Source organism: Salvelinus sp. IW2-2015, linkage group LG32, assembly GCF_002910315.2.
Source record: "Salvelinus sp. IW2-2015 linkage group LG32, ASM291031v2, whole genome shotgun sequence".
Lineage (NCBI taxonomy): Eukaryota > Metazoa > Chordata > Actinopteri > Salmoniformes > Salmonidae > Salvelinus > Salvelinus sp. IW2-2015.
In genome coordinates, this window is record NC_036871.1 from 28,446,253 (window position 1) to 28,562,124 (window position 115,872).

The following is a 115,872-nucleotide window of genomic DNA, read 5'->3' on the forward strand; positions in this document are numbered from 1 at the left end:
TGATGGAGTGAAAGGGCACCCATGTGCAGGTTCCCGTTGAAAGCTGATCACAGTGACTTTCCTACAGTTGTTCCTCCTCCTCACCCCCTTTTCCTATCCTCCTTTTGTGCTTTTTTGGTATAAAGGGCCAAATCGTGGGGTCGCTTTAATCAATCCCTATGTATCATATTTCTCTCTGTGTTTCTCCTAAGACATAGAAGTATACATCTGGGTGTCACGTTCGTCGTAAGGATCGGACCAAGGCGCAGCGTGAGTAGAGTTCCACATAATTTTAATAAACAGAAACTCACCTAACCAACCAACCAACCAACCAACCAACCAACCAACCAACCAACCAACCAACCAACCAACCAAAAGTTGAAGCTATACGAATAGTGCAGACATGCAACTAAACATAGAACAAGATCCCACAACACAAATGAGGGAAATGGCTACCTAAGTATGATCCCCAATCAGAGACAACGATAAACAGCTGTCTCTGATTGGGAACCATATCAGGCCAACATAGACATACAAAAACCCCTAGACATACAAAAACCCCTAGACATACAAAACCGCTAGACATACAAAAACTAACGTACCCACCCTAGTCACCTGACCTAACCAAAATATATAGAAAAACAGAGATATCTAAGGTCAGGGCGTGACACTGGGACATAAAGACAGGTGTACAGTCAGGTCCAGAATTATTGGCACTGTACAGACTGTATAAAATAATAATCTAAATACTGAGCTATATTGTACACTAATAGATTTGCTCAGAGAAATACATTTTGTTTTTGATAGGATAACGACACTGAGCCTTCTTCTAAAATGTTTTGAGATTGGAGAACACATGGGGAGAGAGCTTAGACCATTCCTTCACATCTTTCCAGATCCTTGATATCAGTCATCTGCTCTTATGGACTGCCCTCAAATTCAAACCACAGGTTTTTAATGGGGTTCAAGTCCGGACACTGAGATGGCCATTTTAAAATGTTGATTTTGTGGTCAATTAACATTTTTTTTGTGGATTTTAATGTGCTTTTAGTTATTGTCTTGCTGGAAGATTCACTTGCAGCCAAGTTCCAGCCCACTGGCTGAAGCAACCAGGTTGGTGTGCGTTGCCAAAGAGCTCTATTTTCATGTCATCTGACCATAGCACCGTCTGGCGTTTGCTAAACAACATTGGTACTTGGATTGGAACTGGTGCTATGGTTATGCACACCAATGGTTTGGTGGGTGGTTTGGGCCTTTCTTTGTATTATTTATTTTATACAGTCATTGCTCATCTTTATCAACAATGTCAATTATTTCGGCCCCCACTGTAAATGGGGAAATATCCATAGAACATTCCACAGAGGTCAATCTCCTGTTGATTCATGTGAATGAATAGGGGTGGCAATTATTACCATTGGAAAGATATAATGAACACCACACGGTTTACTGTCCCAGGTGGATATGATCTGGACTTGTGGGTTAATGTAGACCAGCTGTACCTGTACGTAGCCTCCTCTGAGCCACTAACAAGCTGGTGGATGTTATGTCTCCTGTCTACGGCACTGAAGCACAGGAATACCTGCTGTTAGCTATTGCTGTTGGAGCTATGCCCTTACAGTGAGGGGTAAGGGGATGCTCCAGTGTCATTTGGCACATACGGAATGGATCAAAGGCAGGGTCAACATGAAGTACATTGCATAAAGTGTGAATGACTACTGTACATTATGCCCCCTGTTGTGACACAGTAGGCCTGCTTGGATTTCACACTGGCCGTTCAGCAATCTGACTTTCTGTATTTCTGATCCCAAAGAAAGCGTTCACATTGTGCAACTACTGCTATTGACAATTCGGGGATGTCATGAAGTCTCGGGGTTCCATGGTTGTGAAGTTAACTGACTGAAAAATAATGTGTTGTTTTTCATCCTTCATTTACTGTCTCTAGCTGGCGGAACATTGCAATGTGAGGAATGGGAGATAGAACTCACAGACCTAATAGAACAGGACAAAAGGCTTCCGAGCGATTCCGAGAAATGGTAGAACATTGAATGAAAACCCAACTCTATTATGGAACTTCAAATTCAGATTCATGGTGCAATACACAATGTTTTCTCTCCTTATTTGTATGTGTAATGTATTCCTCCTAGGTATTGTCTAGACCTGTATACCCGTATTGGGATCCATCATCACACCTGAGAACGCTTTGAATCATTCTCCTCTTCAGCAAATATATTATCCTTCAGAAAATACACTGAGTGTACAAAACATTAAGAACACCTTTATAATATTGAGTTTTGCCCTCAGAACAGCCTAAATTTGTCGAGGCATGTACTCTACAAGGTATCGAAGGCATTCCACAGGGATGCTGGCCCATGTTGACTCCAATGCTTCCCACAGTTATGTCAAGTTGGCTGGATGTCCTTTGGGTGATGGATCGTTCTTGATAGACGCGGGAAACTGTTGAGGGTGAAAAACCCAGCAGCGTTGCAGTTCTTGAAACAAACCGGTGCCTGGCACCTACTACCGTACCCCGTTCAAAGATACTTACATTTTTTGTCTTGCCCATTCACTCTCTGAATGGCACACATACACAATCCATGTCTCAATTGTCTCTAGGCAACAAAAACATTTTTTTGACCTAGTCTCCTCACCGTCAACTATACTGATTGAAATGGGATTTAACAAGTGACATCAATAAGGGATAATAGCTTTCTCCTGGATTCACCTGGTCAGTCTATGTCATGGATAAACAGTGGTGTAAAGTACTTAAGTAAACATACTTTAAAGTGCCACTTAAGTAATTTTTTGGGGTATCTGTACTTTACTATTTATATTTTTGACAACTTTTGCTTTTACTTCACTACATACCTAAAGAAATTGATGTACTTTTTACTCCATACATTTTCCCTGACACCCAAAAGTACTCGTTATATTTTGAATGCTTTGCAGGACAGGAAAAGTCAAATTCACACACTTATCAACTGAACATCCCTGGTCAACCATACTGCCTCCGATCTGGCGGACTCACTAAACACACATGCTTCATTTATAAATTATGTCTGAATGTTGGAGTGTGCCCCTGGCTTTCCGTTTGCTTAATATAAAGGACTTTGAAATGATTTATACTTTTACTTTTGATACTTAAGTATATTTGAGCAATTACATTTACTTTTGATACTTAAGTATATTTTAAACCAAATACTTTCAGACTTTTACTCAAGTAGAATTTTACTGGGTGACTTTTACTTTTACTTGAGTCATTTTCTATTAAGGTATCTTTACTTTTACTAAAGTATGACAATTGGGTGTTTTCGCCACCACTGAGCACTGGGTGTTCATAATGTTTTGTACACTCGGTGTATATTATATTTTCCTAGCTGATTCTAACTCGTAAACAGACTCAAATGTCTTACAATTTTAGAGATACAGATAGCTATGTTAGCATATGACAAATCAAATGGCCAATCTATAAACACAGTTACCAACAGCTAGGTCTATGTGATAAATGAATGCACTTTCATGTGACTATATGTTAATCTGAGCTGTTTGTAGAATTGTTCTCTTTTAATACAGTCGTAGGCCTATCAGCCTTCTGCCTGTAGCAGCCTGGTCCTGAAAGCAGTGTATGAACGCTTGTCATGGTCAATCTGGAATCTTTTGAACTCTTTATTTTTCCCCTCATGAGAAATGTGCACACCATCCATTCTTATTGACTTGTGGTTGTACATTAAATCACTTTGCGGAGAGCTTTGCATTTAATTAAGAGAGAGTGAAGGCGGTGGGAAAAAAATCCATATGTTTATCTCTGCAGCAAGCTTGAAGGCAAAGGAATTTCCTGGTTTAAGATTTCTGCTCCATTGAAGCACACCTTTTTTCCCTTTTCTCGCCTATATACACAACTTAAATACATGTTAGTATCCGACACAGCTACAAATGAAATATGTTCCTTACTTTGACTGCGACTGTAAAATGTTTCATTCAAACATTTAATTACTATAAAGCGATTAAGCCAGTGCTCTCCCTCAATGTCAGGGAGTAAATGGGGGCGCCATATTAGGTTGTATCAGAAAATGAGCTTCTTTTCATTCCCCCACCTTCAATCATGAATGTTGGGTGAACCGTCGTGACGAGACCTGTGTGTATAATTAGGAGCACCTCAAGAAACCATAACGGTGACATCATTATTCTAAAAAATACCTAAATAACAATGTCACACTTATTATTTTTGATGAATATGGCCTGCTACAATTTTTAAAATATATATTCTAATCTGGGTGTATACTTTTAATAGCTGCAGTGTGTAGAGGCCCAAGTTATTACAATTCTGTGTAGATCATGCCTTTGGTCACAGTGCTTGCTTTGGCTCTCAGCTTTTATCAAATTATTTCTTAGATGGTTTTGTTGATGATAGAGACGTCCTAGATATTTAATTCACCCAAAGAGTCCTAGGGCATACATTTCATTAAATATATTGATTGTTGCCTTTGATTGTAGAAAGAAAGCTTTGAATGTTTTTTCTTCCTAGATTCTTTTTTTTCCTATTCAGTTCTATTATTAGACTATCGACAAAATTAAAAGTAAAGTAGCTCAGCTCTGATAATTGTGTATAAGCTTAATATTATACAGATGCAGCACAGTAATCATGATTGCATTAGACTAGAGAGATTAACGATTACTGCTAGATTACATAGAGAAAATGTTTCAGCTTCTTGTGACTGTGTGTGTGTGTGTGTGTGTGTGTGTGTGTGTGTGTGTGTGTGTGTGTGTGTGTGTGTGTGTGTNTGTGTGTGTGTGTGTGTGTGTGTGTGTGTGTGTGTGTGTGTGTGTGTGTGTGTGTGTGTGCGCGCGTGTGTTTTTAACAAATTGACTATTGCTAGATGAGATAAAATGACTTTATTATCCCGGTGGGGAAAGTTTGGTTGCGGCTCTGTGCATATAAAAACATAGACAAGGACATGTACAGACAATACAGGTAGAAAAAGCAGTTCATGAGTGATCAATGATCGTCTGGACACTATATACACTATACCCAACATAACATTCTGTCATCTACGATGTCAACTGTAGGCCAGCCTGCTTGTCCTACTAGTGGTTGTCAATATTCAGGAGCCTTACTGCCACTGGGACAAATTATTGTTTGGTTCTATTCCATTCATGCCCTGTTGCCCTGGTAACAACCAAGGGGAATATCTCAAACTCCTAGTAAAGAACATTTCTGGTGTCCATCAGTACTTTGTGGGCTTTAGTGAGGGCTCTTTAATCATAACTCCAGACTCATCTGCTTGAGCCCCAGCACCTTACTTGCAGAGCTAGCAATTTTTCTTAAGACATTTGACATTTTAGTCATTTAGCAGACATTCTTATCCAGAGCAATTGGGGTTAAGTGCCTTGCTCAAGGCCACATCAACAGATTTTTCACCTAGTCAGTCTGGAGATTCAAACCAGTGACCTTTCGGTTACTGGGCCAACACTCTTAACCACCAGGCTACCAGCAGATGATATGTTAAAACACTCTCAATGAATGACTTGTAGAACAGTGAAAATAAAACACAATCAACATTAAAAGAGCATAGCTTCCTTAAAAAGTAGAGCCTTTGCTGTCCTTTGTTATAAATCTGCTCTAATTTAACCATTGTAGCTTGTGGTCAAGTATGACACCCAAGTACACTATATCTACAAAAATATGTGGACTTCACATAAAATTAGTGGATTGGACTATTTCAGCCTCACTTGTTGCTGACCAGTAGATAAAATCGAGCACACAGCCAATAAAGTCTCCTTAGACAAACATTGGCAGCAGAATGGCCTTGCTGAAGAGTTCAGTGACTTTCAACGTGGCACCGTCATAGGATGTCACCTTTCCAACAAGTCAGTTCGTCAAATTTCTGCTCTGCTAGAGCTGCCCTGGTCAACTGTAAGTGCTGTTATTGTGAAGTGGAAATGTCTACGAGTAACAACGCCTCAGCCGTGAAGTGGTAGGCCACACAACCTCACAGAACGGCACCACCGTTCTTGGTTGAAGCACTCACTACCAACTTCCAAACCGCCTCTGAAAGCAACGTCAGCACAATAACTATTAGAGGAGGATCTTTTTGATCTTCTTTGTGTTGATCACTAAGTGAGAGTCTTCGCACCACTTCAGAAAGTCCTCCAAGACTGGCCCATGCTCCTCCTCCTCATCCTAGAGTAGACTGGCTAGCGTTGTGTCTTCTGCAAACTTTACCAGATGTCTACCAGGGTAGAAGCTTTTACAGTCATTGGTGTACACAGAGACGGTTCCAGGCATAAGCGACATAAGCGGTCGCTTAGGGCCCCTGGCCGTTAGGGGGAACTCAGTCCGGGTCTCAACTTACTATTGAGAGCAAGAATAGTAGATACACCAGGCGTAATTTAGAAATGTGGTTGTGCATCAGCAGTTTTTCTCTTGTTATATCAGTCACTGACAGTCACTCAATTAGCCATGTCAGCTAACAATTTTTAGATTGGTAGTTAATCTAGCCAGCTATCTAAATTTGTAGTAATCATTTAAGTGATAATGCCAGAGAAGCCGGTGTTTGGAGGATATATTGGCACTTGTGTTGTTCGTCGACGGCCGGCAAACCATGCCAATATATCCTACAAACCCCGACTTTGCGGTCATTATCACTTTTATACAATGGGTTGCCAACATATTCAAATAATGATTGACATATTTTCGTAAAAAACATTATTTTGATTAATTTATTCATACTATTTCATCCTTCCACAAGATACAGTATTGTCACAAAACAAATCTAGGGTTGCTACCCAAGCCAGTTGGTCGTTCGTTCTATTCTTTCGGTTGCCAGAGACGCGACCCAGTCTTTCCGTCTTTTTGTTTTGTATCTACGGACGCAACCCAGTCTTTCGTTCTAAATGTTCCATTGCCAATCACTGCAGACAGAATAATAACAGTAGCTGCATTTGTTTAAGCTGTTTTCTAGTGACATTTATTTGGATACATCCATAACAATGAGCTAATGAGGCACGATTTCGCCTGGCATAGAACATGTGCTCTCTCGTAAGGACACTGTTCAGAGGAGCTAGCCAACAACACAGCTAACGCAATCACTTCAAACTGAAGCTGGAAAGACTGCAAACTAGCTGCACTTCGCTTTGTTTTACCTTTTTTCAATTTACATTTCTTTGTATATATCCATAAAAATTATGCCAGCTGATTCATGATTTCGACTGGCTGATAAACGCTGCCTGCCTCTCTCTCTCGTCCTGACTCTCGACCTCTACACGTTCATAACTATGGGACAGTTGGAGATTGAATTTGAATAATGAAACAATGTTGCAAATGTTGGCGAGACAGACAGCAAGGTTCATACAAATAATCACAGTGGTTGTAGAGGGTGCAACAGGTCAGCACCTCAGGAGTAAATGTCAGTTGGCTTTTCATAGCCGAGCATGATATATATTAACATGGCAAAAGTAATTACAAAATGTGTAGAACTGCAACTGCAAAATGTGTAGAACTAGAACATTTTCTCTATTGCCCATGGCAAAATGTGGAGAATTGCAGGAAATTAACCTCCTCTGTCAAGACAGGGGCCACTAAAATGTTTTGCTGTGAGGCTGCCCACCGACTAGAGCCGACTCCAGGTGTAAAAGATGTACAACAGAAGAGAAAGCACATAGTCTTGAGGAGAGATCATGCTAGTGGTGCGCTTGTCCGAAATCCACTGTGCCACCTTGACCTCCTGTGTTCTGATGCTCAAGAACTTAACGATCCTCAACACCAGGCTATGTCCATAAGTCTCTGAGCCAAGGTGGAGGGCTGGATTGTATTAAACGTTGAAGAGAAATCAACAAATAAGTCATGAGCATGGTATTTGTCTCCCTCTAGGTCAGTGGTTCCCAAACTTTTTATAGTGCTGTACCCCTTCAAACATTCAGCCTCCAGCTGGTTACCCCTTCTAGCACCAGGGTCAGCGCACTGTCAAATGTAGTTTTTTGCCATCATTGCCATCATTTGGCTCCTTATTTAACTATCTTACATATAAAACCTTATTTGTTCATTGGAAATTGTGAATAACTCACCACAGGTTAATAGGCGTACCGCTAGCGCCCGACCTCGACAACATCTGGTGAAATTGCAGAGCGCGAAATTCAAAATATAAAATTCATAATATTAAACATTCATGATGTTAACTTCCTGTTAATCAAGCCCCTGTGTCAGATTTCAAAAAGGCTTTACGGCAAAAGCACACCATGCGATTATCTGAGGACAGCGCCCCGCACACAAAATCATTACAAACATTTTCCAACCAAGCAGAGGCGTCACGAAAGTCAGAAATAGCGATAAAATAAATCACTTACCTTTGAAGATCTTCATCTGGTTGCAATCACAAGGGTCCCAGCTACATAACAAATGGTCCTTTTCTTCGATAAAGTCCTTCTTTATATTCCAAATTAGTCAGTTATTTGGCGCGCTTGACTCAGTAATCCACCGGTTTCCCTCGTTCAAAATGCATACAAATGAATCCCGAAAGTTACCAATAATCAAACAACGTTTATAATCAATCCTAAGGTACCCTAATATGTAAATAAACGATACAATTTAAGACGGAGAATAGTATGTTCATTACCGAAGATAAATAACGAAGTGCACGCCCTCACCGGAGCGGGCTACAAACACTACAGCCAACATGGGAGTCACTTACAAAAATGACAAATTCTAGCAAAAAATTGAAAATAAACAAGCCTGAAACTCTTTCTAAAGACTGTTGACATCTACTGGAAGCCCTAGGAACTGCAATCTGGGAGGTATTCCTTTTATATTCCCATAGACAGCCATTATAATTAGTGTTGAGCCCCCCCAAAAAACTCTGGATGGATTCTCCTCGGGTTTTTGCCTGCTATATTAGTTCTGTTATAGTCACAGACATTATTTTTAACAGTTTTGGAACCTTTAGAGTGTTTTCTATCCAATACCACCAATTATATGCATATGCGAGCTTCTGGGCCTGAGTAACAGGCAGTTAACATTGGGCACCTCATTCATCCAAACTTCCGCAATGTTGGGTTGTAATGTAGAGAGTTTCAGTCTCAAATCATTTTCCACACACAGTCTGTGCCTGTATTTAATTTTCATGCTAGTGAGGGTCGAGAATCCACTATCACATAGGTACGTGGTTGCAAAGGGCATCAGTGTCTTAACAGCACGATTTGCCAAGGCAGGATGAGCGCAGTCAAATCCAAAAATCTGTCAGTGGCTTCTGATTAAATTCAATTTTCATAGAACCGCTTGTTGCAATTTCGACGAGGCTCTCTTGTTCAGATATCGATAAGTGGACTGGAGGCAGGGCATGAAAGGGATAACAAATCTAGTTGTTTGTGTCATCCGTTTTGGGAAAGTACCTGCGTAATTGCGCACCCAACTCCACTCACTCAACTCACTCAGGTGCTATCCCTTTTGAGATTGTCCGTAAGCTTGAGTTAATTTGCACACAAAAAATCATACAATTATGGAAAGACCTGAGTGTTGTCCTTGTTAATGCAGAGAAGATGCAGAGAAGAGCTCCAATTTCTTAATCATAGTCTCAATTTTGTCCCGCACATTGAATATAGTTGCGGAGAGTCACTGTAATCCTTGATTCAGATCATTCAGGAGAGAAAAAATATCACCCAGATAGGTCAGTCGTGTGAGAAACTCATCATCATGCAGCGGTCAGACAAGTGAAAATTATGGCCAGTAAAGAAAACTTTAAGTCTCTCAATTTAAAAAAACGTGTCAATACTTTGCCCCTTGATAAACTGCACACTTCTGTATGTTGTAAAAGCGTTACATGGTCGCTGCCCATATCATTGCATAGTGCAGAAAGTACACGAGAGTTCAGGGGCCTTGCTTTAACAAAGTTAACCATTTTAACTGTAGTGTCCAAAACGTCTTTCAAGCTGTCACGCATTCCTTTGGCAGCAAGGGCCTCTAGGTGGATTCTGCGGTGTACGCAAGTGGTGTCGGGAGCAACTGCCTGCACGCGCGTTACCACTCCACTATGTCTCCCTGTCATGGCGTTTGAGCCATCAGTACAGCTACCAACACATCTTGACCACCAAAGTCCATTTGATATCACAAAGCTGTCCACTACTAAATATATTCTCCTGTTGTCCTGGTTTCCAGTGATTTGCAGAAGAGGACGTCTTCCTTAATTGACCCCCCATAAACGTAACAGAGATATACCAGGAGCTGTGCCAGGCCCGCCACGTTTGTTGACTCATCCAGCTGTAACGCATAGAATTCACTGGCTTGTATGGGAAGCAGTAATTGTTTCAAAACATCTCCTGCCATGTCACTGATGCGTCGTGAAACAGTGTTGTTTGATGAAGGGTTTGGCTGTATAGTTTTTTGGGCCTTTTCCCCCAGCATTGTCCCAGCCATATCCGCGGAAGCAGGAATAATTAAGTCATCCACAACAGTATGGGGCTTGCCTGTCCTAGCCGCCCAGTAGCTCACCATATAAGACACTTCTACCCCCTTCTTCTTAATGGTATCTGTTGCTTTTATACATGTCTTACTACTCGAAAGTCGTCTTTATTCTCGCTCAAAAATCTCCCGTGGCTTATTTTTCAAATTGGCATGTTTTGTTTCTAAATGTCTGCACAAGAGTGAAGGTTTAATCTAGTTGTGAGACAGTACTTTTGCACATATAACACACTGTGGCTGGGGAAAGGCACTACTCCCAATATAAGTGAACCCCAAATCAATGTACAGTAGTTCTCATCATATTTGTGCCTCTACGATGGTCAAAATGTCTCTGTCTGTTGTTCGGTGCTTTCCCGGGTAAGGGGGCAGTAGCTCTTCGGCTGCATCAGATTCACAACTGTTAGTGCCCATGCTAGCTGGGCTAACAACAAATGTAGAATTACTGATGCTAGCATTGGATGTGCTCATGGAAGCAGAACAACTTGTGACGTCGACAGGTGCAGGTGTAGTACTGCTGGTAGTAGCAGTACTACACCTGTCTCTATGGATGCAGGCCTTGCTTTTTTTAAACCATTTTTCTGTTTTCAAGCAAACGGAATGAGCAGCAGCTACATTTGGCTACATTCGGACCGTTAGTCGAATTCCACTAACGGTTAATGTGATTGGATGTTTATTCTTCTTCTTCTTCTTCTTCTTCTTCTTCTTKTTATTATTATATACCACCCTGCATACCACTGCTGGCTTTCTTCTGAAGCTAAGCAGGGTTGGTCCTGGTCAGTCCCTGGATGGGAGACCAGATGCTGCTGGAAGTGGTGTTGGAGGGCCAGTAGGAGGCACTCTTTCCTCTGGTCTAAAAAATATCTCAATGCCGCAGGGCAGTGATTGGGGACATTGCCCTGTGTAGGGTGCTGTCTTTCGGAATGGACCTTAAACGGGTGTCCTGACTCTCTGAGGTCATTAAAGATCCCATGGCACTTATCGTAAGAGTAGGGGTGTTAACCCTGGTGTCCTGGCTAAATTCCCAATCTGGCCCTCAAACCATCATGGCTACCTAATCATCCCCAGCTTACAATTGGCTCATTCATCCCCCCTCCTCTCCCCTGTAACTATTCCCCAGGTTGTTGCTGTAAATGAGAATGTGTTCTCAGTCAACTTACCTGGTAAAATAACGGATAAATAAAATTTGACTAGGCTACGTGTATTTGACATTGTGTTGTTATTTCGATGAACACTAGATGGTTAAAAAAAAATTGCCAGTGAAACGAGGCTACTCAGGCCAGACAAAAACCTCCCCCAAATGTGTAGCCCCGTTGGAAAATATAAATGGACTGAGTAGCCTCGTACCCCCGACAGCATTGTGCATACCCCTGGAGGTAAGCAAAGCTATCCTTTTGGATCAAGTAGACTGGTTGTTGTTTGTTTGTTGGACTCTGCTGAGTTAACATATGGAATTGTTTTAACATAGTCATACCATGGGTCATTTAGCTATTTTATTTTGAATTGTAGGACCCCTTTAGGTATAAAAAAAGCCCATTGGAATGTATTGAATAACACATCCATTAATGGCAAAAAATATTAATAAATCATAAGGAATATGATTTTGAAGTCTGTCTTATATCTAGGAGATGTAGGAGAGCTCAGGGGGAAAAATTGGACACATATTTAAGCCTTTGTTTTATTTGGCACAAAACTACCACACTTCTATTAATTTGTATGGGTTACCTTCAGATGGGTCCTGTGACAATTGCAGTGGTGGAAAAAGTACCCAATTGTCATACTTGAGTAAAAGTAAAGATAACCTTAATAGAAAATGACTGAAGTAAAAGTGAAAGTAACCCAGTAAAATACTACTTGAGTAAAAGTCTAAAAGTATTTGGTTTTAAATATACTTAAGTATCTGTAAATGTAATTGCAAAAATATACTTAAGTACTGAATCAAGAGTAAAAGTATAATTAATTAGAAATTGCTTATATTAAGCACACCAGACGGCACAATTTTCTTATTTTTGCATGTTATTTATAGATAGCCAGGGGCCCACTCCAACATTCAGACATAATTTACAAACAAAGCATTTCTGTTTAGTGAGTCCACCAGATCACAGGCAATAGGAATGACCAGGGATGTTCTTTTGATAAGTGCGTGAATTGGACCATTTTCCTGTCCTGCTAAGCCTTCAAAATGTAATGACTACTTTTGGGTGTCAGGGAAAATGTATGGAGTAAAAAGTACATCATTTTCTTTCGGTATGTAGTGAAGTAAAAGCAAAAGTTGTCAAAAATATAAATAGTAAAGTACAGATACTCCCAAAAACGACTTAAGTTGTACTATAAAGTAGTTTTACTTAAGCACTTTACACCACTGGACCATTGTTGGGGTCATAGAGCAAAACGGAGAACACCATCGTGTTTGAGAGATTCTCCCCTTTCTCCCCAAACTGGAAAGTTTGTAGCCCAAATGTTCAAACGCTACAGACAGAAGTTGGCACATCAGCGTTACCGACGTCAGACGAGTCCCGTGGGGCTTGTGAGGGTCGTAGAGCAAAATGGAGAACACCATCGTGTTCGTGAGATGACCAATTTTTGGAATGTCTCATGGTCTGACAAACACCACAGTAGCTCAGCCACCTTCCACCGCAGATGTAGAACGCCGATATAGGCGGATGTGGCAGATTGAGACGCAGCCCATGCAGATATCTCTAGCTTAATAGGCTAAATTACACATTCTGTAAAAAATTCTTAAGAGTCTATTGACGCACCTGTGCATCAATCTAAGTAACATAATAAAAAAATCCCCATCAAAATCCATCAGTTTAAACACACAAACTATGTTTCAAATGAGAATTAGGCAGGTCTGATGTCAAGAAAGAAAGCACATTCTTGTCTACTTTACCTCATACTTTATTTCTTTTTGAAAAACAATTGTGAGTACTTTCAGTAGTTAGCTACACCACTACATGGGGAAAAAACTAGTGAAAACACCACCTAGATTTGAACTACCACCAAGCTACAGCAAAATGTAGTTAAATTACTAATTGAACCACGTGCAGTTCACGTAACATCCTATCCCAAAACACTTGAGGAAAACATTCTCAGAGCTCCAGGAACTGAAAACAATGTCATGTTTTGCTGTGACCTTGTCGGAATGTCTCTGGAACATTATGTTTGACTACACCCATTCAAATAGCGTTTCGAGAGCCCCCATTTATTTATTACCTCAATGTAATGAGCTTCATTGTTGCTCAGATCTTTTTCAGATACTACAGTGTCAATGTTGTACTACGTACACACGAACAGACACCAAAATATACTGTAACATGGGAATTAAGATTGGCTGCTTTGAGATTGCCATCAGATGCATATTAAACAGGCGCTAACCCGGGTAGTTTCACCTTGATAAGTTATCACAGATAGGAGAAAGTGGAAATTAAAAGATGTTGTTTATGAAAACAATGTTAGCAAAGATGAATGCACGTTGTTTAATTGAGATGAGTGTCAATTTAATGAATCATAAATTCTGCATAACGGCAAAGTTTTGGAAGGATTAGCAGCAGGGAAGTGTTGGGGAATATGGTGTCCTCTGTGTAAAACTAATTGAGCTTTTATTGTGAGGATTAGTAGGCTATAGACTGAATAATTACCGAATATGTTCGAAAAGTGAAATAGGAAATTAAGAAAAGGAACTGAAGTTAGGGATGAGCTATTTACTGTTTATTGTCTTGTTATTCTCTGTTCCCATGTTGGCGATTAGAGTCTTCTTATCACATGTAGTAACCTGTAGCTTAACAAACGATTAGACATTTGAATTATGGTAATAATAACGTAAATGACGACTAAGCAAAATACCTGACTGATTTGCAGCTCCATTCATTGCGGCATCCAACATCAGTTACCACTCTCTCACACATACCTTCTCCTCAATACCTACATTATTCACCACCATACTTTCCATTTACATCTAATATGACTGACGCAGCAGAACTGCTCTCCCCATCTCCCTCTCCGCAGCAGAGAAATTCCATTGGAACCATGGCATAAATATTAGCTTCAACAAAAAAAGAAACTAACCTTATGTACCAGACTCATCCATTACTGCTTTGTCAGCATTTTTTCATTCTAACCAGTTGCGTTTGGAGAAGAGTATTTGAGTATTTCCGAAGATTGCCCACTCAAAGTCAATCGTCGATAACGGTCTTCTAGCTACTTGCCAATAGAAGATGCTAGATTCATCTTCCATATCACATTTTAATGTAGCAAAGGACAATGTAGGGTAACAAACCAAATGCAACACCTTCGTAATTAATTCTCATGTAGCCCACCTAGTTAGTTAAAAAAGCCTGGCTATGATAACATTTGATCTCCAAGAGCAATCACATTTGAGACGTGTTCAATACTTGGTAGTGTTATATTGATTTGGGGGAAATCAAGAGTTAGGGGGAGGGGAAACACCCACTGACTCATGGGGTATTCACTTCTAGCAGACAAAGCTAACAGAAACTGTTCATTTAACCATTTCCTTAAAGCTGTAACGTAATTATTATAATTTGTTTACCTATATTTAACTAGGCAAGTCAGTTAAGAACAAATTCTTATTTTCAATGACGGCCTAGGAACAGTAGGTTAACTGCCTTGCTCAGGGGCAGAACGACAGATTTTTACCTTGTCAGCCTGGGGATTCGATCTTGCAACCTCCAACGTTCTAACCACTAGGCTACCTGCCGCACGTAATTGTACACGCGATACCTTGAATGCGCGGTGCTCCCTACCTCTGGTTGTCAACAAAACAAAAACAAAAATAACATCTGTGAGGCGAACAGTGGTGCTGTTTCCCACTACTGCGGATTCCATCTTTAACCAGCGAAGAGCATTGTGCTAGAGTCAGCTTCTCATAGGAATATGGAATGTCTGTCCCCATTTAGAGGAAATCCAACACCTATTTTATCACTGAAACACTGACAAGCAGTCAAGATCATCAAGCTCACCAGTATAGGTGTTTCCTTTATATCATTAAAACTGTCAAAAGGACTTCAGATTGGAAGCTATCATTCATTTGAATACATTGTCAATGTATCAATAACCACCCTGTCTCCACTGGCAGGCAGTTCTATTGAATCCTAATCCGCAGGCTATGGCTTACATCTATGTGAGTAGGTGGTGTGTTTTAGTTAGAGCGCTTCAGCACACAATACCCATAGGTGTTATTATGATGATTTGGGTGGGTGCTACACATTGATAGTGGATGAGGTGAGATACCCTCATACAATGTAGCCTACACTAGAGCACTTCAAACTCATGAAAAAAATGCTGCTGTGTGAATCAAATCCATTATGCCAATGATTGCCCTACTGGGGACGAAAGTGTGACTCAGAAAAGCCCATGATAAGTTATGCAGAGTAAAGTAAACTCAATTTAGTCATGCTAACACATTTCCTTAGGTGTTGAGCAACCCTGAATGACGCACCATTTAAAGAGTGCAACAGGAAGGAAAGAGACTGGAGGTTACAGCACCACACGTCTATTTTTACCCCACCAGGCAAATCCAGCTCAGATGTGTACCACTGTTTAAGTATATGCATCTACTTGACATAGTGACTGCAGCACTAAATAAGACCCCGGTTCAACACTTAAAGCCCACACACCTTGCTGCAAGCGTAGGAGTGGGATCCAATGACAAATACAGGATAAATCAGCTTGGACTTCTTAGAAAATCTAGTTGGTTGGTTGGTATTCTTCCTCTGCAATGTTTACAGTCACATTTGTACAGCATTAATAAACTGTGTATGTGCATAGAATATATTAAATGAATGTATAGAATGTTGTTATATTGTGTGTTGGAATTGTTTAGCGGTCTGAAACCAAGGAATGAATAGCTGCTAGGTAGATCAGGGGCTTTACTTCTGTTGCGTCACTTTAATGGCTCTCTCTTCTCCAGAGCCACAAGCAAGAGAGCGTTCTCCGTTAAAGATCTCGCACAAATTAAAAAGCTTCAGCCCTGAAACCAAATCCATCCAATCTCCCATCCATCAGCGCTTGGCCCATCAGTGTCCATCTTTATTAAAGGTAAACTCCTTGTTTGGAAAAACGACAGCCCCACCATGCTATTGTTATTTTATTGCTGCTCTTTAATAACTTGTTACTTTTATTTCCTATTCCAATTTTTTTTATACTCCATTGTTGGTTAGGGGCTCGTAAGTAAGCATTTCACTGTTGTATTCAGCTCATGTGACTAATACAATTTGATTTGATTTGCTATAAAGCTGAGGAATAGGGCTGGAGAAATGGAGACAATCTCAAATTCATAGATGGAACTATGTATCTAATGATGGGTACATATCATTCATTTGAATGATCCAAAATGGTTGTGAATATCACAGATTGGGCCTTTAAAACAGGGCTAGTAATCCTGTGTATTCTCTATCTGACAACCAACAGCTGCAGCCTCACACATGATTGGTGTAAAGACAAAGAGATCAAAAGGCCAATTGATCATGAACTTGAACAGGCATGGTTGAAAATGTATGTCATCTTTGACATTTACAGTGTGTATATGATGAAAGGCTCTATTTATATATGCACATACACTAGGGAGCGACCAATATATTGATATTAAATTCTATTCTCTCTCCTTGACAGTGACATGGACATAAGAGAAGATGATGATAGCCGCTCAAATTGCCTGCAGTGTTTATGTGGAGGCAGTAAATGGCTTTTCTGTCAGACAGACAGGCACATTCACAGTTTTTCCCTGATAGCATTTATCAATGCTGGACAGGCTTGTTTTCCAGCCTTTCTGGTATTGGTCATGGAGGCTTGAGAGCAGGCGGGGTATATATGGCGAAGGTGAACTTCTAATGCAATGCATCTTTTATGCATCTGCACATCAAAATTGGACCCTTTGTCTTAATACTATCATACAGGGAAAAGGCATTACGAGTAAGACTGGGGGAAAATAGAGCATCTACACACTTGTTTGTTCTGACATGGGCATATCCTGTGTTGGGAGGATAGATAGCTTGTTTGTGAATGCTAACAGAATGATTTGTGGCTCAATAGTTGCACTATGATGGAATACTTTGGTATTTGTCCTAGAGCCACGGTTTATTAGTGAATAAAGTCGGGGCTGGCATCATGTCCATCCAGCCCATGCATTTGTCATCTATTGCCTGTGTAATGTTTTAGATGTGTGCATTTCCATTCTGAATGAAAAAACACCATCTTTTTATAAACGTCATCTACTTCACCTAAATCAAGGATAAGACCACCTGTGAGATGTTTAAAGCTTATTATAAACTGGGTGGTTCGAGCACTGAATGCTGATTGGCTAACAACCATGGTACATCAGACTGTATACCACGGGTATGACAAAACATTTCTTTATACTGCTCTAATTACATTGGTAACTAGTTTATAATAGCAATAAGGCACCTCAGGGGTTTGTGGTATATGGCCAATATACCACGGCTAAGAGCTTTATCCAGGAACTCTGCATTGCGTCGTGCTTAAGAACAGCCCTTAGCCGTGGTATATTGGCCATATACCACACCCGTATTGCTTAAATAAGGCAACTCTTGAGATTCAGACCAGCCTAGATGGAAGATGAAAAGGCCGGCCGCCGTCGAATCAATCAGCATACAATTTAAAATGGACTACTTATAGGACACCTTGTGGGTGTGGGAAATGTCACTGTCATCTTCACTTGAATAGCCTTCTACAGCTGCAGTGTTTCCAATGTTGATTACGTTGATCTGACAAAATATGCCCAATGTTCTGTTTTAATATACATTTTTATATCAATTAGTCATAGCACGACTCCTGTAGGAGTGTCTCAATGTCTGTCTATTCGTCAAGCCAGAAACAAAGCAAGGACAGTTCCACTGTCTGCGTCCCCTCACTAAATAAACATTGCCACCTGCTGCCAGATTCTATTAATTCAGGTTTGGCCACAAAATAATTGCTTTTTGATTCTGCTACAGAGATGTAGTGAACGACAGCCATCCTCTCTCTTCCCATATTCCATGGATTAACTCGACAGGCTTATTCAGTGGATACAAATGTCAAGCTAGTAACCCTGCTAATGCTCATGTAAATCCTATTAATGTATGTGTATAAAGAATGGTAAAGATTTAGTAACTTAGCCCCAGGACATATGAGTTGTACATATCATGCTAAAATACACTACACTGTAATGTGTTTGAATGCTAATAGTATCAGTCCCTGTAGGAGATTTAGGGTTGGAGTGGGTGGCTGTTGAGAATGTTAGGCTATTTACTGGGGAGTAGAGAAGGAGCGTGTGTGTGTGTTTGTGTGCGTCTGTGTGTGTCAGTGTGTTTGCGTGCGTGTCTTAGGTCTTGTGTGGAAGACAGAATTGGATTGAGATACTGTCAGTATGTACTTGGTGGATGTTCAGTGAAGAAGCAGGATATCTGTTAGGCACTAGAGAGCTTGTTAAGGAGGCAGCTCTTGGAAGGAGAACAAGTTGATGCCTTTCTCTGCACTGTCTGTCTTCTGGGGGTCCAGCACAACACAGTTGATCAGCCCAAATGCACCCAATACAACGAAGACCGGTGTGAACTAAGGCCAACCAAGCAACGCCAAAAATGTTTTCCTGAACAGTGTGACTACGTCCGAAGTAATGAGTTGCCTTTGTGTTCGCAACTGTCCTCAGTGACGTTACAGCACCTGGACTGTGACGAGAGAAAAGTTGTGGGGCAACAAGAAGGGAAACGTCTGATAGCACCTCCTCATAAATAATATTACTGTAGATTTCCTTCACTGTAGGACACTTTGTGGGTGTGGGAGAAGTCATTGAAAAGGAAAAAAAATTGCGAGAATGGACTCTACCTACATGTCTATTTATCCTACTGTTATTACCAAAATAATGTCCATTTTTTGGGGGGGTGAAATCTTACAATCCACAACAGAGAACATTTTCAGATTATGGTTTTACTGTTTTACTAATATAAACGCAACATGTAAAGCGTAGGTCCCATGTTTCATGAGCTCAAATAAAAGATCCCAAAAAAGCTTATTTCTCTCAAATTTTGTGCACAAATTTGTTTACATCCCTGTTAGCGAGCATTTATCTTTTGCCAAGATAATCCATCCTCCTGACAGGTGTGACATATCAAGAAACTGATTAAACAGCATGACCATTACATAGGTGCACCTTGTGGTGGGGACAATAAAAGTTCACTCCAAAATGTGCAGTTTGTCACACAACACAATGCCACAGACCATGTGTAACCAGTCCAGCCCAGGATCTCCAAATTTTTTCACATCATTGTCTGAGACCAGCCACCCAGATAGCTGATGAAACTGTTGGTTTGCACAACCTAATAATTTCTGCACAAACTGTCAGAAACCGTCTCAGGGAAGCTCATCTGCATGCTCGTTGGCCTCACCAGGGTCTTCACCTGACTGCAGTTTGTTGTCATAACCAACTTCAATGGGCAAATGCTCACCTTTGATGGCCACTAGCAAGCTGGAGAAGTGTGCTCTTCACGGATGAATCCTGGTTTCAACAGTAAGGGCAGATGGCAGACAGGGTATATGGTGTCATGGGTGAGCAGTTTGCTGATGTCAATGTTGTGAACAGAGTGCCCCATGGTGGCGGTGGGGTTATGGTATAGGTAGGCAAAAGCTATGAACAACGAACACAATTGTATTTTATCGAGGGCAATTTGAATGCACAGAGATACCATGACGAGATCCTGAGGCCTATTGTCGTGCCATTCATCAGCCGCCATCACCTCATGTTTCAGCCTGATAATACGCAGCCTCATGTCGCAAGGATCTGTACACAATTCCTGGAAGCTGAAAATGCCCCAGATCTTCCATGGTCTGCATACTGACCAGACATGTCACCCATTGAATCTGTTTGGGATGCTTTGGATCGACTTGTACGACAGCGTGTTCCAGTTCCCAACCAATATCCAGAAACTTCCCACAGCCATTGAAGAGGAGTGGGACAACATTCCACAGGCCACAATCAACAGTCTGATAAACCTTATGTGAAGGAGTTGTGAAGTGCTGAATGAGGCAAATGGTGGTTACACTGACTGGTTTTATAATCCACGCCCCTACTTTTTAAAAAAGGTGTCTGTGACCAACAGATGCATATCTGTATTCCCAGTCATGTGAAATCCATAGATTAGGGCCCAATTCACTTATTTCAATTGACTGATTTCCTTATATGAACTGTAACTCAGTAAAATCTTTGAAATTGTGGCATGTTGCATTTATATTTTCGTTCTGTGTATATTTACATGGTTTCAATGTACTGTAGTTGTTATTGCAAGATATACTGTAGATAAGCCCACGATCCTGATGATACCAACACTCTAAACCACTGAGCAACCGGAATCACAGTAAGTAATGCAGTTAGCTAAAAGAGTGACTTTGTAATTGGAAGGGGGAATAAGAGAAGCAAGGTCTATCAGTGTTCACATGAGTGGATGTCACAGGTTGTAGGAGAGGATGTTTACTGGGGCTCTTTAATTTAATTGCTCATGCATTTGAACACGCCCATTACAGGATGAAGTGGGGCTAATAAGTTAACTGAAGTCTGTAGCAGTAGCCTGATGACAGTTACACCAAGCCAATTTACTATGTAATTGGAAAAGAGTCCCCCGGACAGTCAGTATAAAAACATTGCTTTCAATACCATTGATTGGGAGGGTGATGTAAAGTGAAAGGAAAGAGTCAAGGTTTATGAGCACTTCTTCCAATTCTAATTTTATCAGAATATAATACTGTATCATCCCCTTAAGTGGGGATGAAAAGTCACCTTTTATTTTCATATTACGCTTGCTGTCTGCGTACTAGCTAATTGGTTTCTCTGACTGGGAGGAATTTATTTTGGAGAGGGACCATTGAAGTAACCACATTGAAGCCTTTGCTTGCCTTTGTATTCTGTTTGAGTACTTTAGCAGCTTTATGAAGTCTCCTGTGGCCCTCTGATGAATGACTTCCAATGCAGATTTAAAGTATTACATCATTCTGGGCAAGGAATGCTCTTATTACTATAACGTACTAACACAGAGGGATGGTGGAATCAAGCAACTGTAGCTCCTAGTAAAGCAAATCTATATAAAGATACACACACACACACACACACTTAGCTCAGTCTCTTCTATGGACATACTGTACTAGGATAATGAGTCAATTTGTGTTCACCATTTATTTCCCCATCCAACCTCAAGATACTACTAGCTACAGTGCCTTCAGAAAGTATTCACACTCATTGAGTTTTTCCACGTTTTGCCTTGTTACAGCCTGAATTTAAAATACAATACACTGAGATTTTGTAACTGGCCTACACACAATACCACATCATGTCAAAATATAATTTTTACAAATTAGTTACAAATGAATAGCTGAAAGGTCTTGAGTCAATAAGTATTCAACCCCTTTGTTATGGCTAGCCTAAACAAGTTCAGGAGTGAAAATGTGCTTTACAAGTCACATAATAAGTTGCATGGACTCACTCTGTGTGCAATAATAGTGTTCAACATGATTTTTTAATGACTACCTCATCTCTGTACCCCACACATACAATTATCTGTAGGGTCCCTCAGTTGGGCAGTGAATTTCAAACACAGATTCAACCACAAAGACCAGGGAGATTTTCCAATGCACACATGAAATAAAAACATACATTAAATATCCCTTAGAGCATGGTGAAATTATTAATTACACTTTGGATGGTGTATCAATACACCCAGTCACTACAAAGATACAGACGTCCTTCCTAACTCAGTTGCCGGAGAGGAAGAAATCCTCTCAGGGATTTCACCATGAGGCCAATGGTGACTTCAAAACAGTTACAGAGTTGAATGGCTGTGATAGGCGAAAACTGAGGATGGATCAACAACATTGTAGTTACTTGACAATACTAACCTTTTGACAGAGTGAAAAGAAGGAAGCCTGTACATACAAAAAAAATCCTAAACAAGCATCGTGTTTGCAACAAGGGACTAAAGTAATACTGCAAACAATGTGGTAAAGCAATTCACTTTTTGTCCTCAATACAAAGTGTTATGTTGTGGCAAATCCAATAAAACACATTACTGAGTACTATTCTTCATGTTTTCAATCATAGTGGTGGCGGCATCATGTTATGGGTATGCTTGTAATAGTTAAGGACTGGAGAGTTTTCAGGATAAAAAAATCACCCGTATGGAGCTAAGCACAGGCAAAATCCTAGAGGAAAACCTGGTTCAGCTGCTTTCTACCAGACACTGGGAGATGAATTCACCTTTCAGTAGGACAATAACCTATAAAACAAGGCAAAATCTACACTGGAGTTGCTTACCAAGAAGACAGTGAATGTTCCTGAGTGGCCGAGTTACAGTTTAAATCTGCTTGAAAATCTATGGCATGACTTGAAAATGGTTGTCTAGCAATGATCAACAACCAATTTGACAGAGATTGAAGAATTTTGAAAACAAAAATGGGCAAATGTTGCACAATCCAGGTGTGGAAAGCTCTTAGAGGCTTACCCAGAAAGACTCTCCACTGTAATCGCTGCCAAAGGTGAATCTAACATGTATTGGCTCAGGGGGTTGAATACTTACTCTATGTAATACATTTTTCTTCCACTTTGACATTCCAAATATTTTGTGTAGATCGTTGACAAAAAATTACAATTAAATACATGTTAATCCCACTTTGTAACACAATAAAATGTGGAAACAGTAAAGGGGTGTGAATACTTTCTGAAGGCACTGTATCTTCCATCCTCCTACACTGAAATCCCAAAGGCCCTGCAATAGGGTGTGATCACAAATAATTGCCATTTAGAGTCCTGACAGGAAGTGGTTTGAACCTTTAAAAGATAAGGAAAATACCTCAACTTATTCAGTAGAGGTGTCATCTGAACATGAAAGAAGGAGATAACAGCAGATGCTTGCTGACGTATAGGTATCCAGTGGGAGGGTCGAACACTCGCTGAGCTCTGTCTTTATTTTCATCCTGCCTTATAGGCTCTTCTTCTAATTTGTTGTTTTGCATATTTGTTCATACATTTCTCAATAAGTTTCAAGAGAGTGAAAAGTGTATTATCATATTTTTCAGCACTTTTTAATTGAGCTAATTTACCCTGCTTCGACTTTAGCAGCGCATCTGAGAACAGGGTTCTTATACTGTAGGTGAGTTGTTCATGAAGTTAGGATTATACGTTTTTTTAAATGCATACTCAAGGTTTTTAGTCAGTAAACTCTTAGAAAAAAGGGCTCCAAAAGGGTCTTCGGGTGTCCCCATAGGATAACCTGTTTTGGTTCAAGGTAGAACCCTTTATGGTTCCAGGCAGAACCCTTTTGGGTTCCATGTAGAACCCCCTGTATAAATGGCTCTACATGGAACCCAAAAGGGTTCTACTTGGAACCGAAAATGGTTTTTCAAATGGTTCTCCTATGGGGACAGCTGGAGAAACCTTTTAGATCAAATCAAATCAAATGTTATTAGTCACATCCGCCGAATACAACAGGTGTAGACCTTTAGTGAAATGCTTACTTGCGAGCCCCTAACCGACAGTGCAGTTTCGAAAAATACGGATAAGAATAAGAGGTAAAAGTAACAAGTAACAGGAAGAGCAGTAAAAAATAACAATATACACAGGGGGGTGCCGGTACAGAGTCAATGTGTGGGGGTACCGGTTAGTTGAGGTAGTATGTACATGTAGGTAGAGTTAATTTAAAGTATATATGCATAGATGACAACAGAGAGTGGCAGTGGTGTGGAGAGGGAGGGGGGGGGGGGCAATGTGAAAAGTCTGGGTAGCCATTTGACTAGATGTTCAGGAGTCTTATGGCTTGGGGTTAGAAGCTGTTTAGAAGCCTCTTCGACCTAGACTTGGCGCTCCTGTACCGCTCGCCGTGTGGTAGCAGAGAGAACAGTCTATGACTAGGGTGGCTGGAATCTTTGACAATTTTCAGGGCTTCCTCTGACACCGCCTGATATAGAGGTCCTGGATGGCAAGAAGCTTGGCCCCAGTGATGTACTGGGCCGTTCGCACTACCCTCTGTAGTGCCTTGCGGTCGGAGCCGAGCAGTTGCCATACCAGGCAGTGATGCAACCAGTCAGGGTGCTCTTGATGGTGTAGCTGTAGAACCTTCTGAGGATCTGAGGACCCATGCCAAATCTTTTTGTCTCCTGAGGGGAATAGGTTTTGTCGTGCCCACTTCACGACTGTCATGGGTGTGCTTGGACATGTTAGTTTGTTGGTGATGTGGACACCAAGGAACTTGAAGCTCTCAACCTGCTCCACTGCAGCCCCATCGATGAGAATGGGGGCATGCTCGGTACTCTTTTTCCTGTAGTCCACAATCATCACCTTTGTCTTGATCACGTTGAGGGAGAGGTTGTTGTCCTGGCACCACACGGCCAGGTCTCTGACCTCCTCCCTATAGGCTGTCTCGTTGTTGTCGGTGATCAGGCCTACCACTGTTGTGTCATCTGCAAATGTAATGATGGTGTTGGAGTCATGCCTGGCTGTGCAGTCATGAGTGAACAGGGAGTACAGGAGGGGGCTGAGCATGCACCCCTGAGGGGCCCCTGTGTTGAGGATCAGTGTGGCGGATGTGTTGCTACCTACCCTTACCACCTGGGGGTGACCCGTCCGGAAGTCCAGGATTCAGTTGCAGAGGGAGGTGTTTAGTCCCAGGGTCCTTAGCTTATTGATGAGCTTTGAGGGCACTATGGTGTTGAACGCTGAGCTGAAGTCAATGAATAGCATTCTCACATAGGTTTTCCTTCTGTCCAGGTGGGAAAGAGCAGTGTGGAGTGCAATAGAGACTGCATCATCTGTCGATCTGTTGGGGTGTTATGTAAATTGGAGTGGGTCTAAGGTTTCTGGGATGATGGTGTTGATGTGAGCCATGACCAGCCTTTCAAAGCACTTCATGGCTACAGACGTGAGTGCTACGGGTCGGTAGTCATTTAGGCAGGTTACCTTAGTGTTCTTGGGCACATGCAGTATGGTGGTCTGCTTGAAACATGTTGGTATTACAGACTCAGACAGGGAGAGGTTGAAAATGTCAGTGAAGACACTAGTTGGTCAGCGCATGCTCGCAGTACACGTCCTGGTAATCCGTCTGGCCCTGCGGCCTTGTGAATGTCGACCTGTCTAAAGGTCTTACTCACATCAGCTGCGGAGAGCGTGATCACAGAGTCTTCCGGTACAGCTGGTGCTCTCATGCATGTTTCAGTGTTATTTGCCTCAAAGCGAGCGTAGAAGTAGTTTAGCTCGTCCGGTAGGCTTGTGTCACTGGGCAGCTCTCGGCTGTGCTTCCCTTTGTAGTCTTTAATGGTTCACAGACCCTGTCACATCCGACGAGTGTCAGAGCCAGTGTAGTACGATTCGATCTTAGTCCTGTATTGACGCTTTGCCTGTTTGATGAAGCCAATGACGGATGTGGTGTACTCCTCAATGCCATTGGAGGAATCCAGGAACATATTCCAGTCTGTGCTAGGAAAACAGTCCTGTAGCTTAGCATCTGCTTCATCTGACCACTTTTTTATTGATCTAGTCACTGGTGCTTTCTGCTTTAATTTTTGCTTGTAAGCAGGAATCAGGAAGATATAATTATGGTCAGATTTGCCAAATGGAGGGCGAGAGAGATCTTTGTATATATATATCTCTTTCTATATTTTGATAGAAATTAGATAAAACTGATTTAAGTTTCTATGCGTTAAAGTCCCCGGCTACTAGGAGCGCCAGCTCTGGGTGAGCGTTTTCTTGTTTGCTTATGGAGGAATACATCTCATTCAATGCTATCTTGGTGCCAGCCTCTGACTGTGGTGGTATGTAAACAGCTACAAAGAATATAGATGAGAACTCTCTCGGTAGGTAATGTGGTCTGCAGCTTATCATGAGAAATTCTACCTCAGGCGAGCAATGGCTCGAGACTTCCTTAGATATCGTGCACCAGTTGTTGTTTACAAAAATACATAGACTGCCGCCCCTTCTTCCCAGACGCCGCTGTTCTATCCTGCCGGTACATCGTATAACCAGCCAGCTGTATGTTGATATTGTCGTCGTTCAGCCACGACTCCGTGAAGCATAAAATGTTACAGTTGTTAATGTACCGTTGGTAGTTAAATCTTCCCAATAACTTGTCAATTTTATTGTTCAAAGATTGCATGTTTGGAGCAGAACTGAGGGGAGTGGGGGTTTATTCGATCGCCTCTTACTCCTCAGAAGGCAGCCCGCCCTCCGGCCTCTCTTTCTCCGCCTCCTCTTCATGCAGATCCCTGGGGTCGGGGCCTGTTCCCGGGGGAGCCGTATATCCTCCACCTCGGGCTCGTCAGAGTCATAAAAGAAGAAAAAGGATTCTTCTAGTCCGTGGTGAGTAATCACAGTCCTGATGTCTAGAAGTTATTTTCGGTCATAAGAGACGGTAGCGGCAACATTATGAACAACAATAGTACAGAAATAAGTTACAAACATCGCAGATAAACGAACAAAAAACACAATCAGTTGGGGGCACAGTTGGGGGCACGTAGTTTCTAAGGTGTTTCTCCAGATGATGATGATGGGGTCTTGTACAAAACAGGTGAGAAAGTAATTATCATATCAAGAATAGAGAGAAAGAACATCTCCCTCAATGCTGTTTATTCAAATGCCCTTTCAGCATTATGAAAATGGCAGCCTTGTAGTTTGCTTATAGCATGTGCTCAGCCAGCTATAGATACACTACACCAGGTCTGTCTGACAATCCCATCGCATGGCTGGGCCGGGATACAAAGTGGATGATGAGAAGTAGCACTTAGTCTCCGAAGAGATCAGTAATCTCCACACGTGTGAATGCAGCTCTGCTCCAGCTTCTCTCGCCCCACTGTAGAGAAGAAAAAAAAAGAGTTTGGCCAGCCAGCCCTGCTGCAAAAAAGTCCTAATCTACTGATGTGATGATGTTTGGAGGCAGGGTATTAACCATGCACCTATAGCTAACTTCCAGCGTGTGAAAAACTCTTGGTGCCCTATCGATCACAGAGTCCCAGGGACTTGTACTCCACTCAGGGTGCAGAGGTTAATTACTGAAATGTGCTTTCACATCACCACAAACTCAGGATTAGGCCTCCCATGGGTGACGTTTGCTCTCATAATTGCAAAGATAATATTCTGGAGACACACAGTAGTGTTGCCCCATTTGGAGTAAGCATGTGGTGTGTGTTTGCTGTTTAAACGGATCTACACTGAACAGAAAATATAAACGCATGCAACATGAAACAATTTCAACGATTTTACAGAGTTACAGTTCATATAAGGAAAACAGTTCATTGAAATAAATAAATTAGGCCCTAATCTATGGATTTCACATACAGTTGAAGTCCAAAATTTACATACACTTAGGTTGGAGTCATTAAAACTTGTTTTTCAACCACTCCACAAATTTCTTGTGAACAAACTATAGTTTTGGCAAGTCGGTTAGGACATCTACTTTGTGCATGACACAAGTAATTTTTCCAACAATTGTTTACAGACAGATTATTGTACTTAAAATTCACTGTATCACAATTCCAGTGGGTCAGAAGTTTAAATACACTAAGTTGATTGTGCCTTTAAACAGCTTGGAAAAGCTGAAAAGGATTCCAGAAAATGATGTCATGGCTTTAGAAGCTTCTGATAGGCTAATTGACATAATTTGAGACCTTGTGAAGATGCTGGAGGAAACAGGTACAAAAGTATCTATATCCACAGTAAAACGAGTCCTATATTGACATAACCTGAAAGGCCGCTCAGCAAGGAAGAAGCCACTGCTCCATAACCACCATAAAAAAGCCAGACTATGGTTTGCAACTGTAAATGGGGACAAAGATTGTAATTTTTGGAGAAATGTTCTCTGGTCTGATGAAACAAAAATAGAACTGTTTGGCCATAATGACCATCGTTATGTTTGGAGCAAAAAGGGGGAGGCCTGCAAGCCGAAGAACACCATCCCAACCGTGAAGCACGGGGTGGCAGCATCATGTTGTGGGGGTGCTTTGCTGCAGAAGGGCCTGGTGCACTTCACAAAATAGATGGCATCATGAGGAGGGACAATTATGTGGATATATTGAAGCAACATCTCAAGACATCAGTCAGGAGGTTAAAGCTTGGTTGCAAATGGGTCTTCCAAATGGACAATGACCCCAAGCATACTTCCAAAGTTGTGGCAAAATGGCTTAAGGACAACAAAGTCAAGGTACTGGAGTGGCCATCACAAAGCCCTGACCTCAGTCCCATAGAAAATTTGTTTGCAGAACTGAAAAAGCGTGTGCGAGCAAGGAGGCCTACAAATCTGACTCAGTTACACCAGCTCTGTCAGGAGGAATGGGACAGAATTCACCCAACTTATTGTGGGAAGCTTGTGGAAGGCTACCCGAAACGTTTGACCCAAGTTAAAGGCAATGCTACCAAATACTAATTGAGTGTATGTAAACTTCTGACCCACTGGGAATGTGATGAAAGAAATTAAAGCTGAAATAAATAATTCTCTCTACTATTATTCTGACATTTCACATTCTTAAAATAAAGTGGAGATCCTAACTGACTTAAAACAGGGAATTTTTACTGGGGTTAAATGTATTTGGCTAAGGTGTAAACTTCCGACTTCAACTGTAACTGGAAATACAGATATGCACTTGTCGGTCAAAGATAACTTTTAAAAAAAGGTAGGGGCGTGGATCAGAAAACCAGTCAGTATCTGGTGTGACCACCACTGGCCTCATGTAGCGTGACACATCTCCTTCGCATAGAATTGATCAGGCTGTTGATTGTGGCCTGTTCATTGTTGTCCCACCCCTCTTCAATGGCTGTGGGAAGTTGCTGGAAATTCATAGGAACTGGAACATGCTGTGGTACATGTCGATCCAGAGCATGCCAAAAAATTCTCAATGTGTGACATGTCTGGTGAGTATGCAGGCCATGGAAGAACTGGGACATTTTCAGCTTCCAGGAATTGTGTGCAGGTCCTTGCGACATGGAGCCGTGCATTATCATGCTGAAACATGAAGTGTTTATGGCTGATGAATGGCACGACAATGGGCCTCAGGATCTCGTCACGGTAACTCTGTACATGCAAATTACCATCGATAAAATGCAATTGTGTTCATTGCCTGCCCATACCATAACCCCACCGCCACCATGTGGCACTCTGTTCACAACGTTGACATCAGCAAACTGCTCGCCCACAGGACGCCATACACGCTGTCTTCCATCTGCCCGGTACAGTTGAAACCAGGATTCATCCGTGAAGGGCACACTTCTCCAGCATGCCAGTGGCCATCAAAAGTGAACATTTGCCCACTGAAGTTGGTTATGACGCCAAACTGCAGTAAGGTCAAGACCCTTGTGAGGACAACAAGCACTCAGATGAGCTTCCCTGAGACTGTTTCTGACAGTTTGTGCAGAAATTATTTGGTTGTGCAAACCCAGAGTTTCATCAGCTATACGGGTGGCTGGCCTCAGGTGATCCCAAAGGTGAAGAAGCTGGATGTGGAGGTCCTGGGCTGGCGTGGTTACACATGGTCTGCGGTTATGTGCCCGGTTGGACGTACTACCAAATTCTCTAAAACAATGTTTGTAGAGAAATGAATTTTGCATTCTCTGGCAAGAGCTCTGGTGGACATTCCTGCAGTCATTATGCCAATTGCACGATCCCTCATAACTTGTGACTTCTGTGGCATTGCTCTGTGACAAAACTGCACATTTTAAAGTGACCTTTTATTGTCCCCAGAACAAGGTACGCCTGTGTAATGATCATGCTGTTTAATCAGCTTCTTCATGTGCCACACCTGTCAGGTGGATAGAAATGCTCACTAAAAGGGATGTAAACAGATTTGTGCACAACATTTGAGAGAAATTAGCTTTTTGTGCATATGGAACATGTCTGGGATCTTTTATTTCAACCAATGAAACATGTGACCAACATGTTGCGTTTATATTTTTGTTCATTGTACTTACTGTTTTATAGGCCATCTTCACTGATATGTTTTTACTAGAGTATTTACAGCGTTATTACATAGGTATAAGAGCAACTCAATGTAAACATGTCACCCAAAATCATATACTATAATTTATGGGTTCACAACAGCGTTGTGATTGGAACCCTGATAACCCTCACCTAAACCTTAATTCAGTTACAACCACTTTTCATACAAACTCTATGGTCTGTGCTGCCAGCCCAAGGTGGAATGGGATTTATTTTCTGACTATTGTAAAGATAGTGTTCACAGCCACCCTCCTACACAGTCCTGTCTGTTCCCTGCGTTGGGACAAAGGGAACAGAGATTATTCTAAGCCCTTTCCCACTGTTGAAATTCTCCACAGGAAATTCACTTCACCACAGTGGCTGTAAAACCAACTCAAACATTAGCTCTTCAAATACAAGAGTATATTCGATAGAGTTCACCTAGCTCTTTGACCAAATTCTCTTGCCCACCTATGATCTACATCACACTGAATTACAATATAAACATTATAATAATAATAATAAAGATTGAACATGTCTATATATAGTTATGTTTGGTAAAACATAAAGCTCATAAACAATTTGATAGAGCTCCTCAGTAACCTAGACATTTCTTTAACCTGAAAATCTGCCCTAGCATGATTTTGAATGGGAACAGATGCCTATGATAATGGCCTTGGCCAGGCTTGCATCACATCGGCCTAGTCCCCATTATACCTTACCTTTGTCTGTAGCAGGGAGGGAGGTTAATTAATTATGTATGTTGTAGGGAGACTGCAGAATAAGACACACTGTAAACTGCTGAGCAAAGTTAAGAGTCCAGCTCCCTCTAGTTGACGTTTTGGTTTTGGAGAAGCATACAGGCGATGCAGACATGTTTTTTCATTAGATTGTGGAACAGCCTTAAAGTCATTGGATAGAACTGGTTTGCTAGATGACTCAGGCCAGACAGATGACTTGTTAAAATCATTGAAGACGCAAAAAATCTAAAAATATTTTAATGATACATTTATACAAATATTGATACCTAACTTCTCCTCTATTCTGTAGCATAGTACCGTTATGCTGCCAGTGAAAATATGAATTCCAGTGTCTGTCTATTCAATAACATTAAAAGTCCATGCTGATCATGACCTTGTAGCCACATCATGCAGAGAACATTGAGATCCAAAGATGTTTCTTTACGTTTCTTCTAGGCATATAGCACTTTCTTATATGTGCCGGCTGTGAATTTCTAGTCCCGTATCTCCTATAATTCAATTCAATGTGCGTCATTGCTGTGGTGTCTGTGTCTCTGATTGAACCCTCTGCCCCACCCAGCCCTATGTCTCATATCCTAATGAAACTCTATCTCCTGCTCTTCAATGTGCCCTCTAAGATCTCGCAAAGGATTGGCTGATTCAGCAATCCATTTCTCCTTTCCTGCTTCTGATGATAACCCACCCCTTGTTCTCCCTTGGGTGCTGGGGAAACTGGACCCTTCCTGGTTCTATTGCCTTCGCCCCTTTTACTTTTGGACAACCTCCCTGCCACCAACGGTCTCTCTGAGCTTCACAGGAGCACCAGGAGTTTGTGTACAGTAGCAGAAGTTGTGGTTGAATGGAACTGTCTTTTAGAGCTTTCACAGGCCAACAGAGCAGACATTGTGGTTGTGAAGGAACTCCTACATTCAAATCAAAAATCAAATCAAATTCGCTACTTGATTTAGGAGGATGGGTTCCCCTACAGAGGAAGAAGAGCAGCCCCGGGGGCCCTCTGACATCACGGTGTTCGGGGCCAACTGCACCCTCCACGGCCTCAGCCACATCTTCCTTCCCGGTGGGGTGACCATTCGGCGTCTTCTCTGGTCCGTCGCGTTCACCAGCTCCCTGTCTTCCTTCCTCTACCAGGTGGCAGGAATGGTGATGCTGTACTACCAGTACCCCCACGTCACCATCCTGGACGAGATGGACAGCCCTGTCATGCCCTTCCCAGCCATTACTCTCTGTAACTATAACAGCTTCCGTAAGTCCCAGATGACGAGGAACGACCTGTTCTGGATGGCCGGGATGCTCGGCGTGGAGCAGGGAGACTTTGATGACTTCCTGGCTGCACTGGGGAAGCCCACAGACAACAGTAAGTTCTTCCCCAGCAAGACATTCAACATGCTGGAGTTTGTGCAGCGGACGAGTCACAACATAGACGAGATGCTGCTCGACTGCAAATACAGAGGGAGGGAGTGCGGTCCGGAGAACTTTACAACGGTAAGAATGGATGGAGAATGGGGCAGTCTCAGAGGCAGTCTATGGGTATCAGCGGCTTCAACTGAAGGGGATCTGTCAGAGTAAAGTAGTAAGCACTGATCCACAGAGGTCTATTGATCTTTCCGAGTCTCCAGAATTCCAGATAGAAAGAGCTACATAACATTTCCAACAATGTTATAATATATCTAAATCAGGGATCTAATTGGGTACACTCAGTTATGAAATATATTAAAACCAGACAGATGCTGTCAATGAGTTGAAGAATTAAAGCCTTACCGAGCCTAAGCACCCAGGCGATGGATTGTAATTAATTTTTTGAAAGAGGATCCTGTCTCTTGTTTAAGTTATGAATAAATTTGAATATAAGGTAATATAATTGTGTTGGCACTTTTAAAGTCTGTAGGGGGTCTTTTTGTTTAATTGTAGTAATTCAAGTAGTTTGTTGCTTCAAGAGATGGTTTTGAAGATATACCAGATGGTGAGTTTAATTATAATTTCATTTATGTTTATGAATGATGTTTATGAATGTCAGGAGATTTAAATTAGGAGATTTATTGTGGCCAAGATTAATTTTGTTCTACGTCATTCCAGCTGTGTCCAAGGCGGTCATGAGAAGAGATGCCCACCACACCTTAAGTTCAAGTTCAAGTTTATTCTCGCACAGCAACGAAATGTTTACTTGTGGGTTCCCTCTCAATAATGCTTCAACAATAAGAAAATATAAGAATAAAGAAAGGAAAGGAGCTCAGTAGATGCAGACTACGTATTTTACAGTATAGTAATACCCTTTGGGGTAAATATGACTTAAACATTCAAAATATGTTAACAAATATGTTAAATATGTCTTCCTTTTCAAATTGTGGAGTAGATTATTAAAATTCACAAGCTGCTCATTAGGACTAAGCATTTGGCATTGTTGGAAAGCAATCCTGGCATGTTGATTAAAGCAATTTTGTACGCAGCTCTGGGGTGATTCAAATTCAGGTACAAGACAAAGTGTGAATTTTTCTGTCTCAGGCGTGAATATAAGGCAGGATTTGTATCTATCCCTAGTAGGCAATGCCAGTTCCTACAGTGTGATGCCAATCCCTATATGGTGCAATGCCAAACCACTTTCTTAAACAGTTGCCACAAGTTTTTGCCCCTCATTTTATTAACAAGGGTCATTTTTTCTTAGCAGTTGGGAATACTAGCTATTTCTAAAATTGTATCTGCTCTGAAATGTAAACTGTTAAGGTGTCAGATGGCCAGACCAAATCTCTTCTGAGCCAATTCATCATGCATTATGAAGCAAACATATGCTGATTTCCAGTACAGTAGAGGTTTCAATATATCACTGTTATTCTTTTGAAAAAGCCCATGGAAATCTTCTAATCATCTCGAAGGCTTTGTCAGCAGTAACTAAGACAAGCACTCAGATATTTAAACTACTGTATCTTCGGAACTTAAAACATTTCAGGTACAATTTATGTTCACAAGTCTTTTAAAACACAGCATTTTGATTTACAGTAAGCTGAGGAACATTTATTTTCTCCAACATTTCACCTGTTATTTCTGTCTGGTTCAGTTTTTTTCTTTGCCCACAACCCCCTGCAGAGGAGATAAAATCATGTCAGCAGAATTTGAATGGAACTTAATCGTCCTGCTGCGGAAACAGGGGAAGGATTGTATTTCGATGAAATGGGCCATTGATTTGAGTGATGAAAGCCTAGAACCAGGAGGAGTTTGTCATGCAGCGCAGTGTCTTTGTACAGCAGCAGAAGTGAAACTGAGAGGCAAATGACTTATCATAATTACATAGACGCCTCACCGTGGCCATTAAGGTTCTGTGTGGGGAGACAAAGGTCTAAATTGAAAAATTATGCCCCACTGTTAAACGCGTGCCGACACAGACTACTCTAGTGTTCCATGCATTGTCACCATTCACATAGAAATAATAGGCAAGTATTTGAATCCGTGTATAGTAAGTCCATTAGATAGACAATTAAAAATGTGGTTTTGTAGGTATTGTAAGGGAGCATTATTCTTTTCACTTCCAGAACTCTAAAAATAACTATAATGCTGTTTGCTGTTGAGCTAAATGAAGTGAGATAAATACTTCACTTACAGTACTAAGCTAACTGAGGCATATAGAGGGGCCAGAAGAAGCAGGTTTTTATGTGTCTGTGGTTAGTCAGTGTGCTGACCTTGGCTTATCACGTCCTCACAATATGAAGAGCAGATTTCATCTAAATGTCCGAAATTGGAGAAGCTGAGAAGGCCTAAGTATAGAGGAGCCTGATTAAAGATTTATGAAGATCTCCTCTCTCTGTCTCAGCCTAGTTTTCTGGCTGCATGAATCCTCCTCCTCCTCCTCCTCCTCCTCCTCCTCCTCCTCCCTCTCCTCCTCCTCCTCCTCCTCCTCCTCCTCCTCCTCCTCCTCCTCCTTCCTCCTTCTCTCCTTCTCTCCTTCCTCCTTCTCTTCCTCTCCTCCTCCCTCTTCCTTCTCCTCTCCACCTACTCCTCTTTCTCCTCCATCTCCTCTCCTACTCACTTTTCCTCCTCTCCTCTATCTCATCTCACCTTCTCCTCCTTCTCATCCTTCCCATCCTCTTCTACTCCTTTCTCATCTTCTCCTTCTCCTCCTCTCCTCCTCCTCTTCCTCCTCCTCCTCCTCTCCTCTACCTGATGATCTGACAGTAGTGAGGAGATACAGTAAGAGGTGATTGAATTCAGATGACTCCTCTAAAGTGCATCATGGAGCTAAGGTTAAAGGGACAATTCATCTTAGCTCTGCCACTGTATTCAGTCATTATTATATTAACAACATTATGTTTTGTCATAACATTAAAAATCTCCTCAACCCAACCTAGAACAAGCGCATTTCACTGGTAGAATCAGGAAGTTTCAACTCCCTGTTTATTTGTCTGCTCTAAGTGTAACACAAGGTTCCGGCATTCATTGTGAATGGACAATGCACGATGAGGCCAGAGCAGGAATCACCACCCCACATGTCACCTTTTAGGCCCATACGATTTTAAGACTGAAACCGAGCTCATTATCTATCTTATGTGCATATCTGTTGTATGGTTGTCACTTTTTTAATATTGTTTTTATTGTATAAACGTGACTGCACAGCAAATTTCCCAATTGGGACAATAAAGATATTGATTGATTGATTGATTGATATACAGTACCATTCAAAAGTTTGGACACCTACTCATTCAAGTTTTTTTTTTTTTTTTTTTTACTATTTTCTACATTGTAGAATAATAGTGAAGACATCAAAACTAATTAAAAAAGTGTTAAACAAATCAAAATATATTTTATATTTGAGATTCTTCAAGGTAGCCACCCTTTGCTTTGATGACAGCTTTGCACACTCTTGGCATTCTCTCTACCAGCTTCCCCTGGAATGCTTTTCCAGCAGTCTTGAAGGAGTTCCCACATATGCTGAGCACTTGTAGGCTGCTTCCCTTCACTCTGCGGTCCATCTCATCCCAAACCATCTCAATTGGGTTGAGGTCGGGTGATTGTGGAGGCCAGGTCATCTTATGCAGCACTCCATCACTCTCCTTCTTGGTCAAATAGCCCTTACACAGCCAGGAGGTGTGTTGGATAATTGTCCTGTTGAAAAACAAATGATAGTCCAACTAAGTGCAAACCAGATTGGATGGCGTATTGCCGCAGAATGCTGTGGTAGCCATGCTGGTTCTGTGTGCCTTGAATTCTAAATAAATCAGACATTGTCACCAGCAAAGCACCCCCACACCATCACACCTCCTCCTCCATGCTTCACGGTGGGAACCACACACGGGGAGATCATCAGTTCACCTACTCCGCGTCTCACAAAGACACTCAAAAATCTTAAATTTGGACTCATCAGACCAAAGGACATATTTCCACCGGTCTATTGTCCATTGTTCGTGTTTCTTGGTCTAAGCAAGTCTCTTCTTCTTATTGGTGCCATTTAGTAGTGGTTTCTCTGCAGTAATTTGACCATGAAGGCCTGATTCATACAGTCTCCTCTGAACAGTTGATGTTGAGATGTGTCTGTTACTTGAACTCTATGAAGCATTTATTTGGGCTGCAATTTCTGAGGCTGGTAACTCTAATGAACTTCTCCTCTGCAGCAAGGAAACTCTGGGTCTTCCTTTCCTGTGGTGGTCCTCATGAGAGCCAATTTCATCATAGCGCTTGATGGTTTTTGCGACTGCACTTGAAGAAACTTGAAAAGTTATTGAAATCTTCCACATTGACTGACCTTCATGTCTTAAGGTAATGATGGACTGTTGTTTCTCTTTGCTTATTTGAGCTGTTCTTGCCATGCTATGGATTTAGTCTTTTACCAAATAGGGCTATATTCTGTATACCACCCCTACCTCGTCACAACACATCTGATTGGCACAAAGGCATTAAGAAGGAAAGAAATTCTGCAAATTAATATTTAACAAGGCATACCTGTTAATTGAGATGCATTCCAGGTGACTACCTCATGAAGCTGGTTGAGAGAATGCCAAGAGTGTGCAAAGCTGTCATCAAGGCAAAGGCTACTTTGAAGAATCTCAAATATAAAATATATTTAAATTTGTTTAAAACTTTTTGGTTACTACATGATTCCACATGTGTTATTTCATAGTTGTGATGTCTTCACTATTACTCTATAATGTAGAAAATAGTAAAAATAAAGAAAAACCCTTGAATGAGTAAGTGTATCCAAACGTTTGACTGGTACTGTACATTGAACAAAAACATAAACGCAACATGTAGTGCTGGTCCCATGTTTCAAGAGCTGAAATAAAATATCCCAGAAATGTTACATATTTACGAAAATGTTATTTCTCTCAAATTATGTGTACAACTGTGTTTACATCTCAGTAAGTGAATATTTCTCTTTCGCCAAGATAATCCATCCACTTGACAGGTGTGGTATATCAAGTATCTGATTAAACAGCATAATCATTACACCTGTGCACCTCGTGCAGGGGACAATAAAAGGCCACTCTAAAATGTGCAGTTTTGTCACACAACACAATGCCACAGATCTTTCAGGTTTTGAGGGAGCATGCAATTGGCTGTAGGATTGTCCACCAGAGCTGTTGCCAGAGAATTGAATATTAATTTCTCTACCATAAGCAGCCTCTGACATCGTTTTAGAATTTGGCACTACGTCCAACCGGCCTGCTGATGTCAACGTTGTGAACAGTGCTCCTTGGTGGCGGTGGGGTTATGGTGTGGGCAGGCATGAGCTATGGAAAACAAACATAATTCCATTTTATCGATGGCAATTTGAATGCACAGACGGGATCCGTGACGGGATCCTGAGGCACATTGTTGTGCCATTCACCCTTCTCCATCACCTCATGTTTCAGCATGATAATGCATACAGACTCATATCGCAAGGATCTGTATACAATTCCTGGAAGCTGAAAATGTCCCAGTTCTTCCACAGCTTGTATACTCACCAGATATTTGACCCATTGAGCATGCTTCGGATGCTCTGGATTGACTTGTACGACAGCGCGTTTCAGTTCCCACCAATATCCAGCAACTTCACACAGCCACTGAAGCGGAGTGGGACAATATTCCACAGGCCACAATCAACAGCCTGATCAACTCTATGCAATGGAGATGTGTTGTGCTGCACAACACAAATGGTGATCATACCAGAATCTGCCTGGTTTTCTGATCCACACCTCTACCTTTTTTCAAAGGTATCTGTGACCAACAGAGGCATATCTGTATTCCCAGTCATGTGAAAGCCATAGATTAGCGCCTAATGAATTTATTTCAATTGACTGATTTCCTTATAAGCACTGTAATTCAGTAAAATCTTTGAAATTGTTGCATGTTGCGTCTATATTTTTGTTCAGTATATCTAGCAATGAATCCGCTGATAGGAACATCACTGAAAGACGTCCAATGGTTCTATTGATCAAGGACAACCATATCTACATGCACACAATCATGCAGTGCATAGGGAAAGTATTCAGACCCCTTCCCTTTTGCAAGATCTTGTTACGTTACAGCCTTACTCTAAAATGGATTAAATTAATGTCTTTCCTCATCAATCTACACACAATACCCCGGAATGACAAAGCAAAAACAGGTTTTTAGAAATTTTAGCTAATTTATTACAAATAAAAATGTAAAAACCTTATTTACCTAAATATTCAGACCCTTTGTTATGAGACTCGAAATTGAGTTCAGGTGCATCCTGTTTCCATTGATCGTCCTTGAGATGTTTCTACAACTTGATTGGAGGCGGAAATTCAATTGATTGGACATGATTTGGAAAGGCACACACCTGTCAATAAAAGGTCTCACAGTGGACAGTGCATGTCAGAGCAAAAACCAAGCCATGAGGTCGAAGGAATTGTCAGTAGAGTTCTGAGACAGGAATGTGTCGAGACACAAATCTGGGGAAGGGTTCCAAAACATTTCTGCAACATGGAAGATCCCCAAGAGCACAGTGGCCTCCATCATTCTTAAATGGAAGACATTTGGAACCACCAAGACTCTTCGTAGAGCTGGTCGCCCGGCCAAACTGAACAATCGGGGGAGAAGGGTATTGGTTAGGGAGGTGACCAAGAACCCAATGGTAAGTCTGACAGAGCACCAGAGTTCCTCTGTGGAGATGGGAGAACCTTCCAGAAGGACAACAATCTCTGCAGCACTCCACCAATCAGGCCTTTATGGTAGAGTGGCCAGATGGAAGCCACTCTTTAGTAAAAGGCATATGACAGCCCGCTTGGAGTTTTCCAAAAGGCACCTAAAGGACTCTCAGATCATGAGAAACAAGATTATCTGGTCTGATGAAACCAAGATTGAACTCTTTGGCCTGAATGCCAAGCGTCACGCCTGGAGGAAACCTGGCACCATCCCTACGGTGAAGCATGGTGGTGGCAGCATCATGCTGTGGGGATGTTTTTCAGCGGCAGGGCCTGGGAGACTAGTCAGGATCAAGGGAATGATGAACGGAACAATGTACAGGGAGATCCTTGATGAAAATCTGCTCCAGAGTGCTAAGGACCTCAGACTGGGGTGAAGGTTCACCTTCCAACAGGACAATGACCCTAAGCACACAGCCAAGACAACGCAGGTGTGGCCTCGTGACAAGTCTCTGAATGTCCTTGAGTGGCCCAGCCAGAGCCCGGACTTGAACCCAATCAAATATCTCTGGAAAGACCTGAAAATAGCTGTGCAGCATGATGCTGCTACCACCATGCTTCACCCATCCAACCTGACAGAGCTTGAGAGTAACTGCAGAGAAGAATGGGAGAAACTCCCCAAATACAGATGTGCCAAGCTTATAGTGCCATACCCAAGAAGACTCAAGGCTGTAATCGCTGCCAAAGGTGCTTCAACGAAGTACTGAGTAAAGGTTCTGAATACTTACGTAAATGTGATATTTCTGTTTTTTATTTTTAATAAATTATCAAATATTTCTACCAACCTGTTTTTGTTTTGTCATTATGGTATATTGTGTGAAGATTGTTTAAGGAAAAATAACAATTGAATCCATTTTAGAATAAGGCTGTAATGTAACAACATTGAGAAAAAGTCAAGGGGTCTGAATACTTTCTGAATGCACTGTATAGTGTGATCGGTTTAACATGGAGGCTTTGCGAAAAGACACAGAAAAGCAGGACTACATTCATTTTCAGATCTTGTCCACCCTGTCAGTATACCGGATGCGGTCATCGAGCCTACCATTGAGCACTGGAAGCCCAGACCCGCAATCATTAGGGCCAATTATGTGTGAAACACATCTCACTGACCTAGAGGACACGTTCAAAACATACCCAGAGTCACCCACGGTAAAAAGTCCTTGATCTATTTAAAAAAAAACTTTTCCTGTTGAAAAGCAATATCCCTAGTATAAATACAGGTCAAATGTGATGTCATCAGCTTCCCCTTGCTTGAGGAACAATATTGGGGCAATAGAGAACAAAAAAAGAAAGGCACACCACTAGTGATGAGTGGGTTGCCTCATAACCCGCAGTTATATCATCGGGGCGGGCGAGTTAACGGTAATGAATAAATAGATTGAATAAAGAATTGAATAAGAGAAAACAATCCATGAATGTATCATTCTTGTGCAATTTATATCTATAGGCTACTTTGAGGTTTTTATTTCATTCTTTTAGGCTATCTGGCATTAGTGCATAAGCCTAAACTTTAGGGCCTAACTGTACATGTGTCAAATATTCTACACGCCAATCACCAAATGTTTTGGGTACGGGCAGAAAAAGTTAACATGGATCCACTGAGGCAAAAAGGACATTGTCAGAGTTAATTCAATAAGAGAAAAGCTGCGAAATATAGAGTTGAAAATAAAGAGAAGGGAGGGCAAGAAAAGTCATGTTTGGGAACGATTTGGTGAAGTGGTAAAAGAGGATGATAGCAGTGCAGGCTATGTTGTGTGTGATGATTGTGAGGTGCCATACAAATTCAACAGTCACAAGACACTCTTCAAATTGACTTTTGGCATGTCAAGGGAACTGTTGCCTAGCCCTACTGTTCAGATGGGTTAAATGGAAAATGAAATCTGGACACCAATTGTAGTTCCTCTCACATAACCTTAATATGAACTTCTGCAGAATGAATAATTTCTTGCAGTAAAATTCTACACCAAATGTACATTTTGACTCAGGAACAGGAGTGGAGAAATATGATTTCTTTCTTTCAGCATCTTGAGAGAATGTGAATGCGCAGAACATCCGTAGAAGTGCTATCTTTATAGCATCATAAAAGCTGACAGTATTTCAATAAAATATGCACCAAGCCAAACTAAAATCTGATCAGAAACGTGTTTGGTCATTATCACAGGTTTCTATTTACTTAGAACCAGTCAAACTGATGTCCTTTAGAAATGTTTAAAAAACAATTTTGTTATTGACTTTTTCCTTGGTCCCTAAACGAAAGAGCAGAGATGACAGAGAACTTGACTGATGTCAACTAGATTGAAGCATTCTATCGATTTATGACATTATTCTGGATGAGCAAGGGTTTATTTAGTCTTATACTGCAACAAGTAATGACAGAAGAGACGCTGCATGTATCTAATTATAGACAAGTTGACTAACAAATAGCCTACTAAAATGTTGGAAAGTATAAGCAGAAGCATATCTAAATTGGGCCCCAAATAATATTTCTGCCGTCTCTGACTGTAGCATACAGCGTATTTTCTATATTTCCAGGTTAGGGTCGGGTGTGAGCTTCAGATTTTCACTTTATCACATATATTAGGGCGGTTGCCGATGGGTTATTAGCAATTGCGGGCGGGTGTGGGTGAACAAACAGCTGACCCGCTACCACTACACACCACCCCATCTGTCATGTCTGACCTAATGCACCTATTGAGATGTGCCTTTTGTTAAAGACGTTCTCCAGTGATTTTTGTATAAATAAATAGTAAAGTACACACACTAAAGTATATTTTTTTTTTTTAGACAACTGCAGACTTCAAGGAGTAGGGAATTCAAGGGGTTGCTTGAGGAACAATAGAGGAGCAATAGAGAACAAAAGAGGAAAGGACCCCCCTACTTGCACCATGTCATGACTTACCTGGACCACATATTGAGATGTGCCTTTTGTTAAGTAAATCAGCTGTTAAATTACTTGAAAAGGAGACTGGAGTGCCACTTTAAGTAAAATGAGGTGTAAAGGAGCCTGGCGGAGGACAAATCAAACTAGGAGGAACATGGAGGGAGACTTTCAGGGCCTAGTTTTAGGGACTGTGTGATATTGTATGAATGTGGGACTTTGATTAATGGGAGACTGTTTACGTTGTGGGACTGCTTACATTTCTGGTTTCTATAATATAGAATACATATTGATTATATTTATAGCCTCCCACTCCTCTTTCTATTCTGGTTAGAGCCCGTTTGCGCTGTTCTGTGAAGGTAGTAGTACACAGCGGTGTACGAGATCTTCAGTTTCTTGGCAATTTCTTGTATGGAATAGCCTTCATTTCTCAGAACAAGAATAGCCTGACCAGTTTCAGAAGAAATTTCTTTGTTTCTGGCCATTTTGAGCCTGTAATCGAACCCACAAATGCTGATGCTCCAGATACTCAACTAGTCTAAAGAAGGCCCGTTTTATTGCTTCTTTAATCAGGACAACAGTTTTCAGCTGAGCAAACATAATTGCAAAATGGTTTTCTAATGATCACTTAGCCTTTTAAAATGATAAACTTGGATTAGCTAACACAACGTGCCATTGGACCAAATCAAATCAAATCAAATCAAATTTTATTAGTCACATACACATGGTTAGCAGATGTTAATGCGAGTGTAGCGAAATGCTTGTGCTTCTAGTTCCGACAATGCAGTAATAACCAACAGTAATCTAACCTAACAATTCCACAACTACTACCTTACACACACACACAAGTGTAAAGGGATAAAGAATATGTACATAAAGATATATGAATGAGTGGTGGTACAGAACGGCATGGCAGTGCACGCTAGATGGTAAGAAGTACCGGTATATACATAGAGTATGAGTACATGTAGAGGTTGTAAACATAAGTGGCCATAGTTTTAAAGTGGCTAGTGGTACATGATTACATAAAGGATGGGCAAGAATGCAGTTAGATGATATAGAGTACAGTATATACATATGAGTGGGTAATGTTAGGAGGTATGTAAACATGTATTTAAGTGGCATTGTTTAAAGTGGCTAGTGGTACATTTACATAATTTCCATCAATTCCCATTTTTAAAGTGGCTGGAGTTGAGTCAGTATGTTGGCACGGCCGCTAAATGTTAGTGGTGGCTGTTTAACAGTCTGATGCCTTGAGATAGAAGCTGTTTTTCAGTCTCTCGGTCCCTGCTTTGATGCACCTGACTGACCTCCCTTCTGGATGTGCATAGGCGGGTGAACAGCAGTGCTTGGGTGGTTGTTGTCCTTGATGACTTTATGGCCTTCCTGTGACATCGGGTGGTGTAGTGGTCCTGGAGGCAGGAGTTTGCCCCCTGGTGAGCGTTCGCAACCTCATACCCTCTGAGAGCCTTACGGTTGGGGCGGAGCAGTTGCCGACCAGGCGGTGATACAGCCCGACAGGATGCTCTCGATTGTGCATCTGTGAAGTTTGTGAGTGTTGGTTGACAAGCCGAATTTCTTCAGCCTCCTGAGGTTGAAGAGGCGCTGCTGCGCGCTTCTCTCACAACGCTGTCTAGTGTGGGTGGACCAATTCAGTTTGTCCGTGATGTGTACACCGAGGAACTTAAAACTTCCACCTTCTCCACTCGACTGACCCGTCGATGTGATAGAGGTGGGTGCTCCCTCTGCTGTTTCCTGAGTCCACAATCATCTCCTTTGTTTTGTTGACGTTGAGTGTGAGGTTATTTTCCATGACACGCACCTCCGAAGGGCGCCTCTACCTCCTCACCTGTAGGCCGTCTCGTCGTTGTTGGTAATCAAGTCTACCATGTAGTGTCATCCGCAAACTTGATGATTGAGTTGGAGGCGTGCATGGCCACGCAGTCAGTGATTGTGAACAGGGAGTACAGGAGAGGGCTCAGAAACGCACCCTTGTGGGGCCCCAGTGTTGAGGATCAGCGGGTGGAGATGTTGTTACCTACCCTCACCACCTGGGGCGGCCCGTCAGGAAAAGTCCAGGACCCAGTTGCACAGGGCGGTGGTCGAGACCCAGGGTCTCTCGAGCTTATGACGAGTTTGGAGGGTACTATGGTGTTAAATGCTGAGCTGTAATCGATGAACACGCATTCTCACATGGGTTATTCCTCTCTGTCCAGATGGTTAGGCGATGTGCAGTGTGGTTGCGATGCGTCGTCTGTGGACCTATGGGTCGGTAAGCAAATTGGAGTGGGTCTAGAGGTGTTCCGTAGGTGGAGGTGTGATATCGCGTCCTGACGAGTCTCTCAAAGCACTTCAATGATGACGGAAGTGAGTGCTACGGGGCGGTAGTCGTTTACCTCAGTTACCTTAGCATTCTTGGGAACAGAGAACAATGGTGGGCCCTCCATTAACTGTGGGAACAGCAGACTGCGTGATGACGGAATTGGATTGAATATGTCCGTAAACACACCAGCCAGCCTGGTCTGCGCCATGACTCTGAGGACGCGGCGGGAATGCCGTCTGGCCTGCACCGCACTTGCGAGGGTTAACACGTTTAAATGTTTTACTCACCTCGGCTGCAGTGAAGGAGAGCCCGCAGGTTTTGGTAGTGAGGGGGCCGTGTCAGTGGCACACTGTATTGTCCTCAAGCGGGCAAAAAAGTTGTTTAGCCTGTCTGGGGCACAAGACATCCTGGTCAGCGACGGGGCTGGTTTTCCTTTTTGTAATCCGTGATTGACTGTAGACACAATACCTTTGTGTCTGAGCTGTTGAATGCACATCGATTTTGTCTCTGTATGAGATTTGCTGTTTGATAGAGAAAACACAAAGTTGTATTCCATCACCTGCAGCCCGGCAGCTTAAAAGCAGTTGTCGCGCTTTCAGTTTCACGCGAAGTGCGTAAGCACGTTATAACACTTGCGTGAAGTTAATGGACTGTTTTGATCGGCCTGTGGTACACACTCGCGGATAAGCAGCTGGTTCGGCTCATCCGACATCATCCGCATCCACGTTTCTGGTTGGCAAGTTTTATCGTTGCTGTGGGTACACATCGTCAATGCACTTCCTAATGAACTCGCTCACCGAATCAGCATATTCGTCAATATTGTTGTTGGACGCGATGCGGAACATATTCCAATCCGCGTGATCGAAGCAGTCTTGAAGCGTGGATTCAGATTGGTCGGACCAGCGTTGAACAGACCTGAGCGCGCGGAGCTTGTGTTTGAGTTTCTGTTTGTAGGCTGGAATCAACAAAATGGAGTCGTGGTCAGCTTTTCCGAAAGGGGGGCGGGGGAGGGCCTTATAAGCGTCGCGGAAATTAGTATAACAAGGTCTAGTGTGTTTTCCAGCCCTGGTAGCACACTCGATATGCTGATAGAATTTGGGGAGTTTTGTTTTTAGATAGCCTTGTTAAAATCCCCAGCTACGATGAATGCAGCCTCAGGGTGTGTGGTTTCCAGTTTACAAAGAGTCAGATAAAGTTCGTTCAGGGCCATCGATGTGTCTGCTTGGGGGGGAATATACGGCTGTGATTGATGATGAAGAGAATTCCCTTGGTAGATAATGCGGTCGACATTTGATTGTGAGGAGTTCTAGATCAGGTGAACAGAATGACTTGAGTTCCTGTGTGTTGTTATGATGATCACACCACTTCTCGTTAATCATAAGGCATACCCCCGCCGCCCTTTCTTACCGGAAAGATGTTTGTTTCTGTCGGCGCGATGCATGAAGAAACCAGCTGGCTGCACCGACTCCGTTAGCGTCCCTTGAGTTAGCCATGTTCCGTGAAGCAGACACGTTGCAATCCCTGATGTCTCTCTGGAATGCTACCCGTGCTCGGATTTCATCAACCTTATTGTCAGAACTGACATTGGCGAGTAGTATTGCTAGGAGTGGAGCGCGATGTGGCCTGTCTCCGAAGCCTGACCACGAGACCGCCTCGTTTTCCCCTTTTTCGGCGTCGCACAGGGTCGCCGGCTGGGATCAGATCCATTGTATTGGGTGGAAGGCAAAACACTGGATCCGTTTCGGGAAAGTCATATTCCTTGGTCAGGAAACGATGATGAGTTGACGTTAATCGTATATTCAGTAGTTCCTCCCGACTGTATGTAATGAAACCTAAGATTACCTGTGGTACCGATGTAAGAAATAACACGTAAAAAAACAAAATACTGCATATTTTCCAAGGAACGCGAAGCGAGGCGGCCATCTCTTTTCGGCGCCGGAAGTTTGCACAGGAGCAAAGGTTGCTCATAATGAGCCTCTGTACGCCTATGTAGATAATCCATAAAAAATCTTCTGTTTCCAGATACAGTAGTCATTTGCAACATTAACAATGTCTACACTGTTTTTCTGATCAACTTTATGTTATTTTAACTGACAAAAAACGTGCTTTTCTTTCAAAAACAAGTACATTTCTAAGTGACCCCAAACTTTTGAAATGTAGTGAATATACAGTATATAGTACCAGTCAAAAGTTTGGACACACCTACTCATTCAAGGGTTTTTCTTTATTTTTACTATTTTCTATATTGTGGAATAATAGTGAAGACATAGCTATGAAATAACACATTTGGAATCGTGTAGTAACCAAAAAAGTGTTAAACAAATCAAAATATATTAAATATTTGCGATACTTCAAAGTATCCACGCTTTGCCTTGATGACAGCTTTGCACACTCTTGGCATTCTCTCAATCAGCTTCATGAGGTAGTCACTTGGAATGCATTTCAATTAACAAGCTGTGCCTTGTTAAAAGTTAATTTGTGGAATAGGGGTGGAATACAGGGTAGTACACAAGACAGCTCAAATACTGTATGTAAAGAGAAATGACAGTCCATCATTACTTTAAGACATGAAGGTCAGTCAATACGGAACATTTCAAGAACTTTGAATGTTTCTTCAAGTGCAGTCGCAAAAACCATCAAGCGCTATGATGAAACTGGCTCTCATGAGGACCGCCACAGGAAAGGTAGACCCAGAATTACCTCTGCTGCAGAGGATGTTAATTAGAGTTACCAGCCTCAGAAATTGAGCCCAAATAAATATTTCACAGAGTTCAAGTAACAGACACACCTCAACATCAACTTTTCAGAGGAGACTGCGTGAATCAGGCCTTCATGGTCGAATTGCTTCAAAGAAACCACTACTAAAGGACACCAATAAGAAGAAGAAACTTGCTTGGGCCAAGAAACACGAGCAATGGATATTAGACCAGTGGAAATCTGTCCTTAGGTCTGATAAGTCTAAATTTGAGATTTTTGGTTCCAACTGCCGTATCTTTGTGAGACGCAATGTAGGTGAATGGATGATCTCTGCATGTGTGGTTCCCACCGTGAAGCACGGAGGAGGAGGTGTGATGGTGTGGGGGTGCTTTGTTGGTGACACTGTTAGTGATTTATTTAGAATTCAAGGCACACTTAATCAGCATAGCTACCACAGCATTCTGCAGCAATACGCTATCCCATCTGGTTTGCGCTTATTGGGAATATCATTTTTTTTTCACAGGACAAAAATAAATAAAAAAACACCTCCAGGCTGCGTAAAGGCTATTTGACCAGAAGGAGAGTGATGGAGTGCTGCATAAGATGACCTGGCCTCCACAATCACCCAACCTCAACCCAATTGAGATGATTTGGGATGTGTTGGACCGCAGCTTAAAGGAAAAGCAGCCAACAAGTGCTAAGCATATGTGGGAAGTCCTTCAAGACTGTTGGAAAAGCTTTCCAGGTGAAGCTGGTTCAGAGAATGCCAAGAGTGTGCAAAGCTGTCATCAAGGCAAAGGGTGGCTACTTTGAAGAACCTAAAATATAAAATATAGATTTATTTATTTTTTGGTTACTACATGATTCCATATGTGTTATTTCATAGTTTTGATGTTACAATGTAGAAAATAATAAAATTAAAGATAAAACCTTGAATGAGTAGGTGTGTCCAAACTTTTGACTGGTACTGTATGTGTGTATATATATATATACACACACACTCCGGAATACGACATTGCTTGTCCTAATATTGCTATATCTCTTTATTCCATTCTTTTACTTTTAGATTTGTGTGTATTTTTGTGTATTGTTAGATATTACTTCCCTGTTAGGCAGATATTACTGCACACAAGCATTTCTTCGACATCAATAATAACATATGCTAAATATGTGTATGCAACCAATAAAATGTGATAAAATGTGCATGCATACATTTTCACATTATTTAAAAAAAACACGTTTTATCTTTATCTCTGCGTTGTTTGAAAAGAACCCATAAGTAAAAATTTCACTGTTGTTTACGAAGCATGTGACAAATACATTTGATTTGTGTGTGGTCGCATGTGTGTGTGTGTGTGGTGCTGTGTGTTGTTGTGTGTGTTGTTGTGTGTGGTTGATGTTTTTGTTGTGTTGTGTGTGTGTGTGGTGTGTGTGGTGTGTGTGTGTGTGTGTGTGTGTGTGTGTGTTGTGTGGTGGTGTGTGTGTGTGTTGTGTGTTGTGTGTGTGTTGTGGTGGTGTGTGGTGTGTGTGATGTGAGAGAGAGAGAGAGAGACAGAGAGAGAGAGAGAGGAAGCATGAGCCATGTCACAGCATGACTACAGCAGTTGGGGAAACGGCAGATGTTTCCGTTAATGAGTTAGATATTGGTGCGATAATATTGAGGAGTCTGGGAGAGAAATATCAGGGCAGCAGGAATAATTATGTCCTCTGCAAGTAGTGAAGGAATGTTTCTGGGTGCAGGAATTCACTGGAGAAGAAACAGTATCAAGTAGAAAGATGCTGGCAGATGGCAGAGATGTATTTCAGCCAAAAGCTAAATATAAATGTGTTGCCGTATTAAGTACAAACGCTTCAATGATATTGTCTCTCCCTGGACGCTGTTGTAGTCATTATTAGAGAAACTAAAATTTATCCTACTGCCTGGTTTTACAAATGTGAATCTGTGACTTATTTTTGGTGTCATGTACATTTTACTGTAATGCCACAGTAAGCATTTTATATCTGCAGCAAAGGTGTGTGTGTGTTTTGTACAGTACGTGTGTGCGTGTGTGTGTGCGCGCACGTTCGGGTGTGTACATGCCCTTTCTAATAGGTCTTATGAAGTATTCAATCTTAAATTAAGCAAAACGATTGCATGAGTCTCCAAACATTTAAACAGAGACGTTTGTAGATCGTCCCAAAGTAAATTTCTTAACCCCTTATTTAATTATTAAAGTGAACCTATCTCACCCTGCCCACTCATTGTATCACATAGCGGCTGTCTTCCAGACCTGGGTTCAAATACAATTTGAAGCATTTTCAAGTACTTTATCAGGGCATGATTTAGCTTGGCTGGCGCAATGGATCCAATAGAATATTCACAACACAATAAATCCCTCCCATCTGGCCCTCTAGGCAGGCTAAAGCGAACATTAACAATATTTAAAAGACTTCAAATAGTATTTAAACCCAGATCTGCTGTCTTCTGAGGTGGAGTTTGATGGATAGGCTCATTAATACTCAGAGGCATCTGTGTTTGGCTCAACCTGACTCACAGGTCTGAAGCAGGGAGCGAGAATCCTGATCACATAAATCAGCCTGGCTGTCAGTGAATACATGTTGGCGTTGCGTAATGTCATCGCTATCAAACGTTGGGTTTGCGCATCAGTGTACCAACGATGTGCCAAGATGGTGGGTAAATACACTAACGCATTTATCTGTAATCTATTATTTTGTGTGGTCTGATTGATGTTTCCAATCCGTCGACGTCTCAAGTTGTCTCTTATGAGGATAAGGATAACTTTTAAAATGCCTTCGGGTGGATGTTTGCAGCGTTGCGGTGTCTGTGTCTCCCAGACAGTCCTTGTGCTCCAGCACCTCCAAATATGTTATTCATTCACTTCTTGCAATATAGCGAGCTACCTTAATTTACTGTTGGGCGGCCTCGGGTTGGGGTGAGAAAAGGGTTTGGAATGGGAATGCCACCTCTGGTCTGTCAGAGAGAGAGGGGGTGGGGGTGACACCAGGGTGGCAGACAGAGAGAAATCACAGTCTACTTGAACAGAGCAATACTAAATGATGAGGCATGAAAGCCAAAGGAACTGAATAATATTAAGAAATGCTATAGATGGAAGGAAAGTAGTGTGCAAACCTACCAAAAAACAATTAGGCAACAACAAATTCAATCCCTTTTAGACAACTTCGTGGACAAAACGTTTCACTGTAATAGTGAAGCTGTAAACTTGGCAGTAGAAAACCTAAACAGTATATTTGACCTCTCAGCTTCCCTATCAAATAAAACAAATTCAAGCAGAAAACTTAAGAAAAATTAACAACAATGACAAATGGTTTGATGAAGAAGGCAAAAACCTAAGAAAGAAATTGAGAAACCTATCCAACCAAAAACATAGAGACCCAGAAAACCTGAGCCTACGCCTTTACTATGGTGAATCACTAAAACAATACAGAAATACACTACAGAAAAAGAAGGAACAGCACGTCAGAAATCAGCTGAAGAAGAAGAATCCATAGACTCTAACCACTTCTGGGAAAGAATTAGCTATCCAAAATGGAGATGTATGGATAAACCACTTCTCCAATCTTTTTGGCCCTATAACAAAGAACAAACAGCAAAAACATAAACATGATCAAATACAAATCTTAGAATGAACTATTTAAGACTACCAGAACCCACTGGATTCTCCAATTACGTTGAATGAACTACAAGACAAAATGCAAAAACTACAACCCAAAAAGGCCTGTGGTGTTGATGGTATCCTAAATGAAATGATAAAATATACAGACCTCAAATTCCAATTTGCTATACTTAATCTCTTTTACATCATCCTCAGCCCTGGCATCTTCCCCAATATTTGGAACTAAGGACTGATCACCCCAACACACAAAAGTGGAGACAAATTTGACCCCAATAACTACCGTGGGATATGCGTCAACAGCAACCTTGGGAAAATCCTCTGCATTATCATTAGCACGCTCATACACTCAAACAATGTACTGAGCAAATGTCAAATTGGCATTTTACCAAATTACCGTACGACAGACCACGTATTCACCCTGCACACCCTAATTGACAAACAAACAAACCAAAACAAAGGCAGTCTTCTCATGCTTTGCTTATTTCAAAAAGATTTTGACTCAATTTGGCATGAGTGTCTATTATACAAATGGATGCAAAGTGGTGTTGGGGGAAAAACATTATAAAATCCATATACACAAATCAAATAAAATTGTATTGGTCACATACACGTGTTTAGCAGATGTTACTGTGGGTGTAACAAAATGCTTGTGATTTTAGCTCTGATACTGCAGTGATATCTAACAAGTAATATCTAACAATTTCACAACATATAACTTTTTAGGGATAGGGGGCAGCATTTTCACTTTTGATGAATAGTGTTCCCAGAGTGAACTGCCTCCTACTCTGTCCCAGATGCTAATATATGCATATTATCATTACTATTGGATAGAAAACACTCTGAAGTTTCTAAAACTGTTTGAATTATGTCTGTGAGTATAACAGAACTCATATGGCAGGCAAACTTCCAAACAGGAAGTGGAAATTCTGAGGCTGGTCAATTTTCAACTCATCGCCTATTGAAATCCCAGTGGAATATGGATCTGTTTGCACTTCCTATGCCTTCCACTAGATGTCAACAGTCTGTAGAACATTGAATGAAGCGTCTACTGTGATGTGGGGCCGGATGGGAGCTGTTTCAGTCAGTGGTCTGGCAGAGTGCCAGTTCCTGGTCATGCGCATTCCAAATGATATCGTCTTGCGTTCCATTACTTCTAGAGACACAAAGGAATTTTCCGGTTGGAATGTTATTGGATATTTATGATAACAACATCCTGAAGATTGATTCTCTACTTAGTTTGACCAGTTTATTCGACCTATAATATACATTTTTGAAGTTTTCGTCCGAGTTCGCCTGGATCTGCGCGAGCGTTTGGACATGTGTACTAAACGTGCTAGCAAAAGTAGCTACTTGGACATAAATAATTTACATTATCGAACAAAACAACAATTTATTGTGGAACTAGGATTCCTGGGAGTGCATTCTGATGAAGATCATCAAAGGTAAGYGAATATTTATGATGTAATTTCGTATTTCTGTTGACTCCAACATAGCGGAGAAATGTTGTTTATATCTGAGAGCCGTCTCAGATTATTGCATGGTGTGCTTTTTCCGTAAAGTTTTTTAAAAATCTGACACAGCGGTTGCATTAAGAACAAGTGTATCTTTAATTCTATGTAAAACATGTATCTTTCATCAAAGTGTATGATGAGTATTTCTGTTATTAGATGTGGCTCCCTGCAATTTCTCTGGATATTTTGGAGGCATTTCTGAACATGGCACCAATGTAAACTAAGATTTTTGGATATAAATATGCACATTATCGAACAAAACATACATGTAATGTGTAACATGATGTCCTATGAGTGTCATCTGATGAAGATCATCAAAGGTTAGTGATTCATTTTATCTCTATTTCTGCTTTTTGTGACTCCTAACTTTGGCTGGGAAAATGGCTGTGTGTTTTTTGGACTTGGCGGTGATCTAACATAATCATATGTTGTGTTTTCGCTGTGAAACATTTTTTAAACCGGACATGATGGGTAGATTAACAAGATGTTTATCTTTCATTTGCTCTATTGGACTTGTTAATGTGTGAAAGTTACATATTTCTAAAAAATATTTTTGAATTTCCCGCGCTGCCTTTTCAGCGGAATATTATCAGGGGTTCCGCTAGCGGAACAGATGTCCTAGAAAGGATAACCAGAGCATTGGGCCAGTAACCAAAAGGCTGCTGGATCGAATCCCCGAGCCAATAAGTTCAAAATCTGTTGTTCTGCCCCTGATCAAGGCACTGTTCCTCGGGACCCAAAGACGTGGATGTCGATTAAGGCAACCCCCCGCACCTCTCTGATTCAGATGGGTTAAATGTGGAAGACACATTTCAGTTGAAGGCATTCAGTTGTACAACTGACTAGGTATCCCCCTTTCCCTTTCCCTACCAATACACACAAATCTAAGTAAAGGAATGGAATTAAGAATATATAAATATATGGACGAACAATGTCAGAGCGGCATAGACTAAGATAGAGTAGAATTGTATAGATTAGAGAATATGAGGTGAGTAATGCAAAATATGTAAACATAATTAAAGTCACGAGTGTTCCATTTAAAGTGGCCAGTGATTTCAAGTCTATGTACAAAGGCTATTTAACAGTCTGATGGCCTTGAGATAGAAGCTGTTTTTCAGTCTCTCTGTCCTAGCTTTGATGCACCTGTAATGACCTCGCCTTCTGGATGATAGCGGGGTGAACAGGCAGTGGCTCGGGTGGTTGTTGCCCTTGATGATCTTTTTGGCCTTCCTGTGACATCGGGTGCTGTAGGTGTCCTGGAGGGTAGGTGTTTGCCCCCGGTGATGCGTTGGGCAGACCGCACCACCCTCTGGAGAGCCCTGCAGTTGCAGGCGGTGCAGTTGCCATACCAGGCGGTGATACAGACTGACAAGATGCTCTCAATTGTGCATCTGTAATGGTTTGTGAGGGTTTTAGGTGTCAAGACACATTTCTTCAGCCTCCTGAGGTTGAAGAAGCGCTGTTGCACCTTCTTCACCACACTGTCTGTGTGGGTGGACCATTTCCGTTTGTCAGTGATGTGTACGCCATGGAACATGAAGCTTTCCACTTTCTCCACAGCGATCGCATCGATGTGGATATGGGGGTGCTTCCTCTGCTCTTTCCTGAAGTCCACAATCATCTCCTTTGTTTTGTTGATGTTGAGTGATAGGTTATTTTCCTGGCACCACACAGTCATGGGTGAACAGGGAGTACAGGAAGGGGCTGAGCACGCACCCTTGTTGGGCTCCAGTGTTGAGGATCAGCGATGTGGAGGTGTTGTTTTTTACCTTCACCACCTGGGGGGCGGCCCATCAGGAAGTCCAGGACCCAGTTGCACAGGGAGGGGTTCAGACCCAGGGCCTCGAGCTTAATGATGAGCTTGGAAGGTACTATGGTGTTGAATGCTGAGCTATAGTCAATGAACAGCATTCTTACATAGGTATTCCTCTTGTCCAGATAGGATAGGGCAGTGTGCAGTGTGATGTCGAATGCATCGTCTGTGGATCTGTTGGAGTGGTAAGCAAATTGAAGAGGGTCTAGGGTGGCAGGTAAGGTAGAGGTGATATGATCCTTGACTCTCAAAGCACTTCATGATGACAGAAGTGAGTGCTAAGGGGGGATAGTAATTTGGTTCAGTTACCTTTGCTTTCTTGGGTACAGTAACAATGGTAGCCATCTTGAAGCATGTGGGGACAGCAGACTGGGATAGGGAGAGATTGAATGTCCGTAAACACACCGGCCAGCTGGTCTGTGCATGCTCAAAGGATGTGGCTAGGGTTGCCGTTTGGGCCGGCAGCCTTGCAAGGGTTAACACGCTTAAACATCTCACTCACATCGGCCACGGAGAATGAGAGCCCACAGTCCTTGGTAGCGGACCGTGTCGATGGCATTGTGTTATCCTTAAAGCAGGCGAAGAAGGTGTTTCGCTTGTCCGGACGCAAGTCGGCGGTGTCCGCGACGTGGCTGGTTTTCCTTTAGTAGTCCGTGATTGTTAGTAGACCCTGCCACATACGTCTCATTTCTAAGCTGTTGAATTGTGACTCCAGTTTGTCTCTATACTGACGTTTTGCTTGTTTGATTGCCTTGCGGAGGGAATAACTACACTGTTTGTGTTATGCCATATTTCCAGTCACCTTGCCATGGTTAAATGAGGTGGTTTGCACTTTCAGTTTTGTGTGATTGCTGCCAAGTTAGGGTAGGTTTTAATAGTCACAGTGGGTACAACTGTCACGCTCGTCGTTTCAATGAGGAGACCAAGGTGCAGCGTCGTAAGTGTACATCATTTATTTTGATGAACACGAAAAAACAATAAACTACAACCGAACGTGAAGCTACATGCAGTGCAGAAAGCAACTACACACAAACAAGATTCCACAAACTAAAGGTGGAAAAAAGGCTGCCTAAGTATTGTAGTATCTGGGATCTACATCTGTTTATATTAGTTACTATGCTGTTACTAAGCGGTGACGTATTACGACAGTGTTGCGTTACTACACCTAATAGGAAATGCACATGCGCACTAGTGTGCCCGGGAACTGTAGAGCACGAGAGGTTTTGACTAAACGAAAACTAACTGTACTCCTGTCTCCTGCCTGGTCATTTCTCCACAACACAAATATTACAGTGGCGACGAGGTGATTAAACTTCTTTAACGGACATTGCTTGAAGGGAGGAATGTTGCGTGAGTAATGAAACTCAAAATAATTATGTAATTAGTCAGTTATTTTTTATTTTCTTTCGCCAGTAAAAAAAGGCTAAGCACTGCTAGCAGGTACAGTGTTCAGGAGCTGCCAAGTAGCAAGACTATTGGAGTCCAGAATAGCGACACTGCCCTCTGGTGGTTAAATAAATAAAAAAACTGTAATTGAACCCATTGAAATTAGGCGATCTCAGTGGAGAAATATTGTCAAGAAGAAAAAAAAAAGGAAGAAGGAACGTAACACGGTGTGTACATTATTAAAAATGATTGCAGTGAATGAAGTAATTGCAGAAACTTCTAAAGCGAAGAATTAGATGAAAATTAAGAAAATTAAGGAATACAAGGAATAAGGAATCTGAACAATTAACTGTGAAAATGGCAACCATTGGTCAAGTACCAGAGTTTGAGGCTACAAAAGAGGATTTTGATTCCTATTTGGAGCGTTTTGAGCGTTGGCTGGCTGCAAATGAAATCAAAGATGAAAAGAAAGCAGACGTATTTCTCAGTGTTTTGGGTCCAACTGAGTATGGATTGCTGAAAGTTCTCATTGAACCAATAAAAGCAGTGGATTTGAACTATGCAGAACTGACTGAAACTCTTTCAAGGCATTTCAAGCCTAAGCCAATTCTCATTGCAGAACGTTTCAGATTTTACCAATGTCACCAGAGTCAAGGGGAAACCGTGGCTGACTACATCCTTGCTTTGAAAAGGCTGGCAAGTACATGWGAGTTTGCACAATTTCTTGATGATGCTCTTCGAGACAAGTTTGTATGTGGTCTCACAGGTGAAGCATATCACAGAAGGCTTCTGTCAGAGAAGGACCTGACCTTTCGGAAAGCCTGTGATATCGCACTTGGACGCGAGCTTGCCCACAGGGATACTATTGAGCTATCGGGATATGCAGAACGTCAGAAAGGTGTTCACAAGGTCAGTGATGCACGTGGTGAAAAAGGCTCACAAAAGTCACACTTTTCTCAGTCCCGTCCTCAAGGTTACACAAGAACAAAGCAGCCCACATCTCAAAGGTCTAAGCCAAGTTGCTACAGATGTGGGGGAGATAATCATCAGCACAGTGAATGTCGATTCCAAAATGTAAAGTGCCACAATTGTGGAAAGGTTGGACATTTACAGAGAGTGTGTAAAGCCTCAAAACGCACAGCAAGAGCGCACAAAGTGTCAMACGCAGCACAAGAAGAGGAAGGTACAACTGAAACAGTATTGGAACTGTTCACAGTGTACACAGCTCAACAACAAAAAGATGGAATCTATCTCAACATGGAGTTAGCGGGAAAACCAGTAAAAATGCAGCTGYACACCGGAGCGTCTGTATCTCTGGTTCCAGAGAGACTCTACAAAGAAAAACTGAAAGAGTGCCCTCTTCAGCCAGCGTCCATCCGCCTTTCTTCATWCARTSMTSARACTATTCCTGTGTTAGGGCAGATCCAGGTACCAGTCCGGTATGAGGGGAAGGAGTGGACGCTACCGCTTGTCATTGTTAAAGGAGAAAAATCAGCCTTGCTAGGCAGAAACTGGCTACAAAAGATAAAGTTGAACTGGGGAGAAATCTTCAGTCTGAGAAAGGACAAACCAGTGCGTCAGGCTACACTCACTAACATGCTGGAGAAGCACAAAGAACTTTTCAAAGATGGCTACGGCGAAATACAAGACTTCACAGCAAAAGTCAGAGTGCAAGAAGGAACCAAGCCTATCTTTCACAAACCACGTCCAGTTCCCTATGCTCTTAAGGAAGTAGTAGAGAAGGAACTGGACCGCCTACAGAAGAATAACATAATCACGAAAGTAGCGAGGAGCGACTGGGCCGCTCCGATTGTTGTTGTCCCAAAGAAAGACAAGACCGTCAGAAGTGCGGTGACTACAAGGTCACAGTAAATCGCTGCATACTACCAGAGGAATATCCACTACCAAACGCTGAAGATCTGTTTGCCACTCTAGCTGGTGGAAAGGTTTTCAGTAAGCTGGACCTGGKATTCGCTTATCAGCAACTGAAGCTGGATCCGGAGTCAGAYCAGTATCTGACCATCAYTACACACAAGGGYCTATTCAGATTCAATCGCTTGGCCTATGGAATCTCGACAGCTCCAGCGATATTCCAACACACAATGGATCAGATCTTGGACGGTATAGACAACGTTGTGTGCTTCATGGGCGACATCCTCGTGTCAGCACCGACCATTGGAGAGCACCTTATATCTCAGAGCTGAGGTCATTTTTGGGGCTCCTGAACTATTACGGAAAGTTTGTGGCAAACTTGTCCACATTGTTGCATCCGCTTCACCAACTGCTGCAGGCCGATACATAGTGGAATTGGTCCCCACAATGCGAAGAAGTATTCAAGACTTGCAAACAGCGTCTGCTAAAGAGCAAGTGGCTTGCCCACTACAACACAGAGATGAAGCTGAGACTCGCGTGTGATGCATCTCCATACGGAGTAGGAGCTGTCATCTCACATGTTCTATCGTCAGGTGAAGAACACCCTATTGCATTTGCATCACGGACTCTGTCACCAAGTGAGAAAAATTATGCTCAAATTGAGAAGGAAGCCCTGAGCATAATATTCGGAGTGAAGAAGTTTCACAAATACCTGTACGGAAGGAAGTTCCAACTGCTGACAGATCACAAGCCTCTGTTGGCCATCCTTGGACCAAAATCAGCTATACCAACCCTTGCTGCACTTCGAATGCAACGTTGGGCTCTGATATTGTTAGCCTACGACTCCGGAGATTGAGTACAAGCGGCTCCAGTGATTCACGCAAATGCAGATGCACTATCAAGACTAACCATGGCAATAGTGACTCCGACAGTGAAGATGATAGAGCAGTCTTCCAGATCTCTCTCATTGACGAACTGCCCATATCTGCTTCAGACATAGCAGAGGAAACAAGGAAAGATCCAGTGCTTTCCAAAGTCTTGGACTTAACATTAGGCGGTTGGCCAACCTTCGTAAATGACGATAACCTTCGTCCATTCATCGACAAGAAAGACCAGTTGTCCACTGATCAAGGATGTGTTCTGTGGGGATCAAGGGTGGTGGTACCTCACAAATTCCAGAGGAGACTGCTATCTGACCTGCATGAGGGACATCCTAGGGATCACTCGAATGAAAGCACTCGCTCGCAGTTATCTGTGGTGGCCTGGACTGGATCAGGACATTCAACAGCATGTAGGCCACTGCTCACCTTGTGAAGCTGTTCGCAACAAGCCTGCTGCTGCACCTCTTCATCCATGGTCCTGGGCTGCTACACCTTGGGAACGCATCCATGTGGATTACGCCGAGATTGACAAGCAACATTTCCTTGTTGTCGTCGATGTCCATTCCAAGTGGATAGAAGTGTTCCCTACTCAACTGACCACAGCTGAGATGACCATCAATCTTCTCAGACACCTGTTCGCATCCTTTGGACTAGTCAAGGAGCTCATATCGGACAATGGCCCTCCTTTCACGTCAAACGATTTTGAAATGTTTCTCAAGACCAATGGAGTAAGGCACATCCTGTCACCACCTTACCATCCGGCATCAAACGGAGCAGCGGAGAGAGCCGTGTAAACCTTTAAGAAGGCCTGGACTAGACTCGAGGTTCAGTCTGTGCCCATCCACCAAAGACTTCCCCGGTTCCTGTTTACTTACCGTAACACACCACACACAGTAACGGAATGTACACCAGCTGAACTGTTTCTGAGACGCCAACCACGTACCCGCCTGACATTGTTGAAACCAGACTTGTCAAGCACTGTGGCAAAGCACCAGCTACAGCAGAAGAAAGCTCATGACAGACGCTCTGTTTCAGGGCCTGCCTATTCAACTGGCTTTTATTTATCGATATGTATGCACTTTATACGCCTTCCACTAGATGTCAACAGGCAGTGGAAGGTTGAATGGGGTGTCTAGCTTGATCTGAGGCCGAGTAAGAGCTTTTGGAGTGGCAGGTCCGGTATTTTGTTTGTTTTCGACGGCGCGCGGGGGACCTCGACATTGTCCTCTGAAGAGCGTTCGGTATACACGGCAAATTGCTCCGGCTCTGATTTTATTTGATACATATGAGAAAAACATCATAAAGTAGGATTTTTCAACCGAGTTTATTCAACGTTTATTGGGAATTTTGGAATTTTTCGTGCCATGCGTCGAGAGATGATGGACACGTGAGCTCGACATGGCTAGCCAAAGTTGCTAATTCGACAGAAGAAATGGACATTCTAAAACCAAACAACGATTTATTCTGGACCTAGGACTCCTTGCACAACATTCTGATGGAAGAACAGCAAAAGTAAGACAACATTTATGATGTTATTTCGTATTTCTGTGTAATAATAGCTGTCTCACAATAACGCATGCTGTATGTTGTGGTAAAGTTATTTAAAAAAATCTAACACAGCGGTTACATTAAGAACCAGTGTCTTTCATTTGCCATACAACAAGTATTTTTATGTAAAGTTTATGATGAGTTCTTTGGTCAGATTAGGTGAGTGTCCAAAATATCTCCGGACATTCTGGTGAATCGTTGCTACGTATTCACAATGTATAACCAGGATTTGCAGCTCTAAATATGCACATTTTCGAACAAAACATAAATGTATTGTATAACATGATGTTATAAGACTGTCATCTGATGAAGTTGTTCAAGGTTAGTGATTAATTTTATCTCTATTTTGTCGGTTTTGTGCAAGCTATTTTGGCGGGGAGTAAATTGCGTTGTGTGTTTGGCTAGCTGTAGTGAGCTAATAGTAAATATATATTGTGTTTTCGCTGTTAAAACACTTAAGATAATCGGAAATATTGGCTGGATTCACAAGCATGTTTATCGTTTCATTGCTGTACCCCATGTATGTTTTCAAAATGTTTATGATGAGGTATTTATTATTTCACTTGTCTGACGGTCCTCCTGTATTTATTCCAGCACCTGCTATGGTGGCTATTTGTATGGTGGCTGCAATTTAAAAACCAGTGATTTTGTAGCCTATATCAAATATGCTCACATATTGTCGAAGCAAAAACATGCAAGTCGTATTTTACTATAACATTGATGTTATAAGACTGTCATTGGATGAGTCTTATTCAAGGGTTAGTGATTAAATTTTATCTGCTATTGTGTGGTTTGTGAAGGCTACCTATGGCGGTGAGTAACAGTGGTGATACAATATTATTGCCGTGGTGTTTGGCTATTGTGGTTAGCTAAATATAAATACATATGTGTTTTGCGCTGTAAAACATTTTAAAAATCGGAGATGAGCTGGATTCACAAGATGTTTATCTTTCATTTGGCTTATTGGACTTGTGATTTCCATGAAATATATTATATGATATCCCTGTCCCGTTACGGCTAGGGCTATGCTAGTCAAGCTTTTGATGAGGAGGATCCCGGATCCGGGAGAGGAGAACGGTAAGGTGTTTAAGGTAACAGACAGTAAAACAAACAAACACTTAAATCATGTCCTAGCATAAAAGGAAAAAAAAGGACATTACCTGGGTTAGTTTATTAGGACACAAACTCCATCTTCGGGGCAGAATTATTCCTGGATTTGTGGCTGGCTTCTGAAAGTCTTTCAACCCAGTAGTTGAAAAATGTTAAGAATGCATTGTTCAGATATTGGCTATTAGAGTTCCCATTACGTATGACCTTGTTCTCTGGGAGTTAAACACTATGGGGGAGGAGTGTAGTATCTGGGATCTACATCTGTTTATATTAGTTACTATGCTGTTACTAAGCGGTGATGTATTACAACAGTGTTACGTTACTACACCTAATAGGAAATGCACATGCGCACTAGTGTGCCCGGGAACTGTAGAGCACGAGAGGTTTTGACTAAACGAAAACTAACTGTACTCCCGTCTCCTGCCTGGTCATTTCTCCACAACACAAATATTACAAGTATGATCCCCAATCAGAGACAACGATAGACAGCTGCCTCTGGTTGGGAACCATACCCAGCCAACAAAGAAATAGAAAAACTAGAATGCCCACCCTAATCACACCCCGACCTAACCAAATAGAGAAATAAAAAGGCTCTCTAAGGTCAGGGCGTGACAACAACATCTTCTATACACTTCCTGATAAACTCAGTCACCGTATCAGTATAATCGTCAATGATATTATCGGAGGCTACACTGAACATATCCCAGTCCGCATGATCAAAACAATCTTGAAGCGTGGATTCCGATTGGTCAGCCCTTAGCACGGGTACTTCCTGTTTGAGTTTCTGCCTATAGGAAGGGAGGAGAAAATTGAGTTGTGGTCAGATTTGCCGAAAGGAGGGTTGGAGGAGGGCCTTGTAGGCATCCCGGAAGTTGGATTAGCAGTGGTCGAGTGTTTTAGCAGCGCGAGTTCTCAGTCAATGTGTTGATAGAACTTCGGCAGCCTTTTTCTCAAATTTGCTTTGTTAAAATCCCCAGCTACAATAAATGCGGCCTCAGGATATGTGGTTTCCAGTTTGCATAAAGTCTAGTGAAGTTCTTGGAGAGCCATCGTGGTATCTGCTTGAGGCTGAAATACACGGCTGAAACTATAACTGAAGAGAATTCTCTTGGGAGATAATACAGTCGGCATTTGATTGTGAGGTATTCTATGTCTGGTGAACAAAAGGACTTGAGTTCCTGTATGTTATCACAATCACACCATAAATTGTTAATCATGAAACATACACCCCTGGCCTTCCTCTTCCAGGAGAGATATTTATTCCTGTCTTGCGATAAACTGAGAACCAAACTGGCTGGACGTACTCAGACAGTATATCCCGAGAGAGCCATGTTTCCGTGAAACAGAGTATGTTACAATCCCTGATGTCGCTCTGGAAAGAAATTCTTGCCCTAAGCTTGTCAACTTTATTATCCAGAGGCTGAACATTAGCGAGTAATATACTCGAAAGTGGTGGGTGGTGTGCGCGCCTCCTAAGTCGGACCAGAAGACCACTCTGAGTACCTCACACACAAGTGTGCAGTTAAAATGTGCAAAAAACACACACATTTCTTTCCACAGGCCCAGCTTAAGCCCCACTCTCTTCAACATATATATCAACAAATTGGCGAGGGCACTAGAACAGTCTGCAGCACCCGGCCTCACCCTACTAGAATCTGAAGTCAAATGTCTACTGTTTGCTGATGACCTGATGCTTCTGTCCCCAATCAAGGAAGGCCTACAGCAACACCTAGATCTTCTGCACATATTCTGTCAGACCTGGGCCCTGACAGTAAATCTCAGTAAGACAAAACTAATGGTGTTCCAAAAAAGGTCCAGTTGTCAGGACCACAAATACAAATTCCATCTAGACACCGTTGCCCTAGAGCACACAAAAAACTATACATACCTCGGCCTAAACATCAGGGCGCAGGTAACTTGCACAAAGATGTGAACTATCTGAGAAACAAGGCAGAAGGGCCTTCTATGCCATCAAAAGGAACATAAAATTCAACATACTAATTAGGATCTGGCAAAAAATACTTGAATCAGTTATAGAACCCATTGCCCTTCATGGTTGTGAGGTCTGGGGTCCACTCATCAACTAAGAATTCACAAAATGGGGCAAACACCAAAATGTACAATGTAAAACACCAAATAATGCACGCAGAGTAGAATTAGGCCAATATCCGCTAATTATCAAAATCCAGAAATTAACCGTTAAATTCTACAACCACCTAAAAGAAAGCAATTCCCAAACATTCCTTAACAAAGCCATCACCTACAGAGAGATGAACCTGGAGAAGAGTCCCCTAAGCAAGCTGGTCCTGGGGCTCCGTTCACAAACACAAACAGACCACACAGAGCCCCAGGACAGCAACACAATTAGACACAACCAAATCATGAGATAACAAAAAGATAATAACTTGACAAATTGGAAAGAATCAACAAAAAAATTGCGCAAACTAGAAGCTATTTGGCCCTAAACAGAGAGTACACAGTGGCAGAATACCTGACCACTGTGACTGACCCAAACTTAAGGAAAGCTTTGACTATGTATAGACTCAGCATAGCCTTGCTATTGAGAAAGGCCGCCGTAGGCAGACCTGGCTCTCAAGAGAAGGCAGACTATGTGCACACTGCCCACAAAATGAGGTGGAAACTGAGCTGCACTTCCCAACCTCATGCCAAATGTATGACCATATTAGAGAAACATATTTCCATCAGATTACACAGACCCACAAAGAATACGAAAACAAACCCAATTTTGATTAACTCCCATATCTACTGGGTGAAATACCACATTGTGCCATCACAGCAGAAATATTTATTTTCCCTTTTGTATTTTAACTATTTGCACATAATCTGACATTTGAAATGTCTTTATCACTTTTGTTTATTATCTAGTTAACTTGCTTTGGCAATGTAAATATATGTTTTCCATGCCAATAAAGCCCTTAAATTGAAAATTGAATTGAGTAAGACCACTAGAGAGAGAGATGAGCGAGAGAGAGAGAGAGAGAGAGAGAGAGAGAGAGAGAGAGAGAGAGAGAGAGAGAGAGAGAGGAGAGAGAGAGAGAGAGAGAGAGAGAGGAGTGATGAGTATGTTAGTGTTGTTATTTTTTTATTTGTTATGTGATGTTTTTGTATAGTATTGAGAGAGGAGGAGAGAGCGAGAGCGAGAGCGGACGAGCAGGAGAGAGAGAGAGAGAGAGAGAGAGAGAGAGAGAGAGAGATGCAATAGTAGTCCCAGTGAGAGAAGTGGGACGGAGGCTTAGGCCTGACAGGCACATGGTGACTCAGCAATGCTGGGAGCTCAGCCAGCAGCCCAGCCGTCCAGGAAACTACAAACAACTGGAAACAGGCATTAAGTGAGATGAAGGACAGAATAGAGTGCAGGAGTCTAAGGATTATAAGGCTGTGATGTCTACAGCATACGAGAAGGAGAAGGGATGGGTACAAGCAGACAGGAATCAACAGAGATAGAATGAAGACATGGCCATAGAACTAGCGAGCTATGGTTACTCTAAGTGTAAGTGCAATGACTATGAGAGTGAGAGAGAGAGAGACAGAGACATCGAACAGAGGTCAGAATGTGGAAGAGCTAGGTGACCAGACCATTTCACCTCATTATTTTGTAAGGTTGAAACATTAGACCCAAGCATGAGTACATTCATCCACAACAAATAGCAGTCACACCGCTATTTTATCATATTAGATAGATTATAGTTTTTATGAAGTTGGCTCAATATCCACTGTCTACCTTGTACATAATGTTTTCCTCAGATTATCATTGGGCAGAATCACTAGACTGGAGTCTTTCTCATCATTTGATATCAAATCACCTTTGATATAGAGTTACCTCTGTTATCTCTTCAGGTCAATATTTGGCTTTGGTTTCCCTCTAATGGAATCTCCGATCCATGCACAGCCCTCTCAGCCAATAAGAAAGCCTTGTAGCACCTTCCGTGGTATTGTGTATCTATTTCCCTGTAAATTGAGATTACCCAAGGGGTTTCGTGGCCTTGTACTGTGGGGAAGTGGGAGATGAGACAATGACCAGAAAGTTCACATTATTCCGAACCCACTTCCCCTAGTTTGGTCGCGTTGACTGATGAGGTACTTATAGTAACTGATGCTCTTTCAAATGCTTTACATTTAGATTAGGCAATGAAATATTGTTAATGCGCAGGTTTTGTGGCTACAAGTGCCTGTCGAATCATAACTGTATATTATTGTATTTTAAATAGATACAGCATACTATGCACAAGGCAAGTGCTTAGTCCACTTGATTATGTGTAGAATGAGCAAACTAGTTTTCAAAGTCAGATCTCAAGAAGAAACCTCAAAAGTTGAATGTGAACAACCCAAACCCAATGCATGGGGATATATGAAAGCACCACCGCACTACCACACCAGAAGGGGCTTGATCCATGTAATAGATTATGTGTTGGAGAGGATGAGAGAATTCAAGGAATGAGGAATCTTTCAAAGTGTGACTGCAGGCTATGGACTAGAAGTCTTTGACAGACAGAACACTTTCCATTGGTGAAAAACCCCTGGTTGAATCAATGTTGTGATGCCGTTGAATCAACATGTCTTATTCTTTTTTACCCAACTTTTAACCTAAATCCAATGACATGGTGAAATGTTTTGTTGATTTCACGTTGAATTCAGGTTTGTTGACAACTCAATCAAATGTAAATCAAAAGTAGATGTTGAACTGATGTCTGTGCCCAGTGGGTTGTTTCCTTTAGATGAATGCTGCATGCTGGGTGTGTGAAGGCAGCTGCATCTGGTATTTATTGATATAGACTGCCTCTGCTCTGCTCTGCTCTGCTCGGGGCTCAGGCTCAGTTCACCCAGGGAATACACACAACACCCACTCAGGCAGAGATGTTGGCAATTTGACTTCAAATAAGTAACGCTGCTGGCTGCTGACTCCTGGCCTTTTCTTACCTGAAAAAACCTCTCTCTGTCTGGGAGAGAGATCATTTTAGACTTGAGAGCAACATAGTAATTATTTTGAATTTAGACCCTGTTCCCCACTGAATAACTAAATAGGAACTTTTTAAAAGATGACAGTTTTTGTTAAGTCTTCAAGAAGCTTTTAAATAGCAATGGTTCCAAATAAATGTTCTGTACGGTTGTATAAAATCCCAAACAATGTGAAATGTCCTCTTCCTTGAAATGTACTTGATTTTTCTGAGGTAGGATGGTTCAATATTCACCCTAACTGTACATTTTACATGAATAACATTACAGCAGGAAGTAGTCTTTGATGTGAATTTATTATTGGTTTCCCTGTGTTCCATCTGTAGAATGTAGAGTGGATGTGTTGATCCCTCTCTTGGCCAGAGGAGGTTAGGTTAATTTAAAAACAGGCCACAAGATGTCCCTCTTCGACAAAAGAAGAGGCCAGAGTCACAATCTGCTAGGATGAATTGATGGGTTGATGGTACATGATGCACTTTCACAGTTTTTTGTTGTCTCTTTTTAATTGTATGTGATGTATTAGAACCCTATAAATCCCAGTAGTTAGGACAACATGTGAGATGTTTTTCTTTCTAGGTTTGCAGATTCATTTCCAATAACATTTGTATTGAGGTTCAGACGGCAGTCTAAAACCATTTCTAGCAACATCAAATCAAATCAAATGTATTTATATAGCCCTTCTTACATCAGCTGATATCTCAAAGTGCTGTACAGAAACCCAGCCTAAAACCCCAAACAGCAAGCAATGCAGTTGTAGAAGCACGGTGGCTAGGAAAACCTCCTTAGAAAAGCCAAAACCTAGGAAGAAACCTAGAGAGGAACCAGGCTATGAGGGGTGGCCAGTCCTCTTCTGGCTGTGCCGGGTGGAGATTATAACAGAACATGGCCAAGATGTTCAAATGCTCATAAATGACCAGCATGGTCAAATAATAATAACCAAAGTAGTTGTCGAGGGTGCAACAAGTCAGAACCTCAGGAGTAAATGTCAGTTGGCTTTTCATAGCCGATCATTGAGAGTATCTCTACCGCTCCTGCTGTCTCTAGAGAGTTGAAAACAGCAGGTCTGGGACAGGTAGCACGTCCGGTGAACAGGTCAGGGTTCCATAGCCGCAAGCAGAACAGTTGAAGGTGGACTGGAGACAGCAAGGAGTCATCATGCCAGGTTGGCCTGAGGCATGGTCCTAGGGCTCACGTCCTCCGAGAGAGAGAGAGAAAGAAAGAGAGAAAGAGAGAATTAGAGAGAGCATACTTAAATTCACACAGGACACCGGATAAGACAGGAGAAGTACTCCAGATATAACAGACTGACCCTAGCCCCCCAACACATAAACTACTGCAGCATAAATACTGGAGGCTGAGACAGGAGGGGTCAGGAGACACTGTGGCCCCATCCGATGATACCCCCGGACAGGGCCAAACAGGCAGGATATAACCCCACCCACTTTGCCATAAGCAAGCCCCACACACTAGAGGGATACCCTCCACACACCAACTTACCATCTGAGAAAGGCCGATAATAGCCACAAAGATCTCGCCCACCGGCACAACCCAAGGGGGGGCGCCACCCAAACAGGAAGATCACGTCAAGCGACTGCAACCGGCACTCAAGTGACGCACCCCTGCTAGGGGACTGCATGGAAGAGCAGCCAATTTTTAAACATTTTACTTAGTTGTAAGTAACGCAGTGACTCAGCCCTGTAATACAGGTAGAGGCAGAGAATCCCCAGTGGAGAGAGGGGAACCGGCAGGGCACAGAGACAGCATAGGGACGGTTCGTTGCTCCAGAGCCTTTCCGTTCCCACCTTTCACACTCCTGGGCCAGATACACTCAATCATAATGACCCACTGAAGAGATGAGTCTTTAAAAGACTTAAAGGTTGAGACCGAGTCTGCAGTCTCTCCACATGGGTAGGCAGACCATTCCATAAAAATGGAGCATCTATAGGAGAAAGTCCCATGCCTCCAGCTGTTTGCTTAGAATTCTAGGACAATTAGAGGCCTGCGTCTTGTGAAACGGTAGCGGTACGTGTAGGTATGTAACGGCAGGAACCAAATCGGAAAGATAGGTAGGAGCAAGCCCATTGTAACTGCTTTGGAGATAAAAAAAAAAAAAAAGAAAAAGAAAAAAGAAAAAAAAAAAAAAAGAAAAAGAACAAAAAAAAAAAAAAGAAAAAAAAAAAAGGAACAAAAAAAAAATAAAAATAGCAAGTAAAACCTTGAAACCTCAGCGCTTGCCTTAACAGGAACGAGTGTAGGGAGGCTCAGCCATCTGGCAGTAATCTGTCAAATTATTTGTTCTAGTCATGGATGTCTATCAGCCTATTTAGCACTCACTGCAGTTATTTAGTGCGTTTATTCCGGGTAAGCCGCGAAAAGTGCAGTCATTGCAGTTAGCTAACCTTAGACTAAACAAAACATGGTATTAACTTTTTCTGAATCATTTTTGGACAGAAGTTTCGATTGTTGCAGTGCGTTACTAGATGGAAACAAGCTGTCCTTGAACAGGTCTTGATATGTTTCGTCAAAAGAGAGTCAGGGTCCCATGACTGACCGCCGAGGCCTTCACAGTTTTATTTGAGACGACTGTACAACCATCAAGATTAATTGTCAGATTCAACAGAAGATCTCTTTGTTTCTTGGGACCTAGAACAAGCATCTCTGTTTTGTACGAGTTTAAAAGTAGAAAGTTTGCAGCCATCCACTTTCTTATATCTGAAACACAGGCTTCTAGCGAGGGCAATTTTGGGGCTTCACCATGTTTCATTGAAATGTACAGCTGTGTGTCATCCGCATAGCAGTGAAAGTCAACATTATGTTTTCGAATGACATCCCCAAGAGGTAAAATATATAGTGAAAACAATAGTACATTTACATTTAAGTCATAGTGGTCCTAAAACAGAACCTTGAGGAACACCGACATTTACAGTTGATTTGTCAGAGGACAATCCATTCACAGAGACAAACTGATATCTTTCCGACAGATAAGATCTAAACCAGGCCAGAACTTGTCCGTGTAGACCAATTTGGGTTTCCAATCTCTCCAAAAGAATGTGGTGATCGATGGTATCAAAAGCAGCACTAAGGTCTAGGAGCACGAGGACAGATGCAGAGCCTCGGTCTGACGCCATTAAAAGGTAATTTACCACCTTCACAAGTGCAGTCTCAGTGCTATGATYGGGTCTAAAACCAGACTGAAGCATTTCGTATACATTGTTTGTCWTCAGGAAGGCAGTGAGTTGCTGCGCAACAGCTTTTTCAATTTTTTCTGAGAGGAATGGAAGATTCGATATAGGCCGATAGTTTTTTATATTTTCTGGGTCAAGGTTTGGCTTTTTCAAGAGAGGCTTTATTACTGCCACTTTTAGTGAGTTTGGTACACATCCGGTGGATAGAGAGCCGTTTATTATGTTCAACATAGGAGGGCCAAGCACAGGAAGCAGCTCTTTCAGTAGTTAGGGTCCAGTATGCAGCTTGAAGGTGACTGTATTCTCCACACTTCACCTCCTCCATCTCCTTCCCTCCTTTCTCCATCCCCCTCTCTGCCCTCCCCCCTCCCTCTCTGTATTTCTGAGGTGTGTCTAATTGGTGCCAGCTAGGGAAGGGTGTGATGTGTGAAGCAACTAGCATTCCTTCTCACTGGCCCTTGAAGGAGCTAGCTCTCTCCTCTCCATACAGTCCAAACCATGTTCTGCTCCTCTGGCCTTTTAATGAGTCCTCTGGGTCTTCAAACCAACTGTACATGATCAGGGAGGATTCTGTCTGACACAGAGCACAGGCATGGTTGAGGTTGAGTTACTCTCAAGGTGTGGACACAGTACTGGAATTTAAATCACGCTGCTACTGTAGAAGAAATGGTGCTAGATAGAACAAAGAAGGGTTCTATGGCTTGATTGGCTTCATATATGGCCCTAAATGCACCCTTACCTTTAGCATTGCAGACTTCAATGGTGTTTAATTTCTAAGGATTCTTTCCTTTTGCCTGTGTTTTTAACAACAATAAGGACAGTTGATTATGCATTGATGATGGTAAATCGGTTTACAAGATAGTCTTCAAATTATGCATACGGTGTACATGTTTAATTAAATGGTAATTTATTGTTAGACCCACTTTGAAAAATGATAATGCAAATGTTTAGGCGATAGAAATGCATTTTCAATAGCTGGGGTAACGGTTCCAATTTTAAAGAGCAGAAAAGTCATTAATGATTGCCCTTGAGCTGGTAATATTACTGAATAAATTTAATGCTGCCTTTGAGAAGATCTCATAACAGAAAAATCTCAGTTTGGATGACAGTCTCATCCGTAAAAATTATTTTAGAACATAAACACAGAATACAGTAAGTGTTTGGACCAATCTTTGACCAATCCACTTGCCAGCTATGGATAACAAACTCTTAACACATGATGTATAGTTAGAGAGAGAGAGAGATTAAGCTATGAAGACAATAGTCAATTGTTGTCTGGAGAAAATGCAGAAATTAAAGTTGTGAAATCTTTATGGTATTTCAAGCATGTGGGAAAAGACAGATAGAACATTTTGCAGATTATTAATGAAAGCAGTTGTTCACTGTTATTTTTATTTATTTTAAGATTCACCATAAAAACTGCAACTTGCAAAAGAAAAGGCATTATGCAGGGTGGGAGCACCCTGTGAATCGCTCCATCTTTCACACTCAGTTTTATGCTACAGCCTGGATGTCTTTTTCCACAGTGAGGCTGAGGCAAGTGTCATTAAATGATATCACTGGGAAAAAAGACCCTTCTGGAAATGTCCAAAAAATAGCTGCTGGGAGTTTGTAGCTTGAGATGTGGAAAGTTAAAATCCACTTGAATATCTGTTAAAATTTTGAGATGCCACTTTGCTTATTAAGAAGTGCCTTGGCTTTGTGTGTTGGGCTGAGCTGCAGGAATTTCACAACAATTGTCTCTCTCAGTCGTGCTTAGTCCCCTCCTATACTCCCTGTTCACCCACGACTGCGTGGCCAAGCAAGACTCCAACACCATTATTAAGTTTGCTGACGACACAACGGTGGTAGGCCTGATCACCGACAATGATGAGACAGCCCATAGGGAGGAGGTCAGAGACCTGGCAGTGTGGTGCCAGGACAACAACCTCTCCCTCAACGTGGGCAAGACAAAGAAGATGATTGTGGACTACAGGAAAAGGAGGGCCGAATACGCCCCCATTCACATCGACAGGACTGTAGCGGAGCGGGTCGAGAGTTTCTTGGTGTCCACATCACCAACGAACTATCATGGTCCAAACACACCAAGAAAGTCATGACGAGGGCACGACAATGCCTTTTCCACCTCTGAAAAGATTTGGCATGGGCCCCCAGATCCTCAAAAAGTTATACAGCTGCCCCATTGAGAGCATCCTTAATGGTTGCATCACCGCCTGGTATGGCAATTGCTCGGCATCTGTATATAGATTTTTCTATTGTGTTATTGACTGTATGTTTGTTTATCCCATGTGTAACTCTGTGTTGTTTGTGTCACACTGCTTTGCTTTATCTTGGCCAGGTCGCAGTTGTAAATGAGAACTTGTTCTCAACTGGCCTACCTGGTTAAATAAAGGTGAAATAAAACTAAATAAAAATCTGAGCGTAAGGCGCTATAGAGGGTAGAGCGTACGGCCTAGTACATCACTGGGGCCAAGCTTCCTGCCATCAAGGACCTATACACTAGACGGTGTCAGAGGAAGGCCCCAAAAAAAGGTCAAAGACTCCAGTCACCCAAGTCATAGACTGTTCTCTCTGCTACCACATGGCAAGCGGTACCGGAGCGCCAAGTCTAGGTCCAAAAGGCTCCTTAACAGCTTCTACCCCTATGCCAAAAGACTGCTGAACAATTAATTAAATGGCCACATGGACTATTTGCATTGACCCCCCCCCCCCCCTTTGTTTTTACACTGCTGCTGCTCGCTGTTTATTATCTTCAGTTTATTTAGTAAATATTTTCTTAATTCCTTTCTTAAAACTGGGGCTTGGTTAAGGGCTTGTAAGTAAGTTATTTTCGGCGAGTGTGACAAATAAAATTAGATTGGACTTGATCAGTGCAGAAAATGATTGAAAGATGTGATTATATACAGTTATGAGTAGATGAGTGGGAATGTTGGAATAGATTAACTGGATACAATCCTTCTCTTTGTAAAGTGTATTGGTACCATGAGTACCAACTTGGATAGTGAAGCACTAGCTTGGATTTTAAGCCTGTTTTACTACAATGTTTGTAAACAAAATAAAACAAACACTGTAAAGCCTCTAAACATGAATAAAACTATAATATTGATATCATGGATAGTCAGCCTTTGCATCTATAGTTCTGTCAATGAATTTGAGTGGTTACATTTCTCCAGTCCCATCCATCAGCTTTTTATCAAACCAGAGGTGGGGTGACCGCTTCGTTAGTGTTTCAATTAAAGCTGAAATATGTAACTTTCTGGGCGACCCGACCAAATTCACATCGAAATATGTGTTATAGATCTGTGATTCTCATTGAAAGTAAGTCTAAGAAGCAGTAGATCTGTTCGATGTTTGCTATTTTTACATGCTTCCTGTTCTTAAGTTTCCTGCATCATTTACTTTCAGCTTTGTACACTAGCTTCAAACAGTTAAAAATACAATATTTTTGGTTATGGAAAATCTATTTCACAGTGGTTTAGATTGTACAATGATTCTCTACACTATTCTTGCTTGTTTTGTCACATAAACTGAAATTAGACGAACTATTAGAATTTTGTCAACCAGGAAATGTCAGGGAGAGGTCTGTATAGCGCATCTTTAAGGGTTCTATCTTTAATATAAACACATTTAACATCTCCTAGCTTCCACACATAGCCTACAAGCCATTTTATAAAGTCTAATAAATCCATGTAATATAGCCTACACAATAAATCCATTATTTATTTTAGACTGGTCTAAAGAAGCATGATATGAAGAAGATGTAGTCTATTTCAGTAGAAAATAATAGTACTATAATACTCTGAGTTTGTAACAATGTTCGTCTGAGGAAGAAGGATTAGACCAAAGAGCAGCGTGGTACGTGTTCATGATGTTTATTATAACCTGAACACAAACAAAAAAGGAACAAAACGCAACAGTTCTGTCAGGTACTCACACAAAACCGAAAACAACCACCCACAAAACCAACATGGCAAATGGCAACCTAAATAGGCTCCCCAATCAGAGACAACAAGAAACAGCTGTCTCTGATTGGGAACCAATTCAGGCCACCATAAATCTACAGACCCCTGGACCATACAAAATCCCCATAGATAAACAAAAACCCTAGACAAGACAAAACCCTAGACAATACAAAAACTAAACAAACCACCCTTGTCACACCCTGACCTAACCAAAAAATAAAGAAAACAAATATAACTAAAGTCAGGGCGTGACAGAGTTGTCCTTATGTTAGGTCCCAACGTGGCTATGCCAAATGGCTGTGGGCTACACTAGTTCATTTAGCAGACAAGATTTGCTTATAATTCCGAGGCAATATTTTATATAATTTTACTGTATGAAGAATACAATTGAATAAAATATAAATATTTTCTCAAAATTATTTGAGGGAGTGCGCACATGCAGCTATTCTGTGTTGAGCGGTTATGTAACGGATTTGGAGGAGCAAGGATTCGACCAAAATGCAGCGTTGGAATAGGACATAATGAATTTATTTAACAAGACAAAAAACGAACTAACTTGAATAACTAACAAAATAACAAAACGGAGTAGACAGACCTGGACATGCGAACTTACATAAAACGAAGAACTCACAAACAGGAAAAATGACTACACAAAAGAACGAACTGACAAACAAACCGAAACAGTCCCGTGTGGCGCGACAAACACAGACACAGGAGACAACCACCCACAACAATCAATGTGAAAACACCTACCTTAATATGGTTCTCAATCAGAGGAGATGAAAACCACCTTCCTCTAATTGAGAACCATATCAGGTCACCCATTACCAACATAGAAACACATAACATAGACTACCCACCCAAACTCACGCCCTGACCGTCAAACACATACAAAATAACAGAAAACCGGTCAGGAACGTGACAGGTTAACAAAGAAATAGGCTCTCCTATATGCTTAATTTAGAGGTATTAATGTCATTTTAGTTGTTCTACAAACACTGGGCTATATGTTTTGATTTTTAATACATTGTATGGCTGCATGATGCGACTGATTTGAAAAAAATTGCTTGAAAGGCATGAGCTCTGCTTAGTTTTTTGCGTAGGCTGTACACACTCCAGTAGTCTCTCATTCAAAATTTGACAAGCACTTGATAATGCCTCGAATTTCACAGCGGCATCCCCTTTGTGGCCGTAATGCACCCCAAAAAATCCATGCCTAAACAAATCCATGCCTAAACAAATCCATGCCTAAACAAATCCATGTCTAAACAAATCCATGTCTAAACAAATCCATGCCTAAACAAATCCATTCTAAACAGAATCCATGTCTAAAACAAAATCCAGGCCTAAACAAATCCATGGTCTAAACCAACATCAACAAAATGCTCTAAAACAAATCCATGTCTAACAAATCCATGCCTAAAACAAATCCATGGCTAAACAAATCCATGTCTAAACAAATCATGCCTAAAACAAATCCATGCTAAACAAATCCATGCCGTAAACAAATCCATGCCTAACAAACAAATCCATGCCTAAAACAAATTCATGCCTAAACAAATCCATGCCTAAACAAATTCATGCCTAAACAAATCCATGCCTAAACAAATCCATGCCTAAACAAATTCATGCCTAAACAAATTCATGCCTTTTGCGGCTGGAGTGCTGCATTGTGCGCTTCTCCCTGAGTGTGCGCTTTTCCCTTAGTGTGCGCTTCTCCCTGAGTGTGCGCTTCTCCCTGAGTGTGCGCTTCTCCCTTAGTGTGCGCTTCTCCCTGAGTGTGCGCTTCTCCCTGAGTGTGCGCTTCTCCCTGAGTGTGCGCTTCTCCCTGAGTGTGCGCTTCTCCCTGAGTGTGCGCAATCCGAAGTATCTCTCACTCTCTGTCAAATGATCAGATCTTTTTCACAGGCTACAAGTTAAGACAGACACATCGAGACTAGCCTATGTCAATCTACTATCCCCCATAGTACAAAAGTCAACCTATTCTATTCTGTGCGAGAAATACATTTTCCAAACAGTCTGGGACAGTTGTGGGATGCGATAGATCCCATATTAATACAACCACTAGCATCAAAAAACTGTTTTATGCAATGTAGCTGATGCAACAGATTAGAACATTTAGCTTAAAACGTTGATAAACTATTAGGCTGTTCCATTAGCAGAAAACACCATTACCACAAGTGACCGCAAATGCAATCATGCATGTAATGCTTTTATTATAAAGGTGCATTTTTATGGTGACAGTTATCTTCCCCTAACTTGAAACTCACACCCTGCTTATATATGCCAGTTAGGCTCTACACCCCTTGTAAAGCAGATTAATGTGCCTAATTTTGAGAAGTTATTTGGCCACCTTAGTTGTGATACAAAACTCATTAAAACATATAGGCCTATGGGCTAGGCTACACTATGTTTGTGACTATGATTCGAACAAGTCGCAAAACAATCTTGTATCTTGTGCCATGTCATTTATGCACTTAAATAGCGAATGGAGGACGCTTTTCCCAGTGGATAATTTTCATGCCAGCCAGGTAGGCTATACTCCTGTTGTAAAGAGAAGCAATGTGCTTAATATTAGGAAAGCTGAGAAATAAATAGAGTAGATCTAGCCTATAGAAAGCTGATGGGATCCTCCTCTTTTTATTACCGGCTTCACTCTGTTTTCTCCCGCAATTGCATAGCCCAGTGGTTCCCAAACTTTTTATAGTCCCGTAACCCTTCAAACATTCAACCTCCACCCCCTCTAGCACCAGGGTCAGTGCACTCTCAAATGTTGTTTTTTGCCATCATTCTAAGCCTACACACTTTACGATACATTTATTAAACATAAGAATGAGTGAGAGTTTTTGTCACAACCCGGCTCGTGGGAAGTGATAAAGAGCTATTATAAGACCACGGCACAAATAATAATATAATTATAATCAATCATTTTGCTCTTTATTTAGCCATCTTACATATAAAACCGTATTTGTTCATCGCAAATAACTCACCACAGGTTAATGAGAATGGTGTGCTTGAAAGGATGCACATAACTCCGCAATGTTGGATTGTATTGGAGAGAGCCTCAGTCTTAAATCATTTTCCACACACAGTCTGTGCATGTATTTCATTTTCATGCTAGTGAGGGCCGAGAATCCACTCTCACATAGGTACGTGGTTGCAAAGGGCATCAGTGTCTTAACAGCACGATTTGCCAAGGCAGGAAACTTGGAGCGCAGCCCTATCCAGAAATCTGGCAGTGGCTTCTGATTAAATATACATTTCACAGAGAAAGGGCATGAAACGAATAACGAATCCAGTTGTTTGTATTGTCCGTTTCGGGAAAGTACCTGTACCCAGCTCACTCAGGTGCTTCGCTATATCACATTTGACATTGTCCGTAAGCTTGAGTTCATTTGCACAGAAAAAAATCATACAATGATGGAAAGACCGGTGTGTTGTCCTTGTTGTCCTTGTTAATGCCAGGCCCGCCATGTCTGTTGACTTGTCCAGCTGTAACAGTGAAACAGTGTTGTTTGAGGAAGGGTTAGGCTGTATAGTTTTTTTTTTGCCTTTTCCCCCAGCATTGTCCCAGCCATATCCGCGGCAGTAGGAAGAATTAAGTCCTCCACAATAGTATGGGGCTTCCCTGTCCTAGCCACTCAGTAGCTCACCATATATGGACCCTTCTTATTAATGGTATCTGTTGCTTTTATACATGTCTTACTACTCCAAAGTCATCTTAATTCTAAAATTGGCATGTTTCATTTCTAAATGTCTGCGCAAGAGTGATGGTTTCGGTGAGTTGTGAGAAAGTACTTTGCACATATAACACACTGTGGCTGAGGAAAGGCACTACTCCCAATATAAGTGAACCTATTTGTGCCTCTTCAATGGTCCAATGTCCCTGTCTGTTGTTCGGTAAGTGGGCAGTAGCTCTTCAGCTGCATCAGATTCACAACTGTCAGTGTCCATGCTAGCTGGGCTAGCAACAAATGTAGAATTACTCATGCTAGCATTCGATGTGCTCGTGGAGCAGAACAACTTGTGTCGTCGACGGGTGCAGGTGTAGTACTATCAGTAGAGCTGGTAAGTGTCTCCATGGACGCGGGCCTTACTTTTTTCCCCCTATTTATCCATTTTCGAGCAAACGGAATGAGCAGCAGCTACGTTTGGCTACATGTGGACCATTAGTGGAATTCCCGTGAGAGAGTAACGGTTAATGTGATTGGATGATAATTATTTGACTAGGCTACCTGTATTTGACATTTTGTTGTTATTTGGCTGAACACTAGATGGTTTAATTTTATTTTAGGCAGTGAAACAAGGCTACTCAGGTGAGAAAAAATGTTTGAAAATGTGAATCACATTTTTATTTGGCGCACCCCCGACAGCATTGCGCGTATCTCAGTTTGGGAATAGCCGGCATAGCCTATAGAAATGTTGCACAACATGAGCTCATGAAGTGTTTGATTCAATTTTCAAATACATTTGCATTGATGTCAGAGTGATTAGAGGGACCAGGCAGTTAGCAAGTTTGGTAGGCTACTAATGACCAGCAGCATCAGAGCTTGGAGAAGCCACATTTTTGTGACTAAAAGGTCATGTGGAATTTGACTGCCTTCATGACTCGCGACCACGGGGTGGCGGTAGTACGGTCACCGCATCAGCCCTAGTCAGTAGTCAACCTTCAGTCTACAGATGTTTTCATGCCATTCATTTTTATTCAAATTGTTTTTAGACAAAATGATCAGAGAAAAAAATGGAATCTGGGCTCGTTAAATATTCACGTGTACTTTTTTCTTGTAGGAAAAAGAACGGGGAGGGAAAGCATTAAAAAGCTGGTTAGACAAGACCACAGGCAGGCATTTAATGATCAGATAAGAAATTGTGTTTGTTAAGAACTCTATTGGACTGTGCAAGAAAAGGGTAATTGAAGCTAAAGATTTAGGCAGTGCTTCAAATCGCTTATGGTTTTATAGCTCTAACAAATATTTATTGTAAGCCCTCAAACTCCAGTCAACTCTTCACCCAGTCTTCCCCTCCTAACAGGGAGAGATTTTATCATATCCTGTTTAGTATTCAGGACTATGGATTGACACAGCCTTTTTGCTAAATGAGATTTGGGGAATCCACAAAGTATGGTTTAAAGAATTAGTCTTGCCTGTTTATGAATATAGGAGATGGGCATCTTTTACTATTAAATGGATGCTTTATTTCAGTATTACACTCATCACAGGGATGATCAGCTCAACATTACAAACACAGACAGACACCTGGTTCCAAGGAGATTTAGCAGGAAGAAAGTCACAGAAGTATATCCAATGATTATTTGCTGTGGGGGAGAGTGGGGTGTGTTGAGCCATTTTTTACATTCAGCATCACTATATCAAGGGAAATATAGTATTTTTTCTAACAGATATATCTACATATATTTCAGGATAATGTGTATCTCTGGAAATAATCAGAATTCATGTAAATTTAACAGTTTTGAAAACATACACTCTTAGAAAGAAAGGTGCTATCTAGATCCAAAAAGGGTTCTTCAACTGTCCCCATAGGATAACCTTTTGAAAACCCTGTTATGGTTCCACGTAGAACCCTTCTTGGTTCCACGTAGGACCCTTTCCACAGAGGGTTCTACATGGAACTGAAAAGGCTACTACGTGGAACCAAAAAGGGTTCTCCTATTGGTACAACCAAATAACCGTTTTGGAACCATTTTTTGTAAGACTGTAGATTGTTGGTTTGTTGGCACCATTTACCCTGGGCATGGGGTAAGTTGAGCATAGGGACAGGGTAAGTTGAGCCGCCTTGGGGTATGTGGGGGATGGTGTCCTGCAACAATGGGTGATGGTGCTGGTAAATCAAAGTTTAATTCATAGATTGGGAGTGTGGTATATTGTACTGTATATCTTAAATGTATGCCTACATTCAGATATACAGTTGAAGTCGGACGTTTACATACACCATAGCCAAATACATTTAAACTCAGTTGTTCACAATTACTGATGTTTAATCCTAGTAAAAATTCCCTGTCTTAGGTCAGTTAGGATCACCACTTTATTTTAAGAATGTGAAATGTCCAAATAATAGTAGAGAGAATTATTTATTTCAGCTTTTATGTCTTTCATCACATTCCCAGTGGGTCAGAAGTTTACATAAACTCAATTAGTATTTGGTAGCATTGCCTTCAAATTGTTTAACTTGGGTCAAACGTTTTGGGTAGCCTTCCACAAGCTTCCCACAATAAGTTGGGTGAATTTTGTCCCATTCCTCCTGACAGAGCTGSTGTAACTGAGTCAGGTTTGTAGGCCTCCTTGCTCACACATGCTTTTTCAGTTCTGCCCACAAATTTTCTATAGGACTGAGGTTTGTGATGGCCACTCCAATACCTTGACTTTGTTGTCCTTAAGCCATTTTGCCACAACTTTGGAAGTATGCTTGGGGTCATTGTCCATTTGGAAGACCCATTTGTGACCAAGCTTTAACTTCCTGACTGATTTCTTGAGATGTTGCTTCAATATATCCACATCATTTTCCCTCCTCATGGAGCAATCTATTTTGTGAAGTGCACCAGTCCCTCCTGCAGCAAAGCACCCCCACAACATGATGCTGCCACGTTTGGGATGGTGTTCTTCAGCTTGCAAACCTCCACCTTTTTCCTCCAAACATAACGATGGTCATTATGGCCAAACAGTTCTATTTTTGTTTCATCAGACCAGAGGACATTTCTCCAAAAAGTACGATCTTTGTCCCCATGTGCAGTTGCAAACCGTAGTCTGGCTTTGTTATGGCGGTTTTGGAGCAGTCGCTTCTTCCTTGCTGAGCGGTCTTTTAGGTTATGTTGATATAGTACTCGTTTTACTGTGGATATAGATAACTTTGTACCTGTTTCCTCCAGCATCTTCACAAGGTCCTTTGCTGTTGTTCTGGGATTGATTTGCACTTTTCGCACCAAAGTACGTTCATCTCTACGAGACAGAATGCGTCTCTTTCCTCAGCGGTGTGACGGCTGTGTGGTCCCATGGTGTTTATACTTGCGTACTATTGTTTGTACAGATGAACGTGGTACCTTCAGTCATTTGGAAATTGCTTCCAAGGATGAACCAGACTTGTGGAGGTCTGCACATTTTTTTCTGAGGTCTTGGGTGATTTCTTTTGATTTTCCTATGATGTCAGGCAAAGAGGCACTGAGTTTGATGGTAGGCCTTGAAATACATCCCCAGGTACACCTCCAATTGACTCAAATCATGTCAATTACCCTATCAGAAGCTTCTAAAGCCATGACATAATTTTCTGGAATTTTCCAAGCTGTTTAAAGGCACCGTCAACTTAATGTATGTAAACTTCTGACCCACTGGAATTGTGATACAGTGAATMATAAGTGAAATAATCTGTCTGTAAACAATTGTTGGAAAAATTACTTGTGTCATGCACAAAGTAGATGTCCTAACCGACTTGCCAAAACTATAGTTTGTTAACAAGAATTTAGTGGAGTGGTTGAAAAACGAATTTTAATCACTCCAACCTAAGTGTATGTAAACTTCCGACTTCAACTGTAGATATCTCTGTTCAATATCACTTCCATTTCTTGACCAGTTGTCATTTGTGTGGTGGTATGGTGGCGTTTGTCTCAAATTACCCTAAGGCCAACAGTTTGACTATATTAGCCCACACAGCTACAGGGATGCACTTTCATGCTAGGTTTAGGACCTCATATTGTGAATTATAGAGAGCCCAAATGATGTATAAAACTACGGTGTATTTACTTTGGTTTGGAAACAACCATCATGAAACCTGTAAAAAACTAAATTCATTTGACTTTGTGAAAATTTGTTTTTTGTACCTAAATTGCATATTACTTTGTCCATGTGGTTTCTTCCTCCACAGACTCCATATAATGATGTTTGGTCACATGATTGATTTGTGTATGGTTTCCTAGAAACAAGATGTGGCTCAACTAATCCTTTGACTCACTCTCCACTACCCTAAACTTGATTAAAAATAGATAAAAATATGTTTGCACCATTGCAGTAACAAATGATTGACATGCTCCCAACTTGTAACCGCTTAGATACAGGTGACTGGGTAGTTCAAGAGAGTTTTTGCTGCAGTCTTTGAACATCTGTCTCAGTGTTTTGATCCCTCAATAAATATCTGCTACAAATACTGTAGGACTTTTCCCTATTAACAGAATATTATGTCCATTATACTCCAGTGGGGAAAAACTTGTACCACACATGCAAAAGTGTTGTGCTGATTATGTCGTAAAATGACATGGATCTCAATACTCTTGGGTCCAATTTCCTCTGCCTGGCTGGCTCTCGAGGTTCTGAGAGGCTCTGATTCAATGAACAAAAAGCTGCTTCTTTCATATCTGTTAATTGTGTAGGAGCTCCTTGGCCGCATTGCACTTTATTTGTGAAACTAACATATAGAACTGTCTAAGACCCAAAGAATCACAAACAAGTAGTAAACGTGACATTTGATACTGCCTGATTACGGTAAAAGCCCTTTGTGACTGATATATCAAAGTTCATAAATGCATTTGATTGATTTTCAACTAGAATTCTGAGGGTGTAATTTGAGTTCATGTTTATTGGCTAGTATCTGATTTACTGTTCTCTGGTTTATCAATAATACAGTTGTCATGGATCCCAGTAAACAAGCTGCTACTGTTGCAGCACTACTGTAGCAGAGTGTAGGTAGCAGTAGATGGAAATGGAACCAAGGCATTCCCTGTTGCAGTGGGACTTTTTGCTGTATTTTTGCCTGTATTTTCGAGTTCTCTTAATATTTATGCGTGGGGTAGAAATACCATTCCCCTTCCCCTCCTCGCATCTGTGCCTATTCTATCACTGGAGGAAAACAATTTCTCTCAGTGGCTCCACCTCATTCCCATTCGACTGTAGAGAAAAGAGAGTGAGGGGGGAAAATAGCTCTATATTCCTGCTGCAAGTCCACAGACAAAAAGCATCTCTTCCAGCTGAGCAGAAGGGAGGTGTTGATAGCTTTCTAGGCAGCTTATGCACAAAAGGCACAAACCACTGGAAACTGGGAGAACTATTGTCTCATTGTGGAGATGAAGAGGAAGGTGATGAGGAAAAAGAGAGACAACATCTGATCAACAGGGATACGTCTTTACAGATTTCCTAAGTGACTGATTGCTTCAGGAATTGAACTACATGCCTGCACCTGCAACATAGTATTATCCCACCCATCTGTTGATGAGAGACTGGTGTTGGTTATCTTCTCTTAAAAAAATGTAATTACGTTTTATTTTTTTTATTAAATCGTGAAGTTATCAAGCCTGAGTACTGTACAGCTGAGTCTATCTGGAGCATCGAAAAGGATATTCTTTTTCACTTTTTCCTGGAATTGATGACACCAATTCAACCAGAAAACCCATTATGATTTTCCAGGAAGCCACTGTATGCAAAATGAAAATCCTAAAGCTTGACTAAGAAGACTGTATTTTGACTTGAACCTTACAGGTTGCCTTTGGACAGAGATCATTATGTTAACTGCCCCCACATCAGAATTAAACAGCCCAGGGTCTCTACCTAACAATGCCCAGGAAACTACTATCCAGAACAAAACAGGAAGGAGGAAGAAGAGCATGCTGAAACAGTCATGGATGGAGATCACCATAGCCTTCATGAGGAGGACCAAGGTCCACGGGCTGAAGTTTGTCTTCTCACCAGACAAGACCTTACCCCAGCGGGTCCTCTGGCTCCTGGCCTTCTTTGTGTGCATGGGTCTCCTGTTCACCTGGTCCTGGAACCGCATCCTCTACCTGATGTCCTACCCGGCCGTCACCAAGATCAAGATGGTGTGGGCTCACAACATGTCCTTCCCGGCCGTGACCTTCTGCAACCACAACCTGTTCCGGGTGTCCAGGCTGACCAAGGCTGACCTGTACCACAGCGGCTACTGGATGGACCTGATGCACCAGAACCACACGGTCATGGAGAGGAGCCTGGCTCTTCTGAGGGACAACCACAAGTACAGCCTCCTCAACCTGCTGGACTTCAATGGCTACACCCCGTCTCCACATTACCATGTCAACACAACTGAGATGATTGGCAGGCTGGGCCACCAACTGGAGGACATGTTGCTGGAATGCAGATTCCGGGGGGGGAACTGCACCCACCAGAACTTCACCACTGTATGTAAAGTAACATAGTCTAGAGATATAGAGACCGATGTTTGAGAGGTGTTGTTGATGGCATTTTGTGTACATGGTAATAATAATTAATTCAAAGGAGTGTTTGAATGATATTCACTCTAGCAGGTACTCTCTAGGCAGGAGGATTGAAGGTATTGAAGTTTTAAGGCTAGCTGCTTGTATCAAGTCAGATGATTTGTCTGGTCCTTGGTAAACATGCCATGTCTTTTTGGTAACACTTTATTTGAAGGGTCCGTAATAAAACATTTATAAGGCATTTATAAAGTGTGTGTTCACTATTTATTAAGCATTAGTAAAGTATTTTTGCAGCCCCTAGTCTAAAGTGAGTGCTATTTATGCTTTATAAATACTTTATAAATGTTTGGAGTGTCCAGTGTTATTTCTCACAAGAAGATTGTCATGCCATTGGTAGACATTCCAGCAGTACCTGGTAAAAGAATAGGCACACAATAGAGGATATTTAAGGAAATATATATATACATTTGTGAATAATTAGCTTACTAAGATTTTCAAATGTGGGAGTAATGATTAATAGATGGTGCCCAAACTGTTTGTAAATGTTTTAGAAATTCCTTATAAAAGGTTTATTACGGACCCTTCACATAAAGTATTACAGTCTTTTCTTTAGCCTATAAAACATAATAGTTGTTCAGTGAATTGTAAGAATCCAAATATTCCAAATACAGTTTAGAGAAGGTTATTGATCCATTTCTTTACATATTGTTAACACGCTAGATGATTTTAGAGCCGCAGTGGTACAGTATAACAAAGTCAATCCTATCACATTCACATTGCCTCCATCTCCAAACATGATCCTTTTAGTAACTGCTATTCAAACCACAGTGGCAGCTTCAGCGAAGACTAATGAAGGCATCAATAATTCAACCATTATAAATGTACAGAAATAAAGTTTCCGCATCTCATATTAAACATCTGGAAGTTTATTGACTGTGTGCATCCATTTCATGAGCTTATTCCTCAGAGAGGTGGATTGCTTTAGGCTTATCAGTGAAAATAAGCTCCTGAATGCACCAGTCTATAATTATAACAGTCAGCTACTCTCAATCATTTCACCTCAAAGCTATTAGCACTCTTCAAACAGATTGCTGCTAAATTTTACATGAAAAGAAAATGGATGTCATTGTTAGTCACATTCAAGTGCTTAGTAGACATGACCAATTTATCAATAGCACAGGTTTAGAAAAAATATGAATAGACAATTTGGGATTTGCGTTTAAGTAGCTGACAGATCCAGAGATTTTTATCGTCTGTCATTTCAAGTTTTATCGGATTAAATGAGATTCCATCTAAAGGAGGACTTTTCTCTTTAGGTTCCGTCTTTTGACAGCTTTGACAAAGAGATTCTCCACAAAGATTTGGTACTTCATTGTGAGGCATTGTAAAGCTTCATCCTAGGGATTATTTTATATTAAACCTGCACTTTTTCAAAGGTCAAACCTAAAAAAAATTCCAGCTGCCATTTTGTGCAGGGGCCAGTTGCTCCGAGGGCCTCATTATGGACAGAAGGAGAGAGGAAACTGAAGCCTTGTCATGTCCGTCTGAGCCGATGTGGGTCTATCTAAGACGGGACATGGAAGCTTGACTGATATCTAGAGAGAGGCTTTGTTACGCTGTCAGAGTCATCGCTCTCTTCCCCATCATCCCTCTCCCTAAAACGTTCACCACAATGGATATTGAAAGGGAAATCTGTAGCCCACGGCTACAGAGTACTGGGCTATCTGTTTCTCTTCTAATGTATATCTGTGGGACCAGAGTATTGAGCCAGGTGATGATTAATTCAGCAACAGGGCTTGTCTTGACCATGCTAGTGTCTGTTAGTGGCTATTAAATACTGGCATATTATGCCCCAGCTAAAATCAAATGGTAGTTGGCAGTGTGAAAGGATTAAATAGTGGGGATTTATCCATCATAAGGCCTTATTAGTTTGATGAGACAAAATACTCCCAACAAACTACATGGTACTTGAGAGAGCAGGCAGATGCAAGCGGGTCTTGTGCCATGATCTTGGATGTGCAATATTCCCATGTGTATGAACACTGTCATGGATAACTGTGCCTATACCTTACTGATATATCACCTGTCCTGTGGTTATGTATATACATGTTGGTGATAACTGTATGACAGTATAGATAAAGCCCTCAGAGCACTGCATGACCAATCAATTCCACCTCTGTGAAATTAAATCACTTACACAGCAAAATGCATAGAGAATTTAAAGCCATTATCGCATTTATCTATTTTAACTTTTAGTTTTAAGTTATAGCTCACCATCCATGTGTGTCAGTTATGCAAAATCAGATGCAGCATTCGAAGAGGCTCCTAATGATTATTTCTGCTCTGCTGGCACACATGAAAGCAAAGTCGCCCATCTCAGAGAGAATTTGTAAAAAATATATATTTAAAAAAATGCATGAAACGTCAATATGAAATGTGTGAGAGATGGTGCTAAAAGAACATGGTGGTGCTATACTGGAATATCAGCACAGTATATCTCTGAATCAGTTAAACCAGCTGGCTATTTGCTGCAGGCAAAATTTTGTGTGCACCAATACTTAAAAGTACAGATGTAGGATCTTAACTTGAGCCAGTTCGCTCCAGCAATCTGAAGCAGTGGAATTTCTGCTGAATTCTGTGCTGCTCTTGGGAGCCAATTCTTAATACACCTAAATCACAGCCGGTAATTCACAAAGCTTAATTATTTATTTTGTTCTCTCTTACTCAGAGTCTGCTACCATTGCCTTTCTGTTACACCACAAAATATTATTTTCACACTCAAAGGAAATTGATTTACTTTTATACAAAAGGAAGTTGACAACAGCTTGCTATTGTTCTTTGTATTTTATGAAAAGCCAACCAGTCAATGTTATTTTTCTCTCTACATAATGTTATTATGCATTACTGAATCCAATTTATGTACAGATGTAGAATCTTTATTTGAGCCAGTTTGTACAGCAGGAAAACAATCCTGCTGCAACAGGAAATGTGAATTATTATGTGGATTATAATTAATTAACATTTTTGTAGGCGTTGATACATTTCCTTAAGGGAAAGTCAAGTCTGAAATTTCAAAGTGGAAATGACATGCTTCAGAAGTCTTTTAAAACATGAACTCTACTGCAAGTTGTACATTTCCTGGAAAAGTTATCCTGCAAAAGGGTGATCCAATTAAGATTCTACATCTATAGATTACCATTGAGCTGCATTGGCACAAGTTAATGCTTTCGAAGGGGTCTATAAGACACTTCCTAATATAAATTGTATTTGAACAATCTAATTTAGTGTTTTGTGGGATGGTAGAGGTTGGGTTTTGGCTATATTGCTTTGGATTAACTAGAACGTTCAGTTTTAATGGAAAATACATCCTAAAGAAGTATCTAAATTACTCAGGGGAAATAAAAAAAATGGGTCTGGGTAAAGATTGCCAGTTGCCACAGTCGAGGTGTTAATTTATTTATTTATTCATCATTCTAGTATCTTGTTTGGTTCAGTGTTTTCTCAGATAATTACCTGCAAAGCTTTCCTGCCCAGCAACCCTATCCCCAACCGCAGTTTAAATTGGTCTACACAGAGAGCAACCATTGCTCAAAGTGACTGTGCTGTTTACTGTCTGTGATGTTGCTATGTCAAAACAATGTTGTTGCATTGAGTTAATGTCATGTACCTTCTTCTTCTTCTTGCAGATTTACACGCGGTACGGAAAATGCTACACGTTCAACTCTGGTTTGGATGGCAACCCGATGTTGACAACGTTAAAAGGCGGGACAGGAAATGGGCTGGAGATCATGTTAGATATCCAACAAGATGAATACTTACCTGTTTGGGGAGAGACAGGTGAGTACCCAGTGGTATGACTCCACTTAGTTAGTACCACAATAACTGATCTGTCCATAAATACAATAATGACTTTGGATTTTGGGACATTGGTAGAATGAACTTTACACATCAACCAGCCAACTGACATGTATTCATTCAAGGTTCCTTCCTAGCGCTGAATTTGACCTGTACACTATTACAACAACATATAGTTCAACAACTTATCCAACACAACATTTATTGTCTCCGTCCTGGGAAAAATAGTTCATTCTTAGCACTGCATTTTCAACACGTGGCTTTATCACAACAGATGTCCCATATCCAGTAAAAACACATATCTCTGCTCAGATGAGCAGAGGTTTCTGTTGTTACATTCTCTGGCCTGCTGTTGTATGTATCCACAGATGAGACCTCGTACGAAGCAGGCATCAAGGTTCAGATTCACAGCCAGGACGAACCTCCCTTCATTGACCAGCTGGGATTTGGTGTGGCCCCTGGTTTTCAAACTTTTGTGTCATGTCAGCAGCAACTGGTACCTACTGCTTAGCCTTTTGCACAAACACCTTTCCCTTTCTTCCTTCCTTCCTTCCTTCCTTCTTTCCTTTATTTCTACTTCAATCCTCCTCTCGCTCTGCTTTTGTCTGTGTTTTTATCCAAACCCCCAAACCTTCTTCCTTCTCCTGTCATTGGCTATACATCTGTGTCTCAGAGCCTGGAGAAAAATATATTCTGTTTATCTTATTGTATAATGCATGTAATAACACGCGACCAGCACAATCGCTAAATCTGAACAGAAACCGTCTAATGATTCTGAACTGAAGTAGTAACAATATAATATTTGCTACCCAGTATGTATCCAACAAGGAATACAGAGGGAGAGATAGACTGGATGTACCAAGCAGAAATTGTCTGTAAATGTATTTACACTGTTATTGGTGGCCAGAGCTACAGTACCCCAGGCAGTTCACACGCAATCTCTGACAGCTCAAAAGTATATTTTCCATATAATCTTGCTGTCGCTGATACCACTTGGATAGAGAACAATAGCATAATATATGCTACAGATGTAAGATCTTAATTTGATCACCCTGTTGCATGAAGACGTCCCTGCAATGCAGGTAATGTAACATTTGTAGTGTATTTGAGGTTTAAAAAGGCTTCTGAGGTTTGTCATTTTTGATTTTCCCTTATGAAAAATGTATGAATTAATTCGAATCCACATAATAATTCACATTTCCTGTTGATGCAGGATTATTTTCCTGCTGTAGCGAACTGGCTCAAATTAAGATCCTACATGTGTACATGAATTGGATTTAGTCATGCATAATAACATGTAGAGAGAAAAATAACATTCAGGAGACTTTGGTTTGCTTTTCATAAAATACAAAGAACGATAGAGTTACATTTTGTGGTGTAACAAAAAGGCAATGGTATCACAATTATCATTGCTTTGAGTAAGAGAGGACCAACAAAATCATTAAGCTTTGTGAATTATCGGCTGTGACTGTAGTGTAGTCAGAAATGCCTCCCAAGATTACCACAGAATTCAGCAGAAATTCCATTGCTTCAGATGCTCTCTCTCTCTCGTTCAAATCAATTCCACATGCTAAATAAATACAAATCATGAATGATGGAGCATCTGGTACATTGAATCAAAAATATTTCCTGAGGATTTCATTTACATTGTATGGATACATTTCAGATTTTAAAAAAAGACCTAGCTATAGACTACAGACAGTGCCTGTAACCACAGTCCTATACAGTAGCCTATATCTATTGGGCACTGTGACCAGTCGTAACGGAGCAGCAACATCTACACTGAACAAAAATATAAATGCCACAAGTAAAGTGTTGGTACAATGTTTCATGAGCTGAAATAAAAGATCTCACAAGTTTTCCATAAGCGCAAAAAGCTTATTTATCTCAAATTTCTAGCACAAATTCTTTTACATCCCTGATAGTGAGCATTTTTCCTTTGCAAAGATAGTACATCCCCCTGACATGTGTGGCATATCAAGCAGCTAATTAAACAGCATGATCATTACATACCTTCTGCTGGGAACAATAAAAGGCCACTCTAAAATGTGCAATTTTGTCACACAACCCAATGCCACAGATTTCAAAAGTTTTGAGGGAGCGTGCAAGTGGCACGCTTTAATTTAAAACAAAATATTTAACCTTTATTTAACTAGGTAAGTCAGTTAAGAACAAATTCTTATTTACAATGACAGCCTACCCCGGCGACACTGGGCCAATTCAGCGCCACCCCCTATGGGACTCCCAATCACTCCCAAGCCTCTTGCACTGAGATGCAGTGCCTTAGACGGCTGCGTCACTCGGGAGCACTGCAGGAATGTTAACTGCAGGAATGTCCTCCAGTGCTGTTTCCAGAGATATTAATGTTAATTTCTCTACCATAAGCCGCCTCCGGTGTTTTAGAGAATTTGGCAGTATGTACAACCGGTCTCACAACCGCAGACCACGTGTATGGTGTTGTGTGGGCAAGCGGTTTGCTGATGTCAACGTTGTGAAAAAAGTGCCCCAAGGTGGCAGTGAGGTTATGGTATAGGCAGGAATAAGCTAAGGACAATGAACACAATTACATTTTATCGATGGCAATTTGAATGCACAGAGACACTGTGACGAGATCCTGAGGCCCATTATCTTGCCATTCATCCGCCACCATCACCTCATGGCCTTATGTAGCAAGGATCTGTACACAATTCCTGGAAGCTGAAAATGTCCCAGTTCTTCCATGACCTGCATACTCACCAGACATGTCACTCATTGAGCCTGTTGGGATGCTCTGGACCGACATGTATGACAGTGTGTTCCAGTTCCCGCCAATATCCAACAACTTCGCACAGCCATTGAAAAGGATTAGGACAGCATTCCACAGGCCACAATCAACAGAATGATCAACTCTATCTGAAGGAGATGTGTTGCGCTGCATGAGGCAAATGGTGGTCACACCAGATACTTACTAGTTTTCTGATCCACGGCCCTACCTTTTTTAAAGGTATCTGTGACTAACAGATACGTATCTGTATTCCCATTCATGTGAAATACATAGATTAGGGCCTAATTAATATATTTATATTGACTGATTTCCTTATGAACTTTAACTCAGTAAAATCTTTGAAGTTGTTGCATGTTGCGTTTATATTTTTGTTCAGTATAGTCTCCATTATCCAGTTGTCAGACACGAATATTAAAATCAATGTAATCTTCCATTAGGGCAGATGTCAGGACCACGGGAGTCATTTTAATACTGAACTAAAATGTCTCTAATAAGTCTGTATTCCATGTGGTCACAATGGTCTGTTTGCCAGATCCGTAGGTAATCTGTATTTCACAGTCCTGCCATTGTCACTAACTGTGACCATATCCAGGGTTAAATCAGTGAACATCAAACATACATTAATAAACCCTCTTAGCAGTGTTCTTTTGAGGTGTGCACCCAACAGTTCCTGCAATAATAGAACAGGTGCATGTGCATAATACGCACATTGTTTTTCACATCAAAACCAAGACAAATCTAAATGTGTCATAAGAATATGTTTTCTACTACGGCATAATCATTTAAAGAGGATAGAAAATAGTATTACAAACAGTGCACCAGCGCCGGTTCCAGACATACGCGACATAGACGGTCTCAATTGACTCTATTGAGAGTAAGAATAGTAGAATACACCAGGTGTAACTTCAGAATTTGTTTGTGCATCAGCAGTTTTTCTCTTGTTATATCGGTCACTGACAGTCACTCAATTAGCCATGTTTGCGAACAACTTTTAGATTGGTAGTTAGTCTAGACAGCTATCTAAACATGCAGTAATCATGGCCAAATACTGATATATATATTTTTTGTCATTCTCACTCAGATATCATATTAACATGGCATAAGAAATTACAAAATGTGTTGTATTGCAGGAAATGTGCTTTAAAACTGCAAAAACATCTCTCAAACCCATGTCAAAATCAGTAGAATTGCAGGAAATTTGCTCTAAAACTGCAAAAGAATTCTCTCTGCCCCATGGCATAGTGAGTAGAATTGAATTGCAAAATGTAGAGAATAGCAGAAATCTTGCTTTAAAACTACAACATTTTCTCTATGGCCCATGGCAAAATGTGGAGAATTGCAATTTTCTCTCTACCGTCAAGAGGGGGGCCATTAAAATGTTTTTCCGCAAGGTGGGGGCCCCCCAACGAAACCTGCTTAGGGCCCCCCAAAAGGCTAGGGCCGGCCCTGCGTTGCACATTGTTTTTTTTGTCCATAAAATGAAGTCTAATAAAATCTATTGCAATAACATGCCACTCAGGCTGCAGCTTGTGAAATCCTGTGGTTTGAAAACAGTGACAGGATGGTGAAATACAGCTGTGATCTTTTGATAGATATTTTCTTTGGCAACCACTTTATTGTAAAGGACCTCAACAAAGAGTCACTGATGTCACAGTGTCACGTTTTATACACCCATTGAAGATACAAATCTCATTTCACTTTTCCTACTGAATGAGTTACAAACTCATCAGAAATTAATTATAATACCTAGAATTACACCTTGAACCACAAGTTATTCAAAAAAGCCTTTGATCCCAGAGAAGATATTATTTGGTAAAAGTCACAAGTCTCTTCAAAATCCCTCTCGCCATATTCAACAGAATAACATAGGGTTATCGAAGCAGTGCATCTCTAAAACAGACAATTGGACACAACAATCCAAACAACACTGAATTCTGAATTCAATCGACTTCCCTTGTAAAGCAGCTATGAGTAGATATATAAAGGTGATATGTAAATTCATCTGCTCTTATGACTAGAGCAATTCATTTATAATAATTGTACTGAATTGATTAGCGTGCCATTTAAATCTGATAGGAATCATCTATCATAGGCTCCTGAGTGGTGCAGCGGTCTAAGGCACTGCATCTCAGTGCATAGAGGCATCACTACAGACCATGGTTCAATCCCTGGCTCAATCTCGGGCTGTATCACAACCGGCCATGGTCGAGAGTCCCATAGGGCGGCGCACAATTGACCCAGCGTTGTCCGGGTTAGGGCAGGGTTTGGCCGGGGTAGGCCGTCATTGTAAATAAGATTTTTTTTCGTAACTGACTCGCCTAGTTACATAAAGGTTCAAAAAATATTATAATAATCATACTAGTAACACCATCTCAAATTAATCTAAATTGATTGCTAAAAATGTTTAACCCCATATCCTTTTGATTATTTAATGCTTTTCAAACCCTTTCGAAGAGATTGATCAATATATCAATATATGATTATACTTCCATTCACCAGAACCAGTCAAATCTGCCTCACTTCAACCACATGACACAAACAGGTCTCCCAATCTCAATGGAAGAAATGTCTGAACTAAATCCAGTCTTTAAAGGACAACTTCATTCTGCAGCAAGCAAATATAATAACTTGGGGTGGAAATTTGTAACACTATTTTTACCAACAATCGAGCTTCAAGTGGCCGAGATCAATTATTGAGAGATGGCTGAATGACAAGAAATGTACGTTTCTGAACCAGTTTTGGGTTTGAGTCCTCAGACATGGGCTCAGCTCTTTTGGGGCTCAGTAAGATGAACACCTATAGGTTGGCTGGCTGGCTGCTTACTGTTTATCTGAGAGCCAAACAAAGGGCTTTGACAGATGTTGTCCGTTGCATCACTGTTGCTGCTCTTTGTTGGTGGTGACGTGTTCACTGGTCCCTTCTACTAAATGAGAAGTCCTATGAGGCCTGAGTAAAGGTTCAGATTCACTAGTCAGAGCCTCCTCTCCCACACTAGATGGGCTTTTTGGGGTGGAAGCCCTCGGCCAACTGTAACCCCAGGCTTCCAAACATTAGTTTCCTCCCAAGTGCAGCGGGTGGCGTACCATAGCATACCGTAGTGTACCATAGCATACCGTAGTGTACTGTAGCTTAGCGTAGCGTACTGTAGCATACCATATGTACAGTAGCGTACATAGCAAACCTCCCAATCTCATTACCGATCAAGTCTTCATGATGGAATGGACCAATCACCTCCCTCCATGTGGCTGTAGTGACCGCATTTCAACGACTGTCCCTTCCTGGTTCATCTCTGTCCCTCTGGTTCATCTTATGTCTCTTCATAACTACCATCACTATAGAATATCAGCACATAATACTATCCTTTCCAGCTAACACATTAAACACTCATTATCCAGTCTTTGTCTTCATAAAAGCTGTTGTATATGGTGCAACCAATATTATTGTGCAGTTATGTTTTGTTGTTTTTGGGCTTTGCATTTGAATGTTGTATATTGCTGGGATAATCTACATCTGGCTAATGTCTCCTGTTAGACAATCGTTGTGTTTAATGTGGTTGTATTACCCTCCCAGAGTAAGGTCCTAGGAGACATTAACCAGATGTAGAGGATCCCAGCAGTATGCAACATTCAAATGCAAAGCACAAAAACAACAAAACAAATAAACATACTGTAACTGCAAAATAATATTGGTTGCACCATATTCAACAGCTTGTATGAAGACAAAGACTGGATAATGAGTGTTTAATGTCTAGAGGGCCTGTTATTTGCTCTGGGTTTTTATTTCTACATGGATAATGTTTATGAGAGGCTGTAGCCTGGCAATAAAGTTCCATAAAGAATTAATCAAGTACTCCATTTCAAGTCACTTCATGACTTACTGGCACTCTGTATCCGTCACACTCAGTCTTCCAATGCATGCAGGTCCAAGAGACGGTCAAGGGTAGATTTGGGGAAAATGATTGAGAAGTTCGGAAAATCTCGAAGCCACACCAAGGTCTTTTTCAGTTATCTGTTATGTCCAATGGGCTACGTGCTTCTCTGAATGTTGGTACATACACAAATACAGTTGAAGTGGGAAGTTTACATACACCTTAGCCAAATACATTTAAACTCAGTTTTTCACAATTCCTGACATTTAATCTTAGTCACATTCCCTGTCTTAGGTCAGTTAGGATCACCACTTTATTTTAAGAATGTGAAATGTCCGAATAATAGTAGAGAGAATGATTTATTTCAGCTTTTATTTCTTTCATCACATTCCCAGTGGGTAAGAAGTTTACATACACTCAATTCGTATTTGGTAGCATTGCCTTCAAATTGTTTAACTTGGGTCAAACGTTTCGGGTAGCCTTCCACAAGCTTCCAACAATAAGTTGGGTGAATTTTGGCCCATTCCTCCTGACAGAGCTGGTGTAACTGAGTCTGGTTTGTAGGCCTCCTTGCTTGCACACGCTTTTTCAGTTCTGCCCACAAATTTTCTATGGGATTGAAGTCAGGGCTTTGTGATGGCCATTCCAATATCCTGACTTTGTTTTTCTTAAGCCATTTTGCCACAACTTTGGAAGTATGCTTGGGGTCATTGTCCATTTGGAAGACCCATTAGCGACCAAGCTTTAACTTCCTAACTGATGTCTTGAGATGTTGCTTCAATATTTCCACATCATTTCCCCCCCTCATGATGCCATCTATTTTGTGACGTGCACCAGTCCCTCCTGCAGCAAAGCACCCCCACAACATGATGCTGCCACCCCCGTGCTTCACGGTTGGGATGGTGTTCTTAGGCTTGCAAGCCTCCCCCTTTTTACTCCAAACATAACGATGGTTGTTATGGCCAAACAGTTCTATTTTTGTTTCATCAGACCACAGGACATTTCTCCAAAAAGTACGATCTTTGTCCCCAACAAGTTTTAATGACTTCAACATAAGTGTATGTAAACTTAGTGGAGACATTGTGGAGACAAGTAATTGGTTCCCCATTAATCACGCCATCCCTTCACATGGTTTAAGAATAGGTAAAGACTCATTCACATATGAAGACAATGTTCCATTCTGTCCTCTTCCCTTTCTGATATTCTGCATAGCACCAGGGACATGTGAAAGACAAGCCTGACCTCTCCCCTCTCTGGGCCCCATGTGACTGAGCCCTAGCTGAGGGAAAAGTACAACTGCCAACACTATAGTCCAAAAGGATACATTCTAATGACAAGAATCTCACATAAGCATATTATGCAAATAAAACATCTTAATTATCTATGTTACCCAACAAATTCTGATTCATCCGCCACACATTTCACATGAGTAAAATAAAGTGGTGATCCTAACTGACCTAAGACAGGGAATTGTACTAGGATAAAATGTCAGGAATGTGAAAAACTGAGTTTAAATGTATTTGGCTAAGGTGTATGTAAACTTCCGACTTCAACTATAGATTGTCGTAAACAATGTCTACAATTAGGAAACTAAAAGGTATGTTGGTGGTAAAATATTAGTGAGACCAATGAGAAAAAAAAGAAAGAGGTATTTCCAAAGATCTCAAAAATACTTACTTTGACATTTTGCTTCAAACAGCAGTTTTAAATAAAGAGTAACGTGAGTTTCAGCACTAATCCCCTGGGGCTAGGAACTCAATCAAGTATTCAATTATGATCTATGAATCTAGTCTGGAAATCGTCCTCTTTCAGCGATACATATATGCGATGCTGCTCCGAGTCACTGAGATACTGATGAAGATAATGGTCTTCACTTTGACTAAAATGAGACCAGAAAAGTATCTATTCTTTGAGGGAGTCTTAACAATTAACTTTAATTAGGTAGATAGAACTGGTAAAGGGTATAGTAGTGTGATGAGAATAGTTTATCAGGGACAAATACCCCCTCCAACATAGTTTGAATAACATTGTGTTTTTGTTACCATTCAATACATCATAATTAGCTAAATTCATTCCTAAAATGTATGACGTCAAGGTTTGCATAAAGTCTGTCTTATGGCATTGTTTTCATCTAAAAACCTCGTAAACATATTACATACTGTAGACCTAAACAGTAGCACATTCCCTGGCAAGTTTTAAAAACAAGAATTCTCCATTAATTGGCGTGTCCTGTCTGAAGCTATATATTTACACATTATATTTTCCCTGTCTCCATACCCTCCATGGTACTCTGTCCTTTCAGGACTAGACCTGACCTGCATCACTGATTTTCTGCATGGTGTCTGCTTGTTGCTTTCTGTGAGCTGTATCAGTTACACCGTTGTCTGAGTGGAATATTCTTATAGATGTGAACAGAATCCAGAAAACATGTCTTTATTTCATCATGTTCCCTTATTAAATGTTCAATACATATTGTTATTTTTATTTTGTCTGCTTGTGTGCACTTTTATTTTGCATTTCCTGTTGGGCTTGACTAGCTGTTGTTGACAGTGGCCAATATACTGAGGGGAAATCTATGCTCTGTTCTCTCCCAGCTTCAGTACCTCCCTCCCCCTTGGGGAGACTGCAAGTCCACTCCCATCGACTCTGAGTTCTTCTCCACGTACAGCATCACAGCCTGCCGTATCGACTGTGAGACACGCTACCTGGTGGAGAACTGTAACTGCAGGATGGTCCACATGCCTGGTACTCACACACATCTTGGCTTGACCATCACATAGTTCCTCAATGGATTATGATTAATAATGTTTTCTGTGTTGTTGTTGTTGTTATTCATAGGAATATGTAGTTATGTTAACATTACATTTTTGTTTTGTCCTCTCTCTCGCTCTCGCTCTCTATGACGTGTTGAATAGGGACCGCAACGGTATGCACACCCGAGCAGTACAAAGACTGTGCAGACCCAGCTTTAGGTAAGGCAGAAACAATGGTAATGATTTAAGGATTAGGAATATGAACCAGTTATCACTGATCAGTAGATACACCAAACAACATTTTAGTTTGAGATATGAGTACGAAAGCGTTTATACAATACAGCATTTTGAAATAAGGAACTGCTGAGCAGCAAAGGTTGTTTTTGCAGCTTCTTTTGAATTGCACTAGTTTTTATCATGGGGCCTGTAGTAAATTGGGCCCAGGACTCCCATTCTATTGTCATCCCCCACAGACTTCTTGGTAGAGAAAGACAACGACTACTGTGTGTGTGAGACACCCTGCAGCATGACACGATATGGCAAGGAGCTGTCCATGGTGAAAATACCCAGTAAAGCCTCTGCCAAATATCTGGCCAAGAAATTCAACAAAACTGAACAGTACATTGGGTAAGTATCTGGATAGTTACAGTGAGTTAACAACTTCAAATAAATTCAGTCTCAAATAGCCGCCTGTCCCTTTTAATAGCCGGCAATGGTACACATTTCAGCAAATATATGACTGTTTCCAAGAAACGCTGGGTCTAAATGAATTGTTTCAAATTTGACCATGAATTGTTTACTAGGTTTAACGTGAGATATGTTACATTAAATAATGAAGTAATGACTCTGAAAAAACATGGCAATCAACTGTTTTTATCGCCATTAAGAAATTGACAGCCATCGGCTGCTAACAGCTGACAACTGCTAGCTAGCTGGCTAGCATAAAAACAGCTAACAACTTCGGGAGTATGGACCCCCAGAAATCACGCTCTAGTGGCGGATCACGCTCTAGTGGCGAAAGTAAGAACTGACGAAAATGCACAGTCAAAGAGGAGAATAATTATTCTGTCAAGGAAGTTTCATTTTATTTTAAATAGAGGTATATTTAGACAGAAGACATGTAACACAGTGTGTAAATGATAACACATTAGTGCAGGAAATAATTTTTTTAATTAAAATGCTGGAAGTGGAATTAAGCAATGAACTACAGTTGAAGTCGAAAGTTTACATACTGTCACGCCCTGACCTTAGAGATACTTTTTATGTCTCTATTTGGTTTGGTCAGGGTGTGATTTGGGGTGGGCATTCTATGTTTTGTTTTCTATGATTTTGTGTTGCTATGTTTTGGCCGGGTATGGTTCTCAATCAGGGACAGCTGTCTATCGTTGTCTGATTGGGAACCATACTTAGGTAGCCCTTTTCCCTCCTTTCGTTGTGGGTAGTTGACTTTATTAGTGGCACTTATAAAGCTTCACGGTCGTTTTTGGTATTTATTGTTTTGTTGGCGACATTTTAACAAATAAAAAGAAAATGTACGCTCACAACGCTGCGCTTTGGTCCAGTTCTTTCGATGGCCGTGACACATACACTTAGGTTGGAGTCATTAAAACTCGTTTTTCAACCACTCCACAAATGTCTTGTTAACAAACTATAGTTTTGGCAAGTCTGTTAGGACATCTACTTTGTGCATGACACAAGTAATTTTTCCAACAATTGTTTACAGACAGATTATTTCACTTACAACTCACTGTATCACAATTCCAGTGGGTCAGAAGTTTACATACACTAAGTTGACTGTATCTTTAATCAGCTTGGAAAATTCCAGAAAATGGTATCATGGCTTAGAAGCTTCTGATAGGCTAATTGACATTGATTTGTGTCAATTGGAGGTGTACCTGTGGATGTATTTCAAGGCCTACCATCCAAACTCAGTGCCTCTTTGCTTGACATCATGGGAAAATCAAAAGAAATCAGCCAAGACCACAGAAAAAAATTGTGGACCTCCACAAGTCTGGTTCATCCTTGGGAGCAATTTCCAAACGCCTGAAGGTACCACGTTCATCTGTACAAACAATAGTATGCAAGTATAAACACCATGGGACCACGCAGCCGTCATACCGCTCAGGATGGAGACGCATTCTGTCTCCGAGAGATGAGTGTACTTTGGTGTGAAAAGTACAAATCAATCCCAGAACAACAGCAAAGGACCTTGTGAAGATGCTGGAGGAAACAGTAAAACGAGTCCTATATCGACATAACCTGAAAGGCCGCTCAGCAAGGAAGAAGCCACTGCTCCAAAACGGCCATAACCAAGTAAGACTATGGTTTGCAACTGCACATGGGGACAAAGATCGTACTTTTTGGAGAAATGTCCTGTGGTCTGATAGAACAAAAATTGAACTGTTTGGCCATAACAACCATTGTTATGTTTGGAGGAAAAAGGGGGCGGCTTGCAAGCCCAAGAACACCATCCCAACCGTGAAGCACGGGGGTGGCAGCATCATGTTGTGGGGGTGCTTTGCTGCAGGAGGGACTGGTTCACTTCACAAAATAGATTGCATCATGAGGTGGGAAAATGATGTGGATATATTAAAGCAACATCTCAAGACATCAGTTAGGAAGTTAAAGCTTGGTCGCAAATGGGTCTTCCAAATGGACAATGACCCCAAGCATACTTCCAAAGTTGTGGCAAAATGGCTTAAGGACAACAAAGTCAGGGTATTGGAATGGCCATCACAAAGCCCTGACCTCAGTCCTACAAAAAATGTGTGGGCAGAACTGAAAAGGCATGTGTGAACAAGGAAGCCTACAAACCTGACTCAGTTACACCAGCTCTGTCAGGAGGAATGGGCCAAAATTCACCCAACTTATTGTGGGAAGCTTGTGGAACTCTACCCAAAACGTTTGACCCAAGTTAAACAATTTGAAGGCAATGCTACCAAATACGAATTGAGTGTATGTAAACTTCTGACCCACTGGGAATGTGATGAAAGAAGTAAAAGCTGAAATAAATCATTCTCTCTACTATTATTCAGACATTTCACATTCTTAAAATAAAGTGGTGATCCTAACTGACCTAAGACAGGGAATTTTTACTTGGATAAAATGTCAGGAATTGTGAAAAACTGAGTTTAAATGTATTTGGCTAATGTGTATGTTAACTTCCGACTTCAACTGTATGCAAATGAGCAAAAGCTGTGTACATTAAGGAAACAGAAGTCTCTATCTATTAAGCGCCTGTTGTGTTCAGTGATTTAAGCAAATAATCAGTTTTTTGGTAAGTGACGTAATGATCAGAGGTTTGCATTTTTATTAAAATAAATCATAATAAAAGTATGATATTGGTCTCCACCGTTCACCTTTATTGTAAATTATTGCAAAATGTCTCAGAATTAGTCAATTAAATCAATCAATTGTATCTCTAAGATGTACGTTATAAAGTAACACCTTTTCGATTTATTTGTTTTTGTCTCTAGAGAAAACTTACTAGTCCTGGACATCTTCTTTGAGGCATTGAATTATGAGAAGATTGAACAGAAGAAGGCATATGAAATTGCGGGGTTGCTTGGTGAGCGATTGTTTCAAGTTTTCCCATCAGGTTCATGATCTGTTTTTACAGACTGAGAGGAAACGCACTAGGCCTGAACATCACATCCTCAGCAAGCACTACATGTTGTCCCATTGTGTGATCATGCCTGCTGGTATAAACTCCTTTTGAGACTATTTTCTTTGAACCTGTAAGACTCGGTCGAATGCATTTTTAGAATGTCCTTGAAAAGAGCACTCAGTCAGGAGAGGCAGATGAAAAGCAAAGTCTGGATGGACAGTTTCTGGTCTGAGTTTGACAGCTCTCCTCATCTCGCTGAGAGACAGAGTTAAAGTGAATGTTTCAGGAATTGTTTTGTGCACTGTGTTTTTTATTATTTTTATTTCACCTTTATTTAACCAGGTAGGCCAGTTGAGAACAAGTTCTCATTTACAACTGCGCCCTGGCCAAGATAAAGCAAAGCAGTGCGACACAAACAACAACACAGAGTTACACATGGAATAAACAAACGTACAGTCAATAACACAATATAAAAAAATCTATATGCAGTGTGTTCAAATTATGTAAGATTAGGGAGGTTAGGCAATAAATAGCCCGTAGTGGCAAAGTAATTACAATTTAGCAATTAAACACTGGAGTGATAGATGTGCAAAAGATGAATGTGCAAGTAGAGATACTGGGGTGCAAAGGCGCAAAAAAATAAAATAACAATATGGGGATGAGGTAGTTGGATGGGCTATTTACAGATGGGCTATGTACAGGTGCAATGATCTGTGAGCTGCTCTGACAGCTGATGCTTAAAGTTAGTGAGGGAGATATGAGTCTCCGGGTTCAGCGATTTTTGCAATTTGTTCTAAGTCATTGGCAGCAGAGTACAGGAAGGAAATGCAGCCAAAGGAGGAATAGGCTTTGGGGGTGACCAGTGAAATATACCTGCTGGAGCGCGTGCTACGGGTGGGTGCTGCTATGGTGACCAGTGAACTGAGATAAGGCAGGACTTTACTTAGCAAAGACTTATAGATGACCTGGAGCCAGTAGGTTTGGCGACGAATATGAAGCGAGGGCTAGCTAACGAGAGCATACAGGTCACAGTGCTGGGTAGTGTATGGGGCTTTGGTGACAAAACGGATAGACTGCATCCAATTTGCTGAGTAGAGTGTTGGAGGCTATTTTGTAAATGACATCGCCGAAGTCGAGGATCGGTAGGAAAGTCAGTTTTACGAGGGTATGTTTGGCAGCATGAGTGAAGGATGCTTTGTTGCGAAATAGGAAGCCGATTCTCGATTTCATTTTGGATTGGAGATGCTTAGTGTGAGTCTGGAAGGAGAGTTTACAGTCTAACCAGACACCTAGGCATTTGTAATTGTCCACCTATCAGAACCGTCCAGAGTAGTGATGCTGGACGGGCGGGCGCGAACAGCGATCGGTTGAAGAGCATGCATTTAGTTTTACTTGCATTTAAGAGCAGTTGGAGGCCACGGAAGGAGAGTTGTATGGCATTGAAGCTCGTCTGGAGATTAGTTAACACAGTGTCCAAAGAAGGGCCAGAAGTATACAGCATGGTGTCGTCTGCGTAGAGGTGAATCAGAGAATCACCAGCAGCAAGAGCGACATCATTGATATATACAGAGAAAAGAGTTGGCCCGAGAATTGAACCCTGTGGCACACCCATAGAGACTGCCAGAGGTCCGGACAACAGGCCCTCCGATTTGACACGGAGAAGTAGTTGGTGAACCAGGCGAGGCAGTCATTTGAGAAAACAAGGCTGTTGAGTGTGCCGATAAGAATGTGGTGATTGACAGAGTCGAAAGCCTTGGCCAGGTCGATGAATACGTCTGCACAGTATTGTCTTTTATCGATGGCGGTTATGATATCGTTTAGGACCTTGAGCGTGGCTGAGGTGCACCCATGACCAGCTCGGAAACCAGATTGCATAGCGGAGAAGGTACGGTGGGATTCGATATGGTCGGTGATCTGTTTGTTAACTTGGCTTTTGAAGACCTTAGAAAGACAGGGTAGGATAGATATAGGTCTGTAACAGTTTGGGTCTAGAGTGTCTCCCCCTTTGAAGAGGGGGATGACCGCAGCAGCTTTCCAATCTTTGGGGATCTCAGACGATATGAAAGAGAGGTTGAACAGGCTAGTAATAGGGGTTGCAACAATTGCGGTGGAGAATTTTAGAAAGAGAGGGTCCAGATTGTCTAGCCCAGCTGATTTGCAACTCTTGCAACTCTTGCAACTCTTTCAGAACATCAGTTATCTGGATTTGCGTGAATGATAAATGGGGGAGGTTTGGGCAAGTTGCTGTGGGGGGTGCAGGGCTGTTGACCGGGGTAGGGTAGCCAGGTGGAAAGCATGGCCAGCCGTAGAAAAATGCTTATTGAAATTCTCAATTATCGTGGATTTATTGGTGGTGACAGTGTTCCCTAGCCTCAGTGCAGTGGGCAGCTGGGAGGAGGTGCTCATATTCTCCATGGACTTTACAGTGTTCCAGAACTTTTTGCAGTTTGTGCTACAGGATGAAGATTTCTATTTGAAAAAGCTAGCCTTTACTTTCCTAACTGCCTGTGTATATTGGTTCCTAACTTCCCTGAAAAGTTGCATATCGCGGGGGCTATTCGATGCTAATGCATTACACCACAGGATGTTTTTGTGCTGGTCAAGGGCAGGTCTGGAGTGAACCAAGGGCTATATCTGTTCCTGGATCAAAATGTTTTGAATGGGGCATGCTTATTTAAGATTGTGAGGAAAGCACTTTTAAAGAATAACCAGGCATCCTCTACTGACGGAATGAGGTCAATATCCTTCCAGAATACCCGGGCCAGGTCGATTAGAAAGGCCTGCTCGCTGAAGTGTTTTAGGGAGTGTTTGACAGTGATGAGGGGTTATTATCTGTCTGACTGTGGTATTGCTTGATTATGTCTTTTCATCTGTCATCCTCTTTTCAGGTGACATTGGTGGGCAGATGGGTCTGTTCATTGGAGCCAGTGTTTTAACGATACTGGAAATATTTGACTACTTATATGAGGTAAAGTGGAGGCATTCATATTTGTTTAATCACTTAAAAGTATTCTCAAGTAGTAGAGTTGGGGTTATATGTTGAACGTACACAATTCATTCATGATGATGAAGTATTTAAATTTAATCAAAAATACGACAAACCCTTGTCCTAATGATGTTGTCTGTCTATATGGTTTTAAGTGTTTTCAACTGTTTGCACTGTCTGATTTGTTGTGATGTTAACTAGACACTCTTGTATTTAGGTATTTAAGGATAAAGTTTTGGGTTACTTCATGCGCAAGAAACGACCGCAGCGTTGTCCAAGCGACAATCTGGTAATTTGAGTCTCCCACAATGCACTGGTTTGTAGTTCTGCACTGCACTACAAACAAAGTAATGTACTGTAATGTGTCAGAATCTCAAGCCTTTTTCATGACCAATCAATGTGGAACGCAAATCAAAGTGAGCACTTTTTCTAGTTATATACAGTGCCTTCAGAAAGTATTCATACCCCTTGACTTATTCCACATTTTGTTGTGTTATAGCCTGAATTCAAAATGGATTAAATAGATTTTTTTCTCATCCATCTACACACAATACCCCATGATGACAAAGTGAAAACATTTTTTTCTAAATTTTAGCACATTGATTGAAAATAAAATACATAATTATCTCATTTACATACAGTACCAGTAAACATTTTGGGCACACCTACTCATTCAAGGGTTTTAAAAATGTATTATGTGACTTGTTAAGCAAAATTTTACTCCTGAACTTATTTGGGCTTACCATAACAAAGGGGTTGAATACTTATTGACTGAAGACATTTCAGGTTTTCATTTTGTTGTCATTTGTAAAAATTTCTAAAAACAATAATTCTACTTTGACATTGTGTGTTGTGTGTAGAACAGTGACAATAACATCTAAATGTAATCTATTTTAAATTTAGGCTGTAAAAAAAAAAAGTGGAACAACTCAAGGGGTGTGAATACTTTCTGAAGGCACTGTATATGCCCATGGTCTGGTTCCAAGGTAGTGAAAAAGCCCTGTGTTTCTGTTTCTGCATGAGCTATCTGCATGCACGGTTGCTTCAGTCAGAGTTTTTCAGAGTTTTTCCCATAAACTGATGTGGTGGAAAAGGTTAGATAAAGATGTCCTGGCTCCACTACTGAGATAACTGCAGCTACATGTGCCACGGAGGTATTTCTCCTACTGATATTTTTGTAAAACCTATAAACCAAATAATAAATAGAAAAACTAAGACTGAATGAACAGGAAGTCTTTAAAATACACTTCTGTTGTTACTTGGCTTTCAGCTCTTTTTGCATTATGTGTGAAATAGAAAGTCCAGTTGGATACAGCCTACAGATTTGGACATGTTGACACTTGGATACAGTTTGATTTACAGTATCCTAAAAAAAAGCAGTTTAAAAGGTATATTGTAATTCATACAGTTTAAAAGGTCTATTGTAATTTAAACAGTCAAAAAGGTATATAGTAATTTAAACAGTTGAAAAGGTATATAGTAATTTAAACAGTTGAAAAGGTATATAGTAATTTAAACAGTTGAAAAGGTAAATATAGTAATTATACAGTTTAAAAGGTATATAGTAATTTAACAGTTTGAAAAGTATATAGTAATTTAAACAGTTGAAAAGGTATATAAGTTTAAAACAGTTGAAAAAGAAGTATATAGTAATTTAAACAGTTGAAAAGGTATATAGTAATTTAAACAGTTGAAAGGTATATAGTAATTTAAAACAGTTGAAAAGGTATATAGTAATTTAAACAGTTTGAAAAGGTATATAGTAATTTATACAGTTTAAAAGGTATATAGTAATTTAAACAGTTGAAAAGGTATATAGTAATTTAAACAGTTGAAAAGGTATATTAGTAATTTAAATCTATAGTAATTTAAACAGTTGAAAAGGTATATAGTAATTTAAACAGTTGAAAAGGTATATAGTAATTTAAACAGTTGAAAAGGTATATAGTAATTTAAACAGTTGAAAAGGCAAGAGATGTTTGGATCTGTATTTTTATTTGTTTGTTCAAATGGAAATAACAGGTTTATTCAGAGCATTCTACGTGGCAAAGAGGAGAGAGAAGTAAACAATTTCAACTGGATGTACCCTATGAGAGATCCACTCCAGGCATCGAATAGTGTCTTTAGTATCACATTGTGTCAGCACTATCTCTCTCAGCTTGATACTGGTAGAACCCATCATATCTGAACAGCTAAATCTGGACACATGGAGAGAAACACTTCTCCCAAACCTGTGTTCATGCCTGTTGCCTTAACTGTTTCTTAGTGAATCAACAATACTATGCATGCCAGTCTCTCTTGGCTAAGAGTTAAGGAAATACACTTCATCACTTATTGTTTTAATAAGAAACATGAATGTGTTGGAAATTCTTTTTTTTTTTGCATAGTCAACTTACACACAGCACTGATACACACACTTACCCCACCAGACCCCACTAGGGGTCTTTTCACAGTCCCCAGGTCCAGTACAAATTCAAGGAAACATACAGTATTATACAGAGCCATGATTGCATGGAACTCCCTTCCATCTCATATAGCGCAAATGACCATCAAACCTGGTTTTAAACAAGTAAAATAAAGAAACACCTCACGGCACAAAGCCTCTCCCCCGTGTGACCTACTTTTTATGTGTATGTACTGACATGTATGTGGAACTGATAGATGCACACACATACTACATGCAAATGTTTTTAAATATATGTAAATTGTAAAGTATGTTGTCTGTAATGTATTTTTCGTTGTGTGTCGGAGCCCAGTAAGACTAGCTGTCGCCACTGGTGTCGGCTAATGGGGATCCTAGTAAAATCAAAACAGAGTAGAGTAGAAAAAATACCTTTGTGGCATCACAACAGTTTTTCCTCAAGCTTCAGCATTATAGATGCTTTTCATCAGCAGGAACCAACAATGTTATGTAACATACCCTGACTAGAGGCACATACTGCAACATGAAACAAGGACATGGAGCTTTAGGTGGATGTAATGCTGTTTTACTATAACATTGTTTCTCCACCCATGTCATGTAATCATCCATTATTGGAGGCTTTCTTTGCATTGAAACATAATGATAAGCCATCGTTATTAGCTTTTACTGTCATGTTCCCCAATCCTCTTCTCCTTTTCTTCCAACTCCATTCACCTCCCCTCCTCTCTAACCACCCAATGAATCAATCTAGATGAGATCAAGACAAGTGCTATATGAAAACAGTAAAATAAGTAATGCACATGAATGTTAAACATAGTGGTATGATAGTTCTAAGACTACTGACTTCACATAGTACATTAGATGGCATGTAAGACGAATGGTGCCAATAGCAACCCTTTCATATCAAGATACAGTATATTAGTGATTTCTATTCATTTCAATGAATGTCTACAATTTTTGAAACATTACTAAAAACATACATGGGCAGAGACTAAGAATGGTCTCTTGCTTTCTCAAATGTCTCTGATTTTGAGACTTTCATTGAAATTAAATGGCTGAATGGAGGTAGCTCTCTGTGACATGTATGTATTGGTGTGCAGCATTCTTCTCTGTACCTAATCAATTACACAGGGCTGTAGCCTAGCCATTGTGCACAGACAGACTTGCTTGGTGGGGCCACTTGTTTACTTACTTATCAGCTCTGCATTGTATTTTAATTTCATTTCAGTCACCCTCATCTTTCTTTTCATCATGTCTATTCCAGGAGTTTCCAGAGAACCCAACCAGCCCTGGTGTCACGCCTAATCATGCCCCCAGGTAGCAAACCCCATTGATAATTAGATCCTCCCACCCATACTGTCCTTCTTTTTCAGACATTCTGGGAACCATTTCATACATCATTTCCATTCTGGTTAATGAGGTGTTTGGTTCACCTAAAGCTGGTTTGGTGGGTGATTTTGTAGAGATGTTGGTTCACCTAAAGCTGATTTGGTGGGTGATTTTGTAGAGATGTTGGTTCACCTAAAGCTGGTTTGTTGGTGGTGATTTTGTAGAGATGTTGGTTCACTAAAGCTGGTTTGGTGGGTGATTTTGTAGAGATGTTGGTTCACCTAAAGCTGGTTTGGTGGGTGATTCTGTAGAGATGTTGGTTCACCTGAAGCTGGTTGGTGGGTGATTTTGTAGAGATGTTGGTTCACCTAAAGCTGGTTTGGTGGGTGATTTTGTAGAGATGTTGGTTCACCTAAAGCTGGTTTGGTGGGTGATTCTTGTAGAGATGTTGGTTCACCTGAAGCTGGTTTGGTGGGTGATTTTGTAGAGATGTTGGTTCACCTAAGCTGGTTTGGTGGGTGATTTTAGAGATGTTGGTTCAACTAAGCTGGTTTGGTGGGTGATTTTGTAGAGATGTTGGTTCACATGAAGCTGGTTTGGTGGGTGATTTTGTAGAGATGTTGGTTCACCTGAAGCTGGTTTGGTGGGTGATTTTGTAGAGATGTTGGTTCACCTGAAAGCTTGGTTTGGTGGGTGATTTTGTAGAGATGTTGGTTCACCTGAAGCTGGTTTGGTGGGTGATTTTGCAGAGATGTAAAACATACTAGTAGTGATCACTTTATACATTTGTTTTTCCATCATTGCGTTAGGTCAATCTTCCTAAATTCAATATAATGTATTTTCTGTGGAGACTATTCTGAAATCAATGACTCTTAATGTCGTAAATAGGTTTTCTGTGTGGATTTTTCATTCTGAGATTATTATCGGTTTATTATAAACAATGAATTGTTTGGATTCTCCATCTGTTAAGACAATTTGGGACTCGGCTATAAGAAAATTAGCTTCTTTCTTATTGTTTTCACTGAATAATAAAGATGCTTTCCTTCCCTTAGGATAAAATGCAGTTTCCTGAGAAATATATAAATGTGTATACATACATAATTTGTTGTAGATGGCACAACAAAAGCTGATCTGCAGGGGATCATCTACATATTGCTTCCCTGCAGCACCAAGGTCCATTTAAGGGGACCATTTTACTGGAACCTGTGTTCAATAACATCACTAGATGCATTCCTTTGTGATGCTATCACAGGTCTGCATGCAATGCAGTTTGCATCAAATTAAATGGTTCTTTGTCTGCTGAAATAGCTATCTACATCTACAGTATGGCTAATGCTTCTTTTGAACCCACATATCAGCAATATATTAACTGAAACAACCGCAGTTGCTCTAAACGTATGCAGACATCATGTGGATGTCGATGAACATGTAGTAATCAAGATGCTAACATAGAGACAAGGACTAAAAAACTCTTTTGTTTTCTCTTTCCCTTCTTCATCCATACCATACCCCTCTTCTCTTTCTTCTCTCTACCCATACCCTGAAACATAACTGACCTACTTTAAATGTTCCCTACACTACCAATTTAATGTTCACCCATTTGTATTGTATTATTTTGTCAATGTGTGTACTATGCGTTCAACCCTCTCCCTCTGTCTGATGCATCAATGATGGTTAACGTCATGTTATCTACATCTATTCTGTTTCCACTTGGTTCTGGTTATGTTAAATTGTCCCACTTTTTTCCTATTTATGTCACATCCCCTCCTATTTTTACTGTGACCTGTGTGCCTCTCGATCTCCTCTTCTCCTCCCTCCCTCATCACCCCCCCCTTAATACGGTTGAACTCCTCTTCCCTCCCTCCCTTCCCTTGTCTTACAGAGCACCTGTGACACCCTCCGGAGTCACTCGGACAGTCTCGGATTCACGCCGAACATGTTACCTCGTCACCCGACTCTAGGCAACTTTGAGGAGTTTGCTTGTTGACGACATAAAGCAGGGTGGGGGGAAGGGGAGGGTGGCACGTGGGATCTTCGGGGTTTGACAGAAAACTGTGAAATAACTTATGTATTATTACAAACATGGTTAGTGTAGAGTAGTAGGATCTAGCGATTGCCTGAATAGAAATAGAACACTATCATAAGAATAAAACCATTTCCAAAGCAGAACTCAGGTGACGGACATATCAAGGCGTCGACGACACTATTTATTTGATGTTCCATTCATGTTGCATTCTATTAAACAGGGTGACATTAGTGTGTTTGAATTGGTTTTAATCAGCCTAGTAATGTATAAGACTAGAAATGTATAAGACTAGTAATGTATAAGACTAGTAATGTAGATGGAAAGGACTTCAGAGTGGTCTCAGTTCATGTCAACTTATTTATACCATTGTAATATACTCAACAAAAATACAAACGCAACATGCAACAATTTCAAAGATTTTCCTGAGTTACAGTTCATAGGAAATCAGTCAATTGAAATATATGAATTAGGCCCTAATCTATGGATATCACATGACTGGGAATACAGATATGCACTTGTTGATCACAGATACCTTTAAAAAAAAGTTGGGGTGTGGATTAGGAAACCAGTCAGTATCTGGTGTGAACACCATTTGCCTCATGTGGCGCTAAACATTTCCTTCGCGTAGAGTTGATCAGGCTGTTGATTGTGGCCTGTGAAATGTTGTCCCACTCCTCTTTAATGGCTGTGTGAAGTTGGTGGGAACTGGAAGGCGCTGTCGTACACGTCAATCCAGAGCATCCCAAACATACTCAATGGGTAACATGTCTAGTGAGTATACATGCCATGGATGAACTGGGAAATGTTCAGCTTCCAGGAACTGTGTACAGATCCTTGCAACATGGGGCCGTGCATTACCATGCTGAAACATGAGTTGATGGTGGTGGATGAATGGCACTACAATGGGCCTCAGGATCTTGTCACTGTATCTCTGTGCATTCAAATTGCCATTGTGCTCGTTGTCCTTATGCCTGCCCATACCATAACCCCACCACCACCATGGGGCACTCTGCTCACAACGTTATCATCAGAAAACAGCTCACCCACACAACGCCATACACGTGGTCTGCGGTTGTGAGGCCGGTTGGATGTACAGCCAAATTCTCTAAAACGACGCTTATGGTAGAGAAATGAACATTCAGTTCTCTGGCAACAGCTCTGGTGAACATTCCAGCAGTCAGTATGCCAATTGCCTGCTCCCTCAAAGCTTGAGACATCTGTGGCATTGTGTTGTGTGTCAAAACTGCACATCTTACAGTGGCCTTTTATTGTCCCCAGCAGAAGGTGCACCTGTGTAATGACCATACTGTTTAGTCAGATAACTGATATGCTACACCTGTCAGGGGGATGGATTATCTTGGCAAAAGAGAAACGCTCACTAACAGGGATATAAACAAATTTGTGCACACAATTTGAGGGAAATAAGCTTTTTGCGTATGGAACATTTCTTGGATCTTTTATTTCAGCTCATGAAACTTGGGACCAACACTTTACATGATGCATCCATATTTTTGTTCAGTGTAGCAGTCAATTTTGATGTGCTGAATATCAAATTGAGAGGCTAGCCATGGTTAGCATGTGTAGCATCAGCATAGCCAGGTCCATTCATTAGTGGAATCAAGAGGGGTTTTAAAGACATATTCAGGTTACCACTCTTTCATTTATAACTAATTGATAATAATATAATGCAGATTTCAGTGATGCCCACTCAACTATGATCACAATGCTCAAAGGAGAACAGCAGACCTAACTTGAACCCCCCAGTAATAGACAGTTCGCAGTAATTGTGTTGCCTTCGTACTCAAATGATTCTGTTCAGAGATTGATCCTATCACTGATTTGAAACTATAAACCATCAAGTAATGAAAGCCTCTTGCGTTAGGTCCCCAGGAAGAGAAACTATTGCAAGATTATTGAATGCAATTCTTTGTTTACAAGTTACATATTGTAAAAAAAAAAAAGGTTTTTATGTTTTCACATATGAACAATCACAACTTTTCCATAAGATTTGGGGAAAATAGGAACATTTCCCATTGTTATATATAGTGCTCCACATGCTTTTCATCTGTCTACTGCTGAAAAAATGTACATCAATGACAACATTTTCTTCTGTCGTGGTTTCCCATTTTTTTCTGGGAATAGAGTTGTCGTACTGACCGTACTGTCACTGGAAAAGGACACTCTTCACAGGAGTCTGCTGTAACTCAGCCCCCACTCTTAATCACCACTTTCAATAGAATAGACAAACAAGCAAGACGATCCACCCAAACTTAAAGTTAGTTTATGTGGGTGTTGTTCAAATGGTTTTGTTCCATGACCATGGCTTTTAACTGCTACATAAACACTCATTAGCACAAGTCCCCTGTGATAGTAAACTATTCTCTATTGGGAACTAGTGGAGTACAAACATTGTCAAGGTGGTATTCTAAATATTGATTGAAATGTGTAAATACCAGATCAAAATGCCATTAAGAAATTCAATCTCGCTCATGTGTTGATATGTTTATAGTATGTAAAAAATAAATAAAAAAGACTAAAAAATGTATCCATTACTGCTGTTGCGCCATAAGGGAATTGGAGGACAAGGGAGCTGCAGACTTGCCATATGAGCACACGATGGCCTACCCCAAGAGTTGTCCATTAGTTTGTGTTGTTATCCAAGTGGATCTCAAGTGTCTTCCAGTTTCTATTTAATTTTAGGACCGGACACAGAGTAGAATTTGTAAGATTCCAGAGACAGTTTATTACAGTGCTTCAAAAACATACATGTCCCAGGTTCCCTACTTTATTCAGTTCAGTTGGTTTAAAACACTGAAATGCATTGTATAATTGCATTGTTATATACTATTGTTATTGGAATTCCAGTACATGTAATACGACTCAAATAACAGTCAGTTTGTGATGTGTAAATTATCAAATATAATAAACTATATATTTAACCATCTTCCTATGTACATACCTTTTTTTGTAAATCTTTTGTGTCTATTTTCTCTCATGCTACTGTTCATGTTGATCATTGCATTAATTCCCTAACAAAATAGTTTTTTTATCTATGTGAAATTAGTTCTAGTCATGTTAAACTTTGTTATGTGGTCATTTTAGAGAAAAGAAACCAGAACACTTCAAAGGGACATCTGTAGCTTTACCTTTTTGCCTATAGAAAATGTCTAATTCTAGAAGTTATATTTCTATGCTTTTGTCTGTTTATTAGATGACTGTTGATGAGAAGCACAAAGACCTTGAGATCAGCCTTGGTTCCTGAGCCAATTACCTCCCTCTCTGATCAAGACTGGCTACCTTATTGGCACGTCTTATATCCAACTATGTATCCTGGGATAAGCCTTGTCTTGGGTGAGACTAGAACCAAGCCAAACATCACTCAGTAAGGGTCTCTTCTTTGAAGTTGTAAACTTTAAGATATGGTTTATCAGTGTTTTGTTATGAGCAATAAATGCATTGGCCCAAAAATAATGTAATTGTGAAATCAATGCATTTAACACAGTTTATTTTCAAGTCTGGTCACACAGCTCCCCTACTAATGGAATTTGTGGATTTGGCATAAAGGAATACATTTTTGTACTGGGTTACCACAACTGATGATGTGACATTGTCTTGGTGTTAACTGTGTGTCCCATTGTGGTCTGGTCTTTCATGACAATGTGGAGGTTAGTTATAAAACTCACCACCAATGGTTTATCACCTGTCCTTCCTAAAAAAAAAAACACAGTAAGTACTTAACAGAAATCAGAATACATTGCAACTATTTGCTTATGCTTTGTAAGCATCAATCTAATTTACATTAAATTCATTAGAAATCAGATTGAAAGTAAAACAGGTGGCAAATTTAAGGGGTTAAAGTTTTATGAATACTTTGTACTACGTGCCGTACTGTGTCCCATACTAGAATCCTTATCTACCCCTGCCTTAATGCCAATCAAATAATAGCAGAGCAGAAGCAACGCAATAGTCAGTAGTCTGAAACAGAATATGGACATGGTCCTGTCATATTTGAATAATACCTCAATACTGGTTGTGCTTATTGATTCAAGTCTTTTAATGGGTATTTTATAGCATAATAAATTACAGCCAAGTAGATGACAGTGTTGTATATTTATGTCAACTAATAGTCTAAAGACCTTCATTCTTGCAGCTTAATTATGTGTATTGTTATTGCACCTCACCTCTTTTCCTCCTTGCATGACCATTGTGTACTCCTCCTTGTGTATAATCAGCCACCATGTTACTTTACTATTTTGTTGGGAGCCAGATGGTTAATATCCATGTTGTGTGGTAGGCTACTGTTCAATCTTTAGAATGAAAAAATCTTAATGAAAACTAGGCTTAGGGCTGTGCAATATTCAGTGACCATGAAGTATTGAACATGGGGCTGAGAAGCCAGGATATGTTATCTGACAAAAAAAAAAAGTATTGTACGTACAGTATGTGGCCACTGGCTTGTAAGGAATGTTATACTTCTGTAAGACTGGATCTTACAGAGAGTAGATTATAGTATGGCTCGCTCTGTTGGAGGCCTACAGACAGCTGTGGAACTGAACTAGGATCAACTGGCACTATGTACTGTATGTATATGATATTTCCACCATGTGATTGATCGTAAATATCCATTAAATAATGAATACCCTCTCCTAACCAAGTGTAACATTCTCAATCTTACGTCAAACATCACGTGCAGAATTATCTGGAAATGTAATCAGCATTGTTTGGTCTTCTATGCGTCATCATTCATGTAATTACATGTAGATCATGTAACACCATCTTTATCTACCCTTACACAATCAATCAATCAAATGTATTTATAAAGCCCTTCTTACATCAGCTGATGTCACAAAGTGCTGTACAGAAACCCAGCCTAAAACCCCAAACAGCAAGCAATGCAGGTGTAGAAGCACGGTGGCTGGGAAAGACTCGCTAGAAAGGCCAGAACCTAGGAAGAAACCTAGAGGAACCAGGCTATGAGGGGTGGCCAGTCCTCTTCTGGCTGTGCCGGGTAGAGATTATAACAGAATATGGCCAAGATGTTTAAATGTTCATAGATGACCAGCAGGGTCAATTAATAATAATCACAGTGGTTGTCGAGGGTGCAACAGGTCAGCACCACAGGAGTAAATGTCAGTTGACTTTTCATAGCCGATCATTCAGATTATCTCTACCGCTCCTACTGTCTATAGAGAGTTGAAAACAGTAGGTCTGGGACAGGTAGCACGTCCAGTGAACAGGTCAGGGTTCCATAGACGCAGGCAGAACAGTTGAAACTGGAGCAGCATCACGACCAGGTGGACTGGGGACAGCAAGGATTCATCAGGCCAGGTAGTTCTGAGGCATGGTCCTAGGGCTCAGGTCCTCTGAGAGAGAGAGAGAGAGAATTAGAGATCATTCTTAAATTCACACAGGACACCAGATAAGACAGGAGAAATACTCCAGATGTAACAGACTGACCCTAGCCCCACGACACAAACTACTGCAGCATAAATACTGGAGGCTGAGACAGGAGGGGTCGGGAGACACATATGACATGACATATCACTCCATGATATGGCTTCCTTCAACTATTTGAACCATTTGTGTAACTGATGTATTCTATTTGGCAATATTTGGTGCATAAAGTTACTTTAAAATCCTGGGTCATGGACCACGGTAACATCTTAACGGAAACTCACTCACGGCGGCTGGTGCATAGAGCAGAAAGTTGGAACAAAAGCTCCCGACTTCTGGCGGTCGTTGGCCATCTTCTCCACCATGCCCCTGCTCTGAAATTGACGGAACTTTGTCTTGATTTTACGGAAAAGGAAATCATTTTCCAACAACAAAAGCAGAAAAAAAACAAATATTTTGAGTCCACTTTATTAAATACTGAACCATTGTGTTATAAAATGTACACAAAAAGACCACTGCTGACAGCAATTGTCTAAATACTTGACCCAAGTTCTACAATAAAACAATGAACATAATGATAAAAGTGCAAAGTCCCCTCTTCTTTCAAAATAGAAATGAGTCATATTTAAATTAATAATCTACAGCAGTCTTGTCTAAAAACATAAGCACTGGAATTGCTTGTCTTTACAGATGTAGGATCTTAATTTTATCACCCTGTTGCAGGAAATTTCCTGCACGGCAGGAAATGCAAACTTGTAGTGTATTTGAGGCTTAAAAGGCTTCTAAAGTTTGTAATTTTCACTTTAAAATGTCAGACTTGATTTGCACCATATAAAAATGTATCAAAATCTACAAAAATGTCTAATTATAATCCACACAATAATTCACATTTCCTGCAGTGAGAAACTGGTCAAATTAAGATACAACATATCTGCATGTGATAATGGAATCGTGTCTCAACTCAGATGCAAACATCAATGTACTATATAAAGAGCTGTAAAAATGCCATGGATCTAAGTGTCACAATTGTCATTATTTGAATAAGAAGAGCATATACAACTCCTGAAAGTAATTTGTTTGGTAGAAAAAAGGACTAAATGCACACATAAGCAGACATTCAATTATCAATAAATACATGCATTCTGCTTGTCATCTGACATCAAAATACATATTTTCCCTATCCATGCAAACCAATGTTTTGGTAAATTCCTTATAATTGTGGCTTTCGTGGGATAAGTAGCAACTATATGGAGTAAAATAACACTGAAAAACGTGCTAGTTCCGTTTCAAAATTAAGTTACCCATCTGAGTGAACACAGCCAAAGTGGTGCAAAACAATCGTAATGTGGTAATACAGGTATCAGTGGATTTCCTCCTCTCTTCCCTATAAGAGATTAGGTCAATTATGAAATATTGTACAAAGTTACAAAAATGTAACTATAAAATAAAAGCAATGACTCAAGTTCGTATGGTCCACTGTTCATAATAAATATCAGTTGGCCCCAGCTTCGACTATACCGACTTTCAGTGTTCAACTTTACTTGATAGAGTGGATGAGATCTAAACTATTAAAAAAGCAACTGCCATTTTCAAAGTGCACAAAAAAACTCAAACACAAAAAGCTAAACAGCAAGCCTGAGA

At 41.0% G+C, this 115,872-nt stretch overlaps 1 protein-coding gene across 4 annotated transcripts; it reads left to right on the plus strand.

Annotated features, from left to right (window-relative positions):
• Nucleotides 1-31,904: 31,904 nt before the first annotated feature.
• LOC111956920 (acid-sensing ion channel 1C) lies at nucleotides 31,905-113,487 on the plus strand. Of its 4 annotated transcripts, none has more exons than XM_023977625.2 (11): nucleotides 31,905-32,615; nucleotides 86,913-87,063; nucleotides 87,450-87,577; nucleotides 96,309-96,459; nucleotides 96,630-96,686; nucleotides 96,941-97,094; nucleotides 99,944-100,035; nucleotides 102,963-103,042; nucleotides 103,278-103,349; nucleotides 106,747-106,799; nucleotides 108,694-111,380. In XM_023977625.2, the coding sequence occupies exons 1-11, from the start codon at nucleotides 32,085-32,087 to the stop codon at nucleotides 108,770-108,772; spliced, it is 1,548 nt and encodes a 515-aa protein (XP_023833393.1). In that variant the 5' UTR covers nucleotides 31,905-32,084; the 3' UTR covers nucleotides 108,773-111,380. The 4 variants fall into 4 exon arrangements, with proteins under 4 accessions (XP_023833393.1, XP_023833389.1, XP_023833391.1 ...); XM_023977621.2 differs by lacking the exon at nucleotides 31,905-32,615 and adding an exon at nucleotides 81,692-83,190; XM_023977623.2 differs by lacking the exons at nucleotides 31,905-32,615; nucleotides 106,747-106,799; nucleotides 108,694-111,380 and adding exons at nucleotides 81,692-83,190; nucleotides 112,049-113,487.
• The last annotated feature ends 2,385 nt before the right edge of the window (nucleotides 113,488-115,872 follow it).

What these genes read in the sequence shown, in the direction of transcription:
- LOC111956920 (XM_023977621.2), top strand. Translation starts at nt 82,540, where the DNA reads ATGTTAACTGCCCCCACATCAGAATTAAACAGCCCAGGGTCTCTACCT. An exon ending in CCCACCAGAACTTCACCACT is followed by an intron (nt 83,191 to 86,912) that starts GTATGTAAAGTA and finishes TTCTTCTTGCAG; the next exon opens with ATTTACACGCGGTACGGAAA. An exon ending in ACGCCTAATCATGCCCCCAG is followed by an intron (nt 106,800 to 108,693) that starts GTAGCAAACCCC and finishes CTTGTCTTACAG; the next exon opens with AGCACCTGTGACACCCTCCG.